This window comes from Stomoxys calcitrans, chromosome 2, assembly GCF_963082655.1.
Source record: "Stomoxys calcitrans chromosome 2, idStoCalc2.1, whole genome shotgun sequence".
NCBI lineage: Eukaryota > Metazoa > Arthropoda > Insecta > Diptera > Muscidae > Stomoxys > Stomoxys calcitrans.
In genome coordinates this window covers 151,141,242-151,285,420 of record NC_081553.1, presented here as the reverse complement: position 1 = coordinate 151,285,420, position 144,179 = coordinate 151,141,242, and positions in this window count along the sequence as shown.

Sequence of the window (144,179 nt, the reverse complement as noted above, 5' to 3'; positions counted from 1 at the left end):
GGTGAGTGCTAGGTAGACAAAACAAGTATTATATTGTAGATAATATTATTGGATTTCAAGCGAATCAATCCGATTGCAAATCGGTTAAGTCGTTTACGAGAAAAACGAAAATTACCTATTTCATCTGCACCAGTCACTTCCAGAATGACCCAACATAAAATTATTCTATATCTCGAAAACTGTGAGTGCTATGTAGGCAAACGGAAACGGTGGGAGCTAGTTAGTCAAAACCAGTGTGGAATTGTAGATATTATTATTGGCTTTCAAATGAATCAATCCGATTGCGATTCGGTTAAGTCGTTTCCGAGAAAAGCGAAAATTACATATTCCATCCGCACAAGTCACTTCCAGAATGACCCAACATAAAATTATTCTATATCTCGGAAACTGTGAGTGCTATGTAGACAAAACCAGTATGGAATTGTAGATATTATTATTGGCTTTCAAATGAATCAATCCGATTGCGATTCGGTTAAGTCGTTTCCGAGAAAAGCGAAAATTACATATTCCATCCTCACAAGTCACTTCCAGAATGACCCAACCTAAAAGTAATCTTTATCTCGGAAACGGTGAGAGCTAGGTAGACAAAACAAGTATGGAATTGTAGATATTCTTATTAGCATTGAAACGAATCAACCCGATTGCGAATCGGTTAAGTCGTGAGTGCTATGTAGACAAAACCAGTATGGAATTGTAGATATTATTATTGGCTTTCAAATGAATCAATCCGATTGCGATTCGGTTAAGTCGTTTCCGAGAAAAGCGAAAATTACATATTCCATCCTCACAAGTCACTTCCAGAATGACCCAACCTAAAAGTAATCTTTATCTCGGAAACGGTGAGAGCTAGCTAGACAAAACAAGTATGGAATTGTAGATATTCTTATTAGCTTTGAAACGAATCAACCCGATTGCGAATCGGTTAAGTCGTTTCCGAGAAAAACGAAAATTACCAATTTCATCTGCACCAGTCACTTCCAGAATGACCTAACATAAAATTATTCTATATCTCGAAAACGGTGAGTGCTAGGTAGACAACACGAGTATGGAATTGTAGATATTATTATTGGCTTTCAAACGAATCAATCCGATTGCGAATCGGTTCAGTCGTTTCCGAGGAAAACGAAAATTACATATTCCATCCGCACAAGTCACTTCCAGAATGACCCAACGTAAAATTATTCTATATCTCGGAAACTGTGAGTGCTATGTAGACAAAATCAGTGTGGGATTGTAGACATTATTATTGGCTTATAAACGAATCAATCCGATTGTGACTCGGTTAAGGCGTTTCCGAGAAAAACGAAAATTACATATTCTATCCGCACAGGTCACTTCCAGAATGACCCAAGCTAAAATTGTTCTCTGTCTCGGAAACTGTGAGAGCTAGGTAGACAAGACAAGTATAGATTTGTAGATATTATTATTGGCTTTCAAATGAATCAATCCGATGGCAAATCGGTTAAGTCCTTTCCGAGAAAAACGAAAATTACATATTCCATCCGCACAAATAAAAACAGCTTAAAAATAAGAATGAGAAGTCGGTTGGAAAGAATTAATTGAATGAATAATATATGTGAGAGAGAGAAAAAAGATATAGGCATGTAATATATGACCATATATGGTAATGATGGTATACTATCATTACTTCTCCCCCATTTAATTAAAATCTAATACTTTAGATTTTTACAAAATACAATAAATGTAATTACATTGCATACATACTGTGATATTTCTTCAACATAAATGAATGACAAAGTTTCAAACATATTGTGAAGTATTTACTAATCCATTGTATTTGGCTTCGCGTTTTATATTATTATTATGAACATTTCTTAAGTCACTAAATCTAAATTTAGGCTGTTCCTTATGTCTTACAGATTTGTAGTTCTTTATAAATCCCATTTGTCTATTTTCCGTAATAGATTCCCTGTTCAAATTCTTTTTTTCAATATTATATCTCTTATTTTCCAAAATTCTCTTGTAAATCTCCTCTTTCTTACAATTTCCAAATTCTATTACAAAAGGTTTCTCCTTGGTAACGGAATGAAAACTGTTGTTATAATATTCAATCGCCTTGCTCATTTTATCTTTAATGCCTAATGATTTCTCTTCTATATATAAAACTCTAATTTTTTCACTAAGAGTATTGTGCAACCTTTCTATGTCTGCATTTCCTGTATGGGTATTAGATTTAACCAAATGTAATTCTATTCCTTCATTTTTTAAAAAATCTTTTATATTTATACTCTTAAACTCATTATCTGTTATAATTTTCCTAATACATCCCTTCTGTGATTTATATAGTCTTAATTTTTCCACTATCGTCTGATTTGTTCTGTCTTCTAAATAGTAAGCGGTGGCGAATTTGGAAAATCTATCTATGAAAGTTAAGAAATTTGACTTTGAATTTGTATATATATCCATATGAATAATTTGCCCTGTATCAGTAGGTGTTTCTGTAAATTTAAACTTTTCTTTAATAGGTCTTCGATCAAATTTTGATCTATTGCAGGTATCACAATTGTTAATATATTTTTGAATTAATATTTTTAAATTGGGGAAATAAATTTTTCTTTTAAGACCTTCATAATTTTCGGCAATGCCAGTATGTCCGGTTTCATATCTATGATAATTATGTATTTGCCGATACGTTTCTTCTTCCGAATCCAAATCCATTGCAAAATAAGCACATCTGACAAACTTAACGGAACTATTACCTCCAAATACTTCTATTAATTTCTTCTGAAGAGTGTGATATTCATGGTCATTCAATTCGGTAAATATCCCTACTTTACCCTTAAATATATTCTCATTTAAGATCGTGCCAAGATTTTTCCTTAAGTCAGTAGAAGATATATAAATCCGTTTCTTTCCATGAATGAGCTCCATTGCCTTAGTCTTATTGTCAGTCAGAATTATCTGAAGATCAAACCTATTAACCACAGTATCCAATATACCAATATAGTCCTTTTCGCCTTCCAATTGAGAGTGAACCGTTGCCAAGGAAGCATCATTATTATTATACAATGAGCTACTGGCTTCATCAAGGTGGTGTATTTCTCCAGTATCACTATTTATCCTGCTCAGAAAATCAGCCACATTATTGTCCCTGCCCCTAATATAATTCACATTCAAATTGAACTCACCAAGACTTAACATCCATCTAAACAGTCGAGGATTCAAATCCCTACTTTGGGCCTTAACAAAGAGCCACCTTAGAGGCTGATGATCGGAAAGAACTTGGAATTTAACTCCATAAAGGTATGGGCGAAAATATTTTGTGGCCCAAACTATCGCCAAAAGCTCTTTTTCAGTAGCAGAATAATTTCTCTCATGCTGGTTCAATGTTCTACTGGCATAGCAAATTGGGTGTCCGTTTTGCTGCAAAACGGCACCAATTGCATCATTGCTCGCATCCGTCGCCAACTGAAATGGTTTAGAAAAATCCGGGTACTTAAGCACCGGTGCCTGAGTAAGTATATTCTTCAATTTCTCAAATGCATTTATGTAATTAGAGTCATTCACCTTCAATCGTTCGCCCTTTCTTAAGTATCTTATCATTGGAAAAGCTACTTTGGAAAAATCCTTTATAAATTTTCTGTAAAATCCAGCCATACTTAAAAATGATTTTACCCCTTTTACATTTCGAGGAAGTTGCAGGTTCAAAATTGTCTCAACTTTGGAAGGATTCGGTTTAACACCATCTGTCGTCAATAAATGCCCTAAATACAATGTTTCTTTAGAAAAAAATGTACATTTATTTATTTGGATTTTAAGATTAGCCTCCCTTAGTTTCCGAAATATCGACCTAATATTATTCACATGTTCTTGAAAACTGGTAGAAAATATAAGGATGTCATCCAAATATACAACACATATTTTATTTATAAATTCCCGAAGAACATTGTTAATTAACCGTTGAAAGGTCGCCGGTGCATTTTTTAAGCCAAATGGCATCCTTATAAACTCATAATGCCCATAAGGCGTAGAAAAAGCAGTTTTAGATCTATCCTCCGGCCTTACCAAAATCTGGTGAAATCCCTTGGCCAAGTCAATGGTGGAAAAATACTGGGCTCTACCTAATTTGTCAAGAATATTCTCTATGTTGGGTATCGGAAATTTATCGTCTACTGTTACTTCATTTAATTTGCGGTAGTCCACCACTATTCGAAACTTCTTTTCCCCAGAAAAATCAACCTTCTTTGGCACTATCCACAATGGACTATTAAATGGCGAAGAGCTTTCAGCAATTATACCTTGTCGTAACATATCGTCGATCTGATTGCAAATTTCTTTCTCATAAATATGTGGGTAACGATATATCCTAGTATAAATAGGTTTATCAACAATAGTCTTTATTTCGTGTTGCACAACATCTGTATATCCTAATATCTGGCCTTCCGTATATATCAAATCACTGAAAGAGTTTAAACATTTTTCTAACGCCAATGCCTCTTGTTCGTTCAGGTTTGAAAAAAGATGCCGCATAACCTTCTCGTCGATGACCAATGAATCCAATTGATATATCTCCTCCGATCTATAAGGACAAAATCTATAAAATGGAATCGTTCTCCCATTGATAGTCATTGTATCAGCCTCCATATCTATCTTCGCCCCTAAGGGCCGTAAAATATTTTGCCCAAGAATAGCATCGAAATACTTATCACGGAAACTAGCCAATTTCCATGACATCGTGGCATCCTCCCCAAACTCCGCAGGCAGCTCAGTTATTATCTCGTGTAAAATATCTGTTTTATTATTCAGTGATGAAAAGTAAACTTTATCCTTGAGGACCTTTCTCTCATAATCTAATAATTCATTTTCATCCAACAATGAGGTCGTGGATCCAGTATCAACCAGAGCCTTAATCCTCTGATTGCCTATTGTGAGACATATTATTGGAAGTGCCTTTTTGAGGCAGTTAAATGAAAATTCACATCTTCCTCCTCAACAGGACAATGAACTACTGCCTCGATGTGATCAATTTCCATTTCCCCGCGATGTGATTGCCCAGATCCGCCTCGATTACTATTATAAGATTGAGAATTATGCTGAGTGTATAGATTTCTTGTTTGGCTACTGAAATTTGGACGAGATTGACTATTTGAATAATTTTGAGAATTGACTTTTGTATTTGGGTTTTGGTTGTTATTATTATATCCTGAACTTGAATTTCTAAAATTATTACCACGGTTCTGACTACTGTTTTGGGATGTATATTGATCATTACGATGCATCTGATTTGCATGTTTAAAGTTTTGGTTATTATTATATGTTTTCTGTATATTATTTCTAATGAGGCCCTGATGTTCAAGTAAATTGTAAGCATCTCTTAATTTTGATACATTTCTGTTGATAACAACCGAAGCCAAATTTACATCGATATTATTTATAAATGTTCTTAAAATTATTTTCTCTGCATTTGCAGGGCTAAATTCTACAGGTTTCTCATAATCGTACTCATATTTTTCATTTATTTTACAAAGAATTGATAATAAATGAGAATAATAATTTATAATACCATAGTTCTTTGCTCCAAATGCCTCCTGGTATAGCTGGTGGTACGATTGTTTCACTCCAAAATTTTCTATAAGCGCTCTTTTCGTCTCACTCCAAGCTGGATTAGGCCCCAATGTTCTCAAAACATGGAGAGCCTCTCCTTGTAATTTGTTTAAAATTATTCTCTTGTATATGTACTCACTTGCTCCAAGGTCTGACTGAACCAATTCAAGTACTGTATCAACCTCTCTTAGAAATGAAGTCAGAGCGAAAGAGTCGTCACCTCTAAATTCATGTATTCTTTGTGCATCTTTCAGCACATCATTTATTGAGAGAGCGAGTGCAGACTGCATGTTGTCAGTTCAGTTCTCTTTTATTTTTTTTTTTTTTGTATGATAAGCAGTCAATATGAAGAACAGATTTAGATTGATAATAATGTTCTATGTCGATAACACAGTTCTATATTAATTCTCAACACAGCAGTTGTAGTTTTGTAGCCTTTAATTTTACACTTTACTGGTTCCTTCGATTTTGATCAAAAACAGTATTATCGGCAACAAAAATTCTTTTACATGATTACGTCACTAAAAAATTCTATTTTTGTTCTTTTTGTATACTAAAATTGTTTAACCCAAAATGGAACAATTTAAAACACTTTTGTTCATTAGCGATAAAAACTTAAGTTTCTTTTTTTTTTTTTTTTTTGAAATAGAAGGTTCGCTGTTTCGACTGCGCCAGTAACAACTATTGGGGTTACACAACAAATTAAAACACAGTAGTTTAACAGTTTTATCAATTTTTATTAGAATAAATATTTGTCTCGGTTAAGTACTTATTTGTTCAAAAGTCTATGCTTAACTGACTTCAAAAGTTGAAGAACATTGACTTAAAATCTAATAAGAAGTCACTTATGTTGGAAATGAACCGTTAATTCAAATATTTGAAATGAGAGTGATACATATAATAAGAATGAGAGCAGTAAAAGATATAACAAAATAAAAACAGCTTAAAAATAAGAATGAGAAGTCGGTTGGAAAGAATTAATTGAATGAATAATATATGTGAGAGAGAGAAAAAAGATATAGGCATGTAATATATGACCATATATGGTAATGATGGTATACTATCATTACTCACAAGTCACTTCCAGAATGACCCAACCTAAAAATAATCTATATCTCGGAAACCGTGAGTGCTACGTAGACAAAACAAGTATTATATTGTAGATATTATTATTGGCTTTCAAGCGAATCAATCCGATTGCGAATCGGTTAAGTCGTTTCCGAGAAAATCGAAAATTAACCATTTCATCTGCACCAGTCACTTCCAGAATGATCCAACATTAAATTATTCTCTATCTCGGAAACTGTGAGTGCTAAGTAGACAAGGCAAGTATAAAATTGTAGATATTATTATTGGCTTTCAAAAGAATCAATCCGATTGCGAATCGGTTAAGTCGTTTCCGAGAAAGACGAAAATTACATATTCCATCCGCACAAGTCACTTCCAGAATGACCCAACATAAAATTATTCTATATCTCGGAAACTGTGAGTGCTATGTAGACAAAACCAGTATGGAATTGTAGATATTATTATTGGCTTTCAAATGAATCAATCCGATTGCGATTCGGTTAAGTCGTTTCCGAGAAAAGCGAAAATTACATATTCCATCCTCACAAGTCACTTCCAGAATGACCCAACCTAAAAATAATCTTTATCTCGGAAACGGTGAGAGCTAGGTAGACAAAACGAGTATGGAATTGTAGATATTCTTATTAGCTTTCAAACGAATCAACCCGATTGCGAATCGGTTAAGTCGTTTCCGAGAAAAACGAAAATTACCAATTTCATCTGCACCAGTCACTTCCAGAATGACCTAACATTAAATTATTCTATATCTCGAAAACGGTGAGTGCTATGTAGTCAACACGAGTATGGTATTTTAGAAATTATTATTGGCTTTCAAACGAATCAATCCGATTGCGAATCGGTGAAGTCGTTTCCGAGAAAAACGAAAGTTACATATTCCATCCGCACAAGTCACTTCCAGAATGACCCAACGTAAAATTTTTCTATATCTCGGAAACTGTGAGTGCTATGTAGACAAAATCAGTGTGGGATTGTAGACATTTTTATTGGCTTTCAAACGAATCAATCCGATTGTGAATCGGTTAAGGCGTTTCCGAGAAAAACGAAAATTACATATTCTATCCGCACAGGTCACTTCCAAAATGACCCAAGCTAAAATTATTCTCTATCTCAGAAACTGTGAGTGCTAGGTAGACAAGACAAGTATGTAATTGTAGACATTATTATAGGCTTTCAAACGAATCAATCCGATGGCAAATCGGTTAAGTCCTTTCCGAGAAAAACGAAAATTACCTATTCCATTCGCACAAGTCACTTCCAGAATGACCCAACCTAAAAATAATCTATACCTAGGAAACGGTGAGTGCTAAATAGACAAAACAAGTATTATATTGTAGATATTATTATTGGCTTTAAAGCGAATGAATCCGATTGCGAATCGGTTAAGTCGTTTCCGAGAAAAACGAAAATTACCTATTTCATCTGCACCAGTCACTTCCAGAATGATCCAACATTAAATTATTCTCTATCTCGGAAACTGTGAGTGTGAAGTAGACAAGGCAAGTATGAAACTGTAGATATTATTATTATCTTTCAAAAGAACCAATCCGATAGATAATATTATTGGCTTTCAAATGAAATTGTAGATATTATTATTGGCTTTCAAACGAATCAATCCGATTGCGAATCGGTTAAGTCGTTTCCGCGAAAGGCGAAAATTACTTATTCCATCCGCACAAGTCACTTCCAGGATGACCCAACCTAAAATTATTCTATATCTCGGAAACTGTGAGTGCTATGTAGACAAAACCAATGCGCGATTGCAGATATTATTTTTGGTTTTCATACGAATCAATACGATTGTGAATCGGTTAAGTCGTTTCTGAGAAAAAACGAAAATTATATATTCCATCCGCAAAAGTCACTTCCAGAATGACCTAACCTAAAATTATTCTCTATTTCGAAAACGGTGAGAGCTAGGTAAACAAAACGAGTATGGAATTGTAGATATTGTTATTGGCTTTCAAATGAATCAATCCGATTGCAAATCGGTTAAGTCGTTTCCGAGAAAAACGAAAATTACATATTCCATCCGCACAAGTCACTTCCAGAATGACCCAACCTAAAAATAATCTATATCTAGGTGAGTGCTAGGTAGACAAAACAAGTATTATATTGTAGATAATATTATTGGATTTCAAGCGAATCAATCCGATTGCAAATCGGTTAAGTCGTTTACGAGAAAAACGAAAATTACCTATTTCATCTGCACAAGTCACTTCCAGAATGACCCAACATAAAATTATTCTATATCTCGAAAACTGTGAGTGCTATGTAGGCAAACGGAAACGGTGAGAGCTAGTTAGACAAAACCAGTGTGGAATTGTAGATATTATTATTGGCTTTCAAATGAATCAATCCGATTGCGATTCGGTTAAGTCGTTTCCGAGAAAAGCGAAAATTACATATTCCATCCGCACAAGTCACTTCCAGAATGACCCAACATAAAATTATTCTATATCTCGGAAACTGTGAGTGCTATGTAGACAAAACCAGTATGGAATTGTAGATATTATTATTGGCTTTCAAATGAATCAATCCGATTGCGATTCGGTTAAGTCGTTTCCGAGAAAAGCGAAAATTACATATTCCATCCTCACAAGTCACTTCCAGAATGACCCAACCTAAAAATAATCTTTATCTCGGAAACGGTGAGAACTAGGTAGACAAAACAAGTATTATATTGTAGATATTCTTATTAGCTTTGAAACGAATCAACCCGATTGCGAATCGGTTAAGTCGTTTCCGAGAAAAACGAAAATTACCAATTTCATCTGCACCAGTCACTTCCAGAATGACCTAACATAAAATTATTCTATATCTCGAAAACGGTGAGTGCTAGGTAGACAACACGAGTATGGAATTGTAGATATTATTATTGGCTTTCAAACGAATCAATCCGATTGCAAATCGGTTAAGTCGTTTCCGAGAAAAACGAAAATTACATATTCCATCCGCACAAGTCACTTCCAGAATGACCCAACGTAAAATTATTCTATATCTCGGAAACTGTGAGTGCTATGTAGACAAAATCAGTGTGGGATTGTAGACATTATTATTGGCTTTCAAACGAATCAATCCGATTGTGAATCGGTTAAGGCGTTTCCGAGAAAAACGAAAATTACATATTCTATCCGCACAGGTCACTTCCAGAATGACCCAAGCTAAAATTGTTCTCTGTCTCGGAAACTGTGAGAGCTAGGTAGACAAGACAAGTATAGATTTGTAGATATTATTATTGGCTTTCAAATGAATCAATCCGATGGCAAATCGGTTAAGTCCTTTCCGAGAAAAACGAAAATTACATATTCCATCCGCACAAGTCACTTCCAGAATGACCCAACCTAAAAATAATCTATATCTCGGAAACGGTGAGTGCTAGGTAGACAAAACAAGTATTATATTGTAGATATTATTATTGGCTTTCAAGCGAATCAATCCGATTGCGAATCGGTTAAGTCGTTTCCGAGAAAATCGAAAATTAACCATTTCATCTGCACCAGTCACTTCCAGAATGATCCAACATTAAATTATTCTCTATCTCGGAAACTGTGAGTGCTAAGTAGACAAGGCAAGTATAAAATTGTAGATATTATTATTGGCTTTCAAATGAATCAATCCGATTGCGATTCGGTTAAGTCGTTTCCGAGAAAAGCGAAAATTACATATTCCATCCTCACAAGTCACTTCCAGAATGACCCAACCTAAAAATAATCTTTATCTCGGAAACGGTGAGTGCTAGGTAGACAAAACGAGTATGGAATTGTAGATATTCTTATTAGCTTTCAAACGAATCAACCCGATTGCGAATCGGTTAAGTCGTTTCCGAGAAAAACGAAAATTACCAATTTCATCTGCACCAGTCACTTCCAGAATGACCTAACATTAAATTATTCTATATCTCGAAAACGGTGAGTGCTATGTAGTCAACACGAGTATGGTATTTTAGATATTATTATTGGCTTTCAAATGAATCAATCCGATTGCGAATCGGTGAAGTCGTTTCCGAGAAAAACGAAAGTTACATATTCCATCCGCACAAGTCACTTCCAGAATGACCCAACGTAAAATTATTCTATATCTCGGAAACTGTGAGTGCTATGTAGACAAAATCAGTGTGGGATTGTAGACATTTTTATTGGCTTTCAAATGAATCAATCCGATTGTGAATCGGTTAAGGCGTTTCCGAGAAAAACGAAAATTACATATTCTATCCGCACAGGTCACTTCCAAAATGACCCAAGCTAAAATTGTTCTCTATCTCGGAAACTGTGAGTGCTAGGTAGACAAGACAAGTATGTAATTGTAGACATTATTATTGGCTTTCAAACGAATCAATCCGATGGCAAATCGGTTAAGTCCTTTCAGAGACACGAAAATTACCTATTCCATCCGCACAAGTCACTTCCACAATGACCCAACCTAAAAATAATCTATACCTAGGAAACGGTGAGTGCTAAATAGACAAAACAAGTATTATATTGTAGATATTATTATTGGCTTTCAAGCGAATCAATCCGATTGCGAATCGGTTAAGTCGTTTCCGAGAAAAACAAAAATTAACCATTTCATCTGCACCAGTCACTTCCAGAATGATCCAACATTAAATTATTCTCTATCTCGGAAACTGTGAGTGCGAAGTAGACAAGGCAAGTATGAAATTGTAGATATTATTATTGGCTTTCAAAAGAATCAATCCGATTGCGAATCGGTTAAGTCGTTTCCGAGAAAGACGAAAATTACATATTCCATCCGCACAAGTCACTTCCAGAATGACCCAACATAAAATTATTCTATATCTCGGAAACTGTGAGTGCTATGTAGACAAAACGGTGAGCGCTAGGTAGACAATACAAGTATTATATTGTAGATATTATTATTGGCTTTCAAGCGAATCAATCCGATTGCAAAACGGTTAAGTCGTTTCCGAGAAAAACGAAAATTACATATTCCATCCGCACAAGTCACTTCCAGAATGACCCAACCTAAAAATAATCTATATCTCGGAAACTGTGAGTGCTAGGTAAACAAAACAAGTATTATATTGTAGATATTATTATTGGCTTTCAACCGAATCAATCCGATTGCGAATCGGTTAAGGCGTTTCCGAGAAAAACGAAAATTATATATTCCATCCGCAAAAGTCACTTCCAGAATGACCCAACCTAAAAATAATCTATATCTCGGTGAGTGCTAGGTAGACAAAACAAGTATTACATTGTAGATAATATTATTGGCTTTCAAGCGAATCAATCCGATTGAGAATCGGTTAAGGCGTTTCCGAGAAAAACGAAAATTACATATTCTATCCGCACAGGTCACTTCCAGAATGACCCAACCTAAAAATAATCTATATCTCGGAAACGGTGAGTCCTAGGTAGACAAAACGAGTATGAAATTGTAGATAATTGGCTTTCAAATGAAATTGTAGATATTATTATTGGCTTTTAAACGAATCAATCCGATTGCGAATCGGTTAAGTCGTTTCCGAGAAAGACGAAAATTACCTATTCCATCCGCACAAGTCACTTCCAGAATGACCCAACGTAAAATTATTCTATATCTCGGAAACTGTGAATGCTATGTAGACAAAACCAGTATGCGATTGCAGATATTTTTTTTGGTTTTCATACGAATCAATACGATTGTGAATCGGTTAAGTCGTTTCTGAGAAAAAACGAAAATTATATATTCCATCCGCAAAAGTCACTTCCAGAATGACCCAACCTAAAATTATTCTCTATTTCGGAAACGGTGAGTGCTAGGTAAACAAAACGAGTATGGATTTGTAGATAATGTTATTGGCTTTCAAATGAATCAATCCGATTGCAAATCGGTTAAGTCGTTTCCGAGAAAAACGAAAATTACATATTCCATCCGCAAAGTCACTTCCAGAATGACCCAACCTAAAAATAATCTATATCTCGGTGAGTGCTAGGTAGACAAAACAAGTATTATATTGTAAATAATATTATTGGCTTTCAAGCGAGTCAATCCGATTGCAAATCGGTTAAGTCGTTTACGAGAAAAACGAAAATTACCTATTTCATCTGCACCAGTCACTTCCAGAATGACCCAACAATAAATTATTCTATATCTCGGAAACTGTGAGCGATAGGTAGACAAAACCAGTATGTAATTGTAGATATTATTATTAGCTTTCAAACGAATCAATCCGATTGCAAATCGGTTAAGTCGTTTCCGAGAAAAACGAAAATTACATATTCCATCCGCACAAGTCACTTCCAGAATGACCCAACCTAAAAATAATCTATATCTCGGAAACGGTGAGTGCTAGGTAGACAAAACCAGTATGTAATTGTAGATATTATTATTAGCTTTCAAACGAATCAATCCGATTGCAAATCGGTTAAGTCGTTTCCGGGAAAAACGAAAATTACATATTCCATCCGCACAAGTCACTTCCAGAATGACCCAACCTAAAAATAATCTAGATCTCGGAAACGGTGAGTGCTAGGTAGACAAAACAAGTATTATATTGTAGATATTATTATTGGCTTTCAAGCGAATCAATCCGATTGCAAATCGGTTAAGTCGTTTACGAGAAAAACGAAAATTACCTATTTCATCTGCACCAGTCACTTCCAGAATGACCCAACAATAAATTATTCTATATCTAGGAAACTGTGAGTGATAGGTAGACAAGACAAGTACAGATTTGTAGATATTATTATTGGCTTTCAAACGAATCAATCCGATTGTGAATCGGTTAAGGCGTTTCCGAGAAAAACGAAAATTACATATTCTATCCGCACAGGTCACTTCCAGAATGACCCAAGCTAAAATTATTCTCTATCTCGGAAACTGTGAGTGCTAGGTAGACAAGACAAGTATAGCTTTGTAGATATTATTATTGGCTTTCAAATAATTTAATCCGATTGCGAATCGGTTAAGTCGTTTCCGAGAAAGACGAAAATTACCTATTCCATCCGCACAAGTCACTTCCAGAATGACCCAACGTAAAATTATTATATATCTCGGAAACTGTGAGTGCTATGTAGACAAAACCAGTATGCGATTGCAGATATTATTTTTGGTTTTCATACGAATCAATACGATTGTGAATCGGTTAAGTCGTTTCTGAGAAAAAACGAAAATTATATATTCCATCCGCAAAAGTCTCTTCCAGAATGACCTAACATAAATTTATTCTCTATTTCGGAAACGGTGAGTGCTAGGTAAACAAAACGAGTATGGAATTCTAGATATTGTTATTGGCTTTCAAATGAATCAATCCGATTGCAAATCGGTTAAGTCGTTTCCGAGAAAAACGAAAATTACATATTCCATCCGCACAAGTCACTTCCAGAATGACCCAACCTAAAAATAATCTATATCTCGGAAACGGTGAGTGCTAGGTAGACAAAACAAGTATTATATTGTAGATAATATTATTGGATTTCAAGCGAATCAATCCGATTGCAAATCGGTTAAGTCGTTTACGAGAAAAACGAAAATTACCTATTTCATCTGCACCAGTCACTTCCAGAATGACCCAACATAAAATTATTCTATATCTCGAAAACTGTGAGTGCTATGTAGGCAAACGGAAACGGTGAGAGCTAGTTAGACAAAACCAGTGTGGAATTGTAGATATTATTATTGGCTTTCAAATGAATCAATCCGATTGCGATTCGGTTAAGTCGTTTCCGAGAAAAGCGAAAATTACATATTCCATCCGCACAAGTCACTTCCAGAATGACCCAACATAAAATTATTCTATATCTCGGAAACTGTGAGTGCTATGTAGACAAAACCAGTATGGAATTGTAGATATTATTATTGGCTTTCAAATGAATCAATCCGATTGCAATTCGGTTAAGTCGTTTCCGAGAAAAGCGAAAATTACATATTCCATCCTCACAAGTCACTTCCAGAATGACCCAACCTAAAAGTAATCTTTATCTCGGAAACGGTGAGAGCTAGGTAGACAAAACAAGTATGGAATTGTAGATATTCTTATTAGCTTTCAAACGAATCAACCCGATTGCGAATCGGTTAAGTCGTTTCCGAGAAAAACGGAAATTACCAATTTCATCTGCACCAGTCACTTCCAGAATGACCTAACATAAAATTATTCTATATCTCGAAAACGGTGAGTGCTAGGTAGACAACACGAGTATGGAATTGTAGATATTATTATTGGCTTTCAAACGAATCAATCCGATTGCGAATCGGTTAAGTCGTTTCCGAGAAAAACGAAAATTACATATTCCATCCGCACAAGTCACTTCCAGAATGACCCAACGTAAAATTTTTCTATATCTCGGAAACTGTGAGTGCTATGTAGACAAAATCAGTATGGGATTGTAGACATTTTTATTGGCTTTCAAACGAATCAATCCGATTGTGAATCGGTTAAGGCGTTTCCGAGAAAAACGAAAATTACATATTCTATCCGCACAGGTCACTTCCAGAATGACCCAAGCTAAAATTGTTCTCTGTCTCGGAAACTGTGAGAGCTAGGTAGACAAGACAAGTATAGATTTGTAGATATTATTATTGGCTTTCAAATGAATCAATCCGATGGCAAATCGGTTAAGTCCTTTCCGAGAAAAACGAAAATTACATATTCCATCCGCACAAGTCACTTCCAGAATGACCCAACCTAAAAATAATCTATATCTCGGAAACGGTGAGTGCTAGGTAGACAAAACAAGTATTATATTGTAGATATTATTATTGGCTTTCAAGCGAATCAATCCGATTGCGAATCGGTTAAGTCGTTTCCGAGAAAATCGAAAATTAACCATTTCATCTGCACCAGTCACTTCCAGAATGATCCAACATTAAATTATTCTCTATCTCGGAAACTGTGAGTGCTAAGTAGACAAGGCAAGTATAAAATTGTAGATATTATTATTGGCTTTCAAAAGAATCAATCCGATTGCGAATCGGTTAAGTCGTTTCCGAGAAAGACGAAAATTACATATTCCATCCGCACAAGTCACTTCCAGAATGACCCAACATAAAATTATTCTATATCTCGGAAACTGTGAGTGCTGTGTAGACAAAACCAGTATGGAATTGTAGATATTATTATTGGCTTTCAAATGAATCAATCCGATTGCGATTCGGTTAAGTCGTTTCCGAGAAAAGCGAAAATTACATATTCCATCCTCACAAGTCACTTCCAGAATGACCCAACCTAAAAATAATCTTTATCTCGGAAACGGTGAGAGCTAGGTAGACAAAACGAGTATGGAATTGTAGATATTCTTATTAGCTTTCAAACGAATCAACCCGATTGCGAATCGGTTAAGTCGTTTCCGAGAAAAACGAAAATTACCAATTTCATCTGCACCAGTCACTTCCAGAATGACCTAACATTAAATTATTCTATATCTCGAAAACGGTGAGTGCTATGTAGTCAACACGAGTATGGTATTTTAGATATTATTATTGGCTTTCAAACGAATCAATCCGATTGCGAATCGGTGAAGTCGTTTCCGAGAAAAACGAAAGTTACATATTCCATCCGCACAAGTCACTTCCAGAATGACCCAACGTAAAATTTTTCTATATCTCGGAAACTGTGAGTGCTATGTAGACAAAATCAGTGTGGGATTGTAGACATTTTTATTGGCTTTCAAACGAATCAATCCGATTGTGAATCGGTTAAGGCGTTTCCGAGAAAAACGAAAATTACATATTCTATCCGCACAGGTCACTTCCAAAATGACCCAAGCTAAAATTATTCTCTATCTCGGAAACTGTGAGTGCTAGGTAGACAAGACAAGTATGTAATTGTAGACATTATTATTGGCTTTCAAACGAATCAATCCGATGGCAAATCGGTTAAGTCCTTTCCGAGAAACACGAAAATTACCTATTCCATCCGCACAAGTCACTTCCAGAATGACCCAACCTAAAAATAATCTATACCTAGGAAACGGTGAGTGCTAAATAGACAAAACAAGTATTATATTGTAGATATTATTATTGGCTTTAAAGCGAATCAATCCGATTGCGAATCGGTTAAGTCGTTTCCGAGAAAAACGAAAATTAACCATTTCATCTGCACCAGTCACTTCCAGAATGATCCAACATTAAATTATTCTCTATCTCGGAAACTGTGAGTGCGAAGTAGACAAGGCAAGTATGAAACTGTAGATATTATTATTGGCTTTCAAAAGAATCAATCCGATTGCGAATCGGTTAAGTCGTTTCCGAGAAAGACGAAAATTACATATTCCATCCGCACAAGTCACTTCCAGAATGACCCAACATAAAATTATTCTATATCTCGGAAACTGTGAGTGCTATGTAGACAAAACGGTGAGTGCTAGGTAGACAATACAAGTATTATATTGTAGATATTATTATTGGCTTTCAAGCGAATCAATCCGATTGCAAATCGGTTAAGTCGTTTCCGAGAAAAACGAAAATTACATATTCCATCCGCACAAGTCACTTCCAGAATGACCCAACCTAAAAATAATCTATATCTCGGAAACTGTGAGTGCTAGGTAAACAAAACAAGTATTATATTGTAGATATTATTATTGGCTTTCAACCGAATCAATCCGATTGCGAATCGGTTAAGGCGTTTCCGAGAAAAACGAAAATTATATATTCCATCCGCAAAAGTCACTTCCAGAATGACCCAACCTAAAAATAATCTATATCTCGGTGAGTGCTAGGTAGACAAAACAAGTATTATATTGTAGATAATATTATTGGCTTTCAAGCGAATCAATCCGATTGTGAATCGGTTAAGGCGTTTCCGAGAAAAACGAAAATTACATATTCTATCCGCACAGGTCACTTCCAGAATGACCCAACCTAAAAATAATCTATATCTCGGAAACGGTGAGTCCTAGGTAGACAAAACGAGTATGAAATTGTAGATAATTGGCTTTCAAATGAAATTGTAGATATTATTATTGGCTTTTAAACGAATCAATCCGATTGCGAATCGGTTAAGTCGTTTCCGAGAAAGACGAAAATTACCTATTCCATCCGCACAAGTCACTTCCAGAATGACCCAACGTAAAATTATTCTATATCTCGGAAACTGTGAATGCTATGTAGACAAAACCAGTATGCGATTGCAGATATTATTTTTGGTTTTCATACGAATCAATACGATTGTGAATCGGTTAAGTCGTTTCTGAGAAAAAACGAAAATTATATATTCCATCCGCAAAAGTCACTTCCAGAATGACCCAACCTAAAATTATTCTCTATTTCGGAAACGGTGAGTGCTAGGTAAACAAAACGAGTATGGAATTGTAGATAATGTTATTGGCTTTCAAAAGAATCAATCCGATTGCAAATCGGTTAAGTCGTTTCCGAGAAAAACGAAAATTACATATTCCATCCGCAAAGTCACTTCCAGAATGACCCAACCTAAAAATAATCTATATCTCGGTGATTGCTAGGTAGACAAAACAAGTATTATATTGTAGATAATATTATTGGCTTTCAAGCGAATCAATCCGATTGCAAATCGGTTAAATCGTTTACGAGAAAAACGAAAATTACCTATTTCATCTGCACCAGTCACTTCCAGAATGACCCAACAATAAATTATTCTATATCTCGGAAACTGTGAGCGATAGGTAGACAAAACCAGTATGTAATTGTAGATATTATTATTAGCTTTCAAACGAATCAATCCGATTGCAAATCGGTTAAGTCGTTTCCGAGAAAAACGAAAATTACATATTCCATCCGCACAAGTCACTTCCAGAATGACCCAACCTAAAAACAATCTATATCTCGGAAACGGTGAGTGCTAGGTAGACAAAACCAGTATGTAATTGTAGATATTATTATTAGCTTTCAAACGAATCAATCCGATTGCAAATCGGTTAAGTCGTTTCCGGGAAAAACGAAAATTACATATTCCATCCGCACAAGTCACTTCCAGAATGACCCAACCTAAAAATAATCTAGATCTCGGAAACGGTGAGTGCTAGGTAGACAAAACAAGTATTATATTGTAGATATTATAATTGGCTTTCAAGCGAATCAATCCGATTGCAAATCGGTTAAGTCGTTTACGAGAAAAACGAAAATTACCTATTTCATCTGCACCAGTCACTTCCAGAATGACCCAACAATTAATTATTTTATATCTAGGAAACTGTGAGTGATAGGTAGACAAGACAAGTACAGATTTGTAGATATTATTATTGGCTTTCAAACGAATCAATCCGATTGTGAATCGGTTAAGGCGTTTCCGAGAAGAACCAAAATTACATATTCTATCCGCACAGGTCACTTCCAGAATGACCCAAGCTAAAATTATTCTCTATCTCGGAAACTGTGAGTGCTAGGTAGACAAGACAAGTATTATATTGTAGATATTATTATTGGCTTTCAAATAATTTAATCCGATTGCGAATCGGTTAAGTCGTTTCCGAGAAAAACGAAAATTACATATTCCATCCGCACAAGTCACTTCCAGAATGACCCAACCTAACAATAATCTATATCTCGGGAACGGTGAGTGCTAGGTAGACAAAACAAGTATTATATTGTAGATATTATAATTGGCTTTCAACCGAATCAATCCGATTGCGAATCGGTTAAATCGTTTCCGAGAAAAACGAAAATTAACCATTTCATCTGCACCAGTCACTTCCAGAATGACCCAACATAAAATTATTCTATATCTAGGTGACTGCTAGGTAGACAAAACAAGTATTATATTGTAGATATTATAATTGGCTTTCAAACGAATCAATCCGATTGTGAATCGGTTAAGGCGTTTCCGAGAAAAACGAAAATTACATATTCTATCCGCACAGGTCACTTCCAGAATGACCCAAGCTAAAATTATTCTATATCTCGGAAACTGTGAGTGCTATGTAGACAAAACCAGTATGGAATTGTAGATATTATTATTGGCTTTCAAATGAATCAATCCGATTGCAATTCGGTTAAGTCGTTTCCGAGAAAAGCGAAAATTACATATTCCATCCTCACGAGTCACTTCCAGAATGACCCAACCTAAAAGTAATCTTTATCTCGGAAACGGTGAAAGCTAGGTAGACAAAACAAGTATGGAATTGTAGATATTCTTATTAGCTTTCAAACGAATCAACCCGATTGCGAATCGGTTAAGTCGTTTCCGAGAAAAACGAAAATTACCAATTTCATCTGCACCAGTCACTTCCAGAATGACCTAACATTAAATTATTCTATATCTCGAAAACGGTGAGTGCTAGGTAGACAACACGAGTATGGAATTGTAGATATTATTATTGGCTTTCAAACGAATCAATCCGATTGCGAATCGGTTAAGTCGTTTCCGAGAAAAATGAAAATTACATATTCCATCCGCACAAGTCACTTCCAGAATGACCCAACGTAAAATTTATCTATATCTCGGAAACTGTGAGTGCTATGTAGACAAAATCAGTATGGGATTGTAGACATTTTTATTGGCTTTCAAACGAATCAATCCGATTGTGAATCGGTTAAGGCGTTTCCGAGAAAAACGAAAATTACATATTCTATCCGCACAGGTCACTTCCAGAATGACCCAAGCTAAAATTGTTCTCTGTCTCGGAAACTGTGAGAGCTAGGTAGACAAGACAAGTATAGATTTGTAGATATTATTATTGGCTTTCAAATGAATCAATCCGATGGCAAATCGGTTAAGTCCTTTCCGAGAAAAACGAAAATTACATATTCCATCCGCACAAGTCACTTCCAGAATGACCCAACCTAAAAATAATCTATATCTCGGAAACGGTGAGTGCTAGGTAGACAAAACAAGTATTATATTGTAGATATTATTATTGGCTTTCAAGCGAATCAATCCGATTGCGAATCGGTTAAGTCGTTTCCGAGAAAATCGAAAATTAACCATTTCATCTGCACCAGTCACTTCCAGAATGATCCAACATTAAATTATTCTCTATCTCGGAAACTGTGAGTGCTAAGTAGACAAGGCAAGTATAAAATTGTAGATATTATTATTGGCTTTCAAAAGAATCAATCCGATTGCGAATCGGTTAAGTCGTTTCCGAGAAAGACGAAAATTACATATTCCATCCGCACAAGTCACTTCCAGAATGACCCAACAAAAAATTATTCTATATCTCGGAAACTGTGAGTGCTGTGTAGACAAAACCAGTATGGAATTGTAGATATTATTATTGGCTTTCAAATGAATCAATCCGATTGCGATTCGGTTAAGTCGTTTCCGAGAAAAGCGAAAGTTACATATTCCATCCTCACAAGTCACTTCCAGAATGACCCAACCTAAAAATAATCTTTATCTCGGAAACGGTGAGAGCTAGGTAGACAAAACGAGTATGGAATTGTAGATATTCTTATTAGCTTTCAAACGAATCAACCCGATTGCGAATCGGTTAAGTCGTTTCCGAGAAAAACGAAAATTACCAATTTCATCTGCACCAGTCACTTCCAGAATGACCTAACATTAAATTATTCTATATCTCGAAAACGGTGAGTGCTATGTAGTCAACACGAGTATGGTATTTTAGATATTATTATTGGCTTTCAAACGAATCAATCCGATTGCGAATCGGTGAAGTCGTTTCCGAGAAAAACGAAAGTTACATATTCCATCCGCACAAGTCACTTCCAGAATGACCCAACGTAAAATTTTTCTATATCTCGGAAACTGTGAGTGCTATGTAGACAAAATCAGTGTGGGATTGTAGACATTTTTATTGGCTTTCAAACGAATCAATCCGATTGTGAATCGGTTAAGGCGTGTCCGAGAAAAACGAAAATTACATATTCTATCCGCACAGGTCACTTCCAAAATGACCCAAGCTAAAATTATTCTCTATCTCGGAAACTGTGAGTGCTAGGTAGACAAGACAAGTATGTAATTGTAGACATTATTATTGGCTTTCAAACGAATCAATCCGATGGCAAATCGGTTAAGTCCTTTCCGAGAAACACGAAAATTACCTATTCCATCCGCACAAGTCACTTCCAGAATGACCCAACCTAAAAATAATCTATACCTAGGAAACGGTGAGTGCTAAATAGACAAAACAAGTATTATATTGTAGATATTATTATTGGCTTTAAAGCGAATGAATCCGATTGCGAATCGGTTAAGTCGTTTCCGAGAAAAACGAAAATTAACCATTTCATCTGCACCAGTCACTTCCAGAATGATCCAACATTAAATTATTCTCTATCTCGGAAACTGTGAGTGCGAAGTAGACAAGGCAAGTATGAAACTGTAGATATTATTATTGGCTTTCAAAAGAATCAATCCGATTGCGAATCGGTTAAGTCGTTTCCGAGAAAGACGAAAATTACATATTCCATCCGCACAAGTCACTTCCAGAATGACCCAACATAAAATTATTCTATATCTCGGAAACTGTGAGTGCTATGTAGACAAAACGGTGAGTGCTAGGTAGACAATACAAGTATTATATTGTAGATATTATTATTGGCTTTCAAGCGAATCAATCCGATTGCAAATCGGTTAAGTCGTTTCCGAGAAAAACGAAAATTACATATTCCATCCGCACAAGTCACTTCCAGAATGACCCAACCTAAAAATAATCTATATCTCGGAAACTGTGAGTGCTAGGTAAACAAAACAAGTATTATATTGTAGATATTATTATTGGCTTTCAACCGAATCAATCCGATTGCGAATCGGTTAAGGCGTTTCCGAGAAAAACGAAAATTATATATTCCATCCGCAAAAGTCACTTCCAGAATGACCCAACCTAAAAATAATCTATATCTCGGTGAGTGCTAGGTAGACAAAACAAGTATTATATTGTAGATAATATTATTGGCTTTCAAGCGAATCAATCCGATTGTGAATCAGTTAAGGCGTTTCCGAGAAAAACGAAAATTACATATTCTATCCGCACAGGTCACTTCCAGAATGACCCAACCTAAAAATAATCTATATCTCGGAAACGGTGAGTCCTAGGTAGACAAAACGAGTATGGAATTGTAGATAATGTTATTGGCTTTCAAAAGAATCAATCCGATTGCAAATCGGTTAAGTCGTTTCCGAGAAAAACGAAAATTACATATTCCATCCGCAAAGTCACTTCCAGAATGACCCAACCTAAAAATAATCTATATCTCGGTGATTGCTAGGTAGACAAAACAAGTATTATATTGTAGATAATATTATTGGCTTTCAAGCGAATCAATCCGATTGCAAATCGGTTAAATCGTTTACGAGAAAAACGAAAATTACCTATTTCATCTGCACCAGTCACTTCCAGAATGACCCAACAATAAATTATTCTATATCTCGGAAACTGTGAGCGATAGGTAGACAAAACCAGTATGTAATTGTAGATATTATTATTAGCTTTCAAACGAATCAATCCGATTGCAAATCGGTTAAGTCGTTTCCGAGAAAAACGAAAATTACATATTCCATCCGCACAAGTCACTTCCAGAATGACCCAACCTAAAAATAATCTATATCTCGGAAACGGTGAGTGCTAGGTAGACAAAACCAGTATGTAATTGTAGATATTATTATTAGCTTTCAAACGAATCAATCCGATTGCAAATCGGTTAAGTCGTTTCCGGGAAAAACGAAAATTACATATTCCATCCGCACAAGTCACTTCCAGAATGACCCAACCTAAAAATAATCTAGATCTCGGAAATTGTGAGTGCTAGGTAGACAAAACAAGTATTATATTGTAGATATTATTATTGGCTTTCAAGCGAATCAATCCGATTGCAAATCGGTTAAGTCGTTTACGAGAAAAACGAAAATTACCTATTTCATCTGCACCAGTCACTTCCAGAATGACCCAACAATAAATTATTCTATATCTAGGAAACTGTGAGTGATAGGTAGACAAGACAAGTACAGATTTGTAGATATTATTATTGGCTTTCAAACGAATCAATCCGATTGTGAATCGGTTAAGGCGTTTCCGAGAAAAACGAAAATTACATATTCTATCCGCACAGGTCACTTCCAGAATGACCCAAGCTAAAATTATTCTCTATCTCGGAAACTGTGAGTGCTAGGTAGACAAGACAAGTATTATATTGTAGATATTATTATTGGCTTTCAAATAATTTAATCCGATTGCGAATCGGTTAAGTCGTTTCCGAGAAAAACGAAAATTACATATTCCATCCGCACAAGTCACTTCCAGAATGACCCAACCTAACAATAATCTATATCTCGGAAACGGTGAGTGCTAGGTAGACAAAACAAGTATTATATTGTAGATATTATAATTGGCTTTCAACCGAATCAATCCGATTGCGAATCGGTTAAATCGTTTCCGAGAAAAACGAAAATTAACCATTTCATCTGCACCAGTCACTTCCAGAATGACCCAACATAAAATTATTCTATATCTAGGTGAGTGCTAGGTAGACAAAACAAGTATTATATTGTAGATATTATAATTGGCTTTCAACCGAATCAATCCGATTGCGAATCGGTTAAATCGTTTCTGAGAAAAACGAAAATTAACCATTTCATCTGCACCAGTCACTTCCAGAACGACCTAACATAAAATTATTCTATATCTCGAAAACGGTGAGTGCTAGGTAGACAACACGAGTATGGAATTGTAGATATTATTATTGGCTTTCAAACGAATCAATCCGATTGCGAATCGGTTAAGTCGTTTCCGAGAAAAACGAAAATTACATATTCCATCCGCACAAGTCACTTCCAGAATGACCCAACGTAAAATTATTCTATATCTCGGAAACTGTGAGTGCTATGTAGACAAAATCAGTGTGGGATTGTAGACATTATTATTGGCTTTCAAACGAATCAATCCGATTGTGAATCGGTTAAGGCGTTTCCGAGAAAAACGAAAATTACATATTCTATCCGCACAGGTCACTTCCAGAATGACCCAAGCTAAAATTGTTCTCTGTCTCGGAAACTGTGAGAGCTAGGTAGACAAGACAAGTATAGATTTGTAGATATTATTATTGGCTTTCAAATGAATCAATCCGATGGCAAATCGGTTAAGTCCTTTCCGAGAAAAAGGAAAATTACATATTCCATCCGCATAAGTCACTTCCAGAATGACCCAACCTAAAAATAATCTATATCTCGGAAACGGTGAGTGCTAGGTAGACAAAACAAGTATTATATTGTAGATATTATTATTGGCTTTCAAGCGAATCAATCCGATTGTGAATCGGTTAAGGCGTTTCCGAGAAAAACGAAAATTACATATTCTATCCGCACAGGTCACTTCCAGAATGACCCAACCTAAAAATAATCTATATCTCGGAAACTGTGAGTGCTAGGTAAACAAAACAAGTATTATATTGTAGATATTATTATTGGCTTTCAACCGAATCAATCCGATTGCGAATCGGTTAAGGCGTTTCCGAGAAAAACGAAAATTATATATTCCATATATATTCCAGAATGACCCAACCTAAAAATAATCTATATCTCGGTGAGTGCTAGGTAGACAAAACAAGTATTATATTGTAGATAATATTATTGGCTTTCAAGCGAATCAATCCGATTGTGAATCGGTTAAGGCGTTTCCGAGAAAAACGAAAATTACATATTCTATCCGCACAGGTCACTTCCAGAATGACCCAACCTAAAAATAATCTATATCTCGGAAACGGTGAGTCCTAGGTAGACAAAACGAGTATGAAATTGTAGATAATTGGCTTTCAAATGAAATTGTAGATATTATTATTGGCTTTTAAACGAATCAATCCGATTGCGAATCGGTTAAGTCGTTTCCGAGAAAGACGAAAATTACCTATTCCATCCGCACAAGTCACTTCCAGAATGACCCAACGTAAAATTATTCTATATCTCGGAAACTGTGAATGCTATGTAGACAAAACCAGTATGCGATTGCAGATATTATTTTTGGTTTTCATACGAATCAATACGATTGTGAATCGGTTAAGTCGTTTCTGAGAAAAAACGAAAATTAAATATTCCATCCGCAAAAGTCACTTCCAGAATGACCCAACCTAAAATTATTCTCTATTTCGGAAACGGTGAGTGCTAGGTAAACAAAACGAGTATGGAATTGTAGATAATGTTATTGGCTTTCAAAAGAATCAATCCGATTGCAAATCGGTTAAGTCGTTTCCGAGAAAAACGAAAATTACATATTCCATCCGCACAAGTCACTTCCAGAATGACCCAACGTAAAATTATTCTATATCTCGGAAACTGTGAGTGCTATGTAGACAAAATCAGTGTGGGATTGTAGACATTATTATTGGCTTTCAAACGAATCAATCCGATTGTGAATCGGTTAAGGCGTTTCCGAGAAAAACGAAAATTACATATTCTATCCGCACAGGTCACTTCCAGAATGACCCAAGCTAAAATTGTTCTCTGTCTCGGAAACTGTGAGAGCTAGGTAGACAAGACAAGTATAGATTTGTAGATATTATTATTGGCTTTCAAATGAATCAATCCGATGGCAAATCGGTTAAGTCCTTTCCGAGAAAAAGGAAAATTACATATTCCATCCGCATAAGTCACTTCCAGAATGACCCAACCTAAAAATAATCTATATCTCGGAAACGGTGAGTGCTAGGTAGACAAAACAAGTATTATATTGTAGATATTATTATTGGCTTTCAAGCGAATCAATCCGATTGTGAATCGGTTAAGGCGTTTCCGAGAAAAACGAAAATTACATATTCTATCCGCACAGGTCACTTCCAGAATGACCCAACCTAAAAATAATCTATATCTCGGAAACTGTGAGTGCTAGGTAAACAAAACAAGTATTATATTGTAGATATTATTATTGGCTTTCAACCGAATCAATCCGATTGCGAATCGGTTAAGGCGTTTCCGAGAAAAACGAAAATTATATATTCCATATATATTCCAGAATGACCCAACCTAAAAATAATCTATATCTCGGTGAGTGCTAGGTAGACAAAACAAGTATTATATTGTAGATAATATTATTGGCTTTCAAGCGAATCAATCCGATTGTGAATCGGTTAAGGCGTTTCCGAGAAAAACGAAAATTACATATTCTATCCGCACAGGTCACTTCCAGAATGACCCAACCTAAAAATAATCTATATCTCGGAAACGGTGAGTCCTAGGTAGACAAAACGAGTATGAAATTGTAGATAATTGGCTTTCAAATGAAATTGTAGATATTATTATTGGCTTTTAAACGAATCAATCCGATTGCGAATCGGTTAAGTCGTTTCCGAGAAAGACGAAAATTACCTATTCCATCCGCACAAGTCACTTCCAGAATGACCCAACGTAAAATTATTCTATATCTCGGAAACTGTGAATGCTATGTAGACAAAACCAGTATGCGATTGCAGATATTATTTTTGGTTTTCATACGAATCAATACGATTGTGAATCGGTTAAGTCGTTTCTGAGAAAAAACGAAAATTAAATATTCCATCCGCAAAAGTCACTTCCAGAATGACCCAACCTAAAATTATTCTCTATTTCGGAAACGGTGAGTGCTAGGTAAACAAAACGAGTATGGAATTGTAGATAATGTTATTGGCTTTCAAAAGAATCAATCCGATTGCAAATCGGTTAAGTCGTTTCCGAGAAAAACGAAAATTACATATTCCATCCGCAAAGTCACTTCCAGAATGACCCAACCTAAAAATAATCTATATCTCGGTGATTGCTAGGTAGACAAAACAAGTATTATATTGTAGATAATATTATTGGCTTTCAAGCGAATCAATCCGATTGCAAATCGGTTAAATCGTTTACGAGAAAAACGAAAATTACCTATTTCATCTGCACCAGTCACTTCCAGAATGACCCAACAATAAATTATTCTATATCTCGGAAACTGTGAGCGATAGGTAGACAAAACCAGTATGTAATTGTAGATATTATTATTAGCTTTCAAACGAATCAATCCGATTGCAAATCGGTTAAGTCGTTTCCGAGAAAAACGAAAATTACATATTCCATCCGCACAAGTCACTTCCAGAATGACCCAACCTAAAAATAATCTATATCTCGGAAACGGTGAGTGCTAGGTAGACAAAACCAGTATGTAATTGTAGATATTATTATTAGCTTTCAAACGAATCAATCCGATTGCAAATCGGTTAAGTCGTTTCCGGGAAAAACGAAAATTACATATTCCATCCGCACAAGTCACTTCCAGAATGACCCAACCTAAAAATAATCTAGATCTCGGAAACTGTGAGTGCTAGGTAGACAAAACAAGTATTATATTGTAGATATTATTATTGGCTTTCAAGCGAATCAATCCGATTGCAAATCGGTTAAGTCGTTTACGAGAAAAACGAAAATTACCTATTTCATCTGCACCAGTCACTTCCAGAATGACCCAACAATAAATTATTCTATATCTAGGAAACTGTGAGTGATAGGTAGACAAGACAAGTACAGATTTGTAGATATTATTATTGGCTTTCAAACGAATCAATCCGATTGTGAATCGGTTAAGGCGTTTCCGAGAAAAACGAAAATTACATATTCTATCCGCACAGGTCACTTCCAGAATGACCCAAGCTAAAATTATTCTCTATCTCGGAAACTGTGAGTGCTAGGTAGACAAGACAAGTATTATATTGTAGATATTATTATTGGCTTTCAAATAATTTAATCCGATTGCGAATCGGTTAAGTCGTTTCCGAGAAAAACGAAAATTAGATATTTCATCCGCACAAGTCACTTCCAGAATGACCCAACCTAACAATAATCTATATCTCGGAAACGGTGAGTGCTAGGTAGACAAAACAAGTATTATATTGTAGATATTATAATTGGCTTTCAACCGAATCAATCCGATTGCGAATCGGTTAAATCGTTTCCGAGAAAAACGAAAATTAACCATTTCATCTGCACCAGTCACTTCCAGAATGACCCAACATAAAATTATTCTATATCTAGGTGAGTGCTAGGTAGACAAAACAAGTATTATATTGTAGATATTATAATTGGCTTTCAACCGAATCAATCCGATTGCGAATCGGTTAAATCGTTTCTGAGAAAAACGAAAATTAACCATTTCATCTGCACCAGTCACTTCCAGAATGACCTAACATAAAATTATTCTATATCTCGAAAACGGTGAGTGCTAGGTAGACAACACGAGTATGGAATTGTAGATATTATTATTGGCTTTCAAACGAATCAATCCGATTGCGAATCGGTTAAGTCGTTTCCGAGAAAAACGAAAATTACATATTCCATCCGCACAAGTCACTTCCAGAATGACCCAACGTAAAATTATTCTATATCTCGGAAACTGTGAGTGCTATGTAGACAAAATCAGTGTGGGATTGTAGACATTATTATTGGCTTTCAAACGAATCAATCCGATTGTGAATCGGTTAAGGCGTTTCCGAGAAAAACGAAAATTACATATTCTATCCGCACAGGTCACTTCCAGAATGACCCAAGCTAAAATTGTTCTCTGTCTCGGAAACTGTGAGAGCTAGGTAGACAAGACAAGTATAGATTTGTATATATTATTATTGGCTTTCAAATGAATCAATCCGATGGCAAATCGGTTAAGTCCTTTCCGAGAAAAAGGAAAATTACATATTCCATCCGCATAAGTCACTTCCAGAATGACCCAACCTAAAAATAATCTATATCTCGGAAACGGTGAGTGCTAGGTAGACAAAACAAGTATTATATTGTAGATATTATTATTGGCTTTCAAGCGAATCAATCCGATTGCGAATCGGTTAAGTCGTTTCCGAGAAAATCGAAAATTAACCATTTCATCTGCACCAGTCACTTCCAGAATGATCCAACATTAAATTATTCTCTATCTCGGAAACTGTGAGTGCTAAGTAGACAAGGCAAGTATAAAATTGTAGATATTATTATTGGCTTTCAAAAGAATCAATCCGATTGCGAATCGGTTAAGTCGTTTCCGAGAAAGACGAAAATTACATATTCCATCCGCACAAGTCACTTCCAGAATGACCCAACATAAAATTATTCTATATCTCGGAAACTGTGAGTGCTATGTAGACAAAACCAGTATGGAATTGTAGATATTATTATTGGCTTTCAAATGAATCAATCCGATTGCAATTCGGTTAAGTCGTTTCCGAGAAAAGCGAAAATTACATATTCCATCCTCACAAGTCACTTCCAGAATGACCCAACCTAAAAATAATCTTTATCTCGGAAACGGTGAGAGCTAGGTAGACAAAACGAGTATGGAATTGTAGATATTCTTATTAGCTTTCAAACGAATCAACCCGATTGCGAATCGGTTAAGTCGTTTCCGAGAAAAACGAAAATTACCAATTTCATCTGCACCAGTCACTTCCAGAATGACCTAACATTAAATTATTCTATATCTCGAAAACGGTGAGTGCTATGTAGTCAACACGAGTATGGTATTTTAGATATTATTATTGGCTTTCAAACGAATCAATCCGATTGCGAATCGGTGAAGTCATTTCCGAGAAAAACGAAAGTTACATATTCCATCCGCACAAGTCACTTCCAGAATGACCCAACGTAAAATTATTCTATATCTCGGAAACTGTGAGTGCTATGTAGACAAAATCAGTGTGGGATTGTAGACATTTTTATTGGCTTTCAAACGAATCAATCCGATTGTGAATCGGTTAAGGCGTTTCCGAGAAAAACGAAAATTACATATTCTATCCGCACAGGTCAATTCCAAAATGACCCAAGCTAAAATTATTTTCTATCTCGGAAACTGTGAGTGCTAGGTAGACAAGACAAGTATGTAATTGTAGACATTATTATTGGCTTTCAAACGAATCAATCCGATGGCAAATCGGTTAAGTCCTTTCCGAGAAACACGAAAATTACCTATTCCATCCGCACAAGTCACTTCCAGAATGACCCAACCTAAAAATAATCTATACCTAGGAAACGGTGAGTGCTAAATAGACAAAACAAGTATTATATTGTAGATATTATTATTGGCTTTAAAGCGAATCAATCCGATTGCGAATCGGTTAAGTCGTTTCCGAGAAAAACGAAAATTAACCATTTCATCTGCACCAGTCACTTCCAGAATGATCCAACATTAAATTATTCTCTATCTCGGAAACTGTGAGTGCGAAGTAGACAAGGCAAGTATGAAATTGTAGATATTATTATTGGCTTTCAAAAGAATCAATCCGATTGCGAATCGGTTAAGTCGTTTCCGAGAAAGACGAAAATTACATATTCCATCCGCACAAGTCACTTCCAGAATGACCCAACATAAAATTATTCTATATCTCGGAAACTGTGAGTGCTATGTAGACAAAACCAATACGGAATTGTAGATATTATTATTGGCTTTCAAATGAATCAATCCGATTGCAAATCGGTTAAGTCGTTTCCGAGAAAATCGAAAATTACATATTCCATCCGCACAAGTCACTTCCAGAATGACCCAACCTAAAAATAATCTATATCTCGGAAACGGTGAGCGCTAGGTAAACAAAACGAGCATGGAATTGTAGATAATATTATTGGCTTTCAAATGAATCAATCCGATTGCAAATCGCTTAAGTCGTTTCCGAGAAAAACGAAAATTACATATTCCATCCGCACAAGTCACTTCCAGAATGATCCAACCTAAAAATAATCTATATCTCGGAAACGGTGAGTGCTAGGTAGACAACACGAGTATGTAATTGTAGATATTATTATTAGCTTTCAAATGAATCAATCCGATTGCAAATCGGTTAAGTCGTTTCCGGGAAAAACGAAAATTACATATTCCATCCGTACAAGTCACTTCCAGAATGACCCAACCTAAAAATAATCTATATCTCGGAAACGGTGAGTCTTAGATGGACAAAACGAGTATGGGATTGTAGATATTATTATTGGCTTTCAAACGAATCAATCCGAGTGCAAATCAGTTAAGTCGTTTCCGAGAAAAACGAAAATTACATATTCCATCCGCACAAGTCACTTCCTTGTGCACCAGTCACTTCCAGAATGACCCAACAATAAATTATTCTATATCTCGGAAACTGTGAGTGCTAGGTAGACAAACCCAGTATGGAATTGTAGATATTATTATTGGCTTTCAAACGAATCAATCCGATTGCGAATCGGTTAAGTCGTTTCCGAGAAAAACGAAAATTACCAATTTCATCTGCACCAGTCACTTCCAGAATGACCCAACATAAAATTATTCTATATCTCGAAAACTGTGAGTGCTATGTAGACAAAACCAGTATGTAATGGTAGACATTATTATTGGCTTTCAAACGAGTCAACACTATTGAGAATCAGTTAAGTCGTTTCCGAGAAAACGAAAATTACATATTCCATCCGCACAAGTCATTTCCAGAATGACCCAACCTAAAATTATTCTCTATCTCGGAAACTGTGAGTGCTAGGTAGACAACACGAGTATGGAATTGTAGATATTATTATTGGCTTTCAAACGAATCAGTCCGATTGCAAATAGGTTATATTGTTTCCGAGAAAAACGAAAATTACATATTCCATCCGCACAAGTCACTTCCAGAATGACCCTACCTAAAAATAATCTATGTCTCGGAAACAGTGAGTCCTAGGTAGACAAAACGAGTATGCGATTGTGGAAATTTTTATTGGCTTTTAAACGAATCAATCCGATTGCAAATCGGTTAAGTCGTTTCCGAGAAAAACGAAAATTACATATTCCATCCGCACAAGTCACTTCCAGAATGACCCAACATAAAATTATTCTATATCTCGGAAACTGTGAATGCTATGTAAACAAAACCAGTGTGGAATTGTAGATATAATTATTGGCTTTCAAACTAATCAATCCTATTGCAAATCGGTTAAGTCGTTTCCGAGAAAAACGAAAATTACATATTCCATCCGCACAAGTCACTTCCAGAATGACCCAACATAAAATTATTCTATATCTCGGAAACGGTGGGTGTTAGGTAGACAAACCCAGTATGGAATTGTAGATATTATTATTGGCTTTCAAACGAATCAATCTGATTGCGAATCGGTTAAGTCGTTTCCGAGAAAAACGAAAATTACATATTCCACCAGCACAAGTCATTTCCAGAATGACCCAACATAAAATTATTCTATATCTCGGAAACTGTGAGTGCTATATAGACAAAACCAGTATGGAATTGTAGATATTATTATTGGCTTTCAAATGAATCAAACCGATTGCGATTCGGTTAAGTCGTTTCCGAGAAAGGCGAAAATTACATATTCCATCCTCACAAGTCACTTCCAGAATGACTCAAGCTAAAATTATTCTCTATCTTGGAAACTGTGGGTGCTAGGTAGACAAGACAAGTATAGATTTGTAGATATTATTATTGGCTTTCAAATGAATCAATCCGATGGAAAATCGGTTAAGTCGTTCCCGAGAAACACGAAAATTACCTATTCCATCCGCACAAGTCACTTGCAGAATGACCCAACCTAAAAATAATCTATATCTCGGAAACGGTGTGTGCTAGGTAGACAAAACGAGTATGGAATTGTAGATATTCTTATTAGCTTTCAAACGAATCAACCCGATTCCGAATCGGTTAAGTCGTTTCCGAGAAAAACGAAAATTACATATTCCACCAGCACAAGTCACTTCCAGAATGAACCAACATAAAATTATTCTATATCTCGGAAACTGTGAGTCCTATGTAGACAAAAGGAGTATGGTATTGTAGATATTATTATTGGCTTTCATACGAATCGATCCGATTGTGAATCGGTTAAGTCGTTTCCGAGAAAAAAGGAAAATTACATATTCCATCCGCACAAGTCACTTCCAGAATGACCCAACCTAAAATTATTCTATATCTCGGAAACTGTGAGTGCTATGTAGACAAAACCAGTATGGAATTGTAGATATTATTATTGGCTTTCAAATGAATCAATCCGATTGCGAATCGGTTAAGTCGTTTCCGAGAAAGACGAAAATTACGTATTCCATCCGCACAAGTCACTTCCAGAATGACTCAACATAAAATTATTCTATATCTCGGAAACTGTGAGTGCTATGTAGACAAAACCAGTATGGAATTGGAGATATTATGATTGGCTTTCAAAAGAATCAATCCGATTGCGAATCGGTTAAGTCGTTTCCGAGAAAGACGAAAATTACCTATTCCATCCGCACAAGTCACTTCCAGAATGACCCAACCTAAAAATAATCTATACCTAGGAAACGGTGAGTGCTAAATAGACAAAACAAGTATTATATTGTAGATATTATTATTGGCTTTAAAGCGAATCAATCCGATTGCGAATCGGTTAAGTCGTTTCCGAGAAAAACGAAAATTAACCATTTCATCTGCACCAGTCACTTCCAGAATGATCCAACATTAAATTATTCTCTATCTCGGAAACTGTGAGTGCGAAGTAGACAAGGCAAGTATGAAATTGTAGATATTATTATTGGCTTTCAAAAGAATCAATCCGATTGCGAATCGGTTAAGTCGTTTCCGAGAAAGACGAAAATTAGATATTCCATCCGCACAAGTCACTTCCAGAATGACCCAACATAAAATTATTCTATATCTCGGAAACTGTGAGTGCTATGTAGACAAAACCAATACGGAATTGTAGATATTATTATTGGCTTTCAAATGAATCAATCCGATTGCAAATCGGTTAAGTCGTTTCCGAGAAAATCGAAAATTACATATTCCATCCGCACAAGTCACTTCCAGAATGACCCAACTTAAAAATAATCTATATCTCGGAAACGGTGAGCGCTAGGTAAACAAAACGAGCATGGAATTATAGATAATATTATTGGCTTTCAAATGAATCAATCCGATTGCAAATCGCTTAAGTCGTTTCCGAGAAAAACGAAAATTACATATTCCATCCGCACAAGTCACTTCCAGAATGACCCAACCTAAAAATAATCTATATCTCGGAAACGGTGAGTGCTAGGTAGACAACACGAGTATGTAATTGTAGATATTATTATTAGCTTTCAAATGAATCAATCCGATTGCAAATCGGTTAAGTCGTTTCCGGGAAAAACGAAAATTACATATTCCATCCGTACAAGTCACTTCCAGAATGACCCAACCTAAAAATAATCTATATCTCGGAAACGGTGAGTCTTAGATGGACAAAACGAGTATGGGATTGTAGATATTATTATTGGCTTTCAAACGAATCAATCCGAGTGCAAATCAGTTAAGTCGTTTCCGAGAAAAACGAAAATTACATATTCCATCCGCACAAGTCACTTCCTTGTGCACCAGTCACTTCCAGAATGACCCAACAATAAATTATTCTATATCTCGGAAACTGTGAGTGCTAGGTAGACAAACCCAGTATGGAATTGTAGATATTATTATTGGCTTTCAAACGAATCAATCCGATTGCGAATCGGTTAAGTCGTTTCCGAGAAAAACGAAAATTATCAATTTCATCTGCACCAGTCACTTCCAGAATGACCCAACATAAAATTATTCTATATCTCGGAAACAGTGAGTGCTATGTAGACAAAACCAGTATGTAATGGTAGACATTATTATTGGCTTTCAAACGAGTCAACACTATTGAGAATCAGTTAAGTCGTTTCCGAGAAAACGAAAATTACATATTCCATCCGCACAAGTCATTTCCAGAATGACCCAACCTAAAATTATTCTCTATCTCGGAAACTGTGAGTGCTAGGTAGACAACACGAGTATGGAATTGTAGATATTATTATTGGCTTTCAAACGAATCAGTCCGATTGCAAATAGGTTATATTGTTTCCGAGAAAAACGAAAATTACATATTCCATCCGCACAAGTCACTTCCAGAATGACCCAACCTAAAAATAATCTATATCTCGGAAACAGTGAGTCCTAGGTAGACAAAACGAGTATGCGATTGTGGAAATTTTTATTGGCTTTCAAACGAATCAATCCGATTGCAAATCGGTTAAGTCGTTTCCGAGAAAAACGAAAATTACATATTCCATCCGCACAAGTCACTTCCAGAATGACCCAACATAAAATTATTCTATATCTCGGAAACTGTGAATGCTATGTAAACAAAACCAGTGTGGAATTGTAGATATAATTATTGGCTTTCAAACTAATCAATCCGATTGCAAATCGGTTAAGTCGTTTCCGAGAAAAACGAAAATTACATATTCCATCCGCACAAGTCACTTCCAGAATGACCCATCATAAAATTATTCTATATCTCGGAAACGGTGAGTGTTAGGTAGACAAACCCAGTATGGAATTGTAGATATTATTATTGGCTTTCAAACGAATCAATCTGATTGCGAATCGGTTAAGTCGTTTACGAGAAAAACGAAAATTACATATTCCACCAGCACAAGTCATTTCCAGAATGACCCAACATAAAATTATTCTATATCTCGGAAACTGTGAGTGCTATATAGACAAAACCAGTATGGAATTGTAGATATTATTATTGGCTTTCAAATGAATCAAACCGATTGCGATTCGGTTAAGTCGTTTCCGAGAAAGGCGAAAATTACATATTCCATCCTCACAAGTCACTTCCAGAATGACTCAAGCTAAAATTATTCTCTATCTTGGAAACTGTGGGTGCTAGGTAGACAAGACAAGTATAGATTTGTAGATATTCTTATTAGCTTTCAAACGAATCAACCCGATGGAAAATCGGTTAAGTCGTTCCCGAGAAACACGAAAATTACCTATTCCATCCGCACAAGTCACTTCCAGAATGACCCAACCTAAAAATAATCTATATCTCGGAAACGGTGTGTGCTAGGTAGACAAAACGAGTATGGAATTGTAGATATTCTTATTAGCTTTCAAACGAATCAACCCGATTCCGAATCGGTTAAGTCGTTCCGAGAAAAACGAAAATTACATATTCCACCAGCACAAGTCACTTCCAGAATGAACCAACATAAAATTATTCTATATCTCGGAAACTGTGAGTCCTATGTAGACAAAAGGAGTATGGTATTGTAGATATTATTATTGGCTTTCATACGAATCAATCCGATTGTGAATCGGTTAAGTCGTTTCCGAGAAAAAAGGAAAATTACATATTCCATCCGCACAAGTCACTTCCAGAATGACCCAACCTAAAATTATTCTATATCTCGGAAACTGTGAGTGCTATGTAGACAAAACCAGTATGGAATTGTAGATATTATTATTGGCTTTCAAATGAATCAATCCGATTGCGAATCGGTTAAGTCGTTTCCGAGAAAGACGAAAATTACGTATTCCATCCGCACAAGTCACTTCCAGAATGACTCAACATAAAATTATTCTATATCTCGGAAACTGTGAGTGCTATGTAGACAAAACCAGTATGGAATTGGAGATATTATGATTGGCTTTCAAAAGAATCAATCCGATTGCGAATCGGTTAAGTCGTTTCCGAGAAAGACGATCCGCACAAGTCACTTCCAGAATGACCCAACCTAAAATTATTCTATATCTCGGAAACTGTGAGTGCTAGGTAGACAAAACAAGTATTATATTGTAGATATTATTATTGGCTTTCAAGCGAATGAATCCGATTGCAAAACTGGTAAGTCGTTTCCGAGATAAACGAAAATTTCATATTCCATCCGCACAAGTCACTTCCAGAATGACCCAACCTAAAATTATTCTATATCTCGGAAACTGTGAGTGCTACGTAAACAAAACCAGTATGGAATTGTAGATATTATTATTGGCTTCCAAACGAATCAATCCGATTGCAAAACTGGTAAGTCGTTTCCGAGATAAACGAAAATTTCATATTCCATCCGCACAAGTCACTTCCAGAATGACCTAACCTAAAATTATTCTCTATCTCGGAAACTGTGAGTGCTAGGTAGACAAGGCAAGTATGGAATTGTAGTTATTATTAGTGGCTTTCAAATGAATCAATCCGATTGCGAATCGTTTTAATCGTTTCCGAGAAAGACGAAAATTACATATTCCATCCGCACAAATCACTTCCAGAATGACCCAACATAAAATTATTCTATATCTCGGAAACTGTGAGTGCTATGTAGACAAAACAAGTGTGGGATTGTAGACATTATTATTGGCTTTCAAACGAATCAATACTATTGTCAATCGGTTAAGTCGTTGCCGAGAAAAAGGAAAATTACATATTCCATCCGCACAAGTCACTTCCAGAATGACCCAACGTAAAATTATTCTATATCTCGGAAACTGTGAGTGCTATGTAGACAAAATCAGTGTGGGATTGTAGACATTATTATTGGCTTTCAAACGAATCAATCCGATTGTGAATCGGTTAAGGCGTTTTCGAGAAAAACGAAAATTACATATTCTATCCGCACAAGTCATTTCCAGAATGACCTAACCTAAAATTATTCTCTATCTCGGAAACGGTGAGTGCTAGGTAGACAAAACCAGTATGGAATTGTAGATATTATTATTGGCTTTCAAACGAATCAATCCGATTGCGAATCGGTTAAGTAGTTTCCGAGAAAGACGAAAATTACATATTCCATCCGCACAAGTCACTTCCAGAATGACCCAACCTCTATCTCGGAAACTGTGAGTGCTAGGTAGACAAGAAAAGTATAGATTTGTAGATATTATTATTGGCTTTCAAATGAATCAATCCGATTGCGAATCGTTTTAATCGTTTCCGAGAAAAACGAAAATTACCTTTTTCATCTGCACCAGCCACTTCCAGAATGACCCAACAATAAATTATTCTATATCTCGGAAACTGTGAGACAAGGCGAGTGTGGAATTGTAGATATTATTATTGGATTTCAAATGAATCAATCCGATTGCGAATCGGTTAAGTCGTTTCCGAGAAAAACGAAAATTACATATTCCATCCGCACAAGTCACTTCCAGAATGACCCAACCTAAAAATAATCTATATCTCGGAAACGGTGAGTCCTAGGTAGACAAAACGAATATGGAATTGTAGATATTATTATTGGCTTTCAAACGAATCAATCCCATTGCGAATCGGTTAAGTAGTTTCCGAGAAAAACGAAAGTTACATATTCCATCCGCACAAGTCACTTCCAGAATGACCCAACCTAAAATTATTCTCTATCTCGGAAACTGTGAGTGCTAGGGAGACAAGGCAAGTATTGAATTGTAGATATTATTATTGGCTTTCAAACGAATCAATCCGATTGCGAATCGTTTTAATCGTTTCCGAGAAAAACGAAAATTACCTATTTCATCTGCACCAGTCACTTCCAGAATGACCCAACAATAAATTATTGTATATCTCGGAAACTGTGAGACAAGGCGAGTGTGGGATTGCAGATATTATTATTGGATTTCAAATGAATCAATCCGATCGGTTAAGTCGTTTCCGAGAAAAACAAAAATTACATATTCCATCCGCATAAGTCACTTCCAGAATGACCCAACCTAAAAATAATCTATATCTCGGAAACGGTGAGTGCTATGTAGACAAAATCAGTGTGGGATTGTAGATATTATTAATAGCTTTTAAACGAATCAATCCGATTGCGAATCGGTTAAGTCGTTTCCGAGAAAAACGAAAATAACTATTTCATCTGCGCCAGTCACTTCCAGAATGATCCAACATTAAATTATTCTCTATCTCGAAAATTGTGAGTGCAAAGTAGACAAGTCAAGTATGAAATTGTAGATATTATTATTGGCTTTCAAACGAATCAATCCGATTGCGAATCGGTTAAGTCGTTTCCGAGAAAGACGAAAATTACCTATTCCATCCGCACAAGTCACTTCCAGAATGACCCAATGTAAAAATATTCTATATCTCGGAAACTGTGAGTGCTATGTAGACAAAATCAGTGCGGGATTGTAGACATTATTATTGGCTTTCAAACGAATCAATCCGATTGCGAATCGGTTAAGTCGTTTCCGAGAAAAACAAAAATTACCAATTTCATCTGCACAAGTCACTTCCAGAATGACCTAACATAAAATTATTCTATATCTCGGAAACTGTGAGTGCTATGTAGACAAAACCAGTATGTAATTGTAGACATTATTATTGGCTTTCAAACGAATCAACACTATTGAGAATCGGTTCAGTCGTTTCCGAGAAAACGAAAATTACATATTCCATCCGCACAAGTCATTTCCAGAATGACCTAACCTAAAATTATTCTCTATCTCGGAAACGGTGAGTGCTAGGTAGACAAAACCAGTATGGAATTGTAGTTATTATTATTGGCTTTCAAACGAATCAATCCGATTGCGAATCGGTTAAGTAGATTCCGAGAAAGACGAAAATTACATATTCCATCCGCACAAGTCACATCCAGAATGACCCAACCTAAAAATAATCTATATCTCGGAAACGGTGAGTCCTAGGTAGACAAAACGAGTATGGGATTGTAGAAATTATTATTGGCTTTCAAACGAATCAATCCGATTGCAAATCGGTTAAGTCGTTTCCGAGAAAAACGAAAATTACATATTCCATCCGCACAAGTCACTTCCATAATGACCCAACATAAAATTATTCTATATCTCGGAAACTGTGAGTGCTAGGTAGACAAACCCAGTATGGAATTGTAGATCTTATTATTGGCTTTCAGACGAATCAATCCGATTGCGAATCGATTAAGTCGTTTCCGAGAAAAACGAAAATTACATATTCCACCAGCACTAGTCACTTCCAGAATGACCCAACATTAAATTATTCTATATCTCGGAAACTGTGAGTGCTATGTAGACAAAACGAGTATGGTATTGTAGACATTATTTTTAGCTTTCATACGAATCAATACGATTGTGAATCGGTTAAGTCGTTTCTGAGAAAAAACGAAAATTATATATTCCATCCGCACAAGTCACTTCCAGAATGACCCAACCTAAAATTATTCTCTATTTCGGAAACGGTGAGTGCTAGGTAGACAAAACAAGTATTATATTGTAGATATTATTATTGGCTTTCAAGCGAATGAATCCGATTGCGAATCAGTTAGTCGTTTACGAGAAAAACGAAAATTACCTATTTCATCTGCACCAGTCACTTCCAGAATGACCCAACATTAAATTATTCTATATCTCGGAACGGTGAGTGCTAGGTACAGAAAACGAGTATGCGATCGTAGATATTATTATTAGCTTTCAAACGAATCAATCCGATTGCGAATCGGTTAAGTCGTTTCCGAGAAAAACGAAAATTACATATTCCATCCGCACAAGTCACTTCCAGAATGAACCAACATAAAAATAATCTATATCTCGGAAACGGTGAGTGCTAGGTAGACAAAACCAGTTTCTAATTGTAGATATTATTATTGGCTTTCAAACGAAGCAATCCGATTGCAAAACGGGTAAGTCGTTTCCGAGATAAACGAAAATTACATATTCCATCCGCACAAGTCATTTCCAGAATGACCCAACATAAAATTATTCTCTATCTCGGAAACTGTGAGTGCTAGGTAGACAACACGAGTATGGAATTGTAGATATTATTATTGGGTTTCAAACGAATCAATCCGATTTCAAATTGGTTAAGACGTTTCCGAGAAAAAAGGAAAATTACATATTCCATCCGCACAAGTCACTTCCAGAATGACCCAACATAAAATTATTCTATATCTCGGAAACTGTGAGTGCTAGGTAGACAAACCCAGTATGGAATTGTAGATATTATTATTGGCTTTCAAACGAATCAATCCGATTGCGAATCGGTTAAGTCGTTTCCGAGAAAAACAAAAATTACATATTCCACCAGCACAAGTCACTTCCAGAATGACCCAACATAAAATTATTCTATATCTCGGAAACTGAGATTGCTATGTAGACAAAACGAGTATGGGATTGTAGACATTATTTTTGGCTTTCCAACGAACCAATCCGATTGCGATTACATATTCCACCCGCACAAATCACTTCCAGAATGACCCAACATAAAATTATTCTATATCTCGGAAACTGTGAGTGCTATGTAGGCAAACGGAAACGATGAGAGCTAGGTAGAAAAAACCAGTATGGAATTGTAGATATTATTATTGGCTTTCAAATGAATCAATCCGATTGCGATTCGGTTAAGTCGTTTCCGAGAAAAGCGAAAATTACATATTTCATCCTCACAAGTCACTTCCAGAATGACCCAACCTAAAAATAATCTTTATCTCGGAAACGCCGAGAGCTAGGTAGACAAACCCAGTATGGAATTGTAGATATTATTATTGGCTTTCAAACGAATCAATCCGATTGCGAATCGGTTAAGTCGTTTCCGAGAAAAACGAAAATTACATATTCCACCAGCACAAGTCACTTCCAGAATGACCCAACATAAAATTATTCTATATCTCGGAAACTGAGATTGCTATGTAGACAAAACGAGTATGGGATTGTAGACATTATTTTTGGCTTTCAAACGAATCAATCCGATTGCGATTACATATTCCACCCGCACAAATCATTTCCAGAATGACCCAACATAAAATTATTCTATATCGAATCAATCCGATTGCGATTACATATTCCACCCGCACAAATCACTTCCAGAATGACCCAACATAAAATTATTCTATATCTCGGAAACTGTGAGTGCTATGTAGGCAAACGGAAACGATGAGAGCTAGGTAGAAAAAACCAGTATGGAATTGTAGATATTCTTATTAGCTTTCAAACGAATCAACCCGATTGCGAATCGTTTAAGTCGTTTCCGAGAAAAACGAAAATTACCAATTTCATCTGCACCAGTCACTTCCAGAATGACGTAACATAAAATTATTCTATATCTCGAAAACGGTGAGTGCTAGGTAGACACACCGAGTTTGGAATTGTAGATATTATTATTGGCTATCATACGAATCATTCCGATTGCGAATCGGTAAAGTCGTTTCCGAGAAAAACGAAAATTGCGTATTCCATCCGCACAAGTCACTTCCAGAATGACCCAACGTAAAATTATTCTATATCTCGGAAACTGTGAGTGCTATGTAGACAAAATCAGTATGGGATTGTAGACATTATTATTGGCTTTCAAACGAATCAATCCGATTGTGAATCGGTTAAGGCGTTTCCGAGAAAAACGAAAATTACATATTCTATCCGCACAGGTCACTTCCAGAATGACCCAAGCTAAAATTATTCTCCATCTCGGAAACTGTGAGTGCTAGGTAGACAAGACAAGTATAGATTTGTAGATATTATTATTGGCTTTCAAATGAATCAATCCGATGGCAAATCGGTTAAGTCCTTTCCGAGAAAAACGAAAATTGCCTATTCCATCCGCACAAGTCACTTCCAGAATGACCCAACCTAAAAATAATCTATATCTCGGAAACGGTGAGTGCTAGGTAGACAAACCAAGTATTATATTGTAGATATTATAATTGGCTTTCAAGCGAATCAATCCGATTGCGAATCGGTTAAGTCGTTTCCGAGAAAAACGAAAATTAACCATTTCATCTGCACCAGTTACTTCCAGAATGATCCAACAATAAATTATTCTATATCTCGGAAACTGTGAGTGCTATGTAGACAAAACCAGTACGTAATTGTAGATATTATTATTGGCTTTCAAACGAATCAATCCGATTGTGAATCAGTTAATGCGTTTCCGAGAAAAACGAAAATCACATATTCTATCCGCACAGGTCACTTCCAGAATGACCCAACCTAAAAATAATCTATATCTCGGAAACGGTGAGTGCTAGGTAGACAAAACAAGTATTATATTGTAGATATTATTATTGGCTTTCAAGCGAATCAATCCGATTGCAAATCGGTTAAGTCGTTTCCGAGAAAAACGAAAATTACATATTCCATCCGCACAAGTCACTTCCAGAATGACCCAACCTAAAAATAATCTATATCTCGGAAACTGTGAGTGCTAGGTAGACAAACCAAGTATTATATTGTAGATATTATTATTGGCTTTCAAGCGAATCAATCCGATTGCAAATCGGTTAAGTCGTTTACGAGAAAAACGAAAATTACCTATTTCATCTGCACCAGTCACTTCCAGAATGACCCAACAATAAATTATTTTATATCTCGGAAACTGTGAGTGATAAATAGACAAGACAAGTACAGATTTGTAGATATTATTATTGGCTTTCAAACGAATCAATCCGATTGTGAATCGGCTAAGGCGTTTCCGAGAAAAACGAAAATTACATATTCTATCCGCACAGGTCACTTCCAGAATGACCCAAGCTAAAATTATTCTCTATCTCGGAAACTGTGAGTGCTAGATAGACAAACCCAGTATGGAATTCTAGATATTATTATTGGCTTTCAAACGAATCAATCCGATTGCGAATCGGTGAAGTCGTTTCCGAGCAAAACAAAAATTACCAATTTCATCTGCACAAGTCACTTCCAGAATGACCTAACATAAAATTATTCTATATCTCGGAAACTGTGAGTGCTATGTAGACAAAACCAGTATGTAATTGTAGACATTGTTATTGGCTTTCAAACGAATCAACACTATTGAGAATCGGTTAAGTCCTTTCCGAGAAAAACGAAAATTACCTATTCCATCCGCACAAGTCACTTCCAGAATGACCCAACCTAAAAATAATCTATATCTCGGAAACTGTGAGTGCTAGGTAGACAAACCAAGTATTATATTGTAGATATTATAATTGGCTTTCAAGCGAATCAATCCGATTGCGAATCGGTTAAGTCGTTTCCGAGAAAAACGAAAATTAACCATTTCATCTGCACCAGTCACTTCCAGAATGATCCAACAATAAATTATTCTATATCTCGGAAACTGTGAGCGCTATGTAGACAAAACCAGTACGTAATTGTAGATATTATTATTGGCTTTCAAACGAATCAATCCGATTGTGAATCACTTAATGCGTTTCCGAGAAAAACGAAAATTACATATTCTATCCGCACAGGTCACTTCCAGAATGACCCAACCTAAAAATAATCTATATCTCGGAAACGGTGAGTGCTAGGTAGACCAAACAAGTATTATATTGTAGATATTATTATTGGCTTTCAAGCGAATCAATCCGATTGCAAATCGGTTAAGTCGTTTCCGAGAAAAACGAAAATTACATATTCCATCCGCACAAGTCACTTCCAGAATGACCCAACCCAAAAATAATCTATATCTCGGAAACTGTGAGTGCTAGGTAGACAAACCACGTATTATATTGTAGATATTATTATTGGCTTTCAAGCGAATCAATCCGATTGCAAATCGGTTAAGTCGTTTACGAGAAAAACGAAAATTACGTATTTCATCTGCACCAGTCACTTCCAGAATGACCCAACAATAAATTATTTTATATCTCGGAAACTGTGAGTGATAAATAGACAAGACAAGTACAGATTTGTAGATATTATTATTGGCTTTCAAACGAATCAATCCGATTGTGAATCGGCTAAGGCGTTTCCGAGAAAAACGAAAATTACATATTCTATCCGCACAGGTCACTTCCAGAATGACCCAAGCTAAAATTATTCTCTATCTCGGAAACTGTGAGTGCTAGGTAGACAAACCCAGTATGGAATTCTAGATATTATTATTGGCTTTCAAACGAATCAATCCGATTGCGAATCGGTTAAGTCGTTTCCGAGAAAGACGAAAATTACATATTCCATCCGCACAAGTCACTTCCAGAATGACCCAACTTAAAAATAATCTATATCTCGGAAACGGTGAGTCCTAGGTAGACAAAACGAGTATGGGATTGTAGAAATTATTATTGGCTTTCAAACGAATCAATCCGATTGCAAATCGGTTAAGTCGTTTCCGAGATAAACGAAAATTACATATTCCATCCGCACAAGTCACTTCCATAATGACCCAACATAAAATTATTCTATATCTCGGAAACTGTGAGTGCTATGTAGACAAACCCAAGTGGAATTGTAGATATTATTATTGGCTTTCAAACGAATCAATCCGATTGCAAATCGGTTAAATCGTTTCCGTGAAAAACGAAAATTACATATTCCATCCGCACAAGTCACTTCCAGAATGACCCAACAAAAAATTATTCTATATCTCGGAAACTGTGAGTGCTAGGTAGGCAAACCCAGTATGGAATTGTAGATATTATTATTGGCTTTCAAACGAATCAATCCGATTGCGAATCGATTAAGTCGTTGCCGAGAAAAACGAAAATTACATATTCCACCAGCACAAGTCACTTCCAGAATGACCCAACATAAAATTATTCTATATCTCGGAAACTGTGAGTGCTATGTAGACAAAACGAGTATGGTATTGTAGACATTATTTTTGGCTTTCATACGAATCGATCCGATTGTGAATCGGTTAAGTCGTTTCCGAGAAAAACGAAAATTACATATTCCATCTGCACAAGTTACTTCCAGAATGACCCAACATAAAAATAATCTATATCTCGGAAACGGTGAGTGCTAGGTAGACAAAACAAGTATTATATTGTAGATATTATTATTGGCTTTCAAGCGAATGAATCCGATTGCGAATCAGTTAGTCGTTTACGAGAAAAACGAAAATTACCTATTTCATCTGCACCAGTCACTTCCAGAATGACCCAACATTAAATTATTCTATATCTCGGAACGGTGAGCGCTAGGTACAGAAAACGAGTATGCGATCGTAGATATTATTATTGGCTTTCAAACGAATCAATCCGATTGCGAATCGGTTAAGTAGTTTCCGAGAAAAACGAAAATTACATATTCCATCCGCACAAGTCACTTCCAGAATGAACCAACATAAAAATAATCTATATCTCGGAAACGGTGAGTGCTAGGTAGACAAAACCAGTATCTAATTGTAGATATTATTATTGGCTTTCAAACGAATCAATCCGATTGCAAAACGGGTAAGTCGTTTCAGAGATAAACGAAAATTTCATATTCCATCCGCACAAGTCACTTCCAGAATGACCCAACCTAAAATTATTCTCTGTCTCGGAAACTGTGAGTGCTAGGTAGACAAGGCAAGTATGGAATTGTAGTTATTATTAGTGGCTTTCAAATGAACCAATCCGATTGCGAACCGTTTTAATCGTTTCCGAGAAAGACGAAAATTACATATTCCACCAGCACAAATCACTTCCAGAATGACCCAACATAAAATTATTCTATATCTCGGAAACTGTGAGTGCTATGTAGACAAAACCAATGTGGGATTGTAGACATTATTATTGGCTTTCAAACGAATCAATACTATTGTTAATCGGTTAAGTCGTTTCCGAGAAAACGAAAATTACATATTCCATCCGCACAAGTCACTTCCAGAATGACCCAACATAAAATTATTCTATATCTCGGAAACTGTGAGTGCGAAGTAGACAAGGCAAGTATGAAACTGTAGATATTATTATTGGCTTTCAAACGAATCAATCCGATTGCGAATCGGTTAAGTCGTTTCCGAGAAAAACGAAAATTACATATTCCACCAGCACAAGTCACTTCCAGAATGACCCAACATAAAATTATTCTATATCTCGGAAACTGAGATTGCTATGTAGACAAAACGAGTATGGGATTGTAGACATTATTTTTGGCTTTCAAACGAATCAATCCGATTGCGATTACATATTCCACCCGCACAAATCACTTCCAGAATGACCCAACATAAAATTATTCTATATCTCGGAAACTGTGAGTGCTATGTAGGCAAACGGAAACGGTGAGAGCTAGGTAGACAAAACCAGTAAGGAATTGTAGATATTATTATTGGCTTTCAAATGAATCAATCCGATTGCGATTCGGTTAAGTCGTTTCCGAGAAAAGCGAAAATTACATATTTCATCCTCACAAGTCACTTCCAGAATGACCCAACCTTAAAGTAATCTTTATCTCGGAAACGCCGAGAGCTAGGTAGACAAAACAAGAATGCAATTGTAGATATTCTTATTAGGTTTCAAACGAATCAACCCGATTGCGAATCGTTTAAGTCGTTTCCGAGAAAAACGAAAATTACCAATTTCATCTGCACCAGTCACTTCCAGAATGACCTAACATAATATTATTCTATATCTCGAAAACGGTGAGTGCTAGGTAGACAACACGAGTATGGAATTGTAGATATTATTATTGGCTTTCAAACGAATCATTCCGATTGCGAATCGGTTATGTCGTTTCCGAGAAAAACGAAAATTGCATATTCCATCCGCACAAGTCACTTCCAGAATGACCCAACATAAAATTATTTTATATCTCGGAAACTGTGAGTGCTATGTAGACAAAATCAGTGTGGGATTGTAGACATTATTATTGGCTTTCAAACGAATCAATCAGATTGTGAATCGGTTAAGGCGTTTCCGAGAAAAACGAAAATTACATATTCTATCTGCACAAGTCACTTCCAGAATGACCCAAGCTAAAATTATTTTCTATCTCGGAAACGGTGAGTGCTAGGTAGACAAAACAAGTATTATATTGTAGATATTATTATTGGCTTTCAAGCGAATCAATCCGATTGCGAATCGGTTAAGTCGTTTCCGAGAAAAACGAAAATTAACCATTTCATCTGCACCAGTCACTTCCTGAATGATCCAACATTAAATTATTCTATATCTCGGAAACTGTGAGTGCTATGTAGACAAAACGAGTATGGTATTGTAGACATTATTTTTGGCTTTCATACGAATCGATCCGATTGTGAATCGGTTTCCGAGAAAAACGAAAATTACATATTCCATCCGCAGAAGTCACTTCCAGAATGACCCAACCTAAAAATAATCTATATCTCGGAAACGGTGAGTGCTAGGTAGACAAAACAAGTATTATATTGTAGATATTATTATTGGCTTTCAAGCGAATGAATCCGATTGCGAATCAGTTAGTCGTTTACGAGAAAAACGAAAATTACCTATTTCATCTGCATCAGTCCTTCCAGAATGACCCAACATTAAATTATTCTATATCTCGGAACGGTGAGCGCTAGGTACAGAAAACGAGTATGCGATCGTAGATATTATTATTGGCTTTCAAACGAATCAATCCGATTGCGAATCGGTTAAGTAGTTTCCGAGAAAAACGAAAATTATATATTCCATCCGCACAAATAACTTCCAGAATGACCCAACATAAAATTATTCTATATCTCGGAAACTGTGAGTGATACGTAGACAAAACTAGTACGTAATTGTAGATATTATTATTGGCTTTCAAACGAATCAATCCGATTGTGAATCGGTTAAGGCGTTTCCGAGAAAAACGCAAATTACATATTCTATCCGCACAGGTCACTTCCAGAATGACCCAACCTAAAAATAATCTATATCTCGGAAACTGTGAGTGCTAGGTAGACAAAACAAGTATTATATTGTAGATATTATTATTGGCTTTCAAGCGAATCAATCCGATTGCAAATCGGTTAAGTCGTTTCCGAGAAAAACGAAAATTACATATTCCATCCGCACAAGTCACTTCCAGAATGACCCAACCTAAAAATAATCTATATCTCGGAAATTGTGAGTGCTAGGTAAACAAAACAAGTATTATATTGTAGATATTATTATTGGCTTTCAACCGAATCAATCCGATTGCGAATCGGTTAAGGCGTTTCCGAGAAAAACGAAAATTATATATTCCATCCGCAAAAGTCACTTCCAGAATGACCCAACCTAAAAATAATCTATATCTCGGTGAGTGCTAGGTAGACAAAACAAGTATTATATTGTAGATAATATTATTGGCTTTCAAGCGAATCAATCCGATTGTGAATCGGTTAAGGCGTTTCCGAGAAAAACGAAAATTACATATTCTATCCGCACAGGTCACTTCCAGAATGACCCAACCTAAAAATAATCTATATGTCGGAAACGGTGAGTCCTAGGTAGACAAAACGAGTATGAAATTGTAGATAATTGGCTTTCAAATGAAATTGTAGATATTATTATTGGCTTTTAAACGAATCAATCCGATTGCAAATCGGTTAAGTCGTTTACGAGAAAAACGAAAATTACCTATTTCATCTGCACCAGTCACTTCCAGAATGACCCAACAATAAATTATTCTATATCTCGGAAACTGTGAGTGATAGGTAGACAAAACCAGTATGCGATTGCAGATATTATTTTTGGTTTTCATACGAATCAATACGATTGTGAATCGGTTAAGTCGTTTCTGAGAAAAAACGAAAATTATATATTCCATCCGCAAAAGTCACTTCCAGAATGACCCAACCTAAAATTATTCTCTATTTCGGAAACGGTGAGTGCTAGGTAAACAAAACGAGTATGGAATTGTAGATAATGTTATTGGCTTTCAAATGAATCAATCCGATTGCAAATCGGTTAAGTCGTTTCCGAGAAAAACGAAAATTACATATTCCATCCGCAAAGTCACTTCCAGAATGACCCAACCTAAAAATAATCTATATCTCGGAAACAGTGAGTGCTAGGTAGACAAAACGAGTATGGAATTGTAGATAATATTATTGGCTTTCAAGCGAATCAATCCGATTGCAAATCGGTTAAGTCGTTTACGAGAAAAACGAAAATTACCTATTTCATCTGCACCAGTCACTTCCAGAATGACCCAACAATAAATTATTCTATATCTCGGAAACTGTGAGTGATAGGTAGACAAAACCAGTATGTAATTGTAGATAATATTATTAGCTTTCAAACCAATCAATCCGATTGCAAATCGGTTAAGTCGTTTCCGAGAAAAACGAAAATTACATATTCCATCCGCACAAGTCACTTCCAGAATGACCCAACCTAAAAATAATCTAGATCTCGGAAACGGTGAGTGCTAGGTAGACAAAACCAGTGTGTAATTGTAGATATTATTATTAGCTTTCAAACGAATCAATCCGATTGCAAATCGGTTAAGTCATTTCCGGGAAAAACGAAAATTACATATTCCATCCGCACAAGTCACTTCCAGAATGACCCAACCTAAAAATAATCTAGATCTCGGAAACGGTGAGTGCTAGGTAGACAAAACAAGTATTATATTGTAGATATTATTATTGGCTTTCAAGCGAATCAATCCGATTGCAAATCGGTTAAGTCGCTTACGAGAAAAACGAAAATTACCTATTTCATCTGCACCAGTCACTTCCAGAATGACCCAACAATAAATTATTCTATATCTAGGAAACTGTGAGTGATAGGTAGACAAGGCAAGTACAGATTTGTAGATATTATTATTGGCTTTCAAACGAATCAATCCGATTGTGAATCGGTTAAGGCGTTTCCGAGAAAAACGGAAATTACATATTCTATCCGCACAGGTCACTTCCAGAATGACCCAAGCTAAAATTATTCTCTATCTCGGAAACTGTGAGTGCTAGGCAGACAAGACAAGTATAGCTTTGTAGATATTATTATTGGCTTTCAAATAATTTAATCCGATTGCGAATCGGTTAAGTCGTTTACGAGAAAAACGAAAATTACATATTCCATCCGCACAAGTCACTTCCAGAATGACCCAACCTAACAATAATCTATATCTCGGAAACGGTGAGTGCTAGGTAGACAAAACAAGTATTATATTGTAGATATTATAATTGGCTTTCAACCGAATCAATCCGATTGCGAATCGGTTAAATCGTTTCCGAGAAAAACGAAAATTAACTATTTCATCTGCACCAGTCACTTCCAGAATGATCCATCATTAAATTATTCTCTATCTCGGAAACTGTGAGTGCTATGTAGACAAGGCAAGTATGACATTGTAGATATTATTATTGGCTTTCAAATGAATCAATCCGATTGCAAATCGGTTAAGTCGTTTCCAAAAAAACGAAAATTACCAATTCCATCCGCACAAGTCACTTCCAGAATGACCCAACCTAAAAATAATCTATATCTCGGAAACGGTGAGTCCTAGGTAGACAAAACGAATATGAAATTGTGGATAATATTATTGGCTTTCAAATGAAATTGTAGATATTATTATTGGCTTTCAAACGAATCAATCCGATTGCGAATCGGTTAAGTCGTTTCCGCGAAAGACGAAAATTACCTATTCCATCCGCACAAGTCACTTCCAGAATGGCCCAACCTAAAATTATTCTATATCTCGGAAACTGTAAGTGCTATGTAGACAAAACCAATGTGCGATTGCTTATATTATTTTTGGTTTTCATACGAATCAATACCATTGTGAATCGGTTAAGTCGTTTCTGAGAAAAAACGAAAATTATATATTCCATCCGCAAAAGTCACTTCCAGAATGACCTAACCTAAAATTATTCTCTATTTCGGAAACGGTGAGTGCTAGGTAAACAAAACGAGTATGGAATTGTAGATATTGTTATTGGCTTTCAAATGAATCAATCCGATTGCAAATCGGTTAAGTCGTTTCCGAGAAAAACGAAAATTACATATTCCATCCGCACAAGTCACTTCCAGAATGACCCAACCTAGAAATAATCTATATCTCGGTGAGTGCTAGGTAGACAAAACAAGTATTATATTGTAGATAATATTATTGGATTTCAAGCGAATCAATCCGATTGCAAATCGGTTAAGTCGTTTACGAGAAAAACGAAAATTACCTATTTCATCTGCACCAGTCACTTCCAGAATGACCCAACAATAAATTATTCTATATCTCGGAAACTGTGAGTGATAGGTAGACAAAACAAGAATGTAATTGTATATATTATTATTAGCTTTCAAACGAAACAATCCGATTGCAAATCGGTTAAGTTGTTTCCGAGAAAAACGAAAATTACATATTCCATCCGCACAAGTCACTTCCAGAATGACCCAACCTAAAAATAATCTATATCTCGGAAACGGTGAGTGCTAGGTAGACAAACCAAGTGTTATATTGTAGATATTATTATTGGCTTTCAAGCGAATCAATCCGATTGCGAATCGGTTAAGTCGTTTCCGAGAAAAACGAAAATTAACCATTTCATCTGCACCAGTCACTTCCAGAATGATCCAACAATAAATTATTCTATATCTCGGAAACTGTGAGCGCTATGTAGACAAAAGAAGTACGTAATTGTAGATATTATTATTGGCTTTCAAACGAATCAATCCGATTGTGAATCAGTTAGGGCGTTTCCGAGAAAAACGAAAATTACATATTCTATCCGCACAGGTCACTTCCAGAATGACCCAACCTAAAAATAATCTATTTCTCGGAAACGGTGAGTCCTAGGTAGACAAAACGAGTATGAAATTGAAGATAATATTATTGGCTTTCAAATGAAATTGTAGATATTATTATTGGCTTTCAAACGAATCAATCCGATTGCGAATCGGTTAAGTCGTTTCCGAGAAAGACGAAAATTACCTATTCCATCCGCACAAGTCACTTCCAGAATGACCCAACGTAAAATTTTTCTATATCTCGGAAACTGTGAGTGCTATGTAGACAAAACCAGTATGCGATTGCAGATATTATTTTTGGTTTTCATACGAATCAATACGATTGTGAATCGGTTAAGTCGTTTCTGAGAAAAAACGAAAATTATATATTCCATCCGCAAAAGTCACTTCCAGAATGACCCAACCTAAAATTATTCTCTATTTCGGAAACGGTGAGTGCTAGGTAAACAAAGCGAGTATGGAATTGTAGATAATGTTATTGGCTTTCAAATGAATCAATCCGATTGCAAATCGGTTAAGTCGTTTCCGAGAAAAACGAAAATTACATATTCCATCCGCACAAGTCACTTCCAGAATGACCCAACCTAAAAATAATCTATATATCGGTGAGTGCTAGGTAGACAAAACAAGTATTATATTGTAGATAATATTATTGGCTTTCAAGCGAATCAATCCGATTGCAAATCGGTTAAGTCGTTTACGAGAAAAACGAAAATTACATATTCCATCCGCACAAGTCACTTCCAGAATGAACCAACATAAAAATAATCTATATCTCGGAAACGGTGAGTGCTAGGTAGACAAAACCAGTATCTAATTGTTGATATTATTATTGGCTTTCAAACGAATCAATCCGATTGCAAAACGGGTAAGTCGTTTCCGAGATAAACGAAAATTTCATATTCCATCCGCACAAGTCACTTCCAGAATGACCCAATCTGAAATTATTCTCTATCTCGGAAACTGTGAGTACTAGGTAGACAAGGCAAGTATGGAATTGTAGTTATTATTAGTGGCTATCAAACGAAACAATCCGATTGCGAATCGTTTTAATCGTTTCCGAGAAAGACGAAAATTACCTATTTCATCTGCACCAGTCACTTCCAGAATGACCCAACAATAAATTATTCTATATCTCGGAAACTGTGAGTGATAGGTAGACAAAACCAGTATGTAATTGTAGATATTATTATTAGCTTTCAAACGAATCCATCCGATTGCAAATCGGTTAAGTCGTTTCCGAGAAAAACGAAAATTACATATTCCATCCGCACAAGTCGCTTCCAGAATGACCCAACCTAAAAATAATCTATATCTCGGAAACGGTGAGTACTAGGTAGACAAGACAAGTATAGCTTTGTAGATATTATTATTGGCTTTCAAATAACTTAATCCGATTGCGAATCGGTTAAGTCGTTTCCGAGAAAAACGAAAATTACATATTCCATCCGCACAAGTCACTTCCAGAATGACCCAACAATAAATTATTCTATATCTAGGAAACTGTGGGTGATAGGTAGACAAGACAAGTACAGATTTGTGGATATTATTATTGGCTTTCAAACGAATCAATCCGATTGCAAATCGGTTAAATCGTTTACGAGAAAAACGAAAATTACCTACTTCATCTGCACCAGTCACTTCCAGAATGACCCAACAATAAATTATTCTATATCTAGGAAACTGCGGGTGATAGGTAGACAAGACAAGTACAGATTTGTAGATATTATTATTGGCTTTCAAACGAATCAATCCGATTGTGAATCGGTTAAGGCGTTTCCGAGAAAAACGAAAATTACATATTCTATCCGCACAGGTCACTTCCAGAATGACCCAAGCTAAAATTATTCTCTATCTCGGAAACTGTGAGTGCTAGGTAGACAAGACAAGTATAGCTTTGTAGATATTATTATTGGCTTTCAAATAACTTAATCCGATTGCGAATCGGTTAAGTCGTTTCCGAGAAAAACGAAAATTACATATTCCATCCGCACAAGTCACTTCCAGAATGACCCAACCTAACAATAATCTATATCTCGGAAACGGTGAGTGCTAGGTAGACAAAACAAGTATTAAATTGTAGATATTATTATTGGCTTTCAAATGAATCAATCCGATTGCGATTCGGTTAAGTCGTTTCCGAGAAAAGCGAAAATTACATATTTCATCCTCACAAGTCACTTCCAGAATGACCCAACATAAAATTATTCTATATCTCGGAAACGGTGAGTGCTAGGTAGACAAACCCAGTATGGGATTGTAGATATTATTATTGGCTTTCAAACGAATCAATCCGATTGCAAATTGGTTAAGTCGTTTCCGAGAAAAAGGAAAATTACATATTCCATCCGCACAAGTCACTTCCAGAATGACCCAACATAAAATTATTCTATATCTCGGAAACTGTGCGTGTTAGGTAGACAAACCCAGTATGGAATTGTAGATATTATTATTGGCTTTCAAACGAATCAATCCGTCGTTTCCGAGAAAAACGAAAATTACATATTCCACCAGCACAAGTCACTTCCAGAATGACCCAACATAAAATTATTCTATATCTCGGAAACTGAGATTGCTATGTAGACAAAACGAGTATGGGATTGTAGACATTATTTTTGGCTTTCAAACGAATCAATCCGATTGCGATTACATATTCCACCCGCACAAATCACTTCCAGAATGACCCAACATAAAATTATTCTATACCTCGGAAACTGTGAGTGCTATGTAGGCAAACGGAAACGGTGAGAGCTAGGTAGACAAAACCAGTAAGGAATTGTAGATATTATTATTGGCTTTCAAATGAATCAATCCGATTGCGATTCGGTTAAGTCGTTTCCGAGAAAAGCGAAAATTACATATTTCATCCTCACAAGTCACTTCCAGAATGACCCAACCTAAAAGTAATCTTTATCTCGGAAACGCCGAGAGCTAGGTAGACAAAACAAGTATGGAATTGTAGATATTCTTATTAGCTTTCAAACGAATCAACCCGATTGCGAATCGTTTAAGTCGTTTCCGAGAAAAACGAAAATTACCAATTTCATCTGCACCAGTCACTTCCAGAATGACCTAACAAAAAATTATTCTATATCTCGAAAACGGTGAGTGCTAGGTAGACAACACGAGTATGGAATTTTAGATATTATTATTGGCTTTCAAACGAATCATTCCGATTGCGAATCGGTAAAGTCGTTTCCGAGAAAAACGGAAATTGCATATTCCATCCGCACAAGTCACTTCCAAAATGACCCAACGTAAAATTATTTTATATCTCGGAAACTGTGAGTGCTATGTAGACAAAATCAGTGTGGGATTGTAGACATTATTATTGGCTTTCAAACGAATCAATCCGATTTCAAATTGGTTAAGACGTTTCCGAGAAAAACGAAAATTAAATATTCTATCCGCACAGGTCACTTCCAGAATGACCCAAGCTAAAATTATTCTCTATCTCGGAAACTGTGAGTGCTAGGTAGACAAGACAAGTATTGATTTGTAGATAATATTATTGGCTTTCAAATGAATCAATCCGATGGCAAATCGGTTAAGTCCTTTCCGAGAAAAACGAAAATTACCTATTCCATCCGCACTAGTCACTTCCAGAATGACCCAACCTAAAAATAATCTATATCTCGGAAACGGTGAGTGCTAGGTAGACAAAACAAGAATTATATTGTAGATATTATTATTGGCTTTCAAGCGAATCAATCCGATTGCGAATCGGTTAAGTCGTTTCCGAGAAAAACGAAAATTAACCATTTCATCTGCACCAGTCACTTCCAGAATGATCCAACATTAAATTATTCTATATCTCGGAAACTGTGAGCGCTATGTAGACAAAACCAGTACGTTATTGTAGATATTATTATTGGCTTTCAAACGAATCAATCCGATTGTGAATCGGTTAAGTCCTTTCCGAGAAAAACGAAAATTACCTATTCCATCCGCACTAGTCACTTCCAGAATGACCCAACCAAAAAATAATCTATATCTCGGAAACGGTGAGTGCTAGGTAGACAAAACAAGTATTATATTGTAGATATTATTATTGGCTTTCAAGCGAATCAATCCGATTGCAAATCGGTAAAGTCGTTTCCGAGAAAAACGAAAATTACATATTCCATCCGCACAAGTCACTTCCAGAATGACCCAACCTAAAAATAATCTATATCTCGGAAACTGTGAGTGCTAGGTAAACAAAACGAGTATGGAATTGTAGATAATATTATTGGCTTTCAAATGAATCAATCCGATTGCAAATCGGTTAAGTCGTTTCCGAGAAAAAAGAAAATTACATATTCCATCCGCACAAGTCACTACCAGAATGACCCAACAAAAAATTATTCTATATCTCGGAAACTGTGAGTGCTAGGTAGGCAAACCCAGTATGGAATTGTAGATATTATTATTGGCTTTCAAGCGAATCAATCCGATTGCAAATCGGTTAAGTCGTTTACGAGAAAAACGAAAATTACCTATTTCATCTGCACAAGTCACTTCCAGAATGACCCAACCTAAAAATAATCTATATCTCGGAAACTGTGAGTGCTAGGTAGACAAAACAAGTATTATATTGTAGATATTATTATTGGCTTTCAAGCGAATCAATCCGATTGCAAATCGGTTAAGTCGTTTACGAGAAAAACGAAAATTACCTATTTCATCTGCACCAGTCACTTCCAGAATGACCCAACCTAAAAATAATCTATATCTCGGAAACGGTGAGTGCTAGGTAGACAAAACAAGTATTATATTGTAGATATTATTATTGGCTTTCAAGCGAATCAATCCGATTGCAAATCGGTTAAGTCGTTTCCGAGAAAAACGAAAATTACATATTCCATCCGCACAAGTCACTTCCAAAATGACCCAACCTAAAAATAATCTATATCTCGGAAACTGTGAGCGCTAGGTAAACAAAACGAGTATGGAATTGTAGATTATATTATTGGCTTTCAAATGAATCAATCCGATTGCAAATCGGTTAAGTCGTTTCCGAGAAAAACGAAAATTACCAATTCCATCCGCACAATTCACTTCCAGAATGACCCAACCTAAAAATAATCTATATCTCGGAAACGGTGAGTGCTAGGTAGACAAAACAAGTATTATATTGTAGATATTATTATTGGCTTTCAAGCGAATCAATCCGATTGCAAATCGGTTAAGACGTTTACGAGAAAAACGAAAATTACCTATTTCATCTGCACCAGTCACTTCCAGAATGACCCAACAATAAATTATTCTATATCTCGGAAACTGTGAGTGATAGGTAGACAAGACAAGTACAGGTTTGTAGATATTATTATTGGCTTTCAAATGAATCAATCCGATTGTGAATCGGTTAAGGCGTTTCCGAGAAAAACGAAAATTACATATTCTATCCGCACAGGTCACTTCCAGAATGACCCAAGCTAAAATTATTCTCTATCTCGGAAACTGTGAGTGCTAGGTAGACAAAATAAGTATTATATTGTAGATATTATTATTGGCTTTCAACCGAATCAATCCGATTGCGAATCGGTTAAATCGTTTCCGAGAAAATCGAAAATTAACCATTTCATCTGCACCAGTCACTTCCAGAATGATCCAACATTAAATTATTCTCTATCTCGGAAACTGTGAGTGCTATGTAGACAAGGCAAGTATGAAATTGTAGATATTATTATTGGCTTTCAAACGAATCAATCCGATTGCGAATCGGTTAAGTCGTTTCCGAGAAAGACGAAAATTACCTATTCCATCCGCACAAGTCACTTCCAGATAACCCAACATAAAATTATTCTATATCTCAGAAACTGTGAGTGATATGTAGACAAAACCAGTATGTAATTGTAGATATTATTATTAGCTTTCAAACGAATCAATCCGATTGCAAATCGGTTAAGTCGTTTCCGGGAAAAACGAAAATTACATATTCCACCCGCACAAGTCACTTCCAGAATAACCCAACCTAAAAATAATCTATATCTCGGAAACGATGAGTGCTAGGTAGACAAAACAAGTATTATATTATAGATAATATTATTGGCTTTCAAGCGAATCAATCCGATTGCAAATCGGTTAAGTCGTTTACGAGAAAAACGAAAGTTACCTATTTCATCTGCACCAGTCACTTCCAGAATGACTCAACAATAAATTATTCTATATCTAGGAAACTGTGAGTGATAGGTAGACAAGACAAGTACAGATTTGCAGATATTATTATTGGCTTTCAAACGAATCAATCCGATTGTGAATCGGTTAAGGCGTTTCCGAGAAAAACGAAAATTACATATTCTATCCGCACAGGTCACTTCCAGAATGACCCAAGCCAAAATTATTCTCTATCTCGGAAACTGTGAGTGCTAGGTAGACAAGACAAGTATAGATTTGTAGATATTATTATTGGCTTTCTAATAATTTAATCCGATTGCGAATCGGTTAAGTCGTTTCCGAGAAAAACGAAAATTACATATTCCATCCGCACAAGTCACTTCCAGAATGACCCAACCTAAAAATAATCTATATCTCGGAAACGGTGAGTGCTAGGTAGACAAAACAAGTATTATATTGTAGCTATTATTATTGGCTTTCAACCGAATCAATGCGATTGCGAATCGGTTAAATCGTTTCCGAGAAAAACGAAAATTAACCATTTCATCTGCACCAGTCACTTCCAGAATGACCCAACAATAAATTATTCTATATCTCGGAAACTGTGAGTGATAGGTAGACAAGACAAGTACAGATTTGTAGATATTATTATTGGCTTTCAAACGAATCAATCTGATTGTGAATCGGTTAAGGCGTTTCCGAGAAAAACGAAAATTACATATTCGATCCGCACAGGTCACTTCCAGAATGACCCAAGCTAAAATTATTCTCTATCTCGGAAACTGTGAGTGCTAGGTAGACAAGACAAGAACAGATTTGTAGATTTTATTATTGGCTTTCAAATGAATTAATCCGATTGCAAATCGGTTAAGTAGTTTCCGAGAAAAACGAAAATTACATATTCCATCCGCACAAGTCACTTCCAGAATGACCCAACCTAAAAATAATCTATATCTCGGAAACGGTGAGTGCTAGGTAGACAAAATAAGTATTATACTGTATATATTATTATTGGCTTTCAACCGAATCAATCCGATTGCGAATCGGTTAAATCGTTTCCGAGAAAAACGAAAATTAACCATTTCATCTACACCAGTCACTTCCAGAATGATCCAACATTAAATTATTCTCTATCTCGGAAACTGTGAGTGCTATGTAGACAAGGCAAGTATGAAATTGTAGATATTATAATTGGCTTTCAAATGAATCAATCCGATTGCAAATCGGTTAAGTCGTTTCCGAGAAAAACGAAAATTACCAATTCCATCCGCACAAGTCACTTCCAGAATGACCCAACCTAAAAATAATCTATATCTAGGTGAGTGCTAGGTAGACAAAACAAGTATTATATTGTAGATAATATTATTGGATTTCAAACGAATCAATCCTATTGCAAATCGGTTAAGTCGTTTACGAGAAAAACGAAAATTACCTATTTCATCTGCACCAGTCACTTCCAGAATGACCCAACAATAAATTATTCTATATCTCGGAAACTGTGAGTGATAGGTAGACAAAACAAGTATGTAATTGTAGATATTATTATTAGCTTTCAAACGAATCAATCCGATTGCAAATCGGTTAAGTCGTTTCCGCGAAAAACGAAAATTACATATTCCATCCGCACAAGTCACTTCCAGAATGACCCAACCTAAAAATAATCTATATCTAGGTGAGTGCTATGTAGACAAAACAAGTATTATATTGTAGATAATATTATTGGATTTCAAGCGAATCAATCCGATTGCAAATCGGTTAAGTCGTTTACGAGAAAAACGAAAATTACCTATTTCATCTGCACCAGTCACTTCCAGAATGACCCAACAATAAATTATTCTATATCTCGGAAACTGTGAGTAATAGGTAGACAAAACAAGTATGTATTTGTAGATATTATTATTAGCTTTCAAACGAATCAATCCGATTGCAAATCGGTTAAGTCGTTTCCGAGAAAAACGAAAATTACATATTCGATCCGCACAGGTCACTTCCAGAATGACCCAAGCTAAAATTATTTTCTATCTCGGAAACTGTGAGTGCTAGGTAGACAAGACAAGAATAGATTTGTAGATTTTATTATTGGCTTTCAAATGAATTAATCCGATTGCAAATCGGTTAAGTAGTTTCCGAGAAAAACGAAAATTACATATTCCATCCGCACAAGTCACTTCCAGAATGACCCAACCTAAAAATAATCTATATCTCGGAAACGGTGAGTGCTAGGTAGACAAAATAAGTATTATATTGTATATATTATTATTGGCTTTCAACCGAATCAATCCGATTGCGAATCGGTTAAATCGTTTCCGAGAAAAACGAAAATTAACCATTTCATCTGCACTAGTCACTTCCAGAATGATCCAACATTAAATTATTCTCTATCTCGGAAACTGTGAGTGCTATGTAGACAAGGCAAGTATGTAATTGTAGATATTATTATTAGCTTTCAAACGAATCAATCCGATTGCAAATCGGTTAAGTCGTTTCCGAGAAAAACGAAAATTACATATTCCATCCGCACAAGTCACTTCCAGAATGACCCAACCTAAAAATAATCTATATCTAGGTGAGTGCTATGTAGACAAAACAAGTATTATATTGTAGATAATATTATTGGATTTCAAGCGAACCAATCCGATTGCAAATCGGTTAAGTCGTTTACGAGAAAAACGAAAATTACCTATTTCATCTGCACCAGTCACTTCCAGAATGACCCAACAATAAATTATTCTATATCTCGGAAACTGTGAGTGATAGGTAGACAAAACAAGTATGTATTTGTAGATATTATTATTAGCTTTCAAACGAATCAATCCGATTGCAAATCGGTTAAGTCGTTTCCGAGAAAAACGAAAATTACATATTCCATCCGCACAAGTCACTTCCAGAATGACCCAACTTAAAAATAATCTATATCTAGGTGAGTGCTATGTAGACAAAACAAGTATTATATTGTAGATAATATTATTGGATTTCAAGCGAACCAATCCGATTGCAAATCGGTTAAGTCGTTTACGAGAAAAACGAAAATTAACCATTTCATCTGCACCAGTCACTTCCAGAATGATCCAACAATAAATTATTCTATATCTCGGAAACTGTGAGCGCTATGTAGACAAAACCAGTACGTAATTGTAGATATTATTATTAGCATTCAAACGAATCAATCCGATTGCAAATCGGTTAAGTCGTTTCCGAGAAAAACGAAAATTACATATTCCATCCGCACAAGTCACTTCCAGAATGACCCAACCTAAAAATAATCTATATCTCGGAAACGGTGAGTGCTAGGTAGACAAAACCAGTATGTAATTGTAGATATTATTATTAGCTTTCAAACGAATCAATCCGATTGCAAATCGGTTAAGTCGTTTCCGGAAAAACGAAAATTACATATTCCATCCGCACAAGTCACTTCTAGAATGACCCAACCTAAGAATAATCTAGATCTCTGAAACTGTGAGTGCTAGGTAGACAAAACAAGTATTATATTGTAGATATTATTATTGGCTTTCAAGCGAATCAATCCGATTGCGAATCGGTTAAGTCGTTTCCGAGAAAAACCAAAATTACCAATTTCATCTACACCAGTCACTTCCAGAATGACCTAACATTAAATTATTCTATATCTCGGAAACTGTGAGCGCTATGTAGGCAAAACCAGTAGGTAATTGTAGATATTATTATTGGCTTTCAAACGAATCAATCCGATTGTGAATCGGTTAAGGCGTTTCCGAGAAAAACGAAAATTACATATTCTATCCGCACAGGTCACTTCCAGAATGACCCAACCTAAAAATAATCTATATCTCGGAAACGGTGAGTGCTAGGTAGACAAAACAAGTATTATATTGTAGATATTATTATTGGCTTTCAAGCGAATCAATCCGATGGCAAATCGGTTAAGTCCTTTCCGAGAAAAACGAAAATTACCTATTCCATCCGCACAAGTCACTTCCAGAATGACCCAACCTAAAAATAATCTATATCTCGGAAACGGTGAGTGCTAGGTAGACAAAACAAGTATTATATTGTAGATATTATTATTGGCTTTCAAGCGAATCAATCCGATTGCGAATCGGTTAAGTCGTTTCCGAGAAAAACGAAATTTAACCATTTCATCTGCACCAGTCACTTCCAGAATGATCCAACATTAAATTATTCTATATCTCGGAAACTGTGAGCGCTATGTAGGCAAAACCAGTAGGTAATTGTAGATATTATTATTGGCTTTCAAACGAATCAATCCGATTGTGAATCGGTTAAGGCGTTTCCGAGAAAAACGAAAATTACATATTCTGTCCGCACAGGTCACTTCCAGAATGACCCAACCTAAAAATAATCTATATCTCGGAAACGGTGAGTGCTAGGTAGACAAAACAAGTATTATATTGTAGATATTATTATTGGCTTTCAAGCGAATCAATCCGATTGCAAATCAGTAAAGTCGTTTCCGAGAAAAACGAAAATTACATATTCCATCCGCACAAGTCACTTCCAGAATTACCCAACATAAAATTATTCTATATCTCGGAAACCGTGAGTGCTAGGTAGACAAAACAAGTATTATATTGTAGATATTATTATTGGCTTTCAAGCGAATCAATCCGATTGCAAATCGGTTAAGTCGTTTACGAGAAAAACGAAAATTACCTATTTCATCTGCACAAGTCACTTCCAGAATGACCCAACCTAAAAATAATCTATATCTCGGAAACTGTGAGTGCTAGGTAGACAAAACAAGTATTATATTGTAGATATTATTATTGGCTTTAAAGCGAATCAATCCGATTGCAAATCGGTTAAGTCGTTTCCGAGAAAAACGAAAATTACATATTCCATCCGCACAAGTCACTTCCAGAATGACCCAACCTAAAAATAATCTATATCTCGGAAACTGTGAGTGCTAGGTAAACAAAACGAGTATGGAATTGTAGATTATATTATTGGCTCTAAAATGAATCAATCCGATTGCAAATCGGTTAAGTCGTTTCCGAGAAAAACGAAAATTACATATTCCATCCGCACAAGTCACTTCCAGAATGACCCAACCTAAAAATAATCTATATCTCGGAAACGGTGAGTGCTAGGTAGACAAAACAAGTATTATATTGTAGATATTATTATTGGATTTCAAGCGAATCAATCCGATTGCAAATCGGTTAAGTCGTTTACGAGAAAAACGAAAATTACCTATTTCATCTGCACCAGTCACTTCCAGAATGACCCAACAATAAATTATTCTATATCTCGGAAACTGTGAGTGATAGGTAGACAAGACAAGTACAGATTTGTAGATATTATTATTGGCTTTCAAACGAATCAATCCGATTGTGAATCGGTTAAGGCGTTTCCGAGAAAAACGAAAATTACATATTCTATCCGCACAGGTCACTTCCAGAATGACCCAAGCTAAAATTATTCTCTATCTCGGAAACTGTGAGTGCTAGTAGACAAGACAATAAATAATCTATATCTCGGAAACTGTGAGTGCTAGGTAAACAAAACGAGTATGGAATTGTAGATTATATTATTGGCTTTCAAATGAATCAATCCGATTGCAAATCGGTTAAGTCGTTTCCGAGAAAAACGAAAATTACATATTCCATCCGCACAAGTCACTTCCAGAATGACCCAACCTAAAAATAATCTATATCTCGGAAACGGTGAGTGCTAGGTAGACAAAACAAGTATTATATTGTAGATATTATTATTGGCTTTCAAGCGAATCAATCCGATTGCAAATCGGTTAAGTCGTTTACGAGAAAAACGAAAATTACCTATTTCATCTGCACCAGTCACTTCCAGAATGACCCAACAATAAATTATTCTCTATCTCGGAAACTGTGAGTGCTAGTAGACAAGACAAGTATAGATTTGTAGATTTTATTATTGGCTTTCAAATGAATTAATCCGATTGCAAATCGGTTAAGTAGTTTCCGAGAAAAACGAAAATTACATATTCCATCCGCACAAGTCACTTCCAGAATGACCCAACCTAAAAATAATCTATATCTCGGAAACGGTGAGTGCTAGGTAGACAAAATAAGTATTATATTGTAGATATTATTATTGGCTTTCAACCGAATCAATCCGATTGCGAATCGGTTAAATCGTTTTCGAGAAAAACGAAAATTAACCATTTCATCTGCACCAGTCACTTCCAGAATGATCCAACATTAAATTATTCTCTATCTCGGAAACTGTGAGTGCTATGTAGACAAGGCAAGTATAGATTTGTAGATATTATTATTGGCTTTCAAATGAATCAATCCGATTGCAAATCAGTTAAGTCCGAGAAAAACGAAAATTACCAATTCCATCCGCACAAGTCACCAGAATGACCCAACCTAAAAATAATCTATATCTCGGAAACGGTGAGTCCTAGGTAGACAAAACGAGTATGAAATTGTAGATAATTGGCTTTCAAATGAAATTGTAGATATTATTATTGGCTTTCAAACGAATCAATCCGATTGCGAATCGGTTAAGTCGTTTCCGAGAAAGACGAAAATTACATATTCCATCCGCACAAGTCACTTCCAGAATGACCCAACATAAAATTATTCTATATCTCGGAAACTGTGAGTGATAGGTAGACAAAACCAGTATGTAATTGTAGATATTATTATAAGCTTTCAAAGGAATCAATCCGATTGCAAATCGGTTAAGTCGTTTCCGGGAAAAACGAAAATTACATATTCCATCCGCACAAGTCACTTCCAGAATTACCCAACCTAAAAATAATCTAGATCTCGGAAACGGTGAGTGCTAGGTAGACAAAACAAGTATTATATTGTAGATAATATTATTGGCTTTCAAGCGAATCAATCCGATTGCAAATCGGTTAAGTCGTTTACGAGAAAAACGAAAATTACCTATTTCATCTGCACCAGTCACTTCCAGAATGACCCAACAATAAATTATTCTATATCTAGGAAACTGTGAGTGATAGGTAGACAAGACAAGTACAGTTTTGTAGATATTATTATTGGCTTTCAAACGAATCAATCCGATTGTGAATCGGTTAAGGCGTTTCCGAGAAAAACGAAAATTACATATTCTATCCGCACAGGTCACTTCCAGAATGACCCAATCTAAAAATAATCTATATCTCGGAAACGGTGAGTGCTAGGTAGACAAAACAAGTATTATATTGTAGATATTATTATTGGCTTTCAAGCGAATCAATCCGATTGCAAATCGGTAAAGTCGTTTCCGAGAAAAACGAAAATTACATATTCCATCCGCACAAGTCACTACCAGAATGACCCAACATAAAATTATTCTATATCTCGGAAACGGTGAGAGCTAGGTAGACAAAACAAGTATTATATTGTATATATTATTATTGGCTTTCAAGCGAATCAATCCGATTGCAAATCGGTTAAGTCGTTTACGAGAAAAACGAAAATTACCTATTTCATCTGCACAAGTCACTTCCAGAATGACCCAACCTAAAGATAATCTATATCTCGGAAACTGTGAGTGCTAGGTAAACAAAACGAGTATGGAATTGTAGATTATATTATTGGCTTTCAAATGAATCAATCCGATTGCAAATCGGTTAAGTCGTTTCCGAGAAAAACGAAAATTACATATTCCATCCGCACAAGTCACTTCCAGAATGACCCAACCTAAAAATAATCTATATCTCGGAAACGGTGAGTGCTAGGTAGACAAAACAAGTATTATATTGTAGATATTATTATTGGCTTTCAAGCGAATCAATCCGATTGCAAATCGGTTAAGTCGTTTACGAGAAAAACGAAAATTACCTATTTCATCTGCACCAGTCACTTCCAGAATGACCCAACAATAAATTATTCTATATCTCGGAAACTGTGAGTGATAGGTAGACAAGACAAGTACTGATTTGTAGATATTATTATTGGCTTTCAAACGAATCAATCCGATTGTGAATCGCTTAAGGCGTTTCCGAGAAAAACGAAAATTACATATTCTATCCGCACAGGTCACTTCCAGAATGACCCAAGCTAAAATTATTCTCTATCTCGGAAACTGTGAGTGCTAGTAGACAAGACAAGTATAGATTTGTAGATTTTATTATTGGCTTTCAAATGAATTAATCCGATTGCAAATCGGTTAAGTAGTTTCCGAGAAAAACGAAAATTACATATTCCATCCGCACAAGTCACTTCCAGAATGACCCAACCTAAAAATAATCTATATCTCGGAAACGGTGAGTGCTAGGTAGACAAAATAAGTATTATATTGTAGATATTATTATTGGCTTTCAACCGAATCAATCCGATTGCGAATCGGTTAAATCGTTTCCGAGAAAAACGAAAATTAACCATTTCATCTGCACCAGTCACTTCCAGAATGACCCAACAATAAATTATTCTATATCTAGGAAACTGTGAGTGTTAGGTAGACAAGACAAGTAGAGTTTTGTAGATATTATTATTGGCTTTCAAACGAATCAATCCGATTATGAATCGGTTAAGGCGTTTCCGAGAAAAACGAAAGTTACATATTCTATCCGCACAGGTCACTTCCAGAATGACCCAAGCTAAAATTATTCTCTATCTCGGAAACTGTGAGTGCTAGGTAGACAAGACAAGTATAGATTTGTAGATATTATTATTGGCTTTCAAATAATTTAATCCGATTGCGAATCGGTTAAGTCGTTTCCGAGAAAAACGAAAATTACATATTCCATCCGTACAAGTCACTTCCAGAATGACCCAACCTAAAAATAATCTATATCTCGGAAACGGTGAGTGCTAGGTAGACAAAACAAGTACTATATTGTAGCTATTATTATTGGCTTTCAACCGAATCAATCCGATTGCGAATCGGTTAAATCGTTTCCGAGAAAAACGAAAATTAACCATTTCATCTGCACCAGTCACTTCCAGAATGATCCAACAATAAATTATTCTCTATCTCGGAAACTGTGAGTGCTATGTAGACAAGGCAAGTATGAAATTGTAGATATTATAATTGGCTTTCAAATGAATAAATCCGATTGCAAATCGGTTAAGTCGTTTCCGAGAAAAACGAAAATTACCAATTCCATCCGCACAAGTCACTTCCAGAATGACCCAACCTAAAGATAATCTATATCTCGGAAACGGTGAGTCCTAGGTAGACAAAACGAATATGAAATTGTAGATAATATTATTGGCTTTCAAATGTAATTGTAGATATTATTATTGGCTTTCAAACGAATCAATCCGATTGCGAATCGGTTAAGTCGTTTCCGAGAAAAACGAAAATTACATATTCCATCCGCACAAGTCACTTCCAGAATGACCCAACCTAAAAATAATCTATATCTCGGAAACTGTGAGTGCTAGGTAGACAAAACGAGTATGGAATTGTAGATTATATAATTGGCTTTCAAATGAATCAATCCGATTGCAAATCGGTTAAGTCGTTTCCGAGAAAAACGAAAATTACATATTCCATCCGCACAAGTCACTTCCAGAATGACCCAACCTAAAAATAATCTATATCTCGGAAACGGTGAGTGCTAGGTAGACAAAACAAGTATTATATTGTAGATATTATTATTGGCTTTCAAGCGAATCAATCCGATTGCAAATCGGTTAAGTCGTTTACGAGAAAAACGAAAATTACCTATTTCATCTGCACCAGTCACTTCCAGAATGACCCAACAATAAATTATTCTATATCTAGGAAACTGTGAGTGCTAGGTAAACAAGACAAGTACAGTTTTGTAGATATTATTATTGGCTTTCAAACGAATCAATCCGATTGTGAATCGGTTAAGGCGTTTCCGAGAAAAACGAAAATTACATATTCTATCCGCACAGGTCACTTCCAGAATGACCCAATCTAAAAATAATCTATATCTCGGAAACGGTGAGTGCTAGGTAGACAAAACAAGTATTATATTGTAGATATTATTATTGGCTTTCAAGCGAATCAATCCGATTGCAAATCGGTAAAGTCGTTTCCGAGAAAAACGAAAATTACATATTCCATCCGCACAAGTCACTACCAGAATGACCCAACATAAAATTATTCTATATCTCGGAAACGGTGAGAGCTAGGTAGACAAAACAAGTATTATATTGTATATATTATTATTGGCTTTCAAGCGAATCAATCCGATTGCAAATCGGTTAAGTCGTTTACGAGAAAAACGAAAATTACCTATTTCATCTGCACAAGTCACTTCCAGAATGACCCAACCTAAAGATAATCTATATCTCGGAAACTGTGAGTGCTAGGTAAACAAAACGAGTATGGAATTGTAGATTATATTATTGGCTTTCAAATGAATCAATCCGATTGCAAATCGGTTAAGTCGTTTCCGAGAAAAACGAAAATTACATATTCCATCCGCACAAGTCACTTCCAGAATGACCCAACCTAAAAATAATCTATATCTCGGAAACGGTGAGTGCTAGGTAGACAAAACAAGTATTATATTGTAGATATTATTATTGGCTTTCAAGCGAATCAATCCGATTGCAAATCGGTTAAGTCGTTTACGAGAAAAACGAAAATTACCTATTTCATCTGCACCAGTCACTTCCAGAATGTCCCAAGCTAAAATTATTCTCTATCTCGGAAACTGTGAGTGATAGGTAGACAAGACAAGTACAGATTTGTAGATATTATTATTGGCTTTCAAACGAATCAATCCGATTGCGAATCGGTTAAGTCGTTTCCGAGAAAAACGAAAATTACATATTCCATCCGCACAAGTCACTTCCAGAATGACCCAACCTAAAAATAATCTATATCTCGGAAACTGTGAGTGCTAGGTAAACAAAACGAGTATGGAATTGTAGATTATATTATTGGCTTTCAAATGAATCAATCCGATTGCAAATCGGTTAAGTCGTTTCCGAGAAAAACGAAAATTACATATTCCATCCGCACAAGTCACTTCCAGAATGACCCAACCTAAAAATAATCTATATCTCGGAAACGGTGAGTGCTAGGTAGACAAAACAAGTATTATATTGTAGATATTATTATTGGCTTTCAAGCGAATCAATCCGATTGCAAATCGGTTAAGTCGTTTACGAGAAAAACGAAAATTACCTATTTCATCTGCACCAGTCACTTCCAGAATGACCCAACAATAAATTATTCTATATCTCGGAAACTGTGAGTGATAGGTAGACAAGACAAGTACAGATTTGTAGATATTATTATTGGCTTTCAAACGAATCAATCCGATTGTGAATCGGTTAAGGCGTTTCCGAGAAAAACGAAAATTACATATTCTATCCGCACAGGTCACTTCCAGAATGACCCAAGCTAAAATTATTCTCTATCTCGGAAACTGTGAGTGCTAGTAGACAAGACAATAAATAATCTATATCTCGGAAACTGTGAGTGCTATCTAAACAAAACGAGTATGGAATTGTAGATTATATTATTGGCTTTCAAATGAATCAATCCGATTGCAAATCGGTTAAGTCGTTTCCGAGAAAAACGAAAATTACATATTCCATCCGCACAAGTCACTTCCAGAATGACCCAGCCTAAAAATAATCTATATCTCGGAAACGGTGAGTGCTAGGTAGACAAAACAAGTATTATATTGTAGATATTATTACTGGCTTTCAAGCGAATCAATCCGATTGCAAATCGGTTAAGTCGTTTACGAGAAAAACGAAAATTACCTATTTCATCTGCACCAGTCACTTCCAGAATGACCCAACAATAAATTATTCTATATCTCGGAAACTGTGAGTGATAGGTAGACAAGACAAGTACTGATTTGTAGATATTATTATTGGCTTTCAAACGAATCAATCCGATTGTGAATCGGTTAAGGCGTTTCCGAGAAAAACGAAAATTACATATTCTATCCGCACAGGTCACTTCCAGAATGACCCAAGCTAAAATTATTCTCTATCTCGGAAACTGTGAGTGCTAGTAGACAAGACAAGTATAGATTTGTAGATTTTATTATTGGCTTTCAAATGAATTAATCCGATTGCAAATCGGTTAAGTAGTTTCCGAGAAAAACGAAAATTACATATTCCATCCGCACAAGTCACTTCCAGAATGACCCAACCTAAAAATAATCTATATCTCGGAAACGGTGAGTGCTAGGTAGACAAAATAAGTATTATATTGTAGATATTATTATTGGCTTTCAACCGAATCAATCCGATTGCGAATCGGTTAAATCGTTTTCGAGAAAAACGAAAATTAACCATTTCATCTGCACCAGTCACTTCCAGAATGATCCAACATTAAATTATTCTCTATCTCGGAAACTGTGAGTGCTATGTAGACAAGGCAAGTATAGATTTGTAGATATTATTATTGGCTTTCAAATGAATCAATCCGATTGCAAATCAGTTAAGTCCGAGAAAAACGAAATTTACCAATTCCATCCGCACAAGTCACTTCCAGAATGACCCAACCTAAAAATAATCTATATCTCGGAAACGGTGAGTCCTAGGTAGACAAAACGAGTATGAAATTGTAGATAATTGGCTTTCAAATGAAATTGTAGATATTATTATTGGCTTTCAAACGAATCAATCCGATTGCGAATCGGTTAAGTCGTTTCCGAGAAAGACGAAAATTACCTATTCCATCCGCACAAGTCACTTCCAGAATGACCCAACATAAAATTATTCTATATCTCGGAAACTGTGAGTGATAGGTAGACAAAACCAGTATGTAATTGTAGATATTATTATAAGCTTTCAAAGGAATCAATCCGATTGCAAATCGGTTAAGTCGTTTCCGGGAAAAACGAAAATTACATATTCCATCCGCACAAGTCACTTCCAGAATTACCCAACCTAAAAATAATCTAGATCTCGGAAACGGTGAGTGCTAGGTAGACAAAACAAGTATTATATTGTAGATAATATTATTGGCTTTCAAGCGAATCAATCCGATTGCAAATCGGTTAAGTCGTTTACGAGAAAAACGAAAATTACCTATTTCATCTGCACCAGTCACTTCCAGAATGACCCAACAATAAATTATTCTATATCTAGGAAACTGTGAGTGATAGGTAGACAAGACAAGTACAGTTTTGTAGATATTATTATTGGCTTTCAAACGAATCAATCCGATTGTGAATCGGTTAAGGCGTTTCCGAGAAAAACGAAAATTACATATTCTATCCGCACAGGTCACTTCCAGAATGACCCAATCTAAAAATAATCTATATCTCGGAAACGGTGAGTGCTAGGTAGACAAAACAAGTATTATATTGTAGATATTATTATTGGCTTTCAAGCGAATCAATCCGATTGCAAATCGGTAAAGTCGTTTCCGAGAAAAACGAAAATTACATATTCCATCCGCACAAGTCACTACCAGAATGACCCAACATAAAATTATTCTATATCTCGGAAACGGTGAGAGCTAGGTAGACAAAACAAGTATTATATTGTATATATTATTATTGGCTTTCAAGCGAATCAATCCGATTGCAAATCGGTTAAGTCGTTTACGAGAAAAACGAAAATTACCTATTTCATCTGCACAAGTCACTTCCAGAATGACCCAACCTAAAGATAATCTATATCTCGGAAACTGTGAGTGCTAGGTAAACAAAACGAGTATGGAATTGTAGATTATATTATTGGCTTTCAAATGAATCAATCCGATTGCAAATCGGTTAAGTCGTTTCCGAGAAAAACGAAAATTACATATTCCATCCGCACAAGTCACTTCCAGAATGACCCAACCTAAAAATAATCTATATCTCGGAAACGGTGAGTGCTAGGTAGACAAAACAAGTATTATATTGTAGATATTATTATTGGCTTTCAAGCGAATCAATCCGATTGCAAATCGGTTAAGTCGTTTACGAGAAAAACGAAAATTACCTATTTCATCTGCACCAGTCACTTCCAGAATGACCCAACAATAAATTATTCTATATCTCGGAAACTGTGAGTGATAGGTAGACAAGACAAGTACAGATTTGTAGATATTATTATTGGCTTTCAAACGAATCAATCCGATTGTGAATCGCTTAAGGCGTTTCCGAGAAAAACGAAAATTACATATTCTATCCGCACAGGTCACTTCCAGAATGACCCAAGCTAAAATTATTCTCTATCTCGGAAACTGTGAGTGCTAGTAGACAAGACAAGTATAGATTTGTAGATTTTATTATTGGCTTTCAAATGAATTAATCCGATTGCAAATCGGTTAAGTAGTTTCCGAGAAAAACGAAAATTACATATTCCATCCGCACAAGTCACTTCCAGAATGACCCAACCTAAAAATAATCTATATCTCGGAAACGGTGAGTGCTAGGTAGACAAAATAAGTATTATATTGTAGATATTATTATTGGCTTTCAACCGAATCAATCCGATTGCGAATCGGTTAAATCGTTTCCGAGAAAAACGAAAATTAACCATTTCATCTGCACCAGTCACTTCCAGAATGACCCAACAATAAATTATTCTATATCTAGGAAACTGTGAGTGATAGGTAGACAAGACAAGTAGAGTTTTGTAGATATTATTATTGGCTTTCAAACGAATCAATCCGATTGTGAATCGGTTAAGGCGTTTCCGAGAAAAACGAAAGTTACATATTCTATCCGCACAGGTCACTTCCAGAATGACCCAAGCTAAAATTATTCTCTATCTCGGAAACTGTGAGTGCTAGGTAGACAAGACAAGTATAGATTTGTAGATATTATTATTGGCTTTCAAATAATTTAATCCGATTGCGAATCGGTTAAGTCGTTTCCGAGAAAAACGAAAATTACATATTCCATCCGCACAAGTCACTTCCAGAATGACCCAACCTAAAAATAATCTATATCTCGGAAACGGTGAGTGCTAGGTAGACAAAACAAGTACTATATTGTAGCTATTATTATTGGCTTTCAACCGAATCAATCCGATTGCGAATCGGTTAAATCGTTTCCGAGAAAAACGAAAATTAACCTATTCATCTGCACCAGTCACTTCCAGAATGATCCAACAATAAATTATTCTCTATCTCGGAAACTGTGAGTGCTATGTAGACAAGGCAAGTATGAAATTATAGATTTTATAATTGGCTTTCAAATGAATAAATCCGATTGCAAATCGGTTAAGTCGTTTCCGAGAAAAACGAAAATTACCAATTCCATCCGCACAAGTCACTTCCAGAATGACCCAACCTAAAGATAATCTATATCTCGGAAACGGTGAGTCCTAGGTAGACAAAACAAATATGAAATTGTAGATAATATTATTGGCTTTCAAATGAAATTGTAGATATTATTATTGGCTTTCAAACGAATCAATCCGATTGCGAATCGGTTAAGTCGTTTCCGAGAAAAACGAAAATTACATATTCCATCCGCACAAGTCACTTCCAGAATGACCCAACCTAAAAATAATCTATATATCGGAAACGGTGAGTGCTAGGTAGACAAAACAAGTATTATATTGTAGATATTATTATTGGCTTTCAAGCGAATCAATCCGATTGCAAATCGGTTAAGTCGTTTACGAGAAAAACGAAAATTACCTATTTCATCTGCACCAGTCACTTCCAGAATGACCCAACAATAAATTATTCTATATCTCGGAAACTGTGAGTGATAGGTAGACAAGACAAGTACAGATTTGTAGATATTATTATTGGCTTTCAAACGAATCAATCCGATTGTGAATCGGTTAAGGCGTTTCCGAGAAAAACGAAATTAAATATTCTATCCGCACAGGTCACTTCCAGAATGACCCAAGCTAAAATTATTATCTATCTAAAATTATTCTCTAACGGTGAGTGCTAGTTAGACAAAACAAGTATTATATTGTAGCTATTATTATTGGCTTTCAACCGAATCAATCCGATTGCGAATCGGTAAATCGTTTCCGAGAAAAACGAAAATTAACCATTTCATCTGCACCAGTCACTTCCAGAATGATCCAACAATAAATTATTCTCTATCTCGGAAACTGTGAGTGCTATGTAGACAAGGCAAGTATGAAATTGTAGATATTATAATTGGCTTTCAAATGAATAAATCCGATTGCAAATCGGTTAAGTCGTTTCCGAGAAAAACGAAAATTACCAATTCCATCCGCACAAGTCACTTCCAGAATGACCCAACCTAAAGATAATCTATATCTCGGAAACGGTGAGTCCTAGGTAGACAAAACGAATATGAAATTGTAGATAATATTATTGGCTTTCAAATGAAATTGTAGATATTATTATTGGCTTTCAAACGAATCAATCCGATTGCGAATCGGTTAAGTCGATTCCGAGAAAGACGAAAATTACCTATTCCATCCGCACAAGTCACTTCCAGAATGACCCAACGTAAAATTATTCTATATCTCGGAAACTGTGAGTGCTATGTAGACAAAACCAGTATGCGATTGCAGATATTATTTTTGGTTTTCATACGAATCAATACGATTGTGAATCGGTTAAGTCGTTTCTGAGAAAAAACGAAAATTATATATTCCATCCGCAAAAGTCACTTCCAGAATGACCTAACATAAAATTATTCTCTATTTCGGAAACGGTGAGTGCTAGGTAAACAAAACGAGTATGGAATTGTAGATATTGTTATTGGCTTTCAAATGAATCAATCCGATTGCAAATCGGTTAAGTCGTTTCCGAGAAAAACGAAAATTACATATTCCATCCGCACAAGTTACTTCCAGAATGACCCAACCTAAAAATAATCTATATCTAGGTGAGTGCTAGGTAGACAAAACAAGTATTATATTGTAGATAATATTATTGGATTTCAAACGAATCAATCCGATTGCAAATCGGTTAAGTCGTTTACGAGAAAAACGAAAATTACCTATTTCATCTGCACCAGTCACTTCCAGAATGACCCAACAATAAATTATTCTATATCTCGGAAACTGTGAGTGATAGGTAGACAAAACAAGTATGTAATTGTAGATATTATTATTAGCTTTCAAACGAATCAATCCGATTGCAAATCGGTTAAGTCGTTTCCGAGAAAAACGAAAATTACATATTCCATCCGCACAAGTCACTTCCAGAATGAACCAACCTAAAAATAATCTATATCTAATTGAGTGCTATGTAGACAAAACCAGTATGTAATTGTAGATATTATTATTAGCTTTCAAACGAATCAATCCGATTGTGAATCGGTTAAGGCGTTTCCGAGAAAAACGAAAATTACATATTCTATCCGCACAGGTCACTTCCAGAATGACCCAACCAAAAAATAATCTATATCTCGGAAACGGTGAGTGCTAGGTAGACAAAACCAGTATGTAATTGTAGATATTATTATTAGCTTTCAAACGAATCAATCCGATTGCAAATCGGTTAAGTCGTTTCCGGGAAAAACGAAAATTACATATTCCATCCGCACAAGTCACTTCTAGAATGACCCAACCTAAGAATAATCTATATCTCGGAAACGGTGAGTGCTAGTTAGACAAAATAAGTATTATATTGTAGATATTATTATTGGCTTTCAAGCGAATCAATCCGATTGCAAATCGGTTAAGTCGTTTACGAGAAAAACGAAAATTACCTATTTCATCTGCACCAGTCACTTCCAGAATGAGCCAACAATAAATTATTCTATATCTCGGAAACTGTGAGTGATAGGTAGACAAGACAAGTACAGATTTGTAGATATTATTATTGGCTTTCAAACGAATCAATCCGACTGTGAATCGGTTAAGGCGTTTCCGAGAAAAACGAAAATTACATATTCTATCCGCACAGGTCACTTCCAAAATGACCCAAGCTAAAATTATTCTCTATCTCGGAAACTGTGAGTGCTAGGTAGACAAGACAAGTATAGCTTTGTAGATATTATTATTGGCTTTCAAACGAATCAATTCGATTGCGAATCGGTTAAGTCGTTTCCAAGAAAAGCGAAAATTACAAATTCCATCCGCACAAGTCACTTCCAGAATGACCCAACCTAACAATAATCTATATCTCGGAAACGGTGAGTGCTAGGTAGACAAAACAAGTATTATATTGTAGATATTATTATTGGCTTTCAACCGAATCAATCCGATTGCGAATCGGTTAAATCGTTTCCGAGAAAAACGAAAATTAACCATTTCATCTGCACCAGTCACTTCCAGAATGATCCAACATTAAATTATTCTCTATCTCGGAAACTGTGAGTGCGAAGTAGACAAGGCAAGTATGAAATTGTAGATATTATTATTGGCTTTCAAATGAATCAATCCTATTGCAAATCGGTTAAGTCGTTTCCGAGAAAAACGAAAATTACCAATTCCATCCGTACAAGTCACTTCCAGAATGACTCAACCTAAAAATAATCTATTTCTCGGAAACGGTGAGTCCTAGGTAGACAAAACGAGTATGAAATTGAAGATAATATTATTGGCTTTCAAATGAAATTGTAGATATTATTATTGGCTTTCAAACGAATCAATCCGATTGCGAATCAGTTAAGTCGTTTCCGAGAAAGACGAAAATTACCTATTCCATCCGCACAAGTCACTTCCAGAATGACCCAACGTAAAATTATTCTATATCTCGGAAACTGTGAGTGCTATGTAGACAAAACCAGTATGCGATTGCAGATATTATTTTTGGTTTTCATACGAATCAATACGATTGTGAATCGGTTAAGTCGTTTCTGAGAAAAAACGAAAATTATATATTCCATCCGCAAAAGTCACTTCCAGAATGATCCAACCTAAAATTATTCTCTATTTTGGAAACGGTGAGTGCTAGGTAACCAAAACGAGTATGGAATTGTAGATAATGTTATTGGCTTTCAAATGAATCAATCCGATTGCAAATCGGTTAAGTCGTTTCCGAGAAAAACGAAAATTACATATTCGATCCGCACAAGTCACTTCCAGAATGACCCAACCTAAAAATAATCTATATCTCGGTGAGTGCTAGGTGGACAAAACAAGTATTGTATTGTAGATAATATTATTTGCTTTCAAGCGAATCAATCCGATTGCAAATCGGTTAAGTCGTTTACGAGAAAAACGAAAATTACCTATTTCATCTGCACCAGTCACTTCCAGAATGACCCAACAATAAATTATTCTATATCTCGGAAACTGTGAGTGATAAGTAGACAAAACCAAAATGTAATTGAAGATATTATTATTAGCTTTCAAATGAATCAATCCGATTGCAAAACGGTTAAGTCGTTTCCGAGAAAAACGAAAATTACATATTCCATCCGCACCAGTCACTTCCAGAATGACCCAACCTAAAAATAATCTTTATCTCGGAAACGGTGAGTGCTACGTAGACAAAACCAGTATGTAATTGTAGATATTATTATTAGCTTTCAAACGAATCAATCCGATTGCAAATCGGTTAAGTCGTTTCCGAGAAAAACGAAAATTACATATTCCATCCGCACAAGTCACTTCCAGAATGACCCAACCTAAAAATAATCTTTATCTCGGAAACGGTGAGTGCTAGGTAGACAAAACAAGTATGGAATTGTAGATATTATTATTAGCTTTCAAACGAATCAACCCGATTGCGAATCGGTTAAGTCGTTTCCGAGAAAAACGAAAATTACCTATTTCATCTGCACCAGTCACTTCCAGAATGACCTAACATAAAATTATTCTATATCTCGAAAACGGTGAGCGCTAGGTAGACAACACGATTATGGAATTGATGATATTATTATTGGCTTTCAAACGAATCAATCCGATTGCGAATCGGTTAAGTCGTTTCCGAGAAAAACGAAAATTACCTATTCCATCCGCACAAGTCACTTCCAGAATGACCCAACATAAAATTATTCTATATCTCGGAAACTGTGAGTGCTAGGTAGACAAGACAAGTATGGGATTGTAGACATTATTATTGGCTTTCAAACGAATCAATCCGATTGTGAATCGGTTAAGGCGTTTCCGAGAAAAACGAAAATTACATATTCTATCCGCACAGGTCACTTCCAGAATGACCCAACATAAAATTATTCTCTATCTCGGAAACTGTGAGTGCTAGGTAGACAAGACAAGTATGGTATTGTAGATATTATTATTGGCTTTCAAATGAATTAATCCAATTGCGAATCGGTTAAGTCGTTTCCGAGAAAAACGAAAATTACATATTCCATCCGCACAAGTCACTTCCAGAATGACCCAACCTAAAAATAATCTATATCTCGGAAACTGTGAATGCTAGGTAGACAAAACAAGTATTATATTGTAGATATTATTATTGGCTTTTAAGCGAAACAATCCGATTGCGAATCGGTTAAGTCGTTTCCGAGAAAAACGAAAATTAACCATTTCATCTGCACCAGTCACTTCCAGAATGATCCAACATTAATTTATTCTCTATCTCGGAAACTGTGAGTGCTAAGTAGACAAGGCAAGTATGAAATTGTAGATATTATTATTGGCTTTCAAACGAATCAATCCGATTGCAAATCGGTTAAGTCGTTTCCGAGAAAGACGAAAATTACATATTCCATCCGCACAAGTCACTTCCAGAATGACCCAACATAAAATTATTCTATATCTCGGAAACTGTGAGTGCTATGTAGACAAAACCAGTATGCGATTGTAGACATTATTTTTGGTTTTCATACGAATCAATACGATTGTGAATCGGTTAAGTCGTTTCTGAGAAAAAACGAAAATTATATATTCCATCCGCACAAGTCACTTCCAGAATGACCCAACCTAAAATTATTCTCTATTTCGGAAACAGTGGGTGCTAAGTAGACAAGACAAGTACGGAATTGTAGATATGATTCGCTTGAAAGCGAATCAATTCGATTGCAAATCGGTTAAGTCGTTTACGAGAAAAACGAAAATTACCTATTTCATCTGCACCAGTCACTTCCAGAATGACCCAACAATAAATTATTCTATATCTCGGAAACTGTGAGTGATAAGTAGACAAAACCAAAATGTAATTGAAGATATTATTATTAGCTTTCAAATGAATCAATCCGATTGCAAAACGGTTAAGTCGTTTCCGAGAAAAACGAAAATTACATATTCCATCCGCACAAGTCACTTCCAGAATGACCCAACCTAAAAATAATCTATATATCGGAAACGGTGAGTGCTAGGTAGACAAAACCAGTATGTAATTGTAGATATTATTATTAGCTTTCAAACGAATCAATCCGATGGCAAATCGGTTAAGTCGTTTCCGGGAAAAACGAAAATTACATATTCCATCCGCACAAGTCACTTCCAGAATGACCCAACCTAAAAATAATCTATATCTCGGAAATGGTGAGTCCTAGGTAGACAAAACCAGTATGTAATTGTAGATATTATTATTGGCTTTTAAACGAATCAATCCGATTGCGAATCGGTTAAGTAGTTTCCGAGAAAAACGAAAATTACATATTCCATCCGCACAAGTCACTTCCAGAATGACCCAACCTAAAATTATTCTCTATCTCGGAAACTGTGAGTGCGAGGTAGACAAGGCAAGTACGGAATTGTAGATATTATTATTGGCTTTCAAATGAATCAATCCAATTGCGAATCGATTTAATCGTTTCCGAGAAAGACGAAAATTACATATTCCATCCGCACAAGTCACTTCCAGAATGACCCAACCTAAAAATAATCTTTATCTCGGAAACGGTGAGTGCTAGGTAGACAAATCAAGTATGGAATTGTAGATATTATTATTAGCTTTCAAACGAATCAACCCGATTGCGAATCGGTTAAGTCGTTTCCGAGAAAAACGAAAATTACATATTCCATCCGCACAAGTCACTTCCAGAATGACCCAACATAAAATTATTCTATATCTCGAAAACGGTGAGTGCTAGGTAGACAACACGAGTATGGAATTGATGATATTATTATTGGCTTTCAAACGAATCAATCCGATTGCGAATCGGTTAAGTCGTTTCCGAGAAAAAATTACATATTCCATCCGCACAAGTCACTTCCAGAATAACCCAACATAAAATAATTCTATATCTCGAAAATGGTGAGTGCTAGGTAGACAACACGAGTATGGAATTGATGATATTAGTATTGGCTTTCAAACGAATCAATCCGATTGCGAATCGGTTAAGTCGTTTCCGAGAAAAACGAAAATTACCAATTTCATCTGCACCAGTCACTTCCAGAATGACCTAACCTAAAATAATTCTATATCTCGAAAACGGTGCGTACTAGGTAGACAACACGAGTATGGAATTGATGATATTATTATTGGCTTTTAAACGAATCAATCCGATTGCGAATCGGTTAAGTAGTTTCCGAGAAAAACAAAAATTACATATTCCATCCGCACAAGTCACTTCCAGAATGACCCAACCTAAAATTATTCTCTATCTCGGAAACTGTGAGTGCGAGGTAGACAAGGCAAGTACGGAATTGTAGATATTATTATTGGCTTTCAAATGAATCAATCCGATTGCGAATCGATTTAATCGTTTCCGAGAAAGACGAAAATTACATATTCCATCCGCACAAGTCACTTCCAGAATGACCCAACATAAAATTATTCTATATCTCGAAAACGGTGAGTGCTAGGTAGACAACACGAGTATGGAATTGATGATATTATTATTGGCTTTCAAACGAATCAATCCGATTGCGAATCGGTTAAGTCGTTTCCGAGAAAAAATTATATATTCCATCCGCACAAGTCACTTCCAGAATAACCCAACATAAAATAATTCTATATCTCGAAAATGGTGAGCGCTAGGTAGACAACACGATTATGGAATTGATGATATTATTATTGGCTTTCAAACGAATCAATCCGATTGCGAATCGGTTAAGTCGTTTCCGAGAAAAACGAAAATTACCTATTCCATCCGCACAAGTCACTTCCAGAATGACCCAACATAAAATTATTCTATATCTCGGAAACTGTGAGTGCTAGGTAGACAAGACAAGTATGGGATTGTAGACATTATTATTGGCTTTCAAACGAATCAATCCGATTGTGAATCGGTTAAGGCGTTTCCGAGAAAAACGAAAATTACATATTCTATCCGCACAGGTCACTTCCAGAATGACCCAACATAAAATTATTCTCTATCTCGGAAACTGTGAGTGCTAGGTAGACAAGACAAGTATGGAATTGTAGATATTATTATTGGCTTTCAAATGAATTAATCCAATTGCGAATCGGTTAAGTCGTTTCCGAGAAAAACGAAAATTACATATTCCATCCGCACAAGTCACTTCCAGAATGACCCAACCTAAAAATAATCTATATCTCGGAAACTGTGAATGCTAGGTAGACAAAACAAGTATTATATTGTAGATATTATTATTGGCTTTTAAGCGAAACAATCCGATTGCGAATCGGTTAAGTCGTTTCCGAGAAAAACGAAAATTAACCATTTCATCTGCACCAGTCACTTCCAGAATGATCCAACATTAATTTATTCTCTATCTCGGAAACTGTGAGTGCTAAGTAGACAAGGCAAGTATGAAATTGTAGATATTATTATTGGCTTTCAAACGAATCAATCCGATTGCAAATCGGTTAAGTCGTTTCCGAGAAAGACGAAAATTACATATTCCATCCGCACAAGTCACTTCCAGAATGACCCAACATAAAATTATTCTATATCTCGGAAACTGTGAGTGCTATGTAGACAAAACCAGTATGCGATTGTAGACATTATTTTTGGTTTTCATACGAATCAATACGATTGTGAATCGGTTAAGTCGTTTCTGAGAAAAAACGAAAATTATATATTCCATCCGCACAAGTCACTTCCAGAATGACCCAACCTAAAATTATTCTCTATTTCGGAAACAGTGGGCGCTAAGTAGACAAGACAAGTACGGAATTGTAGATATGATTCGCTTGAAAGCGAATCAATTCGATTGCAAATCGGTTAAGTCGTTTACGAGAAAAACGAAAATTACCTATTTCATCTGCACCAGTCACTTCCAGAATGACCCAACAATAAATTATTCTATATCTCGGAAACTGTGAGTGATAAGTAGACAAAACCAAAATGTAATTGAAGATATTATTATTAGCTTTCAAATGAATCAATCCGATTGCAAAACGGTTAAGTCGTTTCCGAGAAAAACGAAAATTACATATTCCATCCGCACAAGTCACTTCCAGAATGACCCAACCTAAAAATAATCTATATATCGGAAACGGTGAGTGCTAGGTAGACAAAACCAGTATGTAATTGTAGATATTATTATTAGCTTTCAAACGAATCAATCCGATGGCAAATCGGTTAAGTCGTTTCCGGGAAAAACGAAAATTACATATTCCATCCGCACAAGTCACTTCCAGAATGACCCAACCTAAAAATAATCTATATCTCGGAAATGGTGAGTCCTAGGTAGACAAAACGAGTATGGAATTGTAGATATTATTATTGGCTTTTAAACGAATCAATCCGATTGCGAATCGGTTAAGTAGTTTCCGAGAAAAACGAAAATTACATATTCCATCCGCACAAGTCACTTCCAGAATGACCCAACCTAAAATTATTCTCTATCTCGGAAACTGTGAGTGCGAGGTAGACAAGGCAAGTACGGAATTGTAGATATTATTATTGGCTTTCAAATGAATCAATCCAATTGCGAATCGATTTAATCGTTTCCGAGAAAGACGAAAATTACATATTCCATCCGCACAAGTCACTTCCAGAATGACCCAACCTAAAAATAATCTTTATCTCGGAAACGGTGAGTGCTAGGTAGACAAATCAAGTATGGAATTGTAGATATTATTATTAGCTTTCAAACGAATCAACCCGATTGCGAATCGGTTAAGTCGTTTCCGAGAAAAACGAAAATTACATATTCCATCCGCACAAGTCACTTCCAGAATGACCCAACATAAAATTATTCTATATCTCGAAAACGGTGAGTGCTAGGTAGACAACACGAGTATGGAATTGATGATATTATTATTGGCTTTCAAACGAATCAATCCGATTGCGAATCGGTTAAGTCGTTTCCGAGAAAAAATTACATATTCCATCCGCACAAGTCACTTCCAGAATAACCCAACATAAAATAATTCTATATCTCGAAAATGGTGAGTGCTAGGTAGACAACACGAGTATGGAATTGATGATATTAGTATTGGCTTTCAAACGAATCAATCCGATTGCGAATCGGTTAAGTCGTTTCCGAGAAAAACGAAAATTACCAATTTCATCTGCACCAGTCACTTCCAGAATGACCTAACCTAAAATAATTCTATATCTCGAAAACGGTGCGTACTAGGTAGACAACACGAGTATGGAATTGATGATATTATTATTGGCTTTTAAACGAATCAATCCGATTGCGAATCGGTTAAGTAGTTTCCGAGAAAAACAAAAATTACATATTCCATCCGCACAAGTCACTTCCAGAATGACCCAACCTAAAATTATTCTCTATCTCGGAAACTGTGAGTGCGAGGTAGACAAGGCAAGTACGGAATTGTAGATATTATTATTGGCTTTCAAATGAATCAATCCGATTGCGAATCGATTTAATCGTTTCCGAGAAAGACGAAAATTACATATTCCATCCGCACAAGTCACTTCCAGAATGACCCAACATAAAATTATTCTATATCTCGAAAACGGTGAGTGCTAGGTAGACAACACGAGTATGGAATTGATGATATTATTATTGGCTTTCAAACGAATCAATCCGATTGCGAATCGGTTAAGTCGTTTCCGAGAAAAAATTATATATTCCATCCGCACAAGTCACTTCCAGAATAACCCAACATAAAATAATTCTATATCTCGAAAATGGTGAGTGCTAGGTAGACAACACGAGTATGGAATTGATGATATTAGTATTGGCTTTCAAACGAATCAATCCGATTGCGAATCGGTTAAGTCGTTTCCGAGAAAAACGAAAATTACCAATTTCATCTGCACCAGTCACTTCCAGAATGACCTAACCTAAAATTATTCTATATCTCGAAAACGGTGCGTACTAGGTAGACAACACGAGTATGGAATTGATGATATTATTATTGGCTTTGAAGCGAATCAATCCGATTGCGAATCGGTTAAGTCGTTTCCGAGAAAAACGAAAATTAACCATTTCATCTGCACCAGTCACTTCCAGAATGATCCAACATTAAATTATTCTCTATCTCGGAAACTGTGAGTGCTAAGTAGACAAGGCAAGTATGAAATTGTAGATATTATTATTGGCTTTCAAAAGAATCATGCCGATTGCGAATCGGTTAAGTCGTTTCCGAGAAAGACGAAAATTACATATTCCATCCGCACAAGTCACTTCCAGAATGACCCAACATAAAATTATTCTATATCTCGGAAACTGTGAGTGCTATGTAGACGAAACCAGTATGCGATTGTAGACATTATTTTTGGTTGTCATACGAATCAATACGATTGTGAATCGGTTAAGTCGTTTCTGAGAAAAAACGAAAATTATATATTCCATCCGCACAAGTCACTTCCAGAATGACCCAACCTAAAATTATTCTCTATTTCGGAAACAGTGGGCGCTAAGTAGACAAGACAAGTACGGGATTGTAGATATTATTGTTGGCTTTCAAATGAATCGATCCGATTGCAAATCGGTTAAGTCGTTTCCGAGAAAAACGAAAATTACCTATTCCATCCGCACAATTCACTTCCAGAATGACCCAACCTAAACACAATCTACAGCGGTCAAAAAAAGTATTCATCATTCAATGTTTTTTTTTTAATAAGTCTACAAAAGACAATTGGAATAAAAACATATTAAACTAATGATGCAGTAGTGCTTGTGTGATATATATGTACACAATTTCATTGTTTTTAAAGAAAAAAATAGTATTTATTGGAACAAAAAGGGCCATTTTACAGCTGAACACAAAAAAAGTATTCATCATTGCAAAAAAAACAAAAAAATAAATAACATAATTTAAAAAAATTAATACTTTGTTATTCAACCACCGCGTCTTATAACTTCTTTTAAACGGTTTGACATCGATTGGACTAATTTAGCGGTTATATTTTGGTCTATATTAGTCCATTCCTCCATTATCACCTGTTGCATTTGACTCTTGCTCGAAAAATTGCGCGTTCTCAATTTGCGTTCGAGATGTTCCCAAAGATGTTCAATTGGGTTCAAGTCGGGACTTTGAGGAGGAGTTTTAATGACTTTGGGGCAGTTATACAGCATCCACATCTTGGTATTTAAAGCAGAATGTTTGGGGTCATTATCTTGATAATATTGAAAGTTATTACCAAGCCCAAGTTTTACAGCACTATCTTTTAAATTCCTCTTTAAAATGTCAATGTAATACTTATGATCCATTACTCCATTAATAATTTCAAGATTTCCCGCTCCTGAAGCCGCCATACACCTCCAAACCATTAAACCACCTCCACCATGTTTTACAGTAGCAACTGTGTTTCGTTCTTCAAGCTCTGTATTTGGTTTTCTGTACACTATGACCTTTCCATCGAACCCAAAAAGATTAAACTTGCTCTCGTCTGCAAAAATGACTGTTTTCCAAAATAATTCGGGCTGTTTTACATACATTTTTGCGAAGTTTAGCCTTTTCACTCGGTTTATTTTATTTATAAAGGGCTTCTTACGTGCAGTTCTTCCTCTGTAACTATGCCTTTTGAGTGTATTTCGAATTGTTTGTGTAGTAACTTCCTTCCCTAAATATTCCATAGTGTTTTTACGAAGAATGGTCGCATTTGTCTTCGGAGTTTTCTGAACTTGCCGCACTAGCCAACGCACATCTCCAACTGAAAGTGCTTTTGGTCGACCAGATCTTGGTTTATTGTCAACAGTTTTCGTTTCTGTCCACTTTCTGATGATGGATTGTATAGTAGATCGTGGTCTATTTAATATTTCACTGATAGTTTTTTGAGTTAAACCATTCCTGTGGTGTTTTATTATCAAAACTTTTACCTCATCAGAAACCTCGTTTTGCTTACGACCCATTTTGACAAAAACTATATTTTCAATGAAATTAAATATTTGCTGTCAAGGGCAAAGCCTCCTTTACTAAATAAAACAGAAAAGGGGGATTCCCAAATAATATTTGAATTTGACTTTGATGATAGCACATCAATGATGAATACTTTTTTTGTTCTGTTTTTGGTGTTATTATATAAAATTGCATTTTTTGCGCTAATTAAATTTATTTTTTGAATTTATTTTAAAACATATTACGAAAAATAAACTATTGCATAAAACTGCATTATTTGTTTACTTTAAATTTTCTTCAATTACCCAAAATAAGTGAATTTATTATCAATTTTGCTAATGATGAATACTTTTTTTGACCGCTGCATATCTCGGAAACGGTGAGTCCTAGGTAGACAAAACGAGTATGGAATTGTAGATAATATTATTGGCTTTCAAATGAATCAATCCGATTGCAAATCGGTTAAGTCGTTTCCGAGAAAAACGAAAATTACATATTCCATCCGCACAAGTCACTTCCAGAATGACCCAACCTAAAAATAATCTATATGTCGGAAACGGTGAGTGTTAGGTAGACAAAACAAGTATTATATTTGGATATTATTATTGGCTTTCAAGCGAATCAATCCGATTGCAAATCGGTTATGTCGTTTACGAGAAAAACGAAAATTACCTATTTCATCTGCACCAGTCACTTCCAGAATGACCCAACAATAAATTATTGTATATCTCGGAAACTGTGAGTGATACGTAGACAAGGCGAGTGTGGGATTGTAGATATTATTATTGGGTTTCAAATCAATCAATCCGATTGCGAATCGGTTAAGTCGTTTCCGAGAAAAACGAAAATTACATATTCCATCCGCACAAATCACTTCCAGAATGACCCAACCTAAAAATAATCTATATCTCGGAAACGGTGAGTGCTAGGTAGACAAAACCAGTATGGAATTGTAGATATTATTATTAGCTTTCAAACGAATCAATCCGATTGCAAATCGGTTAAGTCGTTTCCGAAAAAAACGAAAATTACATATTCCATCCGCACAAGTCACTTCCAGAATGACCCAACCTAAAATTATCCTCTATCTCGGAAACTGTGAGTGCTGGGTAGACAAGGCAAGTATGGAATTGTAGATATTATTATTGGCTTTCGAATGAATCAATCCGATTGCCAGTCGATTTAATCGTTTCCGAGAAAGACGAAAATTACATATTCCATCCGCACAAGGCACTTTCAGAATGACCCAACGTAAAATTATTCTCTATCTCGGAAACTGTGAGTGCTATGTAGACAAAATCAGTGTGGGATTGTAGACATTATTAGTAACTTTCAAACGAATCAATACTATTGTGAATCGGTTAAGTCGTTTCCGAGAAAGACGAAAATTACATATTCCATCCGCACAAGTCACTTCCAGAATGACCCAACATAAAATTATTCTATATCTTGGAAACTATGAGTGCTAGGTAGACAAACCCAGTATGGAATTGTAGATATTATTATTGGCTTTCAAACGAATCAATCCGATTGCGAATCGGTTAAGTCGTTTCCGAGAAAAACGAAAATTACATATTCCATCCGCACAAGTCACTTCCAGAATGACCCAACATAAAATTATTCTCTATTTCGGAAACAGTGGGTGCTAAGTAGACAAGACAAATACGGAATTGTAGATATTATTGTTGGCTTTCAAATGAATCAATCCGATTGCAAATCGGTTAAGTCGTTTCCGAGAAAAACGAAAATTAGCTATTCCATCCGCACAAATCACTTCCAGAATGACCTAACCTAAAAATAATCTATATCTCGGAAACGGTGAGTGCTATGTAGACAAAACCAGTATGTAATTGTAGATATTATTATTAGCTTTCAAACGAATCAATCCGATTGCAAATCGGTTAAGTCGTTTCCAAGAAAAACGAAAATTACATATTCCATCCGCACAAGTCACTTCCAGGATGACCCAATTTAAATAATCTATATCTCGGAAACGGTGAGTCCTAGGTAGACAAATCGAGTATGGAATTGTAGATATTATTATTGGCTTTCAAACGAATCAATCCGATTGCGAATCGGTTAAGTAGTTTCCGAGAAAGACGAAAATTACATATTCCATCCGCACAAGTCACTTCCAGAATGACCCAACCAAAAATTATTCTCTATCTCGGAAACTGTGAGTGCTAGGTAGGCAAACCCAGTATGGAATTGTAGATATTATTATTGGCTTTCAAACGAATCAATCCGATTGCGAATCGGTTAAGTCGTTTCCGAGAAACACGAAAATTACATATTCCACCAGCACAAGTCACTTCCAGAATGACCCAAGATAAAATTATTCTATATCTCGGAAACTGAGATTGCTATGTAGGCAAAACCAGTGTGAGTTTGTATACATTATTATTGGCTTTCAAACGAATCAATACCTTTGTGAATCGGTTAAGTCGTTTCCGAGAAAACGAAAATTATATATTCCATCCGCACAAGTCACTTCCAGAATGACCCAACATAAAATTATTCTATATCTCGGAAACTGTGAGTGCTAGGTAGACAAGGCAAGTATGGAATTGTAGATATTATTATTGGCTTTCGAATGAATCAATCCGATTGCAAGTCGATTTAATCGTTTCCGAGAAAGACGAAAATTACATATTCCATCCGCACAAGTCACTTTCAGAATGACCCAACGTAAAATTATTCTATATCTCGGAAACTGTGAGTGCTATGTAGACAAAATCAGTGTGGGATTGTAGACATTATTATTAACTTTCAAACGAATCAATACTATTGTGAATCGGTTAAGTCGTTTCCGAGAAAACGAAAATTACATATTCCATCCGCACAAGTCACTTCCAGAATGACCCAACATAAAATTATTCTATATCTTGGAAACTGTGAGTGCTAGGTAGACAAACCCAGTATGGAATTGTAGATATTATTATTGGTTTTCAAACGAATCAATCCGATTGCGAATCGGTTAAGTCGTTTGCGAGAAAAACGAAAATTACATATTCCACCAGCACAAGTCACTTCCAGAATGACCCAACATAAAATTATTCTATATCTCGGAAACTGAGATCGCTATGTAGACAAAACCAGTATGGGATTGTAGACATTATTTTTGGCTTTCATACGAATCGATCCGATTGTGAATCGGTTAAGTCGTTTCCGAGAAAAACGAAAATTACATATTCCATCTGCACAAGTCACTTCCAGAATGACCCAACCTAAAATAATCTATATCTCGGAAACGGTGAGTGCTAGGTCGACAAAACAAGTATTATATTGTAGATATTATTATTGGCTTTCAAGCGAATCAATCCGATTGCGAATCGGTTAAGTCGTTTACGAGAAAAACGAAAATTACCTATTTAATCTGCACCAGTCACTTCCAGAATGACCCAACATTAAATTATTCTATATCTCGGAAACGGTGAGTGCTAGGTAGACAAACCCAGTATGGAATTGTAGATATTATTATTGGCTTTCAAACGAATCAATCCGATTGCGAATCGGTTAAGTCGTTTCCGAGAAAAACGAAAATTACATATTCCACCAGCACAAGTCCCTTCCAGAATGACCCAACCTAAAATTATTCTATATCTCGGAAACTGTAAGTGCTATGTAGACAAAACCAGTATGCGATTGTAAACATTATTTTTGGTTTTCATACGAATCAATACGATTGTGAATCGGTTAAGTCGTTTCTGAGAAAAAACGAAAATTATATATTCCATCCGCACAAGTCACTTCCAGAATGACCCAACCTAAAATTATTCTATATTTCGGAAACAGTGGGTGCTAAGTAGACAAGACAAATACGGAATTGTAGATATTATTGTTGGCTTTCAATTGAATCAATCCGATTGCAAATCGGTTAAGTCGTTTCCGAGAAAAACGAAAATTACCTATTCCATCCGCACAAATCACTTCCAGAATGACCTAACCTAAAAATAATCTATATCTCGGAAACGGTGAGTGCTATGTAGACAAAACTAGTATGTAATTGTAGATATTATTATTAGCTTTCAAACGAATCAATCCGATTGCGAGTCGGTTAAGTCGTTTCCGAGAAAAACGAAAATTACATATTCCACCAGCACAAGTCACTTCCAGAATGACCCAACATAAAATTATTCTATATCTCGGAAACTGAGATTGCTATGTAGACAAAACCAGTATGGGATTGTAGACATTATTTTTGGTTTTCATACGAATCAATACGATTGTGAATCGGTTAAGTCGTTTCTGAGAAAAAACGAAAATTATATATTCCATCCGCACAAGTCACTTCCAGAATGACCCAACCTAAAATTATTCTCTATTTCGGAAACAGTGGGTGCTAAGTAGACAAGACAAATACGAAATTGTAGATATTATTGTTGGCTTTCAAATGAATCAATCCGATTGCAAATCTGTTAAGTCGTTTCCGAGAAAAACAAAAATTAGCTATTCCATCCGCACAAATCACTTCCAGAATGACCTAACCTAAAAATAAGCTATATCTCGGAAACGGTGAGTGCTATGTAGACAAAACCAGTATGTAATTGAAGATATTATTATTAGCTTTCAAACGAATCAATCCGATTGCAAATCGGTTAAGTCGTTTCCAAGAAAAACGAAAATTACATATTCCATCCGCACAAGTCACTTCCAGGATGACCCAAATTAAATAATCTATATCTCGGAAACGGTAAGTGCTAGGTAGATAAAACCAGTATGGAATTGTAGATATTATTATTGGCTTTCAAACGATTCAATCCGATTGCGAATCGGTTAAGTAGTTTCCGAGAAAGACGAAAATTACATATTCCATCCGCACAAGTCACTTCCAGAATGACCCAACATAAAATTATTCTATATCTCGGAAACTGTAAGTGCTATGTAGACAAAACCAGTATGCGATTGTAGACATTATTTTTGGCTTTCATACGAATCGATCCGATTGTGAATCGGTTAAGTCGTTTCCGAGAAAAACGAAAATTACATATTCCATCTGCACAAGTCACTTCCAGAATGACCCAACCTAAAATAATCTATATCTCGGAAACGGTGAGTGCTAGGTAGACAAACCCGGTATGGAATTGTAGATATTATTATTGGCTTTCAAACGAATCAATCCGATTGCGAATCGGTTAAGTCGTTTCTGAGAAAAAACGAAAATTATATATTCCATCCGCACAAGTCACTTCCAGAATGACCCAACCTAAAATTATTCTCTATTTCGGAAACAGTGGGTGCTAAGTAGACAAGACAAATACGGAATTGTAGATATTATTGTTGGCTTTCAAATGAATCAATCCGATTGCAAATCGGTTAAGTCGTTTCCGAGAAAAACGAAAATTAGCTATTCCATCAGCACAAATCACTTCCAGAATGACCTAACCTAAAAATAATCTATATCTCGGAAACGGTGAGCGCTAGGTAAACAAAACGAGCATGGAATTGTAGATAATATTATTGCATGCATATTGCATGCATTGCTTGCATACGAGCATGGAATTGTAGATAATATTACTTCCAGGGTGACCCAAATTAAATAATCTATATCTCGGAAACGGTAAGTGCTAGGTAGATAAAACCAGTATGGAATTGTAGATATTATTATTGGCTTTCAAACGAATCAATCCGATTGCGAATCGGTTAAGTAGTTTCCGAGAAAGACGAAAATTACATGTTCCATCCGCACAAGTCACTTCCAGAATGACCCAACCAAAAATTATTCTCTATCTCGGATACTGTGAGTGCTAGGTAGACAAACCCAGTATGGAATTGTAGATATTATTATTGGCTTTCAAACGAATCAATCCGATTGCGAATCGGTTAAGTCGTTTCCGAGAAAAACGAAAATTACATATTCCACCAGCACAAGTCACTTCCAGAATGACCCAACATAAAATTATTCTCTATCTCGGAAACTGAGATTGCTATGTAGACAAAACCAGTGTGGGTTTGTATACATTATTATTGGCTTTCAAACGAATCAATACTTTTGTGAGTCGGTTAAGTCGTTTCCGAGAAAACGAAAATTACATATTCCATCCGCACAAGTCACTTCCAGAATGACCCAACAATAAATTATTCTATATCTCGGAAACTGTGAGTGCTAGGTAGACAAAACCAGTGTGGGTTTGTATACATTATTATTGGCTTTCAAACGAATCAATACTTTTGTGAATCTTGTTAAGTCGTTTCCGAGAAAACGAAAATTACATATTCCATCCGCACAAGTCACTTCCAGAATGACCCAACATAAAATTATTCTATATCTCGGAAACTTTGAGTGCTAGGTAGACAAACCCAGTATGGGATTGTAGACATTATTTTTGGCTTTCATACGAATCGATCCGATTGTGAATCGGTTAAGTCGTTTCCGAGAAAAACGAAAATTACATATTCCATCTGCACAAGTCACTTCAATAATGACCCAACCTAAAAATAATCTATATCTCGAAAACGGTGAGTGCTAGGTAGACAAAACAAGTATTATATTGTAGATATTATTGTTGGCTTTCAAATGAATCAATCCGATTGCAAATCGGTTTAGTTGTTTCCGAGAAAAACGAAAATTACATATTTCATCCGCACAAGTCACTTCCAGAATGACCCAACCTAAAAATAATCTATATCTCGGAAACGGTGAGTGCTAGGTAGACAGAACAAGTATTATATTGTAGATAATATTATTGGCTTTCAAATGAATCAATCCGATTGCAAATCGGTTAAGTCGTTTCCGAGAAAAACGAAAATTGCATATTCCATCCGCACAAGTCACTTCCAGAATGACCCAACCTAAAAATAATCTATATCTCGGAAACGGTGAGTGCTAGGTAGACAAAACAAGTATTATATTGTAGATATTATTATTGGCTTTCAAGCGAATCAATCCGATTGCAAATCGGTTAAGTCGTTTACGAGAAAAACGAAAATTATCTATTTCATCTGCACCAGTCACTTCCAGAATGGCCCAACAATAAATTATTCTATATCTCGGAAACTGTGAGTGATAGGTAGACAAGGCGAGTGTGGGATTGTAGATATTATTATTGGATTTCAAACGAATCAATCCGATTGCGAATCGGTTAAGTCGTTTCCGAGAAAAACGAAAATTACATATTCCATCCGCACAAATCACTTCCAGAATGACCCAACATAAAAATAATCTATATCTCGGGAACGGTGAGTGCTATGTAGACAAAACGAGTATGGAATTGTAGATAGTATTATTGGCTTAATAATGAATCAATCCGATTGCGAGTCGATTTAATCGTTTCCGAGAAAGACGAACCGATTCGCCAATAATAATATCTACAATTCCATACTCGTTTTGTCTACCTAGGACTCACCGTTTCCGAGATATAGATTATTTAAGTTGGGTCATCCTGGAAGTGACTTGTGCGGATGGAATATGTAATTTTCGTTTTTCTCGGAAACGACTTAACCGATTTGCAATCGGATTGATTCGTTTGAAATCCAATAATAATATCTACAATCCCACACTCGCCTTGTCTACCTATCACTCATAGTTTCCGAGATATAGAATAATTTATTGTTGGGTCATTCTGGAAGTGACTGGTGCAGATGAAATGTATAATTTTCGTTTTTTCTCAGAAACGACTTAACCGATTCACAATCGTATTGATTCGTATGAAAACCAAAAATAATGTCTACAATCGCATACTGGTTTTGTCTACATAGCACTCACAGTTTCCGAGATATAGAATAATTTTATGTTGGGTCATTCTGGAAGTGACTTGTGCTGGTGGAATATGTAATTTTCGTTTTTCTCGGAAACGACTTACCCGATTCGCAATCGGATTGATTCGTTTGAAAGCCAATAATAACATCTACAATTCCATACTGGGTTTGTCTACCTAGCACTCACAGTTTCCGAGATATAGAATAATTTTATGTTGGGTCATTCTGGAAGTGATTGGTGCAGATGAAATAGGTAATTTTCGTTTTTCTCGGAAACGACTTAACCGATTCGCAATCGGATTGATTCGTTTGAAAGCCAATAATAATATCTACAATTCCATACTGGGTTTGTCTACCTAGCACTCACCGTTTCCGCGATATAGAATAATTTTATGTTGGGTCATTCTGGAAGTGATTGGTGCAGATGAAATAGGTAATTTTCGGTTTTCTCGTAAACGACTTAACCGATTCGCAATCGGATTAATTCGCTTGAAAGAATGACCCAACCTAAAAATAATCTGTATCTCGGAAACGGTGAGTGCTAGGTAGACAAAACAAGTATTATATTGTAGATATTATTATTGGCTTTCAAGCGAATCAATCCGATTGCAAATCGGTTAGGTCATTTACGAGAAAAACGAAAATTACCTATTTCATCTGCACCAATCACTTCCAGAATGACCCAACATAAAATTATTCTATATCTCGGAAACTGTGAGTGCTAGGTAGACAAACCCAGTATGGAATTGTAGATATTATTATTGGCTTTCAAACGAATCAATCCGATTGCGAATCGGGTAAGTCGTTTCCGAGAAAAACGAAAATTACGTATTCAACCAGCACAAGTCACTTCCAGAATGACACAACCTAAAAATAATCTATATCTCGGAAACGGTGAGTGCTAGGTAGACAAAACAAGTATTATATTGTAGATATTATTATTGGCTTTCAAGCGAATCAATCCGATTGCGAATCGGTTAAGTCGTTTACGAGAAAAACGAAAATTACATATTTCATCTGCACCAATCACTTCCAGAATGACCCAACATTAAATTATTCTATATCTCGGAAACGGTGAGTGCTAGGTAGACAAACCCAGTATGGAATTGTAGATATTATTATTGGCTTTCAAACGAATCAATCTGATTGCGAATCGGTTAAGTCGTTTCCGAGAAAAACGAAAATTACATATTCCACCAGCACAAGTCACTTCCAGAATGACCCAACATAAAATTATTCTATATCTCGGAAACTGTGAGTGCTATGTAGACAAAACCAGTATGCGATTGTAGACATTATTTTTGGTTTTCATACGAATCAATACGATTGTGAATCGGTTAAGTCGTTTCTGAGAAAAAACGAAAATTATATATTCCATCCGCACAAGTCACTTCCAGAATGACCCAACCTAAAAACAGTGGGTGCTAAGTAGACAAGACAAGTACGGAATTGTAGATATTATTGTTGGCTTTCAAATGAATCAATCCGATTGCGAATCGGTTTAGTTGTTTCCGAGAAAAACGAAAATTACATATTTCATCCGCACAAGTCACTTCTAGAATGACCCAACCTAAAAATAATCTATATCTCGGAAACGGTGAGTGCTAGGTAGACAGAACAAGTTTTATATTGTAGATAATATTATTGGCTTTCAAATGAATCAATCCGATTGCAAATCGGTTAAGTCGTTTCCGAGAAAAACGAAAATTACATATTCCATCCGCACAAGTCACTTCCAGAATGACCCAACCTAAAAATAATCTATATCTCGGAAACGGTGAGTGCTAGGTAGACAAAACAAGTATTATATTGTAGATATTATTATTGGCTTTCAAGCGAATCAATCCGATTGCAAATCGGTTAAGTCGTTTACGAGAAAAACGAAAATTATCTATTTCATCTGCACCAGTCACTTCCAGAATGGCCCAACAATAAATTATTCTATATCTCGGAAACTGTGAGTGATAGGTAGACAAGGCGAGTGTGGGATTGTAGATATTATTATTGGATTTCAAACGAATCAATCCGATTGCGAATCGGTTAAGTCGTTTCCGAGAAAAACGAAAATTACATATTCCATCCGCACAAATCACTTCCAGAATGACCCAACATAAAAATAATCTATATCTCGGGAACGGTGAGTGCTATGTAGACAAAACAAGTATGGAATTGTAGATATTATTATTGGCTTTCAAACGAATCAACTTGATTGCGAATCGGTTCAGTAGTTTCCGAGAAAGACGAAAATTACATATTCCACCCGCACAAGTCACTTCCAGAATGACGCAACCTAAAATTATTCTCTATCTCGGAAACTGTGAGTGCTATGTAGAGAAGGCAAGTATGGAATTGTAGATAGTATTATTGGCTTAATAATGAATCAATCCGATTGCGAGTCGATTTAATCGTTTCCGAGAAAGACGAACCGATTCGCCAATAATAATATCTACAATTCCATACTCGTTTTGTCTACCTAGGACTCACCGTTTCCGAGATATAGATTATTTAAGTTGGGTCATCCTGGAAGTGACTTGTGCGGATGGAATATGTAATTTTCGTTTTTCTCGGAAACGACTTAACCGATTTGCAATCGGATTGATTCGTTTGAAATCCAATAATATTATCTACAATCCCACACTCGCCTTGTCTACCTATCACTCACAGTTTCCGAGATATAGAATAATTTATTGTTGGGTCATTCTGGAAGTGACTGGTGCAGATGAAATGTATAATTTTCGTTTTTTCTCAGAAACGACTTAACCGATTCACAATCGTATTGATTCGTATGAAAACCAAAAATAATGTCAACAATCGCATACTGGTTTTGTCTACATAGCACTCACAATTTCCGAGATATAGAATAATTTTATGTTGGGTCATTCTGGAAGTGACTTGTGCTGGTGGAATATATAATTTTCGTTTTTCTCGGAAACGACTTACCCGATTCGCAATCGGATTGATTCGTTTGAAAGCCAATAATAATATCTACAATTCCATACTGGGTTTGTCTACCTAGCACTCACCGTTTCCGCGATATAGAATAATTTTATGTTGGGTCATTCTGGAAGTGATTGGTGCAGATGAAATAGGTAATTTTCGGTTTTCTCGTAAACGACTTAACCGATTCGCAATCGGATTAATTCGCTTGAAAGAATGACCCAACCTAAAAATAATCTGTATCTCGGAAACGGTGAGTGCTAGGTAGACAAAACAAGTATTATATTGTAGATATTATTATTGGCTTTCAAGCGAATCAATCCGATTGCAAATCGGTTAGGTCATTTACGAGAAAAACGAAAATTACCTATTTCATCTGCACCAGTCACTTCCAGAATGACCCAACAATAAATTATTGTATATCTCGGAAACTGTGAGTGATAGGTAGACAAGGCGAGTGTGGGATTGTCGATATTATTATTGGATTTCAAACGAATCAATCCGATTGCGAATCGGTTAAGTCGTTTCCGAGAAAAACGAAAATTGCCTATTTCATCTGCACCAATCACTTCCAGAATGACCCAACATAAAAGTATTCTATATCTCGGAAACTGTGAGTGCTAGGTAGACAAAACAAGTATTATATTGTAGATATTATTATTGGCTTTCAAGCGAATCAATCCGATTGCAAATCGGTTAGGTCATTTACGAGAAAAACGAAAATTACCTATTTCATCTGCACCAGTCACTTCCAGAATGACCCAACAATAAATTATTGTATATCTCGGAAACTGTGAGTGATAGGTAGACGAGGCGAGTGTGGGATTGTAGATATTATTATTGGATTTCAAACGAATCGATCCGATTGCGAATCGGTTAAGTCGTTTCCGAGAAAAACGAAAATTACATATTCCATCCGCACAAATCACTTCCAGAATGACCTAACCTAAAAATAATCTATATCTCGGAAACAGTGGGTGCTAAGTAGACAAGACAACTACGGAATTGTAGATATTATTGTTGGCTTTCAAATGAATCAATCCGATTGCAAATCGGTTAAGTCGTTTCCGAGAAAAACGAAAATTAGCTATTCCATCCGCACAAATCACTTCCAGAATGACCTAACCTAAAAATAATCTATATCTCGGAAACGGTGAGTGCTATGTAGACAAAACCAGTATGTAATTGTAGATATTATTATTAGCTTTCAAACGAATCAATCCGATTGCAAATCGGTTAAGTCGTTTCAATCCGATTGCGAATCGGTTAAGTCGTTTCCGAGAAAAACGAAAATTACATATTCCATCCGCACAAGTCACTTCCAGAATGACCCAACCTAAAAATAATCTATATCTAGGTGAGTGCTAGGTAGACCAAATAAGTATTATATTGTAGATATTATTATTGGCTTTCAAGCGAATCAATCCGATTGCAAATCGGTTAAGTCGTTTACGAGAAAAACGAAAATTACCTATTTCATCTGCACCAGTCACTTCCAGAATGACCCAACAATAAATTATTGTATATCTCGGAAACTGTGAGTGATAGGTAGACAAGGCGAGTGTGGGATTGTAGATATTATTATTGGATTTCAAACGAATCAATCCGATTGCGAATCGGTTAAGTCGTTTTCGAGAAAAACGAAAATTACATATTCCATCCGCACAAATCACTTCCAGAATGACCCAACCTAAAAATAATCTATATCTCGGGAACGGTGAGTGCTATGTAGACAAAACAACTATGTTATTGTAGATATTATTATTAGCTTTCAAACGAATCAATCCGATTGCAAATCGGTTAAGTCGTTTCCGAGAAAAACGAAAATTACATATTCCATCCGCACAAGTCACTTCCAGGATGACCCAACTTAAATAATCCATATCTCGGAAGCGGTGAGTCCTAGGTAGACAAAACGAGTATGGAATTGTAGATATTATTATTGGCTTTCAAACGAATCAATCCGATTGCGAATCGGTTAAGTAGTTTCCGAGAAAGACGAAAATTACATATTCGATCCGCACAAGTCACTTCCAGAATGACCCAACCTAAAATTATTCTCTATCTCGGAAACTGTGAGTGCTATGTAGACAAGGCAAGTATGGAATTGTAGATAGTATTATTGGCTTTCAACTGAATCAATCCGATTGCGAGTCGATTCAATCGTTTCCGAGAAAGACAAAAATTACATATTCCATCCGCACAAATCACTCAAGAATGACCCAACATAAAAATTATCTATATCTCGGAAACGGTGAGTGCTAGGTAGACAAAGCTAGTATTATATTGTAGATATTATTATTGGCTTTCAAGCGAATCAATCCGATTGCGAATAGGTTAAGTCGTTTACGAGAAAACCGAAAATTGCCTATTTCATCTGCACCAATCACTTCCAGAATGACCCAACATAAAATTATTCTATATCTCGGAAACGGTGAGTGCTAGATAGACAAACCCAGTATGGAATTGTAGATATTATTATTGGCTTTCAAACGAATCAATCCGATTGCGAATCGGTTAAGTCGTTTCCGAAAAAAACGAAAATTACCTATTTCATCTGCACCAATCACTTCCAGAATGACCCAACATAAAATTATTCTATATCTCGGAATCTGTGAGTGCTAGGTAAACAAACCCAGTATGGAATTATAGATATCATTATTGGCTTTCAAACGAATCAATCCGATTGGGAATCGGTTAAGTCGTTTCCGAGAAAAACGAAAATTTCATATTCCACCAGCACAAGTCACTTCCAGAATGACCCAACATAAAATTATTCTATATCTCGGAAACTGTGAGTGCTATGTAGACAAAACCAGTATGCGATTGGAGACATTATTTTTAGTTTTCATACGAATCAATACGATTGTGAATCGGTTAAGTCGTTTCTGAGAAAAAACGAAAATTATACATTCCATCCGCACAAGTCACTTCCAGAATGACACAACATAAAATTATTCTCTATTTCGGAAACAGTGGGCGCTAAGTAGACAAGACAAGTACGGAATTGTAGATATTATTGTTGGCTTTCAAACGAATCAATCCGATTGCAAATCGGTTAAGTCGTTTCCGAGAAATACGAAAATTACCTATTCCATCCGCACAAGTCACTTCCAGAATGACCCAACCTAAAAATAATCTATATCTCGGAAACGGTGAGTCCTAGGTAGACAAAACGAGTATGGAATTGTAGATAATATTATTGGCATTCAAATGAATCAATCCGATTGCAAATCGGTTAAGTCGTTTCCGAGAAAAACGAAAATTACATATTCCATCCGCACAAGTCACTTCCAGAATGACCCAACCTAAAACTAATCTATATCTCGAAAACGGTGAGTGCTAGGTAGACAAAACAAGTATTATATTGTAGATATTATTATTGGCTTTCAAGCGAATCAATCCGATTGCAAATCGGTTAAGTCGTTTACGAGAAAAACGAAAATTACATATTTCATCTGCACCAGTCACTTCCAGAATGACCCAACAATAAATTATTGTATATCTCGGAAACTGAGATTGCTATGTAGACATAACCAGTATGGGATTTTAGACATTATTTTTGGCTTTCATACGAATCGATTCGATTGTGAATCGGTTAAGTCGTTTCCGAGAAAAGCGAAAATTACATATTCCATCTGCACAAGTCACTTCCAGAATGACCCAACCTAAAAATAATCTATATCTCGTAAACGGTAAGTGCTAGGTAAACAAAACCAGTATGGAATTGTAGATATTATTATTGGCTTTCAAACGAATCAATCCGATTGCGAATCGGTTAAGTCGTTTCCGAGAAAAACGAAAATTACATATTCCATCCGCACAAGTCACTTCCAGAATGACCCAACCTTAAATTATTCTCTATCTCGGAAACTGTGAGTGCTAAGGAAAAAACTTAATTTTCAGAGGTCTTAACTCTCAACAAACCAATATTGGCGAAATACAAAAGATATGTCAGCAAGTATTAAAAGTGGAAATAGAGAAAGGAGTGAAATCGGTAAAAACATTGTACCAACGAAATGGATCGGCAGCAGTGGTGGTAGAATTTGAAACTGAAAGCGATGTTGAACTTATTCTGTCGAAAACGAGCTACTTAAAAGGAAGGCAAATATATATCGAACGGGATCTAAATGCAGAGCGAAGATTGGACAAGATCATTATGATAAAATTGAGAAGACAATTGATCGATTTCAGCAAGAAACACCAGGTGAAAGTAAGAGATGACAGGATTAAGGTTGCTGATAAATGGTTTAAGTGGAATTCGGAGAAAAGACTGGTATGCGGTCCATGCAATGCGGTCAATGTTATGGGAGAACTGTATGGAGAAGATTTTAACCTGAATTTAAAATATGATATTATAAAAAACTCGTTAAATTTAAAAAACTAGATAATTGTAATAAATTCAATTCAAATAATTTCATATCGATAAGTAATAATATAGTATTAAGTAAACTAGCAAAAAAAACTTTCAAAATGTTATCATACAATGTTCATGGTCTTAGGAGCAAGTGTCTCTATCCGGATTTCTTTGAATATGTTAGGAGCTTTGATATATTTGCATTAATTGAGACTCACGTTGTAGAGAGTGAAACAGAGGGATGGAAAAAATATTTCAATGATTTCAACTTATATTGGCTGAACGCAGAACGAAATCATACATATGGCAGAGCTAGTGGTGGAATTCTATGTGGAGTGAATAGAAGTCTACAAAAAATGGGAATAAATCACGAATACCAGCGAAAGGATAACATAAATATTATAAAAATTAAATCTCCAGAAACAAGTTTTGTATTCGTCCCGGTTTATATAAGAGGAGAAAAGTGGTCAAGCGAATTCGAAGTTGTGAAGGAGGTTTTTAAAAACTTATCAGAAAGTAATATTATCCTGGCAGGAGATATGAATGTCCGCATAGGAAACCTTCAACAGAATCATGAAAATTGTTTGCTAAAAGAATTTACGGCCGGTAAAGAAATAAGGCAGTCAAAGGATTTCGTAGTAAACTCAAAAGGCAAAAAATTTGTGGAATTTTGTGAAGATAACGGATTGCTAGTATTAAATGGCAGAACTATAGGTGATGTGGAAGGACACTATACATTTGTAAGCAATATAGGTAACTCGGTCAACGATATTGTGGCAATGACATACGAAGGACTGAGAATGATAGAAAGATTCGAAGTGGAGGAGAAAATATGGTCAGACCATTTACCATTGAAACTAGAAATTAAATGCCCACACACGACAAGTGATATAATTCCCCTAAATCTGCTACCAAAATTACAGTGGGGAAAACAAAACGAAAGATATGAGCGAAAGTTGAATCGGAATCTTTGTATAGCAAAAAATAATGGTGAAATAAACAGTTTAAAGGATCTAACGGACATCATACACAAATCGGCGATAAAATCCAACATATTTAATAAACCTAAAAAATACAAGTCAAATTGGTTCAACTCGAAATGTGAAAAAGCTCGTATAGATGCATTTAAACACCTTAATATTTACAGAAAAGCCAGCACACAAAGTAACAAAAGAAGTTATTTAGAAGTGGTAAGCATTTACAAAAAAACATGCAAAGAGCGGAAGAAGGAGTATGCAAGAGAATTAGAAAGGCAACTTTTAAATACTGTCGATGCAAAACAGTGGTGGAAAATCGCAAAGCAGATAAGGGGCCAGAGTACGGAGATAGGGGCAAATATTTCGGCTCAAGAATTTAAAACATACTTTGATATGCTCTTAAACCAGCAACAATTTGCAAATGATATTCAGTATGCGCCAATGTATCGAACCGACCATGAACTGGATAAAAATATCGAGGTCTTTGAAATTACCGAAGTGCTGAAGAAGACAAAGGAAAACAAGGCACCAGGTATAGACAGAGTGCCATATGAGTTCTTAAAAAATGCATCCCAGGAATTTCTAGCGGAATTGGCCAATCAGTATAACGAAATGTTTAACACAAGTCGTGTAGATAGTACAATGGAAGAATCGGTAATATTCCCCATCCACAAAAAAGGAGATCTTAATATAACAAGCAATTATAGAGGGATAACCTTTATGAATTCTTCTGCCAAAGTTCTTATGGGAATTTTAAATAATCGTATAAAGCAGTGGACAGAAAGCAATAACATTTTAAATGAATTTCAAGCAGGCTTCCGATCAGGATATTCGACGGTAGACAATATATATAATTTAGCCTCAATTGTTCACCTAAAACTTGATGAGAAAAAGAAAGTCTATGCGTTTTTTGTTGATTTTTCGGCGGCTTTTGATATGATTTCACGAAACCTGATGTTTTTTAAACTTCATAGCATGGGGATTTCAACAAAAGTAGTTAATTTGATTGAAAACATATACAGAAATACTAGGTCGGTGGTATGGACTGGAAAAGACGTATCAGAGCATTTCTATACTTACACTGGAGTACGACAAGGATGTTTATTGTCACCATTGTTATTTACCTTGTATCTAAATGATCTGCACGACGGGCTAGAAGGTGGAGTGCTGATTGATGAATTAAATATTCGTGTGTTATTGTATGCTGATGACATAGTGATTTTAGCGGAAGATAGAGAAGTATTGCAAAAAATGATAAAGAACTTGGAAAATTATTGCATCCAGTGGAATATGGTTGTAAATTTGGCAAAATCAAAGATAATGGTCTTCCGAAATGGAGGTAGACTATCGACAAATGAAAAATGGATATATCACAATCAAGAAATCGAAATCGTGAATGAATATATTTATTTAGGGGTCACATTAACACCAAAAATGACCTTCACAAAACATGTCGAGGCCAGAAATATAAAATCGAAAACGTGCATAAATGCTACCTGGAAGGAACTTATAAATAAGCCACAGATATCACTAATAGCAAAATGGAAAATCTTTCAAAGCGTATGTAGAACGACACAGTCTTATGCGGCACAAGTGTGGGGATTTGGATGGTTCGATGAAGTTGATAAGCTACAGAGATACTTCTTAAAAAGGGTATTGAGGCAACCAGATTCACTGCCAAACTACATTTTATCATTAGAAACAGATGTACAGGACAATCACTTCTACACTCTAAAGCTTCACTTGGATTATGTTGGAACTACGTTATTTAAATATGAAACCCGAAGATTACCACATATACTGTCCTCCAAAATATGGGAGAAAAGAATATTTTGGGCAAAGACCATAGAAACCTTGGCGTATCAAGTAAATATTTCAACATCTAATATAGATATAAATACGCAGGAATGGATAAGAGAAATGGACGATATGTCAAATAAGCTAAAAATACAGAACTATAGACAAAAAAGACGGAGTGCAAATGCCAGCGAAACCAGATTTTACCGTTTTCTGAATCCAGAGGTTGGAATAGAGTATATGGCCAATAGTAGGAATTTGGATCAGATTTCTATTTTAATGAGAACAAGAGCCGATGTACTCCCTTTAAATGGAAACTACCATGGAAATGAAGAAACAAAGCTATGTACTCTCTGCAATACACGTGAAGTCGAGAATATGCAACATTTCATTGCCAAATGTCCAATATTATGTGAAATTAGAGTGAGGTTTTTAGGAAGCACATATTTAGAAGAAAGAGAACTTATAAATATTTTAAATGGGTATATGGAAGATGGATGGGAGAAGCTATACAATTATGTCCGAATGGCATTAAGATATAGAAAGAATATAATTCAAGAACAATTTTGAAAAAAAAACCAACTATTTTATAGAATTATAGTTAATTTAACAGAATTTTAAATATCGGTTATTGACAGACAACTTTCTAAGTTATTGTCATAAATACATATTCTATTTTGTTATATTTAATATATACTATGTATTAGAAGTTTTGAATTGTAATGATGATAGAAAACAAAATAAAATACTACTACTACTACTACTACTACTACTGTGAGTGCTATGTAGACAAGGCAAGTATGGTATTGTAGATATTATTATTGGCTTTCAAATGAATCAATCCGATTGCGAGTCGATTCAATCGTTTCCGAGAAAAGCGAAAATTACATATTCCATCTGCACAAGTCACTTCCAGAATGACCCAACCTAAAAATAATCTATATCTCAAAAACGGTGAGTGCTAGGTAGAGAAAACAAGTATTATATTGTAGATATTATTATTGGCTTTCAAGCGAATCAATCCGATTGCAAATCGGTTAAGTCGTTTCCGAGAAAAACGAAAATTACATATTCCATCCGCACAAGTCACTTCCAGAATGACCCAACCTTAAATTATTCTCTATCTCGGAAACTGTGAGTGCTATGTAGACAAGGCAAGTATGGTATTGTAGATATTATTATTGGCTTTCAAATGAATCAATCCGATTGCGAGTCGATTCAATCGTTTCCGAGAAAGACGAAAATTACATATTCCATCCGCACAAATCACTTCCAGAATGACCCAACATAAAATTATTCTATATCTCGGAAACTGTGAGTGCTATGTAGACAAAACCAGTGTGGGTTTGTATACATTATTATTGGCTTTCAAACGAATAAATACTATTGTGAATCGGTTAAGTCGTTTCCGAGAAAAACGAAAAAATTACATATTCCATCCGCACCAGTCACTTCCAGAATGACCGAACATAAAATTATTCTATATCTCGGAAACGGTGAGTGCTAGGTAGACAAACCCAGTATGGAATTGAAGATATTATTATTGGCTTTCAAACGAATCAATCCGATTTCGAATCGGTTAAGTCGTTTCCGAGAAAAACGAAAATTACATATTCCACCAGCACAAGTCACTTCCAGAATGACCCAACATAAAATTATTCTATATCTCGGAAACTGAGATTGCTATGTAGACATAACCAGTATGGGATTTTAGACATTATTTTTGGCTTTCATACGAATCGATTCGATTGTGAATCGGTTAAGTCGTTTCCGAGAAAAGCGAAAATTACATATTCCATCTGCACAAGTCACTTCCAGAATGACCCAACCTAAAAATAATCTATATCTCGTAAACGGTAAGTGCTAGGTAAACAAAACCAGTATGGAATTGTAGATATTATTATTGGCTTTCAAACGAATCAATCCGATTGCGAATCGGTTAAGTCGTTTCCGAGAAACACGAAAATTACATATTCCACCAGCACAAGTCACTTCCAGAATGACCCAACATAAAATTATTCTATATCTCGGAAACTGAGATTGCTATGTAGACATAACCAGTATGGGATTTTAGACATTATTTTTGGCTTTCATACGAATCGATTCGATTGTGAATCGGTTAAGTCGTTTCCGAGAAAAGCGAAAATTACATATTCCATCTGCACAAGTCACTTCCAGAATGACCCAACCTAAAAATAATCTATATCTCGGAAACGGTGAGTGCTAGGTAGACAAAACACGTATTATATTGTAGATATTATTATTGGCTTTCAAACGAATCAATCCGATTGCAAATCGGTTAAGTCGTTTACGAGAAAAACGAAAATTACCTATTTCATCTGCACCAATCACTTCCAGAATGACCCAACATTAAATTATTCTATATCTCGGAAACGGGAGTGCTAGGTAGACAAACCCAGTATGGAATTGTAGATATTATTATTGGCTTTCAAACGAATCAATCCGATTGCGAATCGGTTAAGTCGTTTCCGAGAAACACGAAAATTACATATTCCACCAGCACAAGTCACTTCCAGAACGACCCAACCTAAAAATAATCTATATCTCGGAAACGGTGAGTCCTTGGTAGACAAACCGAGTATGGAGTTGTAGATATTATTATTGGCTTTCGAACGAATCAATCCCATTGCGAATCGGTTAAGTAGTTTCCGAGAAAGACGAAAATTACATATTCCATCCGCACAAGTCACTTCCAGAATGACCCAACCTATAATTATTCTCTATCTCGGAACCTGTGAGTGATAGGCAGACAAGGCAAGTATGGAATTGTTGATATTATTATTGGCTTTCAAAGGAATCAATCCGATTGCGAATCGTTTTAGTCGTTTCCGAGAAAGACGAAAATTACATATTCTATCCGCACAAATCACTTCCAGACTGACCCAACATAAAATTATTCTCTATCTCGGAAACTGTGAGTGCTATGTAGGCAAAACCAGTGTGGGATTGTAGACATTATTATTGGCTTTCAAACGAATCAATACTATTGAGAATCGGTTAAGTCGTTTCCGAGAAAACGAAAATTACATATTCCATCCGCACAAGTCGTTTCCAGAATGACCCAACATAAAATTATTCTCTATCTCGGAAACTACGAGTGCTAGGTAGACAACACGAGTATGGAATTGTAGATATTATTGTTGGGTTTCAAATGAATCAATCCAATTGCAAATAGGCTAAATTGTTTCCGAGAAAAACGAAAATTACATATTCCATCCGCACAAGTCACTTTCTTGTGCACCAGTCACTTCCAGAATGACCCAACAATAAATTATTCTATATCTTGGAAACTGCGAGTGATAGGTAGACAAAACAAGTATGTAATTGTAGATATTATTATTGGCTTTCAAACGAATCAATCCGATTGCAAATCGGTTAAATCGTTTCCGAGAAAAACGAAAATTACATATTCCATCCGGACAAGTCACTTCCAGAATGACCCAACCTAAAAATAATCTATATCTCGGAAACGGTGAGTCTAAGATGTACAAAGCAACTATGGGATTGTAGATATTATTATTGGCTCTCAAACGAATCAATCCGCTTGCAAATCGGTTAAGTCGTTTCCGAGAAAAACGAAAATTACATATTCCATCCGCACAAGTCACTTTCTTGTGCACCAGTCACTTCCAGAATGACCCAACAATAAATTATTCTATATCTCGGAAACTGCGAGTGATAGGTAGACAAACCAAGTATGTAATTGTAGATATTATTATTGGCTTTCAAACGAATCAATCCGATTGCAAATCGGTTAAATCGTTTCCAAGAAAAACGAAAATTACATATTCCATCCGGACAAGTCACTTCCAGAATGACCCAACTTAAAACTAATCTATATCTCGGAAACGGTGAGTGCTAGGTATACAAAACAAGTATGGGATTGTAGATATTATTGGCTTTCAAACGAATCAATCCGATTGCAAATCGGTTAAGTCGTTTCCGAGAAAAACGAAAATAACATATTCCAAAACGAAAATTACATATTCCATCCGGACAAGTCACTTCCAGAATGACCCAACTTAAAACTAATCTATATCTCGGAAACGGTGAGTGCTAGGTATACAAAACAAGTATGGGATTGTAGATATTATTGGCTTTCAAACGAATCAATCCGATTGCAAATCGGTTAAGTCGTTTCCGAGAAAAACGAAAATAACATATTCCAACCGCACAAGTCACTTCCAGAATGACCCAACCTAAAAATAATCTATATCTCGGAAACGGTAAGTGCTAGGTAAACAAAACCCGTATGGAATTGTAGATAATATTATTGGCTTTCAAATGAATCAATCCGATTGCAAATCGGTTAAGTCGTTTCCGAGAAAAACGAAAATTACATATTCCATCCGCACAAGTCACTTCCAGAATGACCCAACCTAAAAATAATCTATATCTCGGAAACGGTGAGTGTTAGGTAGACAAAACAAGTATTATATTGTAGATATTATTATTGGCTTTCAAGCGAATCAATCCGATTGCAAATCGGTTACGTCGTTTACGAGAAAAACGAAAATTATCTATTTCATCTGCACCAGTCACTTCCACAATGACCCAACAATAAATTATTCTATATCTCGGAAACTGTGAGTGATAGGTAGACAAGGCGAGTGTGGGATTGTAGATATTATTATTGGATTTCAAACGAATCAATCCGATTGCGAATCGGTTAAGTCGTTTCCGAGAAAAACGAAAATTGCATATTCCATCCGCACAAGTCACTTTCAGAATGACCCAACTTAAAAACAATCTATATCTCGGAAACGGTGAGTGCTAGGTAGACAAAACGAGTACGGGATTGTAGATATTTTTATTGGCTTTCAAACGAATCAACCCGATTGCAAATCGGTTAAGTCGTTTCCGAGAAAGACGAAAATTTCATATTCCAACCGCACAAGTCACTTCCAGAATGACCCAACCTAAAAATAATCTATATCTCGTAAACGGTAAGTGCTAGGTAAACAAAACCAGTATGGAGTTGTAGATAATATTATTGGCTTTCAAATGAATCAATCCGATTGCAAATCGGTTAAGTCGTTTCCGAGAAAAACGAAAATTACATATTCCATCCGCACAAGTCACTTCCAGAATGACCCAACCTAAAAATATTCTATATCTCGGAAACGGTGAGTCTTAGATGTACAAAACGAGTATGGGATTGTAGATATTATTATTGGCTTTCAAACGAATCAATCCGATTGCAAATCGGTTAAGTCGTTTCCGAGAAAAACGAAAATTACATATTCCATCCGCACAAGTCACTTCCTTGTGCACCAGTCACTTCCAGAATGACCCAACAAAAAATTTTTCTAAAGCTCGGAAACTGTGAGTGATAGGTAGACAAGGCGAGTGTGGGATTGTAGATATTATTATGGGATTTCAAACGAATCAATCCGATTGCAAATCGGTTAAGTCGTTTCCGAGAAAAACGAAAATTACATATTCCATCCGCACAAGTCACTTCCAGAATGACCCAATCTAAAAATAATCTATATCTCGGAAACGGTGAGTGCAAGGTAGACAAAACAAGTATGTAATTGTAGATATTATTATTGGCTTTCAAACGAATCAATCCAATTGCAAATCGGTTAAATCGTTTCCGAGAAAAACGAAAATTACATATTCCATCCGGACAAGTCACTTCCAGAATGACCCAACCTAAAAATAATCTATATCTAGGAAACAATGAGTGCTAGGTAGACAAGACAAGTATGGAATTGTAGATATTATTATTGGCTTTCAAACGAATCAATCCGATTGCGAATCGTTTTAGTCGTTTCCGAGAAAGACAAAAATTACATATTCCACCCGCACAAATCACTTCCAGAATGACCCAACATAAAATTATTCTATATCTCCGAAACTGATAGTGCTATGTAGGCAAAACCAGTGTGGGATTGTAGACTTTATTATTGGTTTTCAAACGAATCAATACTATTGTGAATCGGTTAAGTCGTTTCCGAGAAAACGAAAATTACATATTCCATCCGCACAAGTCATTTCCAGAATGACCCAACCTAAAATTATTCTCTATCTCGGAAACTGTGAGTGCTAGGTAGACAACACGAGTATGGGATTGTAGATATTATTATTGGCTTTCAAACGAATCAATCCGATTCCAAATAGGTTAAATCGTTTCCGAGAAAAACGAAAATTGCATATTCCATCCGCACAAGTCACTTCCAGAATGACCCAACCTTAAAATAATCTATATCTCGGAAACGGCAAGTGCTAGGTAAACAAAACCAGTATGGGATTGTAGATAATATTATTGGCTTTCAAATGAATCAATCCGATTGAAAATCGGTTAAGTCGTTTCCGAGAAAAACGAAAATTACCTATTCCATCCGCACAAGTCACTTCCAGAATGACCCAACCTAAAAATAATCTATATCTCGGAAACGGTGAGTGTTAGGTAGACAAAACAAGTATTATATTGTAGATATTATTATTGGCTTTCAAGCGAATCAATCCGATTGCAAATCGGTTAAGTCGTTTACGAGAAAAACGAAAATTACCTATTTCATCTGCACCAGTCACTTCCAGAATGACCCAACAATAAATTATTCTATATCTCGGAAACTGTGAGTGATATGTAGACAAGGCGAGTGTGGGATTGTAGATATTATTATTGGATTTCAAACGAATCAATCCGATTGCGAATCGGTTAAGTCGTTTCCGAGAGAAACGAAAATTACCTATTCCATCCGCACAAGTCACTTCCAGAATGACCCAACCTAAAAATAATCTATATCTCGGAAACGGTGAGTGCTAGGTAGACAAAACCAGTATGTTATTGTAGATATTATTATTGGCTTTCAAACGAATCAATCCGATTGCAAATCGGTTAAGTCGTTTCCGAGAAAAACTAAAATTACATATTCCATCCGCACAAGTCACTTCCAGAATGACCCAACCTAAAAGTAATCTATATCTCGGAAACGGTAAGTGCTAGGTAAACAAAACCAGTTTGAAATTGTAGATAAGATTATTGGCTTTCAAATGAATCAATCAGATTGCAAATTGGTTAAGTCGTTTCCGAGAAAAACGAAAATTACATATTCCATCCGCACAAGTCACTTCCAGAATGACCAACCTAAAAATAATCTATATCTCGGAAACGGTGAGTGTTAGGTGGACAAAACAAGTATTATATTTTAGATATTATTATTGGCTTTCAAGCGAATCAATCCGATTGGAAATCGGTTAAGTCGTTTACGAGAAAAACGAAAATTACCTATTTCATCTGCACCAGTCACTTCCAGAATGACCCAACATAAAATTATTCTATATCTCGGAAACTGTGAGCGATAGGTTGACAAGGCGAGTGTGAGATTGTAGATATTATTATTGGATTTCAAACGAATCAATCCGATTGCGAATCGGTTAAGTCGTTTCCGAGAAAAACGAAAATTACATATTCCACCAGCACAAGTCACTTCCAGAATGACCCAACATAAAATTATTCTATATCTCGGAAACTGAGATTGCTATGTAGACAAAACCAGTATGGAATTGTAGATATATTATTGGCTTTCATACGAATCTATCCGATTGCAAATCGGTTAAGTCGTTTCCGAGAAAAACGAAAATTACCTATTTCATCTGCACCAGTCACTTCCAGAATGACCCAACCTAAAAATAATCTATATCTCGGAAACGGTGAGAGCTAGGTAGACAAAACAAGTAATATATTGTAGATATTATTATTGGATTTCAAACGAATCAATCCGATTGCGAATCGTTTTAGTCGTTTCCGAGAAAGACGAAAATTACATATTCCACCCGCACAAATCACTTCCAGAATGACCCAACATAAAATTATTCTATACCTCGGAAACTGTGAGTGCTATGTAGGCAAAACAAGTACGGAATTGTAGATATATTATTGGCTTTCATACGAATCGATCCGATTATGAATCGGTTAAGTGTTTCCGAGAAAAACGAAAATTACATATTCCATCTGCACAAGTCACTTCCAGAATGACCCAACCTAAAAATAATCTTTATCTCGGAAACGGTGAGTCCTGGGTAGACAAAACGAGTATGGGATTGTAGATATTATTTTTGGCTTTCAAACGAATCAATCCTATTGCAAATCGGTTAAGTCGTTTCCGAGAAAAACGAAAATTACATATTTCATCCGCACCAGTCACTTCCAGAATGACCCAACATAAAATTATTCTATACCTCGGAAACTGTGAGTGCTATGTAGGCAAAACAAGTACGGAATTGTAGATATATTATTGGCTTTCATACGAATCGATCCGATTATGAATCGGTTAAGTGTTTCCGAGAAAAACGAAAATTACATATTCCATCTGCACAAGTCACTTCCAGAATGACCCAACATAAAATTATTCTCTATCTCGGAAACTGTGAGTGCTAGGTAGACAACACGAGTATAGAATTGTATGTACTTCTATTGGCTTTCAAACGAATCAATCCGATTGCAAATCGGTTAAGTCGTTTCCGAGAAAAACGAAAATTACATATTTCATCCGCACCAGTCACTTCCAGAATGACCCAACATAAAATTATTCTATATCTCGGAAACTGTGAGTGCTAGGTAGACAAAACGAAAATGGGATTGTAGATATTATTATTGGCTTTCAAACGAATCAATCCGATTGCAAAACGAGTATGGGATTGTAGATATTATTTTTGGCTTTCAAACGAATCAAGTCACTTCCAGAATGACCCAACCTAAATATATTCTATATCTCGGAAACGGTGAGTCTTAGATGTACAAAACGAGTATGGGATTGTAGATATTATTATTGGCTTTCAAACGAATCAATCCGATTGCAAATCGGTTAAGTCGTTTCCGAGAAAAACGAAAATTACATATTCCATCCGCACAAGTCACTTCGTTGTGCACCAGTCACTTCCAGAATGACCCAACAAAAAATTTTTCTAAAGCTCGGAAACTGTGAGTGATAGGTAGACAAGGCGAGTGTGGGATTGTAGATATTATTATGGGATTTCAAACGAATCAATCCGATTGCAAATCGGTTAAGTCGTTTCCGAGAAAAACGAAAATTACATATTCCATCCGCACAAGTCACTTCCAGAATGACCCAATCTAAAAATAATCTATATCTCGGAAACGGTGAGTGCAAGGTAGACAAAACAAGTATGTAATTGTAGATATTATTATTGGCTTTCAAACGAATCAATCCAATTGCAAATCGGTTAAATCGTTTCCGAGAAAAACGAAAATTACATATTCCATCCGGACAAGTCACTTCCAGAATGACCCAACCTAAAAATAATCTATATCTAGGAAACAATGAGTGCTAGGTAGACAAGACAAGTATGGAATTGTAGATATTATTATTGGCTTTCAAACGAATCAATCCGATTGCGAATCGTTTTAGTCGTTTCCGAGAAAGACAAAAATTACATATTCCACCCGCACAAATCACTTCCAGAATGACCCAACATAAAATTATTCTATATCTCCGAAACTGATAGTGCTATGTAGGCAAAACCAGTGTGGGATTGTAGACTTTATTATTGGTTTTCAAACGAATCAATACTATTGTGAATCGGTTAAGTCGTTTCCGAGAAAACAAAAATTACATATTCCATCCGCACAAGTCATTTCCAGAATGACCCAACCTAAAATTATTCTCTATCTCGGAAACTGTGAGTGCTAGGTAGACAACACGAGTATGGGATTGTAGATATTATTATTGGCTTTCAAACGAATCAATCCGATTCCAAATAGGTTAAATCGTTTCCGAGAAAAACGAAAATTGCATATTCCATCCGCACAAGTCACTTCCAGAATGACCCAACCTTAAAATAATCTATATCTCGGAAACGGCAAGTGCTAGGTAAACAAAACCAGTATGGGATTGTAGATAATATTATTGGCTTTCAAATGAATCAATCCGATTGAAAATCGGTTAAGTCGTTTCCGAGAAAAACGAAAATTACCTATTCCATCCGCACAAGTCACTTCCAGAATGACCCAACCTAAAAATAATCTATATCTCGGAAACGGTGAGTGTTAGGTAGACAAAACAAGTATTATATTGTAGATATTATTATTGGCTTTCAAGCGAATCAATCCGATTGCAAATCGGTTAAGTCGTTTACGAGAAAAACGAAAATTACCTATTTCATCTGCACCAGTCACTTCCAGAATGACCCAACAATAAATTATTCTATATCTCGGAAACTGTGAGTGATAGGTAGACAAGGCGAGTGTGGGATTGTAGATATTATTATTGGATTTCAAACGAATCAATCCGATTGCGAATCGGTTAAGTCGTTTCCGAGAGAAACGAAAATTACCTATTCCATCCGCACAAGTCACTTCCAGAATGACCCAACCTAAGAATAATCTATATCTCGGAAACGGTGAGTGCTGGGTAGACAAAACCAGTATGTTATTGTAGATATTATTATTGGCTTTCAAACGAATCAATCCGATTGCAAATCGGTTAAGTCGTTTCCGAGAAAAACGAAAATTACATATTCCATCCGCACAAGTCACTTCCAGAATGACCCAACCTAAAAGTAATCTATATCTCGGAAACGGTAAGTGCTAGGTAAACAAAACCAGTTTGAAATTGTAGATAATATTATTGGCTTTCAAATGAATCAATCCGATTGCAAATCGGTTAAGTCGTTTCCGAGAAAAACGAAAATTACATATTCCATCCGCACAAGTCACTTCCAGAATGACCAACCTAAAAATAATCTATATCTCGGAAACGGTGAGTGTTAGGTAGACAAAACAAGTATTATATTTTAGATATTATTATTGGCTTTCAAGCGAATCAATCCGATTGGAAATCGGTTAAGTCGTTTACGAGAAAAACGAAAATTACCTATTTCATCTGCACCAGTCACTTCCAGAATGACCCAACATAAAATTATTCTATATCTCGGAAACTGTGAGCGATAGGTTGACAAGGCGAGTGTGAGATTGTAGATATTATTATTGGATTTCAAACGAATCAATCCGATTGCGAATCGGTTAAGTCGTTTCCGAGAAAAACGAAAATTACATATTCCACCAGCACAAGTCACTTCCAGAATGACCCAACATAAAATTATTCTATATCTCGGAAACTGAGATTGCTATGTAGACAAAACCAGTATGGAATTGTAGATATATTATTGGCTTTCATACGAATCGATCCGATTGCAAATCGGTTAAGTCGTTTCCGAGAAAAACGAAAATTACCTATTTCATCTGCACCAGTCACTTCCAGAATGACCCAACCTAAAAATAATCTATATCTCGGAAACGGTGAGAGCTAGGTAGACAAAACGAAAATGGGATTGTAGATATTATTATTGGCTTTCAAACGAATCAATCCGATTGCAAAACGAGTATGGGATTGTAGATATTATTTTTGGCTTTCAAACGAATCAATCCTATTGCAAATCGGTTAAGTCGTTTCCGAGAGAAACGAAAATTACCTATTCCATCCGCGCAAGTCACTTCCAGAATGACACAACCTAAAAATAATCTATATCTCGGAAACGGTGAGTGCTAGGTAGACAAAACCAGTATGTTATTGTAGATATTATTATTGGCTTTCAAACGAATCAATCCGATTGCAAATCGGTTAAGTCGTTTCCGAGAAAAACGAAAATTACATATTCCATCCGCACAAGTCACTTCCAGAATGACCCAACCTACAAATAATCTATATCTCGGAAACGGTAAGTGCTAGGTAAACAAAACCAGTTTGAAATTGTAGATAATATTATTGGCTTTCAAATGAATCAATCCGATTGCAAATCGGTTAAGTCGTTTCCGAGAAAAACGAAAATTACATATTCCATCCGCACAAGTCACTTCCAGAATGACCAACATAAAAATAATCTATATCTCGGAAACGGTGAGTGTTAGGTAGACGAAAAAAGTATTATATTTTAGATATTATTATTGGCTTTCAAGCGAATCAATCCGATTGGAAATCGGTTAAGTCGTTTACGAGAAAAACGAAAATTACCTATTTCATCTGCACCAGTCACTTCCAGAATGACCCAACAATAAATTATTCTATATCTCGGAAACTGTGAGTGATAGGTAGACAAGGCGAGTGTGGGATTGTAGATATTATTATTGGATTTCAAACGGATCCATCCGATTGCGAATCGGTTAAGTCGTTTCCGAGAAAAATGAAAATTACATATTCCATCCGCACAAGTCACTTCCAGAATGACCCAACCTAAAAACAATCTATATCTCGGAAACGGTGAGTGCTAGGTAGACAAAACGAGTACGGGATTGTAGATATTATTATTGGCTTTCAAACGAATCAATCCGATTGCAAATCGGTTAAGTCGTTTCCGAGAAAGACGAAAATTACATATTCCAACCGCACAAGTCACTTCCAGAATGACCCAACCTAAAAATAATCTATATCTCGGAAACGGTAAGTGCTAGGTAAACAAAACCAGTATGGAATTGTAGATAATATTATTGGCTTTCAAATGAATCAATCCGATTCCAAATAGGTTAAATCGTTTCCGAGAAAAACGAAAATTGCATATTCCATCCGCACAAGTCACTTCCAGAATGACCCAACCTAAAAATATTCTATATCTCGGAAACGGTGAGTCTTAGATGTACAAAACGAGTATGGGATTGTAGATATTATTATTGGCTTTCAAACGAATCAATCCGATTGCAAATCGGTTAAGTCGTTTCCGAGAAAAACGAAAATTACATATTCCATCCGCACAAGTCACTTCCTTGTGCACCAGTCACTTCCAGAATGACCCAACAATAAATTATTCTATATCTCGGAAACTGTGAGTGATAGGTAGACAAGGCGAGTGTGGGATTGTAGATATTATTATTGGATTTCAAACGAATCAATCCGATTGCAAATCGGTTAAGTCGTTTCCGAGAAAAACGAAAATTACATATTCCATCCGCACAAGTCACGTCCAGAATGACCCAATCTAAAAATAATCTATATCTCGGAAACGGTGAGTCTTAGATGTACAAAACGAGTATGGGATTGTAGATATTATTATTGGCTTTCAAACGAATCAATCCGATTGCAAATCGGTTAAGTCGTTTCCGAGAAAAACGAAAATTACATATTCCATCCGCACAAGTCACTTCCTTGTGCACCAGTCACTTCCAGAATGACCCAACAATAAATTATTCTATATCTCGGAAACTGTGAGTGATAGGTAGACAAGGCGAGTATGTTATTGTAGATATTATTATTGGCTTTCAAACGAATCAATCCGATTGCAAATCGGTTAAGTCGTTTCCGAGAAAAACGAAAATTACATATTCCATCCGCACAAGTCACTTCCAGAATGACCCAACCTAAAAGTAATCTATATCTCGGAAACGGTAAGTGCTAGGTAAACAAAACCAGTTTGAAATTGTAGATAATATTATTGGCTTTCAAATGAATCAATCCGATTGCAAATCGGTTAAGTCGTTTCCGAGAAAAACGAAAATTACATATTCCATCCGCACAAGTCACTTCCAGAATGACCAACCTAAAAATAATCTATATCTCGGAAACGGTGAGTGTTAGGTAGACAAAACAAGTATTATATTTTAGATATTATTATTGGCTTTCAAGCGAATCAATCCGATTGGAAATCGGTTAAGTCGTTTACGAGAAAAACGAAAATTACCTATTTCATCTGCACCAGTCACTTCCAGAATGACCCAACATAAAATTATTCTATATCTCGGAAACTGTGAGCGATAGGTTGACAAGGCGAGTGTGAGATTGTAGATATTATTATTGGATTTCAAACGAATCAATCCGATTGCGAATCGGTTAAGTCGTTTCCGAGAAAAACGAAAATTACATATTCCACCAGCACAAGTCACTTCCAGAATGACCCAACATAAAATTATTCTATATCTCGGAAACTGAGATTGCTATGTAGACAAAACCAGTATGGAATTGTAGATATATTATTGGCTTTCATACGAATCGATCCGATTGCAAATCGGTTAAGTCGTTTCCGAGAAAAACGAAAATTACCTATTTCATCTGCACCAGTCACTTCCAGAATGACCCAACCTAAAAATAATCTATATCTCGGAAACGGTGAGAGCTAGGTAGACAAAACAAGTAATATATTGTAGATATTATTATTGGATTTCAAACGAATCAATCCGATTGCGAATCGTTTTAGTCGTTTCCGAGAAAGACGAAAATTACATATTCCACCCGCACAAATCACTTCCAGAATGACCCAACATAAAATTATTCTATACCTCGGAAACTGTGAGTGCTATGTAGGCAAAACAAGTACGGAATTGTAGATATATTATTGGCTTTCATACGAATCGATCCGATTGTGAATCGGTTAAGTGTTTCCGAGAAAAACGAAAATTACATATTCCATCTGCACAAGTCACTTCCAGAATGACCCAACCTAAAAATAATCTTTATCTCGGAAACGGTGAGTCCTGGGTAGACAAAACGAGTATGGGATTGTAGATATTATTTTTGGCTTTCAAACGAATCAATCCTATTGCAAATCGCTTAAGTCGTTTGCGAGAAAAACGATAATTACATATTCCATCCGCACAAGTCACTTCCAGAATGACACAACATAAAATTATTCTCTATCTCGGAAACTGTGAGTGCTAGGTAGACAACACGAGTATGGAATTGTATGTATTTCTATTGGCTTTCAAACGAATCAATCCGATTGCAAATCGGTTAAGTCGTTTCTGAGAAAAACGAAAATTACATATTTCATCCGCACCAGTCACTTCCAGAATGACCCAACATAAAATTATTCTATATCTCGGAAACTGTGAGTGCTAGGTAGACAAAACGAAAATGGGATTGTAGATATTATTATTGGCTTTCAAACGAATCAATCCGATTGCAAAACGAGTATGGGATTGTAGATATTATTTTTGGCTTTCAAACGAATCAATCCTATTGCAAATCGGTTAAGTCGTTTGCGAGAAAAACGAAAATTACATATTCCATCCGCACAAGTCACTTCCAGAATGACACAACATAAAATTATTCTCTATCTCGGAAACTGTGAGTGCTAGGAAGACAACACGAGTATGGAATTGTAGGTATTTCTATTGGCTTTCAAACGAATCAATCCGATTGCAAATCGGTTAAGTCGTTTCCGAGAAAAAAAAAAAATTACATATTTCATCCGCACCAGTCACTTCCAGAATGACCCAACATAAAATTATTCTATATCACGGAAACTGTGAGTGCTAGGTAGACAAAACGAAAATGGGATTGTAGATATTATTATTGGCTTTCAAACGAATCAATCCGATTGCAAAACGAGTATGGGATTGTAGATATTATTTTTGGCTTTCAAACGAATCAATCCTATTGCAAATCGGTTAAGTCGTTTCCGAGAGAAACGAAAATTACCTATTCCATCCGCGCAAGTCACTTCCAGAATGACCCAACCTAAAAATAATCTATATCTCGGAAACGGTGAGTGCTAGGTAGACAAAAACCAGTATGTTATTGTAGATATTATTATTGGCTTTCAAACGAATCAATCCGATTGCAAATCGGTTAAGTCGTTTCCGAGAAAAACGAAAATTACATATTCCATCCGCACAAGTCACTTCCAGAATGACCCAACCTACAAATAATCTATATCTCGGAAACGGTAAGTGCTAGGTAAACAAAACCAGTTTGAAATTGTAGATAATATTATTGGCTTTCAAATGAATCAATCCGATTGCAAATCGGTTAAGTCGTTTCCGAGAAAAACGAAAATTACATATTCCATCCGCACAAGTCACTTCCAGAATGACCAACATAAAAATAATCTATATCTCGGAAACGGTGAGTGTTAGGTAGACGAAAAAAGTATTATATTTTAGATATTATTATTGGCTTTCAAGCGAATCAATCCGATTGGAAATCGGTTAAGTCGTTTACGAGAAAAACGAAAATTACCTATTTCATCTGCACCAGTCACTTCCAGAATGACCCAACAATAAATTATTCTATATCTCGGAAACTGTGAGTGATAGGTAGACAAGGCGAGTGTGGGATTGTAGATATTATTATTGGATTTCAAACGGATCCATCCGATTGCGAATCGGTTAAGTCGTTTCCGAGAAAAATGAAAATTACATATTCCATCCGCACAAGTCACTTCCAGAATGACCCAACCTAAAAACAATCTATATCTCGGAAACGGTGAGTGCTAGGTAGACAAAACGAGTACGGGATTGTAGATATTATTATTGGCTTTCAAACGAATCAACCCGATTGCAAATCGGTTAAGTCGTTTCCGAGAAAGACGAAAATTACATATTCCAACCGCACAAGTCACTTCCAGAATGACCCAACCTAAAAATAATCTATATCTCGGAAACGGTAAGTGCTAGGTAAACAAAACCAGTATGGAATTGTAGATAATATTATTGGCTTTCAAATGAATCAATCCGATTCCAAATAGGTTAAATCGTTTCCGAGAAAAACGAAAATTGCATATTCCATCCGCACAAGTCACTTCCAGAATGACCCAACCTAAAAATATTCTATATCTCGGAAACGGTGAGTCTTAGATGTACAAAACGAGTATGGGATTGTAGATATTATTATTGGCTTTCAAACGAATCAATCCGATTGCAAATCGGTTAAGTCGTTTCCGAGAAAAACGAAAATTACATATTCCATCCGCACAAGTCACTTCCTTGTGCACCAGTCACTTCCAGAATGACCCAACAATAAATTATTCTATATCTCGGAAACTGTGAGTGATAGGTAGACAGGGCGAGTGTGGGATTGTAGATATTATTATTGGATTTCAAACGAATCAATCCGATTGCAAATCGGTTAAGTCGTTTCCGAGAAAGACAAAAATTACATATTCCATCCGCACAAATCACTTCCAGAATGACCCAACATAAAATTATTCTCTATCTCGGAAACTGCGAGTGCTAGGTAGACAACACGAGTATGGGATTGTAGATATTATTATTGGCTTTCAAACGAATCAATCCGATTCGAAATAGGTTAAATCGTTTCCGAGAAAAACGAAAATTGCATATTCCATCCGCACAAGTCACTTCCAGAATGACCCAACATAAAATAATCTATATCTCGGAAACGGCAAGTGCCAGGTAAACAAAACCAGTATGGGATTGTAGATAATATTATTGGCTTTCAAATGAATCAATCCGATTGAAAATCGGTTAAGTCGTTTCCGAGAAAAACGAAAATTACATATTCCATCCGCACAAGTCACTTCCAGAATGACCCAACCTAAAAATAATCTATATCTAGGAAACAATGAGTGCTAGGTAGACAAGGCAAGTATGGAATTGTAGATATTATTATTGGCTTTCAAACGAATCAATCCGATTGCGAATCGTTTTAGTCGTTTCCGAGAAAGACAAAAATTACATATTCCATCCGCACAAATCACTTCCAGAATGACCCAACATAAAATTATTCTATATCTCCGAAACTGATAGTGCTATGTAGGCAAAACCAGTGTGGGATTGTAGACATTATTATTGGCTTTCAAACGAATCAATACTATTGTGAATCGGTTAAGTCGTTTCCGAGAAAACGAAAATTACATATTCCATCCGCACAAGTCATTTCCAGAATGACCCAACCTAAAATTATTCTCTATCTCGGAAACTGCGAGTGCTAGGTAGACAACACGAGTATGGGATTGTAGATATTATTATTGGCTTTCAAACGAATCAATCCGATTCGAAATAGGTTAAATCGTTTCCGAGAAAAACGAAAATTGCATATTCCATCCGCACAAGTCACTTCCAGAATGACCCAACATAAAATAATCTATATCTCGGAAACGGCAAGTGCCAGGTAAACAAAACCAGTATGGGATTGTAGATAATATTATTGGCTTTCAAATGAATCAATACGATTGAAAATCGGTTAAGTCGTTTCCGAGAAAAACGAAAATTACATATTCCATCCGCACAAGTCACTTCCAGAATGACCCAACCTAAAAATAATCTATATCTCGGAAACGGTGAGTGTTAGGTAGACAAAACAAGTATTATATTGTAGATATTATTATTGGCTTTCAAGCGAATCAATCCGATTTCAAATCGGTTAAGTCGTTTACGAGAAAAACGAAAATTACCTATTTCATCTGCACCAGTCACTTCCAGAATGACCCAACAATAAATTATTCTATATCTCGGAAACTGTGAGTGATAGGTAGACAAGGCGAGTGTGGGATTGTAGATATTATTATTGGATTTCAAACGAATCAATCCGATTGCGAATCGGTTAAGTCGTTTCCGAGAGAAACGAAAACTACCTATTCCATCCGCACAAGTCACTTCCAGAATGACCCAACCTAAAAATAATCTATATCTCGGAAACGGTGAGTGCTAGGTAGACAAAACCAGTATGTTATTTTAGATATTATTATTGTCTTTCAAACGAATCAATCCGATTGCAAATCGGTTAAGTCGTTTCCGAGAAAAACGAAAATTACATATTCCATCCGCACAAGTCACTTCCAGAATGACCCAACCTAAAAATAATCTATATCTCGGAAACGGTAAGTGCTAGGTAAACAAAACCAGTTTGAAATTGTAGATAATATTATTGGCTTTCAAATGAATCAATCCGATTGCAAATCGGTTAAGTCGTTTCCGAGAAAAACGAAAATTACATATTCCATCCGCACAAGTCACTTCCAGAATGACCAACCTAAAAATAATCTATATCTCGGAAACGGTGAGTGTTAGGTAGACGAAACAAGTATTATATTTTAGATATTATTATTGGCTTTCAAGCGAATCAATCCGATTGGAAATCGGTTAAGTCGTTTACGAGAAAAACGAAAATTACCTATTTCATCTGCACCAGTCACTTCCAGAATGACCCAACATAAAATTATTCTATATCTCGGAAACTGTGAGCGATAGGTTGACAAGGCGAGTGTGAGATTGTAGATATTATTATTGGATTTCAAACGAATCAATCCGATTGCGAATCGTTTTAGTTGTTTCCGAGAAAGACGAAAATTACATATTCCACCAGCACAAGTCACTTCCAGAATGACCCAACAGAAATTTATTCTATATCTCGAAAACTGTGAGTGCTATGTAGACAAAACCAGTATAGGATTGTAGACATTATTATTGACTTTCAAACGAATCAATCCGATTGCGAATCGGTTAAGTCGTTTCCGAGAAAAACGAAAATTACATATTCCACCAGCACAAGTCACTTCCAGAATGACCCAACATAAAATTATTCTATATCTCGGAAACTGAGATTGCTATGTAGACAAAACCAGTATGGAATTGTAGATATATTATTGGCTTTCATACGAATCGATCCGATTGCAAATCGGTTAAGTCGTTTCCGAGAAAAACGAAAATTACCTATTTCATCTGCACCAGTCACTTCCAAAATGACCCAACAATAAATTATTCTATATCTCGGAAACTGTGAGTGATAGGTAGACAAGGCGAGTGTGGGATTGTAGATATTATTATTGGATTTCAAACGAATCAATCCGATTGCAAAACGAGTATGGGATTGTAGATATTATTTTTGGCTTTCAAACGAATCAATCCTATTGCAAATCGGTTAAGTCGTTTGCGAGAAAAACGAAAATTACATATTCCATCCGCACAAGTCACTTCCAGAATGACACAACATAAAATTATTCTCTATCTCGGAAACTGTGAGTGCTAGGTAGACAACACGAGTATGGAATTGTAGGTATTTCTATTGGCTTTCAAACGAATCAATCCGATTGCAAATCGGTTAAGCCGTTTCCGAGAAAAACGAAAATTACATATTTCATCCGCACCAGTCACTTCCAGAATGACCCAACATAGAATTATTCTATATCTCGGAAACTGTGAGTGCTAGGTAGACAAAACGAAAATGGGATTGTAGATATTATTATTGGCTTTCAAACGAATCAATCCGATTGCGAATCGGTTAAGTCGTTTCCGAGAAAAACGAAAATTACATATTCCACCAGCACAAGTCACTTCCAGAATGACCCAACCTAAAATTATCCTATATCTCGGAAACCGAGATTGCTATGTAGACAAAACAAGAATGGGATTGTAGACATTATTTTTGGCTTTCATACGAATCAATACTATTATGAATCGGTTAAGTCGCTTCCGAGAAAAACGAAAATTACATATTCCATCCGCACAAGTCACTTCCAGAATGACCCAACCTAAAATTATTCTCTATCTCGGAAACTGTGAGTGCTAGGTAGACAAGGCAAGTATGGAATTGTAAATATTTTTATTGGCTTTCAAATGAATTAATCCGATTGCGAATCGTTTTAATCGTTTCCGAGAAAGACGAAAATTACATATTCCACCCGCACAAGTCACTTCCAGAATGACCCAACAGAAATTTATTCTATATCTCGAAAACTGTGAGTGCTATGTAGACAAAACCAGTATAGGATTGTAGACATTATTATTGACTTTCAAACGAATCAATCCGATTCCGAATCGGTTAAGTCGTTTCCGAGAAAAACGAAAATTACATATTCCACCAGCACAAGTCACTTCCAGAATGACCCAACATAAAATTATTCTATATCTCGGAAACTGAGATTGCTATGTAGACAAAACCAGTATGGAATTGTAGATATATTATTGGCTTTCATACGAATCGATCCGATTGCAAATCGGTTAAGTCGTTTCCGAGAAAAACGAAAATTACCTATTTCATCTGCACCAGTCACTTCCAAAATGACCCAACAATAAATTATTCTATATCTCGGAAACTGTGAGTGATAGGTAGACAAGGCGAGTGTGGGATTGTAGATATTATTATTGGATTTCAAACGAATCAATCCGATTGCGAATCGTTTTAGTCGTTTCCGAGAAAGACGAAAATTACATATTCCACCCGCACAAATCACTTCCAGAATGACCCAACATAAAATTATTCTATATCTCGGAAACTGTGAGTGCTATGTAGGCAAAAAAAGTACGGAATTGTAGATATAGTATTGGCTTTCATACGAATCGATCCGAATGTGAATCGGTTAAGTCGTTTCCGAGAAAAACGAAAATTACATATTCCATCTGCACAAGTCACTTCCAGAATGACCCAACCTAAAAATAATCTATATCTCAGAAACGGTGAGTCCTAGGTAGACAAAAGGAGTATGGGATTGTAGATATTATTTTTGGCTTTCAAACGAATCAATCCTATTGCAAATCGGTTAAGTCATTTGCGAGAAAAACGAAAATTACATATTCCATCCGCTCAAGTCACTTCCAGAATGACACAACATAAAATTATTCTCTATTTCGGAAACTGTGAGTGCTAGGTAGACAACACGAGTATGGAATTGTAGCTATTTCTATTGGCTTTCATACGAATCGATCCGATTGTGAATCGGTTAAGTCGTTTCCGAGAAAAACTTCCAGAATGACCCAACCTAAAAATAATCTATATATCGGAAACTGTGAGTGCTATGTAGATAAGGCAAGTATGGAATTGTAGATATTATTATTGGCTTTCAAACGAATCAATCCGATTGCGAATCGGTTAAGTCATTTTCGAGAAAAATTTAAATTACATATTTCATCTGCACCAGTCACTTCCAGAATGACCCAACCTAAAAATAATCTATATCTCGGAAACGGTTAGTGCTAGGTAGACAAAACGAGTATGGAATTGTAGATATTATTATTGGCTTTCAAACGAATCAATCCGATTGCGAATCGGTTAAGTCGTTTCCGAGAAAAACGAAAATTACATATTCCACCCGCACAAATCACTTCCAGAATGACCCAACACAAAATTATTCTATATCTCGGAAACTGTTAGTGCTATGTAGGCAAAACCAATGTGGGATTGTAGACATTATTATTGGCTTTCAAACGAATCAATACTATTGTGAATCGGTTAATTCGTTTCCGAGAAAACCAAAATTACATATTCCATCCGCACAAGTCATTTCCAGAATGACCCAACCTAAAATTATTCTCTATCTCGGAAACTGTGAGTGCTAGGTAGACAACACCGATTGCAAATAGGTTAGATCGTTTCCGAGAAAAACGAAAATTACATATTCCATCCGCACAAGTCACTTCCAGAATGACCCAACCTAAAAATAATCTATATCTCGGAAACTGTGAGTGCTAGGTAGACAAACCCAGTATGGAATTGTAGATATTATTATTGGCTTTCAAACGAATCAATACTATTGTGAATCGGTTAAGTTGTTTCCGAGAAAACGAAAATTACATATTCCATCCGCACAAGTCATTTCCAGAATGACCCAACCTAAAATTATTCTCTATCTCGGAAACTGTGAGCGCTAGGTAGACAACACGACTATGGAATTGTAGATATTATTATTGGCTTTCAAACGAATCAATCCGATTGCGAATCGTTTAAGTCGTTTCCGAGAAAAACGAAAATTACATATTCCATCCGCACAAGTCATTTCCAGAATGAACCAACATAAAATTATTCTATATCTCGGAAACTGTGAGTGCTATGTAGACAAAACCAGTGTGGGATTGTAGACAATATTATTGGCTTTCAAACGAATCAATACTATTGTGAATCGGTTAAGTTGTTTCCGAGAAAACGAAAATTACATATTCCATCCGCACAAGCCATTTCCAGAATGACCCAACCTAAAATTATTCTCTATCTCGGAAACTGTGAGTGCTAGGTAGACAACACGAGTATGGAATTGTAGATATTATTATTGGCTTTCAAACGAATCAATCCGATTGCGTATCGGTTAAGTCGTTTCCGAGAAAAACGAAAATTACATATTCCACCAGCACAAGTCACTTCCAGAATGACCCAACATAAACTTATGCTATATCTCGGAAACCAAGATTGCTATGTAGACAAAACAAGTATGGGATTGAAGACATTATTTTTGGCTTTCATACGAATCAATACTATTATGAATCGGTTAAGTCGTTTCCGAGAAAAACGAAAATTACATATTCCATCCGCACAAGTCACTTCCAGAATGACCCAACCTAAAATTATTCTCTATCTCGGAAACTGTGAGTGCAAGGTAGACAACACGAGTATGGAATTGTAGATATTATTATTGGCTTTCAAACGAATCAATCCGATTGCGTATCGGTTAAGTCGTTTCCGAGAAAAACGAAAATTACATATTCCACCAGCACAAGTCACTTCCAGAATGACCCAACATAAAATTATCCTATACCTCGGAAACCGAGATTGCTATGTAGACAAAACAAGTATGGGATTGTAGACATTATTTTTGGCTCATATACGAATCAATACTATTTTGAATCGGCTAAGTCGTTTCCGAGAAAAACGAAAATTACATATTCCATCCGCACAAGTCACTTCCAGAATGACCCAACCTAATAATAATCTATATCTCGGAAACGGTGAGTGCTAGGTAGACAAAACAAGTATTATATTGTAGATATTATTATTGGCTTTCAAGCGAATCAATCCGATTGCGAATCGGTTAAGTCGTTTACGAGAAAAACGAAAATTACCTATTTAATCTGCACCAGTCACTTCCAGAATGACCCAACATTAAATTATTCTATATCTCGGAAACTGTGAGTGCTAGGTAGAGAGAACCAGTATGCGATTGTAGATATTATTATTGGATTTCAAACGAATCAATACTATTGTGAATCGGTTAAGTCGTTTCCGAGAAAACGAAAATTACATATTCCATCCGCAGAAGTCATTTCCAGAATGACCCAATCTAAAATTATTCTCTATCTCGGAAACTGTGAGTGCCATGTAGGCAAAACAAGTATGGAATTGTAGATATTGTTATTGGCTTTCAAGAGAATCAATCCGATTGCGAATCGGTTAAGTCGTTTACGAGAAAAACGAAAATTACATATTCCACCCGCACAAGTCACTTCCAGAATGACCCAACATAAAATTATTCTATATCTCGGAAACTGTAAGTGCTATGTAGGCAAAACCAGTGTGGGATTTTAGATATTATTATTGGCTTTCAAACGAATCAATACTATTGTGAATCGGTTAAGTCGTTTCCGAGAAAACCAAAATTACATATTCCATCCGCACAAGCCATTTCCAGAATGACCCAACCTAAAATTATTCTCTATCTCGGAAACGGTTAGTGCTAGATAGACAAAACGAGTATGGAATTGTAGATATTATTATTGGCTTTCAAACGAATCAATCCGATTGCGAATCGGTTAAGTCGTTTCCGAGAAAAACGAAAATTACATATTCCATCCGCACAAGTCACTTCCAGAATGACCCAACCTAAAATTATTCTCTATCTCGGAAACTGTGAGTGCTAGGTAGATAAGGCAAGTATGGAATTGTAGATATTATTATTGGCTTTCAAACGAATCAATCCGATTGCGAATCGTTTTAGTCGTTTCCGAGAAAGACAAAAATTACATATTCCACCCGCACAAATCACTTCCAGAATGACCCTACATAAAATTATTCTATATCTCCGAAACTGTTAGTGCTATGTAGGCAAAACCAGTGTGGGATTGTAGACATTATTATTGGCTTTCAAACGAATCAATACTATTGTGAATCGGTTAAGTCGTTTCCGAGAAAACGAAAATTACATATTCCATCCGCACAAGTCATTTCCAGAATGACCCAACCTAAAATTATTCTATATCTCGGAAACTGTGAGTGCTAGGTAGACAAACCCAGTATGGAATTGTGGATATTATTATTGGCTTTCAAACGAATCAATCCGATTGCAAATCGCTGAAGTCGTTTCCGAGAAAACGAAAATTACATATTCCATCCGCACAAGTCATTTCCAGAATGACCCAACCTAAAATTATTCTCTATCTCGGAAACTGTAAGTGCTAGGTAGACAACACGAGTATGGGATTGTAGATATTATTATTGGCTTTCAAACGAATCAATCCGATTGCGAATCGATTAAGTCGTTTCCGAGAAAAACGAAAATTACATATTCCATCCGCACAAGTCACTTCCAGAATGACCCAACAATAAATTATTCTCTATCTCGGAAACTGTGAGTGCTAGGTAGACAAGGCAAGTATGGAATTGTAGATATTATTATTGGCTTTCAAACGAATCAATCCGATTGCGAATCGTTTTAGTCGTTTCCGAGAAAGACAAAAATTACATATTCCACCCGCACAAATCACTTCCAGAATGACCCAACATAAAATTATTCTATATCTCCGAAACTGTTAGTGCTATGTAGGCAAAACCAGTGTGGGATTGTAGACATTATTATTGGCTTTCAACCGAATCAATACTATTGTGAATCGGTTAAGTCGTTTCCGAGAAAACGAAAATTACATATTCCATCCGCACAAGTCATTTCCAGAATGACCCAACCTAAAATTATTCTATATCTCGGAAACTGTGAGTGATAGGTAGACAAGGCGAGTGTGGGATTGTAGATATTATTATTGGCTTTCAAACGAATCAATCCGATTCCAAATAGGTTAAATCGTTTCCGAGAAAAAGGAAAATTGCATATTCCATCCGCACAAGTCACTTCCAGAATGACCCAACCTAAAAATAATCTATATCTCGGAAACTGTGAGTGCTAGGTAGACAAACCCAGTATGGAATTGTGGATATAATTATTGGCTTTCAAACGAATCAATCCGATTGCAAATCGCTTAAGTCGTTTCCGAGAAAACGAAAATTACATATTCCATCCGCACAAGTCATTTCCAGAATGACCCAACCTAAAATTATTCTCTATCTCGGAAACTGTAAGCGCTAGGTAGACAACACGAGTATGGGATTGTAGATATTATTATTGGCTTTCAAACGAATCAATCCGATTGCGAATCGATTAAGTCGTTTCCGAGAAAAACGAAAATTACATATTCCACCCGCACAAGTCACTTCCAGAATGACCCAACATAAAATTATTCTATATATACTGTGAGTGATAGGTAGACAAGGCGAGTATGGGATTGTAGATATTATTATTGGATTTCAAACGAATCAATCCGTTTGCGAATCGGTTAAGTCGTTTCCGAGAAAATCGAAAATTACATATTCCATCCGCACAAGTCACTTCCAGAATGACCCAACCTAAAAATAATCTATATCTCGGAAACGGTGAGTGCTAGGTATACAAAAACAGTATGTAATTGTAGATACTATTATTGGCTTTCAAATGAATCAATCCGATTGCAAATCGGTTAAATCGTTTCCGAGAAAAACGAAAATTACCTATTCCATCCGCACAAGTCCCTTGCAGAATGACCCAACCTAAAAATAATCTATATCTCGGAAACTGTGAGTGCAAGGTAGACAACACGAGTATGGAATTGTAGATATTATTATTGGCTTTCAAACGAATCAATCCGATTGCGTATCGGTTAAGTCGTTTCCGAGAAAAACGAAAATTATATATTCCACCAGCACAAGTCACTTCCAGAATGACCCAACCTAAAAATAATCTATATCTCGGAAACTGTGAGTGCTACGTAGACAAACCCAGTATGGAATTGTAGATATTATTATTGGCTTTCAAACGAATCAACTTGATTGCGAATCGGTTAAGTTGTTTCCGAGAAAACGAAAATTACATATTCCATCCGCACAAGTCATTTCCAGAATGACCCAACCTAAAATTATTCTCTATCTCGGAAACTGTGAGCGCTAGGTAGACAACACGACTATGGAAATGTAGATATTATTATTGGCTTTCAAACGAATCAATCCGATTGCGAATCGTTTAAGTCGTTTCCGAGAAAAACGAAAATTACATATTCCATCCGCACAAGTCATTTCCAGAATGAACCAACATAAAATTATTCTATATCTCGGAAACTGTGAGTGCTATGTAGACAAAACCAGTGTGGGATTGTAGACAATATTATTGGCTTTCAAACGAATCAATACTATTGTGAATCGGTTAAGTTGTTTCCGAGAAAACGAAAATTACATATTCCATCCGCACAAGTCACTTCCAGAATGACCCAACCTAAAATTATTCTATATCTCGCAAACTGTAAGTGCTATGTAGACAAAACCAGTGTGGGATTGTAGACAATATTATTGGCTTTCAAACGAATCAATACTATTGTGAATCGGTTAAGTTGTTTCCGAGAAAACGAAAATAACATATTCCATCCGCACAAGTCATCTCCAGAATGACCCAACCTAAAATTATTCTCTATCTCGGAAACTGTGAGCGCTAGATAGACAACACGACTATGGAATTGTAGATATTATTATAGGCTTTCAAACGAATCAATCCGATTGCGAATCGGTTAACTAATTTCCGAGAAAAACGAAAATTACATATTCCATCCGCACAAGTCATTTCCAGAATGAACCAACATAAAATTATTCTATATCTCGGAAACTGTGAGTGCTATGTAGACAAAACCAGTGTGGGATTGTAGACAATATTATTGGCTTTCAAACGAACCAATACTATTGTGAATCGGTTAAGTTGTTTCCGAGAAAACGAAAATTACATATTCCATCCGCACAAGCCATTTCCAGAATGACCCAACCTAAAATTATTCTCTATCTCGGAAACTGTGAGTGCTAGGTAGACAACACGAGTATGGAATTGTAGATATTATTATTGGCTTTCAAACGAATCAATCCGATTGCGTATCGGTTAAGTCGTTTCCGAGAAAAACGAAAATTATATATTCCACCAGCACAAGTCACTTCCAGAATGACCCAACATAAAATTATCCTATATCTCGGAAACCGAGATTGCTATGTAGACAAAACAAGTATGGGATTGAAGACATTATTTTTGGCTTTCATACGAATCAACATTATTATGAATCGGTTAAGTCGTTTCCGAGAAAAACGAAAATTACATATTCCATCCGCACAAGTCACTTCCAGAATGACCCAACCTAAAATTATTCTCTATCTCGGAAACTGTGAGTGCAAGGTAGACAACACGAGTATGGAATTGTAGATATTATTATTGGCTTTCAAACGAATCAATCCGATTGCGTATCGGTTAAGTCGTTTCCGAGAAAAACGAAAATTACATATTCCACCAGCACAAGTCACTTCCAGAATGACCCAACATAAAATTATCCTATATCTCGGAAACCGAGATTGCTATGTAGACAAAAAAGTATGGGATTGTAGACATTATTTTTGGCTTTCATACGAATCAATACTATTATGAATCGGTTAAGTCGTTTCCAAAAAAAAACGAAAATTACATATTCCATCCGCACAAGTCACTTCCAGAATGACCCAACCTAATAATAATCTATATCTCGGAAACGGTGAGTGCTAGGTAGACAAAACAAGTATTATATTGTAGATATTATTATTGGCTTTCAAGCGAATCAATCCGATTGCGAATCGGTTAAGTCGTTTACGAGAAAAACGAAAATTACCTATTTAATCTGCACCAGTCACTTCCAGAATGACCCAACATTAAATTATTCTATATCTCGGAAACTGTGAGTGCTAGGTAGAGAGAACCAGTATGCGATTGTAGATATTATTATTGGATTTCAAACGAATCAATACTATTGTGAATCGGTTAAGTCGTTTCCGAGAAAACGAAAATTACATATTCCATCCGCAGAAGTCATTTCCAGAATGACCCAATCTAAAATTATTCTCTATCTCGGAAACTGCGAGTGCCATGTAGGCAAAACAAGTATGGAATTGTAGATATTGTTATTGGCTTTCAAGAGAATCAATCCGATTGCGAATCGGTTAAGTCGTTTACGAGAAAAACGAAAATTACATATTCCACCCGCACAAGTCACTTCCAGAATGACCCAACATAAAATTATTCTATATCTCGGAAACTGTAAGTGCTATGTAGGCAAAACCAGTGTGGGATTTTAGATATTATTATTGGCTTTCAAACGAATCAATACTATTGTGAATCGGTTAAGTCGTTTCCGAGAAAACCAAAATTACATATTCCATCCGCACAAGCCATTTCCAGAATGACCCAACCTAAAATTATTCTCTATCTCGGAAACGGTTAGTGCTAGGTAGACAAAACGAGTATGGAATTGTAGATATTATTATTGGCTTTCAAACGAATCAATCCGATTGCGAATCGGTTAAGTCGTTTCCGAGAAAAACGAAAATTACATATTCCATCCGCACAAGTCACTTCCAGAATGACCCAACATAAAATTATTCTATATCTCGGAAACTGTAAGTGCTATGTAGGCAAAACCAGTGTGGGATTTTAGATATTATTATTGGCTTTCAAACGAATCAATACTATTGTGAATCGGTTAAGTCGTTTCCGAGAAAACCAAAATTACATATTCCATCCGCACAAGCCATTTCCAGAATGACCCAACCTAAAAATAACCTATATCTCGGAAACGGTGAGTGCTAGGTATACAAAACCAGTATGTAATTGTAGATACTATTATTGGCTTTCAAATGAATCAATCCGATTGCAAATCGGTTAAGTCGTTTCCGAGAAAAACGAAAATTACCTATTCCATCCGCACAAGTCCCTTGCAGAATGACCCAACCTAAAAATAATCTATATCTCGGAAACGGTGAGCCCTAGGTAGACAAAACGAGTATAAAATTGTAGATATTATTATTGGCTTTCAAACGAATCAATCCGATTGCGAATCGGTTAACTAATTTCCGAGAAAGACGAAAATTACATATTCCATCCGCACAAGTCACTTCCAGAATGACCCAACCTAAAATTATTCTCTATCTCGGAAACTGTGAGTGCTAGGTAGACAAGGCAAGTATGGAATTGTAGATATTATTATTGGCTTTCAAACGAATCAATCCGATTGCGAATCGTTTTAGTCGTTTCCGAGAAAGACAAAAATTACATATTCCACCCGCACAAATCACTTCCAGAATGATCCAACATAAAATTATTCTATATCTCCGAAACTGTTAGTGCTATGTAGGCAAAACCAGTGTGGGATTGTAGACATTATTATTGGCTTTCAAACGAATCAATACTATTGTGAATCGGTTAAGTCGTTTCCGAGAAAGCGAAAATTACATATTCCATCCGCACAAGTCATTTCCAGAATGACCCAACCTAAAATTATTCTCTATCTCGGAAACTGTGAGTGCTAGGTAGACAAGGCAAGTATGGAATTGTAGATATTATTATTGGCTTTCAAACGAATCAATCCGATTGCGAATCGTTTTAGTCGTTTCCGAGAAAGACAAAAATTACATATTCCACCCGCACAAATCACTTCCAGAATGACCCAACATAAAATTATTCTATATCTCCGAAACTGTTAGTGCTATGTAGGCAAAACCAGTGTGGGATTGTAGACATTATTATTGGCTTTCAAACGAATCAATACTATTGTGAATCGGTTAAGTCGTTTCCGAGAAAACGAAAATTACATATTCCATCCGCACAAGTCATTTCCAGAATGACCCAACCTAAAATTATTCTCTATCTCGGAAACTGTGATTGCTAGGTAGACAAGGCAAGTATGTAATTGTAGATATTATTATTGGCTTTCAAATGAATCAATCCGATTGCGAATATTTTTAGTCGTTTCCGAAAAAGACAAAAATTACATATTCCATCCGCACAAGTCACTTCCAGAATGACCCAACCTAAAATTATTCTCTATCTCGGAAACTGTGAGTGCTAGGTAGACAACACGAGTATGGAATTGTAGATATTATTAATGGCTTTCAAACGAATCAATCAAAATTAAATATTCCACCAGCACAAGTCACTTCCAGAATGACCCAACATAAAATTATTCTATATCTACTGTGAGTGATAGGTAGACAAGGCGAGTATGGGATTGTAGATATTATTATTGGATTTCAAACGAATCAATCCGATTGCGAATCGGTTAAGTCGTTTCCGAGAAAAACGAAAATTACATATTCCATCCGCACAATTCACTTCCAGAATGACCCAACCTAAAATTATTCTCTATCTCGGAAACTGTGAGTGCTAGGTAGACAAGGCAAGTACGGAATTGTAGATATTATTATTGGCTTTCAAACGAATCAATCCGATTGCGAATCGTTTTAGTCGTTTCCGAGAAAGACAAAAATTACATATTCCACCCGCTCAAATCACTTCCAGAATGACCCAACATAAAATTATTCTATATCTCCGAAACTGTTAGTGCTATGTAGGCAAAACCAGTGTGGGATTGAAGACATTATTATTGGCTTTCAAATGAATCAATCCGATTGCAAATCGCTTAAGTCGTTTCCGAGAAAAACGAAAATTACATATTCCATCCGCACAAGTCACTTCCAGAATGAACCAACATAAAATTATCCTATATCTCGGAAACCGAGATTGCTATGTAGACAAAAAAGTATGGGATTGTAGACATTATTTTTGGCTTTCATACGAATCAATACTATTATGAATCGGTTAAGTCGTTTCCAAAAAAAAACGAAAATTACATATTCCATCCGCACAAGTCACTTCCAGAATGACCCAACCTAATAATAATCTATATCTCGGAAACGGTGAGTGCTAGGTAGACAAAACAAGTATTATATTGTAGATATTATTATTGGCTTTCAAGCGAATCAATCCGATTGCGAATCGGTTAAGTCGTTTACGAGAAAAAAGAAAAATTACCTATTTAATCTGCACCAGTCACTTCCAGAATGACCCAACATTAAATTATTCTATATCTCGGAAACTGTGAGTGCTAGGTAGAGAGAACCAGTATGCGATTGTAGATATTATTATTGGATTTCAAACGAATCAATACTATTGTGAATCGGTTAAGTCGTTTCCGAGAAAACGAAAATTACATATTCCATCCGCAGAAGTCATTTCCAGAATGACCCAATCTAAAATTATTCTCTATCTCGGAAACTGTGAGTGCCATGTAGGCAAAACAAGTATGGAATTGTAGATATTGTTATTGGCTTTCAAGAGAATCAATCCGATTGCGAATCGGTTAAGTCGTTTACGAGAAAAACGAAAATTACATATTCCACCCGCACAAGTCACTTCCAGAATGACCCAACATAAAATTATTCTATATCTCGGAAACTGTAAGTGCTATGTAGGCAAAACCAGTGTGGGATTTTAGATATTATTATTGGCTTTCAAACGAATCAATACTATTGTGAATCGGTTAAGTCGTTTCCGAGAAAACCAAAATAACATATTCCATCCGCACAAGCCATTTCCAGAATGACCCAACCTAAAATTATTCTCTATCTCGGAAACGGTTAGTGCTAGGTAGACAAAACGAGTATGGAATTGTAGATATTATTATTGGCTTTCAAACGAATCAATCCGATTGCGAATCGGTTAAGTCGTTTCCGAGAAAAACGAAAATTACATATTCCATCCGCACAAGTCACTTCCAGAATGACCCAACATAAAATTATTCTATATCTCGGAAACTGTAAGTGCTATGTAGGCAAAACCAGTGTGGGATTTTAGATATTATTATTGGCTTTCAAACGAATCAATACTATTGTGAATCGGTTAAGTCGTTTCCGAGAAAACCAAAATTACATATTCCATCCGCACAAGCCATTTCCAGAATGACCCAACCTAAAAATAACCTATATCTCGGAAACGGTGAGTGCTAGGTATACAAAACCAGTATGTAATTGTAGATACTATTATTGGCTTTCAAATGAATCAATCCGATTGCAAATCGGTTAAGTCGTTTCCGAGAAAAACGAAAATTACCTATTCCATCCGCACAAGTCCCTTGCAGAATGACCCAACCTAAAAATAATCTATATCTCGGAAACGGTGAGCCCTAGGTAGACAAAACGAGTATAAAATTGTAGATATTATTATTGGCTTTCAAACGAATCAATCCGATTGCGAATCGGTTAACTAATTTCCGAGAAAGACGAAAATTACATATTCCATCCGCACAAGTCACTTCCAGAATGACCCAACCTAAAATTATTCTCTATCTCGGAAACTGTGAGTGCTAGGTAGACAAGGCAAGTATGGAATTGTAGATATTATTATTGGCTTTCAAACGAATCAACCCGATTGCGAATCGTTTTAGTCGTTTCCGAGAAAGACAAAAATTACATATTCCACCCGCACAAATCACTTCCAGAATGATCCAACATAAAATTATTCTATATCTCCGAAACTGTTAGTGCTATGTAGGCAAAACCAGTGTGGGATTGTAGACATTATTATTGGCTTTCAAACGAATCAATACTATTGTGAATCGGTTAAGTCGTTTCCGAGAAAGCGAAAATTACATATTCCATCCGCACAAGTCATTTCCAGAATGACCCAACCTAAAATTATTCTCTATCTCGGAAACTGTGAGTGCTAGGTAGACAAGGCAAGTATGGAATTGTAGATATTATTATTGGCTTTCAAACGAATCAATCCGATTGCGAATCGTTTTAGTCGTTTCCGAGAAAGACAAAAATTACATATTCCACCCGCACAAATCACTTCCAGAATGACCCAACATAAAATTATTCTATATCTCCGAAACTGTTAGTGCTATGTAGGCAAAACCAGTGTGGGATTGTAGACATTATTATTGGCTTTCAAACGAATCAATACTATTGTGAATCGGTTAAGTCGTTTCCGAGAAAACGAAAATTACATATTCCATCCGCACAAGTCATTTCCAGAATGACCCAACCTAAAATTATTCTCTATCTCGGAAACTGTGAGTGCTAGGTAGACAAGGCAAGTATGTAATTGTAGATATTATTATTGGCTTTCAAATGAATCAATCCGATTGCGAATATTTTTAGTCGTTTCCGAAAAAGACAAAAATTACATATTCCATCCGCACAAGTCACTTCCAGAATGACCCAACCTAAAATTATTCTCTATCTCGGAAACTGTGAGTGCTAGGTAGACAACACGAGTATGGAATTGTAGATATTATTAATGGCTTTCAAACGAATCAATCAAAATTAAATATTCCACCAGCACAAGTCACTTCCAGAATGACCCAACATAAAATTATTCTATATCTACTGTGAGTGATAGGTAGACAAGGCGAGTATGGGATTGTAGATATTATTATTGGATTTCAATCGAATCAATCCGATTGCGAATCGGTTAAGTCGTTTCCGAGAAAAACGAAAATTACATATTCCATCCGCACAATTCACTTCCAGAATGACCCAACCTAAAATTATTCTCTATCTCGGAAACTGTGAGTGCTAGGTAGACAAGGCAAGTACGGAATTGTAGATATTATTATTGGCTTTCAAACGAATCAATCCGATTGCGAATCGTTTTAGTCGTTTCCGAGAAAGACAAAAATTACATATTCCACCCGCACAAATCACTTCCAGAATGACCCAACATAAAATTATTCTATATCTCCGAAACTGTTAGTGCTATGTAGGCAAAACCAGTGTGGGATTGAAGACATTATTATTGGCTTTCAAACGAATCAATACTATTGTGAATCGGTTAGGTCGTTTCCGAGAAAACGAAAATTACATATTCCATCCGCACAAGTCATTTCCAGAATGACCCAACCTAAAATTATTCTCTATCTCGGAAACTGTGAGTGCTAGGTAGACAACACGTGTATGGGATTGTAGATATTATTATTGGCTTTCAAACGAATCAATCCGATTCCAAATAGGTTAAATCGTTTCCGAGAAAAAGGAAAATTGCATATTCCATCCGCACAAGTCACTTCCAGAATGACCCAACCTAAAATTATTCTCTATCTCGGAAACTGTGAGTGCTAGGTAGACAAACCCAGTATGGAATTGTAGATATTATTATTGGCTTTCAAACGAATCAATCCGATTGCAAATCGCTTAAGTCGTTTCCGAGGAAAACGAAAATTACATATTCCATCCGCACAAGTCACTTCCAGAATGACCCAACATAAAATTATTCTATATCTCGGAAACTGTGAGTGCTAGGTAGACAAACCCAGTATGGAATTGTAGATATTATTATTGGCTTTCAAACGAATTAATCCGATTGCGAATCGTTTTAGTTGTTTCCGAGAAAGACAAAAATTACATATTCCACCCGCACAAATCACTACTAGAATGACCCAACATAAAATTATTCTATATCTCGGAAACTGTTAGCGCTATGTAGGCAAAACCAGTGTGGGATTGTAGACATTATTATTGGCTTTCAAACGAATTAATCCGTTTGCGAATCGGTTAAGTCGTTTCCGAGAAAAACGAAAATTACATATTCCATCCGCACAAGTCACTTCCAGAATGACCCAACCTAAAATTATTCTCTATCTCGGAAACTGTAAGTGCTAGGTAGACAACACGAGTATGGGATTGTAGATATTATTATTGGTTTTCAAACGAATCAATCCGATTGCGAATCGATTAAGTCGTTTCCGAGAAAAACGAAAATTACATATTCCACCAGCACAAGTCACTTCCAGAATGACCCAACATAAAATTATTCTATATCTACTGTGAGTGATAGGTAGACAAGGCGAGTATGGTATTGTAGATATTATTATTGGCTTTCAAACGAATCAATCCGATTGCGAATCGGTTAAGTCGTTTCCGAGAAAGACGAAAATTACATATTCCATCCGCACAAGTTACTTCCAGAATGACCCAACCTAAAATTATTCTCTATCTCGGAAACTGTGAGTCCTAGGTAGACAAGGCAAGTATGTAATTGTAGATATTATTATTGGCTTTCAAATGAATCAATCCGATTGCGAATCGTTTTAGTCGTTTCCGAAAAAGACGAAAATTACATATTCCACCCGCACAAATCACTTCCAGAATGACCCAACATAAAATTAGTCTATATCTACTGTGAGTGATAGGTAGACAAGGCGAGTATGGGATTGTAGATATTATTATTGGATTTCAAACGAATCAATCCGTTTGCGAATCGGTTAAGTCGTTTCCGAGAAAAACGAAAATTACATATTCCATCCGCACAAGTCACTTCCAGAATGACCCAACCTAAAAATAACCTATATCTCGGAAACTGTGAGTGCTAGGTATACAAAACCAGTATGTATTTTTAGATACTATTATTGGCTTTCAAATGAATCAATCCGATTGTAAATCGGTTAAATCGTTTCCGAGAAAAACGAAAATTACATATTCCATCCGCACAAGTCCCTTGCAGAATGACCCAACCTAAAAATAATCTATATCTCGGAAACGGTGAGTCCTAGGTAGACAAAACGAGTATAAAATTGTAGATATTATTATTGGCTTTCAAACGAATCAATCCGATTGCGTATCGGTTAAGTCGTTTCCGAGAAAAACGAAAATTACATATTCCATCCGCACAAGTCACTTCCAGAATGACCCAACATAAAATTATTCTCTATCTCGGAAACTGTGAGTGCTAGGTAGACAAGGCTAGTACGGAATTGTAGATATTATTATTGGCTTTCAAACGAATCAATCCGATTGCGAATCGTTTTAGTCGTTTCCGAGAAAGACAAAAATTACATATTCCACCCGCACAAATCACTTCCAGAATGACCCAACATAAAATTATTCTATATCTCCGAAACTGTTAGTGCTATGTAGGCAAAACCAGTGTGGGATTGTAGACATTATTATTGGCTTTCAAACGAATCAATACTATTGTGAATTGGTTAAGTCGTTTCCGAGAAAACGAAAATTACATATTCCATCCGCACAAGTCATTTCCAGAATGACCCAACCTAAAATTATTCTCTATCTCGGAAACTGTGAGTGCTAGGTAGACAACACGTGTATGGGATTGTAGATATTATTATTGGCTTTCAAACGAATCAATCCGATTCCAAATAGGTTAAATCGTTTCCGAGAAAAAGGAAAATTGCATATTCCATCCGCACAAGTCACTTCCAGAATGACCCAACCTAAAAATAATCTATATCTCGGAAACTGTGAGTGCTAGGTAGACAAACCCAGTATCGAATTGTAGATATTATTATTGGCTTTCAAACGAATCAATCCGATTGCAAATCGCTTAAGTCGTTTCCGAGAAAAACGAAAATTACATATTCCATCCGCACAAGTCACTTCCAGAATGACCCAACATAAAATTATTATATATCTCGGAAACTGTGAGTGCTAGGTAGACAAACCCAGTATGGAATTGTAGATATTATTATTGGCTTTCAAACGAATCAATCCGATTGCGAATCGTTTTAGTTGTTTCCGAGAAAGTCGGAAACGACTTAACCGATACGCAATCGGATTGATTCGTTTGAAAGCCATTAATAATATCTACAATTCCATACTCGTGTTGTCTACCTAGCACTCACAGTTTCCGAGATAGAGAATAATTTTAGGTTGGGTCATTCTGGAAGTGACTTGTGCGGATGGAATATGTAATTTTCGTTTTTCTCGGAAACGACTTAACCGATTCATAATAGTATTGATTCGTATGAAAGCCAAAAATAATGTCTTCAATCCCATACTTGTTTTGTTTACATAGCAATTTCGGTTTCCGAGATATAGGATAATTTTATGTTGGGTCATTCTGGAAGTGACTTGTGCTGGTGGAATATGTAATTTTGGTTTTTCTCGGAAACGACTTAACCGATACGCAATCGGATTGATTCGTTTGAAAGCCATTAATAATATCTACAATTCCATACTCGTATTGTCTAACTAGCACTCACAGTTTCCGAGATAGAGAATAATTTTAGGTTGAGTCATTCTGGAAGTGACTTGTGCGGATGGAATATGTAATTTTCGTTTTCTCGGAAACAACTTAACCGATTCACAATAGTATTGATTCGTTTGAAAGCCAATAATATTGTCTACAATCCCACACTGGTTTTGTCTACATAGCACTCACAGTTTCCGAGATATAGAATAATTTTATGTTGGGTCATTCTGGAAGTGATTTGTGCGTGTGGAATATGTAATTTTCGTCTTTTTCGGAAACGACTAAAACGATTCGCAATCGGATTGATTCATTTGAAAGCCAATAATAATATCTACAATTACATACTTGCCTTGTCTACCTAGGACTCACAGTTTCCGAGATAGAGAATAATTTTAGGTTGGGTCATTCTGGAAGTGACTTGTGCGGATGGAATATGTAATTTTCGTCTTTCTCGGAAACGACTTAACCGATTCGCAATCGGATTGATTCGTTGAAAGCCAATAATAATATCTACAATACCATACTCGCCTTGTCTACCTATCACTCACAGTAGATATAGAATAATTTTATGTTGGGTCATTCTGGAAGTGACTTGTGCTGGTGGAATATGTAATTTTCGTTTTTCTCGGAAACGACTTAATCGATTCGCAATCGGATTGATTCGTTTGAAAGCCAATAATAATATCGACAATCCCATACTCGTGTTGTCTACCTAGCACTTACAGTTTCCGAGATAGAGAATAATTTTATGTTGGGTCATTCTGGAATTGACTTGTGCGGGTGGAATATGTAATTTTTGTCTTTCTCGGAAACGACTAAAACGATTCGCAATCGGATTGATTCGTTTGAAAGCCAAAAATAATGTCTTCAATCCCATACTTGTTTTGTCTACATAGCAATTTCGGTTTCCGAGATATAGGATAATTTTATGTTGGTTCATTCTGGAAGTGACTTGTGGTGGTGGAATATGTAATTTTCGTTTTCTCGGAAACAACTTAACCGATTCATAATAGTATTGATTCGTATGAAAGCCAAAAATAATGTCTACAATCCCATACTTGTTTTGTCTACATAGCAATCTCGGTTTCCGAGATATAGGATAATTTTATGTTGGGTCATTCTGGAAGTGAATTGTGCGGATGGAATATGTAATTTTCGTTTTTCTCGGAAGCGACTTAACCGATTCATAATAGTATTGATTCGTATGAAAGCCAAAAATAATGTCTACAATCCCATACTTGTTTTGTATACCTAGCACTCACAGTTTCCAAGATAGAGAATAATTTTAGGTTGGGTCATTCTGGAAGTGAATTGTGCGGATGGAATATGTAATTCTCGTTTTTCTCGGAAACGACTTGAGCGATTTGCAACCGGATTGATTCGTTTGAAAGCCAATAATAATATCTACAATTCCATACTGGGTTTGCCTACATAGCACTAACAGTTTCCGAGATATAGAATAATTTTATGTTGGGTCATTCTGGAAGTGACTTGTGCTGGTGGAATATGTAATTTTGATTGATTCGTTTGAAAGCCATTAATAATATCTACAATTCCAAAAATTACATATTCCACCCGCACAAATCACTACTAGAATGACCCAACATAAAATTATTCTATATCTCGGAAACTGTTAGTGCTATGTAGGCAAACCCAGTATGGAATTGTAGATATTATTATTGGCTTTCAAACGAATCAATCCGGTTGCAAATCGCTTATGTCGTTTCCGAGAAAAACGAAAATTACATATTCCATCCGCACAATTCACTTCCAGAATGACCCAACCTAATATTATTCTCTATCTTGGAAACTGTGAGTGCTAGGTAGACAAGGCAATTATGGAATTGTAGATATTATTATTGGCTTTCAAACGAATCAATCGATTGTGAATCGTTTTAGTCGTTTCCGAGAAAGACAAAAATTACATATTCCACTCGCACAAATCACTTCCAGAATGACCCAACATAAAATTATTCTATATCTCCGAAACTGTTAGTGCTATGTAGGCAAAACCAGTGTGGGATTGTAGACATTATTATTGGCTTTCAAACGAATCAATACTATTGTGAATCGGTTAAGTCGTTTCCGAGAAAACGAAAATTACATATTCCATCCGCACAAGTCATTTCCAGAATGACCCAACCTAAAATTATTCTCTATCTCGGAAACTGTGAGTGCTAGGTAGACAACACGAGTATGGGATTGTAGATATTATTATTGGCTTTCAAACGAATCAATCCGGTTGCAAATCGCTTAAGTCGTTTCCGAGAAAAACGAAAATTACATATTCCATCCGCACAATTCACTTCCAGAATGACCCAACCTAAAATTATTCTCTATCTCGGAAACTGTGAGTCCTAGGTAGACAAGGCAAGTATGTAATTGTAGATATTATTATTGGCTTTCAAATGAATCAATCCGATTGCGAATCGTTTTAGTCGTTTCCGAAAAAGACGAAAATTACATATTCCACCCGCACAAATCACTTCCAGAATGACCCAACATAAAATTATTCTATATCTCGGAAACTGTGAGTGCTATGTAGACAAAACC